This window comes from Triticum aestivum, chromosome 1B (genome assembly GCF_018294505.1).
Source record: "Triticum aestivum cultivar Chinese Spring chromosome 1B, IWGSC CS RefSeq v2.1, whole genome shotgun sequence".
Lineage (NCBI taxonomy): Eukaryota > Viridiplantae > Streptophyta > Magnoliopsida > Poales > Poaceae > Triticum > Triticum aestivum.
In genome coordinates this window covers 576,544,745-576,688,923 of record NC_057795.1, presented here as the reverse complement: position 1 = coordinate 576,688,923, position 144,179 = coordinate 576,544,745, and the positions used below count along the sequence as shown (strand labels likewise).

The 144,179-nt window shown below is 45.8% G+C and overlaps 1 pseudogene; it reads right to left on the bottom strand.

Moving 5' to 3' along the window:
* Window positions 1-73,335: 73,335 nt before the first annotated feature.
* LOC123080027 (cysteine-rich receptor-like protein kinase 10) lies at window positions 73,336-123,628 on the bottom strand (annotated as a pseudogene).
* Window positions 123,629-144,179: the final 20,551 nt, after the last annotated feature.

Below are 144,179 nucleotides of genomic sequence, written 5' to 3'. Positions count from 1 at the left end.
CAAGAATTTAGGATGATTCCAATTACTTGGCTGTTTACAGTCTGGGGGCTTGACATGGTTGCGCCTTTCAAAAGGTCCAAAGATAAAAAGACCCACCTCTTGGTGGGAGTTGATAAATTTACAAAGTGGGTTGAGGCAGAGCTAATCAGTAAGTGTGATGCAGCTACGGCGATTCAATTCATGAAGAAGGTGATATTTCGCTTCAGGTTCTCACACAGTATTATCACTGATAATGGCACTAATCTGTCTAAAGGCGCCATGGAGGAATTCTGTCAGCATGAGCATATTCGGCTTGATGTTTCATTAGTGGCTCACCCTCAGTCCAATGGTCAAGCCGAGAGAGCCAATCAGGGGATCTTAAAAGGCATCAAGCCCCGACTTTTGCCCCCCCTGCAGCGGACGCCGGGTTGTTGGGTTGAGGAGTTACCCTCTGTGTTATGGAGCATCAACACTACTCCTAACAGATCTACAGGTTATACGCCTTTATTCCTGGTTTACGGAGCTGAGACGGTTCTCCCTAGTGACATCCGTCATGACTCGCCTCGTGTGGCGGCTTATGTTGTAGCAGACAATGAACAGGCGTGTCAGAATGATCTCGACCTGTTAGATGAGCAGAGAGACTTGGCAGTAGCTCGCTCTGCAATTTACTAGCAAGACTTGTGCCGATATCACAGCCGCCGGGTTAAGTCCAGAGCCTTTCAGGAAGGTGATTTGGTACTTTGGCTTATCCAGGATCAAACTGATGCACACAAGCTGTCCCCACCCTGGGAAGGACCCTTTGTGGTCAGCAAGAGTTTGAACAACGGGTCATATTACCTTATTGATGTTCGAGAGTGCAAAGACTCACGTAAGTCGGAGGAAGAGACCCGGAGGCCATGGAATATTGCTCGTCTTCAGCCTTACTATACTTGAGCCATATGCTCCCCTGATGTACATATTTTTGCCAATGTATATATTATGATAAATAATAAAGCAGGACCTCTGTCCTTATTCCCCTCCAACCAAGGTAAATTTGTCATTATCAGTGTCATTATTCTTTCACATGATCACTTAGGGGCTGATCACGTTTGATCTAGCTTAACCCGTTTGATCTGGCTTACGATCGTATTCGAATCTAGCCGTTAAAAATTATGATCACTAGGGGGCTTCCTGGTCAAATATAGGCCATATTCGAACCAAAGAGAACATAGCTCTCGGTACCCTTTTGATTGGCACAGTGCCGAGCTCACTTGGGGGCTTCTTGATCGTATTCGAATCATAGCTTAACCCCTTTGGGAACCGACTTTGATCGTACTCGAGTCAGAGTCGTTAAAAAACTCTCAAGGTCATTAGGGGGCTTCCTGTTCAAACATAGGTCGTATTCAAACCAAAGAGAACACAACTGCCGATACCCTCTTGATCGGCACAATGCCAAAGCCATTGGGGGCTACATGATCGTATTCGAATCCTAGCTTAAACCCCTTTGGAATGGCTCACTGATCGTATTCGAATCAGTAGCCTTGCCGTTTTTACTTCTCTTTCGAGTTAAGCTGTCTTTGGAAACCCCCTTTGTTTGACTTGAGATTTTTTTCTAAGGCTTACCACTTTTAAGTATGATTGCTGTAACCCGGCTCAATATTGATTGATGAGTCGCCGATCTATAAGCATCATTGTACCTTTGAAATTATCAGGTATCCAAACATTGGGTTATCACCCTTACTGACCGGGTCATATAAACCGGTGGTGCAAATTTGAGAAGTCTTAAGCATAAGATCATAGTTGTGTTTTTTTTGCAACAAGCTAATCTATGATTGTTTTTTAATCCTTTTGACCCGCCTGGTTGTCCGATGTCAAGAGATTTTTTGCAGTCTGTTGAAGGACAATTTTTGAACCCTGATCATGCATGCATGGATATAACCACGGTGGTTTAACAAAGCATCAACGGCGTGCACGATGGCACGACCACAAAACAAAGTTATTTCTATCCTATTACAGGACTCGTTCAGTCCAAATAAGTTCACATTGTTTCTTATACCACAGGTATGAGCTGCCATGGCAAGATCACCTTCAGGATTGCCCGGAAGCGTCCGGGTTAGCCCTCTCCGCACCTGTGCCCTGCTCCTTTTCCTGGAAGGTTGATGATGATCAGTCAATGTTGTTCCAGGCTTCAAATTCAGCTTCATCGTCAACAAGACTGGCCGAGTCAACTTCAGGAGCAAAGGTATGCTTACGAGGTGGAGGAATAAGACTGGTCACGTCATATTGAGGCATTGGAATTCTTTGATTCTTTCGCCGCCTAGTACTTGGTAAGATCCACTTCATTTGCTATCAGAGTTTCCACGGGGCGTATCTCTTTGACACAGGCGAGAAAATCCGCGTCTTCAAACAGCGTGCCATCTTCCTTCAGGCTTGGATAACCAATGGCGATATCTGCCGGGTCTAGTTCCGATAACAAGGCTTTCGCCCGGCTTAGAGCATTTATCGCTCCGGCTCTCGCAGCTGACCGTCTCAGTTCAGTGATCCGTTGCGGAAGAACTGAATGCTTCCTCAAGACATGTGCCAGGAGGGTTGGCATTTCATTGGACAGGGCCACCGAAGCAATTGTACATTGCGACCCGGTGTACAATTGTTCCACCAAGGTATACACTGCCTTCAGCTTAGTCAGCATGTTTTGGTTCAAGTTTGAACTTCTGGGGCTTGTATAAGCATAATTAGGAGAATTAATTCCAGGCATATGATCTATTGCACGACTTAGATATTTACACAATGGTAAGGCGACTTACCAAAGATGGCTGAGACCATTTGAGAAATATGGCGCTTTAAACTGGATAATTCACCAGTGATTTCTTCCAGAGCCGCCTCTGCTTTCTCAGCTCAGCTTATCAGCGCGGTCTTTTCATCCGCCCAGGCTTTCTTTTCAGCCTCAAATTCTTTCTTTAGTTTTTCTTGTTCAGAAATACTGAATTTGAACTTGGTGTTGGCCTTTTCAAGTTCCGACTCTTGGGTATCAAGGCGGCTCTTCAGATTAATCACCTCGGACTCAAGCTGGCTCGTGGTGGCATATACAAGTGCAAAGTTCAAGTCAAGCAAATTGTTTATGCAATATTCAAGTCCCAAGTATTGTGCAAGCACCAACACTTGGCACTTGGGGGCTAATGTCCCAAAGAGTTTTCTTTTCCAGGGCGGTTCGTCAGATGGCGATTTATAAGAGTAAGTCCCAAGCATTTTGCAAGAAATAATACTTGGCACTTGGGGGCTAATGTGTACTACTATTCAAAGAACTATAAGAATTTCTCTATGAAGGACCGACTCAACCATATTGGTTAAGCCGCCCCTTGGGGACTACATGGTCAGCCGGATTTTTTTTCTTTTTGTTGCTAAGTTTGTTTCTAAGTCTACAGCATAAGCATCATAAGCAGCAGACTTGAGGGCTAACATACTAAAGGATAATGAACAAGAGAGAACGGGTTATACCTCGAATTTGTGATGCATCTGCTTTACCATGTCAACTTCGAGGTCCTGGCTGCTGTGCACTTGACTCGTAAAGCCAGAAAAGATATCTCCAATGCTCATATGAGCATAATTAGCAACATCCATCTTGACTCGGCGTTGGCCCAAAAGTTCTTCCTTGGTAGGACATTTAGCCAGTACAATTGGCTTCCCCGGCTAAGCATAACCGGTTCTAGTGATTTCTATATCAGCATTGGAAGGATCATCTATCCAGATTGGGCTTGGAGGCTTGGGATTTTCCGAGTCATTGGCAGCTTGGTCAGTGGGCAGGTCGGTAGAAGGAGGTGACACATCTTGCGCTGGTTCAGATGGTGGTTCATGAGTATTTGAGCCCGGCATGGTTGTTTCAGGTGCCGGCACAGTTACAACTCTGTCGTCAGCTGGTTTGTTCTTCCTAACCCTCTTGCCGGGTTCGGCTTGACCACTGTGCCAAAATAAAAGATTAATATAGGCGAAAGGGATTTAAATAAATACAAGATGAATGGGTTAGTATACTCTGGGGCAATCTTGAAGGCTGGCAGATTGGACTGCAATGACTCGCCTGAGGAAGGGGAAGTATCCTGATAATCCGAGTCAGAGGGATTGAGTGGTTGACGAAAGAGACCCGCCAAGGGGTAAAACTTATTTAAAGTAGAGGTAACCTCAGTCCGGCGTTTCCTTGGAGTGTTTGGTAAGACGAAGGATAGCTCCACGTCCTTGCTGGTCCGGGTCTGCCTCCAGCTCTCATGAGTTTGCCGCTTCAAAAGAAATTGAGGATCATGATGAGCTAGAGGAAGAGAAAAATCTTACTTTCCAGGTCACTCTGCGGATTTTCCGTCTTGGCAAAGGCTCGGAGTCAGAGGAAAGGATAGTTACCTCATCAGCCTTGCTCCGGCTTGTTCCAGTGTCCTCCTGCTGATGATCAGTGTCAATAAGATGATTAAAAAATAAGCCAAGAGAGTCAAGGGCTACCTCCGACTCAGAAGAGTTCAATAGCCGAAGCAGGTCAGAAGCGGTAGCTTTCTTGCCCTTCTTTTTGACAGCTTCTTTCCTAGCGGCTTTCTTTTCCTTTCTTGCTCTCTTGGCAGCTTCATGATCATATTCAACTTTCCAAAATTTATCACCTGCCTGCAAGGATTAAAGCATATTCATGAGTATGAGGGAAATATTAAGAAATTAAGATAAACATTTCATATGGGCAGTTTACCGTTGGAGCCGGGTTATCTTTGCAGAAAGGGGCTAGACCCACTTTGCCACAATCCGCCAGACTCTCATTGAGGAGGGATTTGGTCATGTCATCAACAACATGAGCAGGTAAGTCGTCAGGGCTATGGCGTAGGGGATCATTCTTGGCGCCGGTATATTCGCACATTAAGACGGTGCGGCGGCTCAACGGAATAACTTGCCAGGCAAGCCAGACCCGAACCAGGTCAATACCAGTCAACCCGTTCCCTGGCAAAGCTTTGATTTTAGCCAGGGTAGGAGGAAGGGATTTGCGCTCTGCAGCAGTAATCTTGTTAGACAGAGGATGATTGGTGTCAAGACGAATGGCGCGAAAGCTGGGCAGAGGGTTCTCGTCAGCCGAAGAGGTGTCCTTGCAGTAGAACCATGTCATGTTCCAGTCTTTAGGATGGCTTGGCGGGTTAGCATAGGGAAAGATCACATCTCTGCGGTGCTGGATTGAAACTCCGCCAAGTTCCAAGCTCTGGCCACTGGCGCACTCCGTCTGGCGGTTCAAGTAGAACAGTTCTCTAAAGAGCAGTAAATTGGGTTCTTCACCAAGATAAACTTCGCTGAACACTTGGAAGTTTCACATATTAGACACAAAATTGGGTCCAATGTCTTGTGGGTGAAGGTACAAAAACTTCAGCACATCTCTGAAAAACTTTGAACCAGGAGGAGCAAAACCCTGGTTCATATGATCTGTGAAAACAATGACCTCCCCTTCTTTGGGTTGAGGAAATTCTTCATACGGGTTAGGAGCACGATAAGGCATGACTTCTTTCTTCGACAGATAGCCGGTTTTCACAAAGTCATTCAAGGTGCTGTCAGTGACAATGGATTTCACCCAGTTGCAAGAGGTAGGTGCCTTGGGTGCCATTCTGTTTGAAAGCCTAAGACAAAGTAAAAGGGGAAGGTTCAAATTTAAGCCGGGCAGGATAAAAGTATTACTGTGAATAACAATATGGCGACTTATGAAGGGGCCTAATGGTATAATGATAATTACGTCCTGGTTACTTAAGCCGCCATGGGTTTTATAAGTCGTCAGCATTATTTAAACCGACAGAGGTGGTTCAGGTTGTTAATTGAGCTTTACTTCCTTAAAAGCCGGTGATTAGAGTCGCCATGACTGGATGAATCTAACAGAATATGGATTTTGCCTAAGTGTTGTACAAACAGGTTTCACAATTTGCACCAGTTATTTTGGATCAAATAAAGGTTTAGAAAAGAAATATTACTAGACCTAAAAATAGGGCGCAGAGAAGTGCATATGCTGTAATGAGATTTTCTTACAAGGAAAGGAGGTCTACTATTAATCAAAATGGATGCGGAACACGAACCGCATCAGATCCATGGGGTTTTTTGAATCAGGCGAAGCCGTGGCAAAGAAAAACAAAACAGCTTGGATGAACTATACCCGTACAGAGGAACACAACTATCCCTAATGCAGATCTATGGCGCGGAAAGGGGAAAACTTACTGCATAGGATCTGCGAAGGAGGAGCGCTGCCGTTCTCTGGTCAAGATCAGGTCGATGCAGTGGCCAAGCTCGATGAGGACGAAGGGCGCAGTGGTGATGGCGGCGGAGCTCCAGTGGCAGATGGGGGAGAGAGGAAGAATATGCGAAATGGAGAATGAGAGGAGACCTAGTCGGGTCTATTTATAAGGAAAAACCTTTTGAATGGGCGCGAAAAACGAGGAGGCCAAAAAAACATAGTTATCCAGCTACAAAGGCGCCTCGGTTTTCGGATGGTCATTAAGACAAAGATCCATTGAGATGTATTGGACAAAAGATGCATTTATGACAGGTGACGTCATGGCGGGTTACCACAAATTTGAAGGATGACGTCATGGCGGGTTACAGAAAATTTTATAAGCCAGAAGCAGAAGACTTTTCTTAAGTGTCAAAGACTGACATGAACCAGTTCAAATCAATTTGGGGCCTAATGTTGGGGATATAACTATTTGGTATGACCCGCCGGGAGGGGCCGGGTTATACCTGTAAGCATTCTTGAAGCCCAAAGCTCAAGGTTGAAGACGACGGCTTAGTAAGGGCCCAAGGCCCAGAGGTAACTTAAGGCCCGTAGTGATAAATCACCATATAGGTATGACTTGTATTGTAAGGCAAGAAATATTAAGAGACCGAGCTGGATACTGTTTATAAGCCGGCCGAGACTCTCTAGAGCCGCTCGGCGTCGACCTCTGTATATAAAGGGACGACCCGGCGGCGGTTCGGGGCAAGTAACAACAACTCGAGAGCTAGGTCAAGCGATTTTCTCCCTCGTGATCGAGACATAAGCAATCCCACTCAAAATTGGATCGTAGGCTTTTACCTTCACGGTAAGGGGCCGAACCAGTATAAATCTCGTGTCTCTTGTCTCATTTAACCCCTTCAAGCTTCCTAGTTGCGATGGCTCCATGACGAAGTCCGTTCCTTAGGACATCTGACATGACAATTCCACGACAGTAATGCAATGCATTCTTTTTTTCCTTGGGATGATTTTTCTCGGAAGTAACTTGGCCAATAATGACATTTTTATATGCTGCAACCTAGAAGAAACAACCACCAATGGACAGGAATTCGTCACATTAAGTGGTCTATCTCCTTCAGTCCATGTCGACGAAGCAATACATAAGCATCCTCCTGCTGTAATAACTACATCTGGGCTTTTACGTTTGTTAATGGATTCCCCACCAGCAGCAAAGAACTTTTTCTTTTCCAATAGCTACTTTTTCTTTTCTTCCTTTCTACTGTTTGCAAATGTCCTGATGTTTTTATGTGATGTGTTTGGGTGTTTAACTTGGCAAGAACAAGCATCTGGAGCGAAAGCATGAAGCACAAGCTTCTCAAGGTATTGCATAGTATGCAACTTTCAGAGTTCTAATTTGTCTCTGTTATAACCGATTTAGTTTGATCGATTTAAATTTCTTATTCATGCATGTATACACAAATTGCAGGGTGTATTAGTGCTTATGAAACTTGCTTTTGGTATGCTTTATTGTCAAGCTTCAAGGTGTATTAATTATTCTACTTTTTATGTTAGCTATCTGTACTTTTTTTTCCGTTGTTTTCATAATAACTGGAAAACTAATTTGGTATTTTTATTGTTATTACTTGTAGATGTTACTGGAGCTGAATTTTGTACATAATATAGTGTATTGCAGCATGTTGCAATGCAGCCTTCTCTTTTTCTAATAGCAATTGATTATGTTTTTTAATTCACGGGTTGTGCATAGTTGTTTGTTTCCCTTTCCTATTTGAAGGTTTGTCTGTGTTTCATACTTTCATTCTAAAAAGTGGTTGTCATTCTGGGCATGTAGTTATTGGTCCTTTATTTCTTGCTTGTTTAGCTTCCGTTTACTTTTCTGTATGCATTGGGCGTGGAGTATTTGGGATCTTCAGTGAAGTGTGGTATATTGTACTACCTGGATTAACCCTTAACGCATATGGTTAGATTTTATGTTAAAGCTGGCAAGGCATTGGCTTTAGTTGCTATTACCAGAGACTAGCTGTCAGGGATACTTTCTTGAACCTTTCTTTTCTTGTTGTTGTATTGTAGCATAAAAATCTAAAATGGGTCCATCCATTCATTACACCATGCAGTTGATGTGTGGCCCTGTATAGAATGCAGATATGCAACTTCTGTGAGTTTAAATCTGTACTATAAGTGCGTTATTTTATTTAATACAATATGTGCCATGTGATTGTGTTACACGACAGTATGATCCAAAGTTCATTTATGATTCTTCCACGATGGAAATAGTGATTACCCGTTCACAATCTAAGTCTTCCTCAAGTAGTATGGATACAATGCTGCCAGGATATTAAGTATATTCATGAAGTTGTGCAAAGTTTAAAATTGTTGTGGTATCTCGCATTTGTCAAATCCTCATATGTTGCTGGTGGTCATGCTTATGCCCAGGATATTAAGTAAGCTTGTGCTATGCTGTTACTAAATAAAATCAATGTTTAGACTTATATTTTGTTTGCTCTACTTAAAGAGTCCAGTGTTTTACCCAGAGGGCAATTATATGCTTCCTTCTTACTACTGTCTCTCGTGTGATGTCGAGAAAATCACTGATGTTTCTATTTTACTTGGCCTACAATTTTGTTTTCAAATAGTTCTGCCTCTCAATTTGATATGTTTACTTCCTTTTGCTTAGTAATATGATGTGTTGTTTTCTAGCTCTAGACCTACTTGTGTTCAAGGTTCAGTTGATTGTGTTTCTTAAGGGTGTTTTTTTAATTAGTGGCATCAATATGTGGCACTAATTCCATTGTGCATTGTACTGTGAATTTTCCAAGCAACACCATTATGGTATTTTTAAATTCCATTTCAAGTTTCACTTGATCACTAGCCTCTTTGTTCTCTCCTCGTCATCATGGCGTTTCTTAAGGGTGTTTAGGCATTTTTTCCTTCTGTAAATTAGTGGTCTTCTATTCGTGTTGTGAACCCAATATGGCATCTCACCTTCCCCATGATCCACATGTTAACTGTGGATTTATTTAATGGTAATTGATATTAACGGCCTTTTCTTCAGGAAAAGCTGACACCTAATAAGGATGAGAACAACGTAGATGCTAAGAGGCAACCTTTTGGGGTTAAGGATATAAACAACAACAGGGCTTATGACGCCAAAGAGAGCTTGAGTTGCGGCTTTTGGATCTTGAAGCACTGCACTTTCCTGGTGGAGTGGCAGCAAAATAGTTCAGAGGCTTTAAAGCTACTGCACTTCACATAGTTAGGATCAATTCTTTGTTTCGGTTTGAAATACTCCCCAGTTCCTCCTATTTGATTTATTCCTCTGATGGAAATTTTGTCAGGCAAATAAACAGAAGGCATATGTATTGTTACAAGTGAAGCCATCCATACAAGTCGAGATATTAATAATCCCATATGTGGAATTCAAGATATAGAGCAATGTTATTCTTCCTCTAATTGGTTGCTTGACCAAATGTACTATAGATGATCTTATTATTGTTCAAGATATAGAGAAATGTTATTGTTCTTCATTGTAGTGGATGATATTGAGATGATGGAAGTACTACTGAGGAGTTTAGTCTCTGACCGAAGAAAGCTGCCGAGGAAGAAGGTATAAATAAGTCGCTCGATTCATGAGCGGAGCTGGCTGCCATATGACTTCTTTGAAATATACATATGCGTCTAAGTGGCACATAAATACTCTTTTTTTTCAAACAAACAAAAACAAAGTTGATAGAAGCACTACTCTTTTTAAAATAGTATAAGGCCTACTTAATTGGTTTTATACATGGTGTTAAGTATACATATATTCTTAGGAAAAAAGGTATTTAGTTTCTTCATGTATAGAAGGGTCTAAATTCTTACCATGTGTACTTGCTCAAACAGAAGATTATTGAAGAACACACATATTTTTAACGCGGTGTGATTTTGAATGAAACTCTACGCTACCAAAGTAAAATGTGCATGTACATCTTATTGTAGACAACAAACCTATTTTTCTATTGAAGGGGTTAAATTTGTTAACGTATGTGCATGCTCACAACTATACAACAACTAATACATGTTCTCTTTTACAATGCACACATGGATTAAAAAAGATACACGTATTTTCAGTGGCATGATATTGAATGGGACTTTGTGCTACCATATTAGAATGTGCATATACATCCATTGTAGACAGCAAGCCCCCGTTTTCCCCAAGGAAGAGAGATTAAATTTGTTGCCACATGTGCTTGCCTGTAATTTTTTTTATCTAAACCATGGATTTCTTTTCATCGCTAACATTGAATCAACAGGTCTCTGCGCCATTTGGCGCAACGGGTCCACTAGTAATGTGTAATAACAACCCATAATGCAATAAATATTGATATAAAAGCATGATGCAAAATGGACGTATCAACTCCCCCAAGCTTAGACCTTGCTTGTCCTCAAGCGGAAGCCGAAATCGAAAAATATGTCCACATGTTTAGAGATACAGGTGTCGATTAAAAAATAAAATACGGACATGAGGGCATCATGATCATTCTTATAACATCAACATATATAGATTTTGTCATATGAACTCTTATGCTCAAGTAACAATCAATTCACAATGTCAAGTATGGTTCAGAAACTTCATTGGAACCTAACAAACTATAATCTCAGTCATTGAAGCAATTGCAATTTATCGTAACATCACAAAGAGTCAAGAATAGAGCTTTTCAGCAAGTCCACACACTCAACTATCATATAATCTTCTACAATTGCTGACACTCATGCAATACTTGTGGTTACGGAGTTTCAGCCGAACACTTCGAAAGATAGGGGCCTATTGTGTTGCCTCCCAACATATTAACCTTTAGGTGATGTCAACAATAATAGTCCATGCTAACGAACATCCAATTGGATATATATATATATATATATATATATATATATATATATATATCATGATATTTCAAACACGAGGAGCTTGCCAAAGGATAAAACGAAAAAGGGGAAAGGTGAAGATCACCTTGACTCAAGTATAAAGTAAAAACATAAAGTAAGAACATAAAGTAAAAGATAGGCCCTTCGCAGAGGGAAGCAGAGGTTGTCATGCACTTTTAGGGTTGGATACACAAAATCTTAGTATGAAGGAATGTCACTTTATATTGCCACTTGTGTATGGACATTTATTATGCAGTCTGTCGCTTTTATTTCTTCCATAACAAGATCATATAAAGCTTATTTTCTCCGCACTAATAAGTCATGCATATTTAGAGAGCAATTTTATTGCTTGCACCGATGACAACTTACTTGAAGGATCTTACTCAATCCATAGGTAGGTATGGTGGACTCTCATGGCAAAACTGAGTTTAAGGGTATTTGGAAGCATAGGTAGTATCTCTACTTGGCGCTAGGAATCTGGCTAGCATGAGAGGGAAAGGCAAGCTCAACATGTTCAGAAGATCAATGACAATATACTTTAACTGAGATGTGAGAAAACATAAACCATCACTTGTCTTCCTTGTCCAACGTCGACTCTTTTAGCATGTCCAACAATCATAAAAGAGGTCCAAGATAGTGTATTTATATGTGAAACTTCTCTTTCCTTATTACTTCCTATTAATTGGAACGATGACCAAAACTATGTTTATCAACTCTCAACAACTTTTAAGCCTCATACTTTCTATGTGTGAAGTTTATTACTATTCATAAGATCAATATGAACTCTTTTATTCTTTTTATTCTTTCTATTTTTCTCAAGATCATAGCAAGATAGCAAAGCCCTTGACTCAAGACTAATCTTTATTATAGATAACTCATGGACTCGATTACATAAAGAGATCACAAAGCAAACTCAAAACTACTTGATATCAAAACTTCAACCTACTAGATCAAGTTACTACTAAAAGGATCGAACTAAATAAAACGGTAAAGATAGGAGTGTGATGGTGATACGATACCGGGGCACCTCCCCCAAGCTTGGCAGTTGCCAAGGGGAGTGCCCATACCCATGTGATTATGTCTAGGAGGTGGTGAAGTAGGAGTTGTTGATGATGTAGGCTTCTCGTCCATCTTCCAAGGCATAGGCTCACCATCATAAAAGGATGATCGACTCTCCGGGATCCTTAAATCTGCAGCCAAACTCATCCTTTTGAATCTATATTCATACTCACAGTTCTGGTTTTGCAGGTCATAAATCTGGGCTTGGAGGTGCTCGATTTTCTCTTGAATCTTGAAGATGGTTTCCCCAATGACTTTGGCATCTAGCTTGTGGTTGTTGGTGAACTCCATGATCATCATCTGGTTGGCATTGAGTCCACGCTCCACCATCCCTTGGCACTTGAAGACTTGCTGCTCCACAGCTTCGAGCTTTGTCTGCACGCTTCCGGTACGCCTTGGTCCCTCCACATCACGGATGTGCAGCACCCCCTCACGCATCTCAATGGTTTGAGGGTGTTGCAGTACCTCCGCGAGATAGGGGTTGATAACCCTCTCGAAAAACTTGTCCTTGGGAGCGCTTGGAGATGCCATGATGCTCTAGATCTGTAACAGAAAACAGCTCGAAACGAAAACAGAGGTTATTTGCGTGATACGATGGTCAAAACTTCCGGGAGATTATATAATGAATTTTTACCAACCAAAATACGTAACGTGCAAGAAAACGGAGTCCGGGAGGCACACGAGGTGTCCACGAGACAGGGGGCACGCCCAGTAGGGGTGGGCGCGCCCTCCACTCTCGTGGAGGCCTTGTGTCCTTCCCGGACTACTTCTTTCGTCCTAAAATTCTTAAATATTCCAAAATTGATAGAAATTGCCTTTAGAATTGTTTTGGAGTCGGTTTACTTACCGTACCACATACCTATTCCTTTTCGGGGTCTAGAACGTTCTGGAAAGTGTCCCTTATGTATTCCTCCGGGGTTACGGATTCAATAATATTAGTTTCAACATTGATAGGATTACCTGAAATATAATGTTTAATTCTTCGACCGTTCACTACCCTCGGACTTGTGCCTTCGAAGTTGTTGATTTTTATGGCACCGGAACGATAGACCTCCTCGATAATGTAAGGACCTTCCCATTTAGAGAGAAGTTTTCCTGCAAAAAATCTTAAACGAGAGTTGAATAATAACACATAATTGATACGTCAATTTTGCATCATGCTTTTGTATCAATATTTATTGCATTATGGGCTGTTATTACACATTATATATCAATACTTATTGCTATTATCTCTTATTTTATAAGGTTTACCATGAAGCGGGGGAATGCCGGCAGCTGAAATTCTGGCTGGAAAAGGAGCAAACATTGGAAACCTATTCTGCACTACTCCAAAAGACCTGAAACTCCACGAAACTTATTTTTGGATTAGATAAGAATTATTGAGCGAAAGAAACACCTCAGGGGGCCCACACCCCTGGCCAGGAGGGTGGGGGGCGCGCCCACCCCTACTGGGCGCGCCCCCTGTCTCCTGGGGCCCCTGGTGGCCCCAGTGTCCATCTTCTGCTATATGAAGGCTTTTACCCTGGAAAAAATCATGGGAAAGCTTACGTGATGAAACTACGCCGCCACGAGGCGGAACCTTGGCGGAACCAATCTAGAGCTTCGGCAGAGCTGTTCTGCTGGGGACACTTCCCTCCGGGGGGGGGGGGATCATCACCATCGTCATCACCAATGATCCTCTCATCGGGAGGGGGTCAATATCCATCAACATCTTCATCAACACCATCTCCTCTCAAACCCTAGTTCATCTCTTGTATCCAATCTTGTATCTAAAACCACAAGTTGGTACCTGTGGGTTGCTAGTAGTGTTGATTACTCCTTGTAGTTGATACTTATTGGTTTACTTGGTGGAAGATCATATGTTCAGATCCTTAATGCATATTATTACTCCTCTGATTATGAACATGAATATGCTTTGTGAGTAGTTACGTTTGTTCCTGAGGACATGGGTGAAGTCTTGCAATTAGTAGTCATGTGAATTTGGTATTCGTTCGATATTTTGATGAGATGTATGTTGTCTTTCCTCTAGTGGTGTTATGTGAATGTCGACTAGATGACACTTCACCATTATTGGGCCTAGAGGAAGGCATTGGGAAGTAATAAGTAGATGATAGGTTGCTAGAGTAACAACAGATTAAACCCTAGTTTATGCGTTGCTTTGTTAGGGGCTGATTTGGATCCATATGTCTAATGCTATGGTTAGGTTTACCTTAATACTTTTGTTGTAGTTGCGGACTCTTGCAATAGGGGTTAATCGTAAGTGGGATGCTTGTCCAAGTAAGGGCAGTACCCAAGCACCGGTCCACCCACATATCAAATTATCAAAGTACCGAACGCGAATCATATGAACGTGATGAAACTAGCTTGACGATAATTTCCATGTGTCCTCGGGAGCGCTTTTCTCATTATAAGAAATTGTCCAGGCTTATCCTTTGCTGCAAAAAGGATTGGGCCACCTTGCTGCACTTTATTTACTTTCATTGATTGTTACTTGTTACAATTTATCTTATCACAAAACTATCTATTACCTACAATTTCACTGCTTGCAGAGAAAACCTTACTAAAAACCGCTTATCATTTCCTTCTGCTCCTCGTTGGGTTCGACACTCTTACTTATCGAAAGGACTATGATAGATCCCCTACACTTGTGGGTCATCAAGACTCTTTTCTGGCGCCGTTGCCGGGGAGTGTAGGGCTTTTGGTGAGTGGAACTTGGTAAGGAAACATTTATATAGTGTGCTGAAATTTTCTGTTACTTGTTACTATGGAAACTAATCCTTTGAGTGGCTTGTTCGGGGTATCTTCACCCCGACCAGAAGAGCAAAGAGTTTCTCCTCAACCTACTGAGCTTTTTGAAAATATCTACTTTGAGATTCCTTCGGGTATGATAGAGAAACTGCTAGCTAATCCATTTACAGGAGATGGAACATTGCATCCCGATTTACACCTTATCTTTGTGGATGAAGTTTGTGGATTATTTAAGCTTGCACGTATTCCCGATGATTTTGTCAAAAGGAAGGTCTTCCCTTTATCTTTGAAGGGAGATGCATTGACATGGTATAGGCTATGTGATGATACAAGATCTTGGAATTATAAACGATTGAAGTTGGAATTTCACCAGAAGTTCTATCCTATGCATCTTGTTCATTATGATCGTAATTACATATATAATTTCTAGCCTCGCGATGGAGAAAGCATCGCTCAAGCTTGGGGGAGGCTTAAGTAATGTTATATTCATGCCCCACTCAAGAGCTCTCCCGGGAAATGATTATTCAAAAAATTTATGCTCGGCTTTCTCTCAATGATCGCAATCTGCTCGATACTTCTTGTGCTGGTTCTTACATGCTAAATACTAATGATTTCAAATGGGACTTATTGGAAATAATTAAACGCAACTCTGAAGATTGGGGTTCCGATGACGGTAAGGAGTCAGGTATGACACCTAAGTTCGATTGTGTTAAATCTTTTATGGACACCGATGCTTTTCGTGGATTTAGCGCTAAGTATGGACTTGACTCTGAGATAGTAGCTTCTTTCTGTGTATCTTTTGCTACTCACGTTGATCTCCCTAAAGATAAATGGTTTAAATATAATCCTCCCGTTGAAGTGAAAGTAGTTGCACCTATTACAGTTGAAGAAAAGACTATCACCTATAGTGATCCGATTGTCCCTACTACTTATGTTGAGAAACCTCCTTTCCCTATTAGGATAAAGGATCATGCTAAAACTTCAACTGTTGTTTGTAAGAGTAATACTAGGACTTATACACCTCCTGAGCAAATGAAAGTTGAACCTAGTATTGCTATAGTTAAAGATCTCTTGGATGATAATTTAGATGGGCATGTTATTTATTTCTGTGACGAAGCTGCTAATATGACAAAACCAGATACTAAGATACATAGACCTGTTGTAGGCATGCCTGTTATTTCTGTTAAAATAGGAGATCATTGTTATCATGGCTTATGTGATATGGGTGCTAGTGCTAGTGCAATGCCTATGATTAATATAAAGAAATTATGCATGACATTGCACCCGTTGAATTGGAAGGTATTGATGTTACTATGAAGCTTGCTAATAGAGATACTATTTCACCTGTTGGTATTCTTAGGGATGTTGAAGTCTTGTGTGGGAAGATTAAATACCCTGCTGATTTTCTTGTTCTTAGTTCCCCACAAGATGACTTTTGTCCCATTATATTTTGTAGACCCTTCTTGAACACTGTTAAAGCTAAGATTGATTGCGAAAAGGATGTTGTTACGATTGGCTTGGATGATATGATTCATGAGTTTAACTTTGCTAAATTTCATAGACAACCTCGTGATAAAGAATTACCTAGTAAGGATGAAATAATTGGTCTCGCTTCTATTACCGTACCTCCTACTAATCCGGTAGAACAATACTTGCTAGACCATGAAAATGATATGTTTATGAAAGAAAGAAGGGAAATAGATGAAGTGTTCCTTAAACGGGGACCTATTCTGAAACATAACCTTCCCGTTGAAATTCTAGGGGATCCCCCTCCACCCAAGGGAGATCCCGTGTTTGAGTTAAAACCATTACCTGATAATCTTAAGTATGATTATCTTGATGAGAAGAAAATATATCCTGTTATTATTAGTGCTAACCTTTCAGAGCAGGAAGAGGAAAGATTATTGAAAACTCTGAAGAAGCACCGCGCTGCTATTGGATATACTCTGCATGATCTCAAGGGCATTAGTCCCACATTATGTCAACACAAAATTAAAGTGGAGGAAGGTGATAAACCAGTTAGAGATCCTCAACGAAGATTAAATCCCAAGATGAAAGAAGTGGTAAGAAAGGAGATACTAAAGCTCCTCGAGGCAGGTATAATTTATCCCGTTGCTGATAGTGAATGGGTAAGCCATGTCCATTGTGTCCGTAAAAAGGGAGGTATTACTGTTGTTCCTAATGATAAAGATGAATTGATTCCGCAAAGAATTATTACAGGTTATAGGATGGTAATTGATTTCCGTAAATTAAATAAAGCTCCTAAGAAAGATCATTACCCTTTACCTTTTATTGATCAAATGCTAGAAAGACTATCCAAACACACATATTTCTGCTTTCTAGATGGTTATTCTTGCTTCTCCCAAATACCTGTGTCAGCGGGGGATCAATCTAAAACTACTTTTACTTGCCCTTTCGGTACTTTTGCTTACAGACGTATGCCTTTTGGTTTATGTAATGCACCTGCTACCTTTCAAAGATGCATGATGGCTATATTCTCTGATTTTTGTGAAAAGATTTTTGAGGTATTCATGGATGATTTCTCTGTTTATGGATCCTCTTTTGATGATTGTTTGAGCAACCTCGATCAAGTTTTACAGAGATGCAAAGACACTAGTCTCATCTTGAATTGGGAAAAGTGCCACTTTATGGTTAATGAAGGCATTGTCTTGGGGCACAAGATCTCCGAGAGAGGTATTGAAGTTGATAAAGCTAAAGTTGATGCTATTGAAAAGATGCCATGTCCCAAGGACATAAAAGGTATTAGAAGTTTCCTTGGTCATGCCGGTTTTTATAGGAGGTTTATTAAGGACTTTTCTAAAATCTCTAGGCCTCTGACCAATTTATTGCAAAAAGATATTCCTTTTGTCTTTGATGATGATTGTGTAGAAGCATTTGAAATACTTAAGAAAGCTTTGATCACTGCACCTATTGTCCAACCACCTCATTGGAATTTACCTTTTGAAATTATGTGTGATGCTAGTGATTATGTCGTAGGTGCTGTTCTAGGGCAAAGAGTTGATAAGAAATTGAATGTTATCCTGTATGCTAGTAAGACTCTTGGTACTGCCCAGAGAAATTATGCTACTACTGAAAAAGAATTCTTAGCAGTTGTGTTTGCCTGTGATAAGTTTAGACCTTATATTTTTGATTCAAAGTTACTATTCACACTAATCATGTTGCTATTAAATATCTTATGGAAAATAAAGATGCTAAGCCTAGACTCATTAGATGGGTTCTCTTGCTCCAAGAATTTGATCTGCATATTATTGATAGAAAGGGAGCTGAGAACCCCGTTGCGGACAACTTGTCTAGGTTAGAGAATGTTCTTGATGACCCATTGCCTATTGATGATAGCTTTCCTGATGAACAATTAGAGATCATTAATGCTTCTCGTACTGCTCCATGGTATGCTGATTATGCTAATTATATTGTTGCTAAATTTATACCACCTAGTTTCACATACCAGCAAAAGAAAAAGTTCTTTTATGATTTAAGACATTACTTTTGGGATGACCCACATCTTTATAAAGAAGGAGTAGATGGTGTTATTAGACGTTGTGTGCCTGAGCACGAACAGGAACAGATCCTATGCAAGTGTCACTCTGAATCATATGGAGGACATCACGCTGGAGACAGAACTGCACATAAGGTATTGCAATCTGGTTTTTATTGGCCTATTCTCTTCAAAGATGCCTGCAAGTTTGTTTTGTCTTGTGATGAATGTCAAAGAATTTGTAATATTAGTAGACGTCAAGAAATGCCTATGAACTATTCTCTTGTTATTGAACCGTTTGATGTTTGGGGCTTTGATTATATGGGACCTTTTCCTGCCTCTAATGGTTATACACATATTTTAGTTGCTGTTGATTACGTTACTAAGTGGGTAGAAGCTATTCCAACTAGTAGTGCTGATCATAACACTTCTATTAAAATGCTTAAAGAAGTTATTTTTCCGCGGTTTGGAGTCCCTAGATATCTTATGACTGATGGTGGTTCACATTTTATTCATGGTGCTTTCCGTAAGATGCTTGCTAAGTATGATGTTAATCATAGAATCGCATCTCCTTATCACCCATAGTCTAGTGGTCAAGTAGAGTTGAGCAATAGAGAACGCAAATTAATTTTGCAAAAGACTGTGAATAGATCTAGAAAGAATTGGTCCAAGAAACTTGATGATGCATTATGGGCCTATAGAACTGCATACAAAAATCCCATGGGCATGTCTCCATATAAGATGGTTTATGGAAAAGCTTCTCATTTACCACTAGAACTTGAACATAAAGCATATTGGGCTATTAAAGAGCTCAACTATGACTTCAAACTTGCTGCTGAGAAGAGGTTGTTTGATATTAGCTCACTTGATGAATGGAGAACCCAAGCCTATGAGAATGCCAAACTATTCAAAGAAAAAGTCAAATGCTGGCATGACAAAAGAATACAAAAGCGTGAGTTTAGCGTAGGTGATTATGTGTTATTATTCAACTCTCGTTTAAGATTTTTTGCAGGAAAACTTCTCTCTAAATGGGAAGGTCCTTACGTTGTCGAGGAGGTCTATTGTTCTGGTGCCATAATAATCAACAACTTCGAAGGCACAAGTCCGAGGGTGGTGAACGGTCAAATAATTAAACATTATATCTCAGGTAATCCTATCAATGTTGAAACTAATATTATTGAAACCGTAACCCCGGAGGAATACATAAGGGACACTTTCCAGAACGTTTTAGATTCCGAAAAGGAATAGGTATGTGGTACGGTAAGTAAACCAACTCCAAAACAATTCTAAAGGCAATTTTTATCATATTTGGAATATTTAAGAATTTTAGGAAGAAAGAAGTAGTCCGGGGAGGACACGAGGCCTCCACGAGAGTGGAGGGCATGCCCACCCTTACTGGGTGCACCCCCCTATCTCGTGGACACCTCGTGTGTCTCCTGGACTCCGTTTTCTTGCACTTTACGTATTTTGGTCTGTAAAAATTCATTATATAATCCCCTGGAAGTTTTGACCACCGTATCACGCAAATATCCCCTGTTTTCGTTTCAAGCTGTTTTCTGTTTCAGAGCTAGAGCACCATGGCGTCACCCTCCTTCAACAATGAAGACAAGGATGCTTGGCTATTGAAGATAGAGCTGAAGAGAGAAGAACCGAAAGAGATCAACAAGGATGAAAGGATCAAGAAGGCCATGGAGGTTCAAGCCCCAGAAGTGAAAGAAGAAGACATCCCTCAACCATTGCCTAACCTCTTTACTCCAACTGAGATTGAAGCTTTCAAGATGATTCAGTTAGCTCGCATACAGAATAAGTATCTCACACAGGAGAATATTTTGTTGAAGGATCATATCATCGGACTCAAGGGCATTATCCGCAAGTTGGAGGAGCTTCTACGCTCGATGTGCGATTATCCATCATCATAACCACCTCAATCACCTCCGAGGACATAATCACATTGGTATGGTCACTCCCCTTGGCAACTTCAAAGCTTGGGGGAGCTGCCCCGGTATCGTATCACCATCACACTCCTATCTTTACCATTTTATTTAGTTCGATCCTTTTAGTAGTATCTTGATCTAGTAGATTGAAATTTTGATATCAAGTAGTTTTGAGTTTTGCTTTGTGATCTCTTTATGTAATCGAGTCCGTGAGTTATCTATAATAAAGATTAGTGTTGAGTCAAGGGCTTTGCTATCTGGCTATGATCTTGAAAGAGTAAAAAGAAGAAAAGAGTTCATATTGATCTTATGGTTAGTGATGACTTCACACATAGAAAGTATGAGGCTTAAAAGTTGTTGAGAGTTGATAAACATGGTTTTGGTCATCGTTGCAATTAATAGGAAGTAATTAGGAAAGAGAGGTTTCACATACAAATATACTATCTTGGACATCTTTTATGATTGTGAGCACTCATTAAGTATGACATGCTAAAAGAGTTGACGTTGGACAAGGAAGACAACGTAATGGTTTATGTTTTATCACATCTCAGTTAAAGTATATTGTCATTGACCTTCCAAACATGTTGAGCTTGCCTTTCCCCCTCATGCTAGCCAAATTCCTAGCACTAAGTAGAGATGCTACTTGTGCTTCCAAATACCCTTAAACCCAGTTTGCCATGAGAGTCCACCATACCTACCTATGGATTGAGTACGATCCTTCAAGTAAGTTGTCATCGGTGTGAGCAATAAAAATTGCTCTCTAATTATGCATGACTTATTAGTATTGAGAAAATAAGCTTTATACGATCTTGTTATGGAAGCAATAAAAGCGACGGACTGCATAATAAAGGTCGATATACAAGTGGCACTATAAAGTGACGTTCTTTTGTACTAAGATTTTGTGTATCCAACCCTAAAAGTGCATGACAACCTCTGCTTCCCTCTGCGAAGGGCCTATCTTTTACTTTATGTTCTTACTTTATGTTTTTACTTTATACTTGAGTCAAGGTGATCTTCACCTTTCCCTTTTTTCACTTTATCCTTTGGCAAGCTCCTCGTGCTTGAAAGATCATGATATATATATATCCAATTGGATGTTCGTTAGCATGGACTATTATTGTTGACATCACCTAAAGGTGAATACGTTGGGAGGCAACACAATAAGCCCCTATCTTTCTCAGTGTCCGGCTAAAACTCCATAACCACAAGTATTGCATGAGTGTTAGCAATTGTAGAAGACTATATGATAGTTGAGTATGTGGATTTGCTGAAAAGCTCTATTCTTGACTCTTTGTGATGTTCGATAAATTGCAATTGCTTCAATGACTGAGATTACAGTTTGCTACCTTTCAATGAAGTTTCTGAACCATACATGACATTGTGAATTGATTGTTACTTGAGCATAAGAATTCATCATCTTCCGGAATTTGGTCAGTGATTTTGTTGTCAATAACCTAGGGAGAGCTGTGTTGGATGCTCAGCCATGGATTCGAGGGGTTGAATTGTTCCGTTTCCGTAGTGCTCTGGCCCGCCAAGCTTTAGTTGATCATCCTCCTTTCGATCTGGGCAACGATAGATTTGTCAGGTTTATTCCACACGATGAGGGTATCAACTAGAGAGCAACGTAGGGTTTTCGACGGGGATGGATTATGCTGCTAGGAGTTCCTCTGGATTATAGGCGCTCTCAATATCTTGCCAATGTTATCAGCACTTTCGGCCGTTTTCATCATTGGCATCAGGATGACCCAATGATGGTGCGATCTCTAGCCTATGTGTCCTTCCCTGCATCGTCTCTGGTTCCTAGATCAGTGGCATAGAGAGAGTATGCTGATTTTGGAGGGGCTAGGATTTCTTGGACTGCGCTGGTCTACATTCTCTCTCCAGATTTTGCTGACATTCTGCCTACTGATGAGGACCCAATGCCCTTCAATGGCAATCCTCACCCACTCCCTGGTAACATGCAGTTCAACAATCATAATTGGGTCATGCCTGAATTTCCAGAGCTAGGTTGGAATAATGTGCCTCAACCTGTCAATGAGAAGCCACTAAATGCTCCTCCACCTATCCATGAAGCTGTGCAGCAGGCCAATGTTGAGGAAGTTCAGTCTTAGGAGTCCATTGTGATGCAGCTTTCTGATGATTCAGTTAACAATGGGCATGATGCGGCGGATTTGGCTCTTTTCCAGCACCCAATGGGACCACATCAGCCTCCTCTTATGATTGGTCAAGTGTTAACTGTCTTTGGGCCTGTCTTACCTCCTGTGATGCAGTGGAAGCGCACTTTTGAGAAGGCGCTGTCGTTTATCTGGACCTCTGACATTCCAAAATTTGTCTTCAAGTTTGATCTTGGTGCTCTTCTGAACAAGCAGTCGTGGGAACCTCTTTTTTGTGATCCAGCCCCCAATTTGCTGCTGCTGCCTGCACCTGTTCCTTCAGCTAACCTAAGGAGGGAGGTTCCATATGTTAAAAGGCCAGTAGCTCGACCTCTTTGCTTTGATGATATTGATGAGCCTGTTGCTGAAGCTTTCGAGTTTTCTGCTATTCCTCAAGTTTCTCTGAAGCGTGGAAGGAAGCCCAAGGCCTCTCGTGTCATTGTTGATTCTGAGGTCCGGCGCAGTGCTCGTCTCAGTGCCCTACGTGATGGACACCGCAAGGTGACTGCTGGTACTCCATTTAAGAAGCCACACACTCTGAAGAAGCGGAAAACTATGGCATCCCAACCTGAAGATAACTCTGCAATGCCTCCTCTGACTGCTATAGTTGACCTTCAGAGAATTGGTGCTCGTCTTTGCATTGCACCGGAGAAGATCTCGTCGGATAAGCTTGCAGCTAATCCTGCCAAGTCCAACAGCACCTCAAGTTCTGATGATTAGCTTCTTCATCTAGGGTTTAGGTCCATGGCGTACCTTAATCGTCATTGATCTGTCCTTATCTATTTGGAACTCTGCAGTACTTGTCTGTTTTGTGCGTTGTAGGTCATTGTGTGACCTACTTTTAATGTGTTTTATTTTGGTTTGTAATGAATCAGACTATGTTTACAGAGTGGAAAGTTCTTTGTTGGAACGTTCGGGGTCTGAATTCTGAAGCGCGTCCGCTTGCAGTTAGGCAAATGATTGATGAAAGCGGGTGCTCTGTTGTTTGCCTCTAGGAAACCAAATGCATGCATATTGATCAATGTTTCATTAGAAAATTCTGTCCAAGGCGTTTTGATAACTTTGTCTATGTACCCTCGGCGGGGGCGTCTGCTGGTATGGTGGTTATTTGGAACTCTTCTTGTTTCATAGGCAACTTAATTGAGGCTAAACCCTATGGTATTATTATGAAGTTTCAATCTAAACACACATCAGAATCTTGGTATCTTGTTTCAATCTATGGCCCGCGTCAAGGTTCTGCGCGTGATGAGTTTGTGCAGTGGTTATATAACCTTGATATTCAGTACGAGGAGAATTGGCTGCTTTTGGGTGACTTCAACTTTATGCGTTCGATTGAAAACCGTAATCAGCCGGGTGGTGATGTGAATGATATATTTTTGTTTAATGAAATAATTGGTCATTTGGGTCTTGTTGAGTTGCCAATCAAGGGTCGTCAGTATACATGGTCCAACACGCAAACCTCACCTCTTCTTGAGCAGATTGATTAGTTTTTCACATCTGTGGCTTGGACACATGATCACCCCAACACAATGGTTCTTCCTCTTGCGTGCACTACCTCTGATCACGTCCCGTGTGTGGTTTCCATCGCCACTTGTATTCCCAAGGCAAAAGTTTTTCGTTTTGAAAACTATTGGATTGATTTGCCTGGTTTTTTTGAATGTGTTTCTGAGGTGTGGAATAGGCCTGTGGGCCAATCCTCTATTGCCTTAACCATTTCTGCTAAGTTCAAAGCGCTTCGTTATGCTCTTAAGAAATGGCATCTCAACCTGTCCGCTATCAAGGCTCTCATTGCTGACTGTAATAAAGTGATCATTTTTTGGATAATATTGAGGAATTTAGGTGAGTTGGCCGGAGTTCAATTTTCGCAGGATTGTTAAATTGCACCTTGAAGATATATTGCATTGGCAGTTTATTTATTGGAAACAACATTGCACGATCAGAAACATCAAAGTTGGCGAGGAGAATTCAAAGTTTTTCCATGCTATGGCAACCGAAAGGTTTAGGAGGAACAACATTTCCTCGATCAAGTCTGAGGATGGGGAGGTGGTCTCTGACCACCAACAGCTTGCGGGGATGTTTTGGTCTGATTTTAATCAAAGAATTGGCCAGGCCAAAGGTATCGAAATGGGTTTTGACCTTGACACATTAATTACTCAGGTTGATGGTCTTGAGGATTTATCCTTGTCCTTCATGGACTCCGAGGTGGATACGGTAATTAAAAACATGCCCACTGATCGCGCTCCCGGCCCTGACGGGTTTTCTGGTCTTCTTTTAAAGAAATGTTGGCATATTTTGAAGAATGATTTTATGAAGCTAGTCCAAGATTTTTATGATGGAAAGTGTGATCTGGAGTGTCTAAATACTTCTCTTATTACCCTCATTCCAAAGAAGTTGAGCCCGGAATATGTTGGTGATTTTAGGCCCATATCATTGACAAGTACTTGCTTAAAGTTTTTAACTAAACTTTTGGCTAACCGTTTACAGGGAGTGGTCTTCAAGTGCATTCACCGCAATCAATATGGGTTTCTTCGCTGTCGGTCCATACAAGACTGCCTGGCGTGGTGTTTTGAATACATCTACCAGTGCAAGGCATCCAAAAGGCCAGAAATTCTTCTTAAGCTTCACTTCACGAAGGCGTTTGATACCATCGAGCATGAGTTGATTCTCAGGATCTTGAAATGTAAGGGTTTTGATACCCGTTGGACAAGTTGGATTGATAGTATCTTATCCACTGGGTCCTCTTCGGTGCTTCTAAATGTTGTGCCTGGTAATCAATTTGTCTATCGTTCGGGTGTGCGTCAAGGGGATCCATTATCTCCTTTTTTATTTGTGATTGTTGTGGATTTATTACAATCGGTGGTAAATGAGATGTGCGCAAGGAACATTCTCACACTTCCCATACCAACCTCCTCACTGGATTCTCCGATTGTGCAATATGCTGACGACACATTAATTGTTCTTCCTGCTATGGACAGCCAGCTCATTGCTTTCAAGGAAATGCTTGAGGTCTTTGCCAAGTCTACGGGTCTGCGGGTTAACTTTAGTAAATCTTTGTTGATTCCATTAAATATGTCCGATGATGAGGGCAAGCGTGTAGCTGCTTTGCTTGGGTGTGATGTTGGTTCCATGCCGTTTACCTATCTTGGACTGCCAACGGGTACCTCTCGACCCACAATTTATGACTTGTTGCCCTTAGTGGATCGCATTGAGAGAAGACTATCTGCTTCCTCCTGCCTGTTGAACCAAGGGAGCCGGCTGCAACTTTTGAAATCTATTCTTTGCTCCATGCCAATATATTTTCTATGCACTCTCTCGTTGCCTCAAGGTATTTTGAAGCAGATTGAACATATCATGCGGCAATGTTTATGGAGGGGGAACTCTGATACACCACGACAATCATTGGCGGCTTAGGATTTGGTCTGTTGGCCTAAGAATCGGGGAGGTCTTGGAGTGCTCGTCCTAGGCATACAAAACGATGCCTTGTTGATCAAGCATCTCTTCAAATTTTTTAATAAGTCGGATGTGCCCTGGGTCTCACTCATTTGGGACACATATTATGCAGCCGCACCACCCCAAGTCACTCAAAGTTGTGGTTCTTTTTGGTGGCGTGACGTGTTGAAGCTGTATGACAATTTTTGTAAGTTGGCTGTCCCTCACGTGCGATCGGGGGATACAGTGGTTTTTTGGTTGGATCGTTGGCAACAGAATAACTCTGTGGTCATCATGCAACAACGATTCCCGAGGCTCCGTTCCTTTGTGATTGATGACACACTTACCATCAAGGATGTGATGGAGTTGTCTGATCCGACCGACAATTTCACCTGCCTTTATCAGTTGAAGCCTTTGAGGAATTCAATCAGCTTCAGTCTTTATTGCCTTTGATCAATCTGCATGAGGGGGTAAATGATGTCTGGAAATGGCCTTCCAAATCTGGGGATTATCAGTCAAGGATTTATTATTTGTCTTGTTTTTCTGACATTGTGGTTGACCCCATATTCGGGTGGATCTGGAAATGTTCTTGCACCCTCAAGCTTAAGGTGTTTGCCTGGCTCCTTTTGATGGATCACCTAAACACTAGGGACATGATGCAGCGAAGGCATTGGATTATTCAGGAGGACATGTGTGTTATGTGTCTCTCAGCTTTGCATGAGGATAGAGCTCATCTTTTCTTTGTTTGCAACTTCAGCCAACGTGTCTGGAATTACTTGGGCATCTCATGGAATGTTCACCCTAACCAGACTACTTTTGAGATGGCTTGCGCTGCCAGGAAGGACTTTGGCTACCCTTTCTTTTCTGAGGTAGTCTTCACGGCTACTTGGAATATTTGGACACAAAGGAATGGGAAGAGTTTCAGAAATGAGATGCCTACTTTCCGATCCTAGAGGAGGAATTTTATTCATGATATTTCTCTTTTGGCACATAGAATCAAGTGTAAATATAGAAATAGCCTAACTTCATGGATAGCTTCCCTACCTTAACCTCTTTTTAAGTAGACTTTCCTCCCTAACCTTCTCTTCTTTCTGTTAACTTTGTATATCTTTTGATACTTTACTTTAATAAAGGATTGTGAGGCTGTTGCCTTGCAGTATATAGTCAAAAAAAATCTATATATGTTGTTCTTATAAGAATGATCATGATGCCCTCATGTCCGTATTTTACTTTTATCGACACCTCCATCTCTAAACATGTGGACATATTTTTCGATTTCGGCTTCCGCTTGAGGACAAGCGAGGTCAAAGCTTGGGGGAGTTGATACGTCCATTTTGCATCATGCTTTTGTATCAATATTTATTGCATTATGGGCTGTTATTACACATTATATATCAATACTTATTGTTATTCTCTCTTATTTTATAAGGTTTACCATGAAGCGGGGGAATGCCGGAAGCTGAAATTCTAGATGGAAAAGGAGCAAACATTGGAAATCTATTCTGCACTGCTCCAAAAGACCTGAAACTCCACGAAACTTATTTTTGGATTTAATAAGAATTATTGAGCGAAAGAAACACTTCAGGGGGCCCACACCCTAGCCAGGAGGGGGGGCGCCCACCCCTACTGGGCGCGCCCCCTGTCTCCTGGGCCCATTGGTGGCCCCCTGGTGTCCATCTTCTGCTATATGAAGGCTTTTACCCTATAAAAAATCGTGGGCAAGCTTACGGGAAGAAACTCTGCCACCACGAGGCACAACCTTGGCAGAACCAATCTAGAACTCCGGCAGAGCTGTTCTGCCGGGGATACTTCCCTTCGGGAGGGGGAAATCATCACCATTGTCATCACCAACGATCCTCTCATCAGGAGGGGGTCAATCTCCATCAACATCTCCATCGGCACCATCTCCTCTCAAACCCTAGTTCATCTCTTGTATCCAATCTTGTATCTAAAACCACAAATTGGTACCCGTGGGTTGCTAGTAGTGTTGATTACTCCTTGTAGTTGATACTTATTGGTTTACTTGATGGAAGATCATATGTTCAGATCCTTAATGCATATTATTACTCCTCTGATTATGAACATGGATATGCTTTGTGAGTAGTTACGTTTGTTCCTGAGGACATGGGTGAAGTCTTGCTATTAGTAGTCATGTGAATTTGGTATTCATTCGATATTTTGATGAGATGTATGTTGTCTTTCCTCTAGTGGTGTTATGTGAACGTCGACTACATGACACTTCACCATTATTGGGCCTAGAGGAAGGCATTGGGAAGTAATAAGTAGATGATGGGTTGCTAGAGTGACAGAAGCTTAAACCCTAGTTTATGCGTTGCTTCGTTAGGGGTTGATATGGACCCATATGTTTAATGTTGTGGTTAGGTTTACCTTAATACTCCTTTTTGTAGTTGCGGAAGCTTGCAATAGGGGTTAATCATAAGTGGGACGCTTGTCCAAGTAAGGGCAGTACCCAAGCACCAGTCCACCCACATATCAAATTATCAAAGTACCGAACGCGAATCATATGAACGTGATGAAACTAGCTTGACGATAATTCCCATGTGTCCTCGGGAGCGCTTTTCTCATTATAAGAAATTGTCCAGGCTTATCCTTTGCTACAAAAAGGTTTGGGCCACCTTGCTGCACTTTATTTACTTTCATTGCTTGTTACTCGTTACAATTTATCTTATTACAAAACTATCTATTACCTATAATTTCAGTGCTTGCAGAGAAAACCATACTGAAAACCGCTTATCATTTCCTTCTACTCCTCGTTGGGTTCGACATTCTTACTTATCGAAAGGACACACTTGTGGGTCATCAAGACTCTTTTCTCACAATTTCAGGACTATGATAGATTGGGCCACTCTTACTTGTCACTAGTGAACATTTTCAGTAGGTTCAGTAGGTTGAGGAGCAACTCCTTGCTCTACTGGTCGGGGCGAAGATGCCCCAAACAAGCCCCTCAAAGGATTAGTTTCCATAGTGACAAGTAACAGAAAATTTCAGCACACTATATAAATGTTTCCTTACCAAGTTCCACTGACCAAAAGCGCTACACTCCCCGGCAAGTGTGTCCTTTTGATAAGTAAGAGTGTCGAACCCAATGAGGAGCATAAGGAAATGATAAGTGGTTTTCAGTAAGGTTTTCTCTGCAAGCACTGAAATTGTGAGTAATAGATAGTTTTGTGATAAGATAAATTGTAACGAGTAACAAGCAATAAAACTAAATAAGGTGCAGAAAGGTGGCCCAATCTTTTTTGTAGCAAAGGACAAGCCTGGACAATTTCTTATAATGAGAAAAGTGCTCCCGAGGACACATGGGAATTATCGTCAAGCTACTTTCATCACACTCATATGATTCGCGTTCCGTACTTTGATAATTTGATATGTGGGTGGACCGGTGCTTGGGTACTGTCCTTACTTGGAAAAGCATCCCACTTATGATTAACCCCTATTGCAAGCATCCACAACTACAACAAAAGTATTAAGGTAAACATAACCATAGCATGAAACATATGGATCCAAATCAGCCCCTTACGAAGCAACGCATAAACTAGGGTTTAAGCTTCTGTCACTCTAGCAACCCATCATCTACTTATTACTTCCCAATGCCTTCCTCTAGGCCCAAATAATGGTGAAGTGTCATGTAGTCGACATTCACATAACACCACTAGAGGAAAGACAACATACATCTCATAAAAATATCGAACGAATACCAAATTCACATGACTACTAATAGCAAGACTTCACCCATGTCCTCAGGAACAAATGTAACTACTCACAAAGCATATTCATGTTCATAATCAGAGGTGTAATAATATGCATTAAGGATCTTAACATATGATATTTCACCAAGTAAACCAATAAGTATCAACTACAAGGAGTAGTCAACACTACTAGCAACCCACACGTACCAATTTGCGGTTTTGGATACAAGATTGGATACAAGAGATGAACCAGGGTTTGAGAGGAGATGGTGCTGGTGAAGATGTTGATGGAGATTGACCCCCTCCCAATGAGAGGATCGTTGGTGATGACGATGGTGATGATTTCCCCCTCCCGGAGGGAAGTGTCCCCGACAGAACAGCTCTGCCGGAGCTCTAGATTGGTTCCGCCAAGGTTCCGCCTCGTGGCGGCGGAGTTTCGTCCCGTAAGCTTGCCCATGATTTTTTCCAGGGTAAAAGCCTTCGTATAGCATAAGATGGACACCGGGGGGCACCAGGGGGCCCAGGAGACAGGGGGCGCGCCCAGTAGGGGTCGGCGCGCCCCCACCCTCCTGGCCAGGGTATGGGCCCCCTGAGGTGTTTCTTCCACTCAATAATTCTTATTAAATCCAAAAAAAAGTTTCATGGAGTTTCAGGTCTTTTGAAGCAGTGCAAAATAGGTTTTCAATGTTTGCTCCTTTTCCAACCAGAATTCCAGCTGCCGGCATTCCCCCTCTTCATGGCAAACCTTATAAAGTAAGAGAGAATAGCCATAAGTATTGATATATAATGTGTAATAACAGCCCATAATGCAATAAATATTGATATAAAAGCATGATGCAAAATGGACGTATCATGGACCACTGAATATAGATGGGGTAAAGGGGATGGAGATGTTGGTGAAGATGGCAGAGATGTTGGTGAAGATCGCGGTGATGATGATGGCCCCCAGTGGCGTTCCGGCGCCACCGGAAGCAAGGGGGAGAGAACCCCCCTTCTTCTTCTTCTTCCTTGACCTTCTTCCTAGATGGGAGAAGGGTTTCCCCTCTGGTCCTTGGCTCCCATGGCGTGGGACGGGCGAGAGCCCCTCCGAGATTGGATTTGTCTCTCTGTCTCTATCTGTTTCTGCGCTTCCTGATTCTGCCCCTTCACCGTTTCTTTTATATTCGGAGATCCATAACTCCGATGGGGTGAATCTTTCGCCCAGATTTTTCTCATAAAATTAGCTTTCTTGCGGCAAAAGAAGAGAGTCAACCGCCTTACGGGTGGCCCAGGAGAGTGTCAGGCACACCCAGGGGGAGTGCGCGCCCCCTATCTCCCGGCCACCTCAGGCACTGTTTCGCGTTGATTCTTCCTCCGGAAAATCCCAAATATTCCAAAATAATTCTCCATCCGTTTTTATCTTGTTTGGATTCCGTTTGATATTGGGTTTCTGCGAAACATAAAACATGCAACAAACAGGAACTGGCATTGGGCACTGGATCAGTATGTTAGTCCCAAAAATAGTATAAAAAGTTGCCAAAAGTATATGAAAGTTGAAGAATATTGGCATAGAACAATCAAAAATTATAGATACGGTGGAGACGTATCAGCATCCCCAAGCTTAATTTCTTCTCGTGCTCGAGTAGGTAAATGATAAAAAAGACAATTTTTGATGTGGAATGCTAGCTAGCATAATCTTGATCATATGTATAATCATGGCATGAATATTAAGACATGAATGATTCAAAGCAATAGTTTATCATTTGACATAAAAACAATAATACTTCAAGGATACCAACCAAACAATTATTTCTGATCAAAATAACATAGCCAAAGAAAGCTCATCCCTACAAAATCATATAGTCTGGCTATGCTCCATCTTCATTACACAAAATACTCCCATCATGCACAACCCCAATTTCAGCCAAGCAATTGGTTCATACTTTTTAACGCGCTTCAGCTTTTTCAACTCTTACGCAATACATGAGTGCAAGCCATGGACATAGCACTATGGTGGTATTTGGTGGTGGTTGTGAGGACAAAAAGGGAGAAGATAGTCTCACATCAACTAGGCGTATCAACGGGCTATTGAGATGCCCATCAATAGATATCAATGTGAGTGAGTAGGGATTGCCATGCAACGGATGCACTAGAGCTATAAATATATGAAAGCTCAACAAAAGAAACTAAGTGGGTGTGCATCCAACTTGCTTTCTCACGAAGACCTATGGCATTTTGAGGAAGCCCATCATTGAAATATACAAGCCAAGTTCTATAATGAAAAATTCCCACTTAGTATATGAAAGTGACAACATAGGAGACTCTCTCTATGAAGAACATGGTGCTACTCTGAAGCACAAGTGTGGTAAAAGGATAGTAACATTGCCCCTTCTCTCTTTTTCTCTCATTTTTATTTATTTATTTATTATTTTTTTATATTCTTTTTGTGGGCTTCTTTGGTCTTTTTTTATTTGGGCTTCTTTGGCCTCTTTTATTATTCATAAAGTCCGGAGTCTCATCCCGACTTGTGGGGGAATCATAGTCTCCATCATCCTCTCTTCACTGGGGCAATGCTCTAATAATGATGATCATCACACTTTTATTTACTTACAACTCAATATTACAACTCGATATCTCTGACAAAGATATGACTCTATATGAATGCTTCCGGCGGTGTACCGGGATGTGCAATGTCTAGCATAGCAATGACATCAAAAAATGGACAAGCCATGAAACATCATGCTAGCTATCTTACGATCATGCAAAGCAATATGACAATGAATGCTCAAGTCATGTACATGATGATGATGGAAGTTGCATGGCAATATATCTCGGAATGGCTATGGAAATGCCATGATAGGTAGGTATGGTGGCTGTTTTGAGGAAGGTAAATAATGGGTTCATAATACCGGCGAATGTTGCGCATCACAATAGAGGCTAGCAAAGTGGAAGGGTGAGTGTGCGTACATCCATGGACTCACATTAGTCATAAAGAACTCATATACTTATTGCAAAAGTCTACTTGCCCTCGAAGCAAAGTACTACTACGCATGCTCCTAGGGGAAGGGTTGGTAGGAGTTAACCATTGCGCGATCCCGACCTCCACTCATAAGGAAAGCAATCAAAGAACACCTCATGCTCCAACTTCGTTACATAACGGTTCACCATACGTGCATGCTACGAGACTTGCAAACCTCAACTCAAGTATTTCTCAATTTCACAATTACTCAACTAGCACGACTCTAATATCACCACCTTTATATCGCAAAATTACTGCAAGGAATCAAACATATCATATTCAGTGATCTACAAGTTTTATGTAGGATTTTATGACTAACCATGTGAATGACCAATTCCTGTCATCTCTCTAAATTGATATAAGTGAAGAAAGAGAGTTTAATTCTTTCTACAAAAGATATGCCCACGCTCTAACAAATATAAGTGAAGCAAAAGAGCATTCTACAAATGGCAGTTTTCTATGTGAAGAGAAATAGGCAATCCAGACTTCAAATGATATAAGTGAAGCACATGACACATTCTATAAAGCCACACTCAAAAGATTTAAGTGAAGTGCAATGAGCATTCTATAAATCAACCAAGGACTATCTCAAACCAGCATGTTGCATAAAAGAAAAAAAAATAAAACTAAGTGCAAAAGACGCTCCAAGACTTGCACATATCGCATGAATGAAACGAATACGAAAACATACCGATACTTGTTGAAGAAAGAGGGGATGCCTTCCGGGGCATCCCCAAGCTTAGATGCTTGAATCTGCTTGAATATTTACTTGGGATGCCTTGGGCATCCCCAAGCTTGAGCTCTTGCCTCTCTTCCTTGTCCTCATATCGAAACCTCCTCGATTAGACACTTCATCCACAAAAAACTTCAACAGAAAACTCGGTAAGATCCGTTAGTATAATAAAGCAAACCACTACTCTAAGCACTGTTGCAAACCAATTCATATTTTGTTTTGGCATTGTGTCTACTGTAACATAACTTTTCATGGCTTAATCCACTGATATAAATTGATAGATTCATCAAAACAAGCAAACTATGCATCAAAAATAGAACAGACTGTAGCAATCTGAACATTCACCATACTTATGGTACCCCAAAAATTCTACCAATATTTGAAAAACTAAAAAAGTTGTATAGCAAGACAGTGCAAAAAGAACCAGAACCGTTTGACCTTCCAGTAAAAATGTAAAATCGCGCACTACAGCCAAAGTTTCTGTCTTGCACCATACAAACCAACAAGCATTGTAAACATCCTAAAGGCAAACCTTGGCACATTATTTTTATAATACAATGGAATTATACAAGGGGATAATTATTTTTGATGAAAAGTTTCTGTAATCAAGATTCACAAAGTTTCCATGAGCATGAACAAAGTTCAAGGCTAGCTCCCACTTCAACATTGCTTGTCTTTCTCACTTTCACTTTCCTTTTTGAAAAGTTTTAGGTTCCCCTCTTTATTTTTTTTGTTTTAAAACTATATAAAAGAACTCAATAGAAATAAATGACTCTCTAAAACTTCCGGGCGGTCTCCCTGGCAGCGCTTTCTTTAAAGCCATTAAGCTAGGCATATAGTGCTCAAGTAGTGAATCCACCCGGATCCCAAGGTATATCAAAGCCAATTTTAACTAACAATGATTTGTAATTTAGCAGTGAGCAGAAAGTAACATATATCAAGCAATGACAAAGTCTAACTCTCTTCCTATGCATCGACATGTCATAAAAGAACAGTTCATGCACACCAAGTAAAGGCCAGTGCATAGTATAAGTAGTTTCTTGCAATTCTATCATGTTGGAAACATAGAGAGGTGGAGATATAGTTCCTCTCTCATAATAATTGCAAGTAGGAGCAGCAAGCACATGCATATTATATCTATCAAAATCATCATGTGCAATGGTAAAAGGCAACCCATCAATATAATCCTTAATAAGCACAAACTTCCCCGATAAAGTGTAGTTTGGGTAATTCAAAAAGATAATAGGACTATCATGCGTGGGTGCAATAGCAACAATTTCATGTTTAACATAAGGAACTATAGCAAGTTCATCTCCATAAGCATAATTCATATTGGCATCTTGGCCACAAGCATAGCAAGCATCGTCAAAAAGGACATTTCAAACAAATTCAAGGGATCACAACAATCATCATAGCAATCATCCTTCGGTAAGCACGAAGGGGAATTAAACAATGTATGAGTTAAAGAGTTACTCTCATTAGAAGGTGGGCACGGGTGATCAATCCGCTCTTCCTCCTTTTGTTCTTCGCTCTCCTCATCGTCTTTTTCATCCAATGAGCTCATAGTTTCATCAATTTCTTCTTCCATAGCTTCCTGGAAAATATTAGTCTCTTCTTGGAAAGCAGAGACTTTCTCAATAAATGCATTACTATTCTAATTGTATTCATAATTTTCATAGCAATATCTAAGTATAGCAAGATTTTCTGGTCTATAAACTGAATCATCAAAATCGTCAAATGCTGTAAACATAGATTCAATCTCATAAGCACCCATAAAAGCAACAAATTCTTCTATTTGTTCCACATCATAGTAATCATATACAGCATTAGCATAAGAAGCTAAGATTTTATTATCATTGAATTTGCATGAAAAGGTAAGGTGTGGAGCCTTCATCCTAGAGCAACAAGTATATAATCATGTATCAAGCATAGTTGACGAGCATACCAACGCAACATAGAAATTTGATCCCATATTAGTATCCCTTTTTGTGTCAAGCGATAATTCCTAAAGTATTCACGTTGATCCAACATGTCTCCCATAACATAATTGAATGGGGTTTTCTCAGGATTATCAAAGTAGTACATAATATCTTGAACATAACGAGCATCGAGGGTTTTAGGAGGTTCCCCATCTCCATGAGTAGTGTCTACACCAAATTTTGGTATTTCGTGTTCTATATCCATAACTAAAGATAGAGAACAACTTAGAACAGCAAATAAAAATTACTTAGTGATAAAGCAAACAAGCACAGACGAGAATATTCACCCCACGCTATGACTCTCCGGCAGTGGCGCCAGAAAAGGTCTTGATAACCCGCAAGTATACGGGATAGTTGTAGCCTCTTTCGACAAGTAAGAGTGTCGAACCCAACAAGGAGCTAAAGGTAGAAAAAAAACTCTCTCAAGTCCTATCGGCCACTGATACGACTCTACGCACGCTTGACGTTCGCTTTACCTAGAACAAGTATGAAACTAGAGGTACTTTGTAGGTGTTGTTGGAAAGTTTTGCAAGAAAATAAAGAACGCATAAATATAAACTAGGGGCTGTTTAGATAAAGATGCAATAAAGTAAATATAGCGAGTGTGGAAAAGTGGTGGTAGGAGTTGCGGAATTGTCGCTAAGCAATTGACTACTTTACTAGACCGATAGCAAGTTTTATGTGGGAGAGGCCACTGCTAGCATGTCATCCCTGACTTGGAATTCTATGCACTTATGATTGGAACTATTAGCAAGCATCCGCAACTACTAACGTTCATTAAGGTAAAACCCAACCATAGCATTAAGATATATTGGTCCCCCTTCAATCCCGTATGCATCAATTTCGATGCTAGGTTGAAACTTCTGTCACTCTATCCCTCCAATACATAGTCCTATCAACATACAACTAATCCTATGGTGTGATCCACGCGCACGCTCATATGATGGGCACCAAAGGACAACAACATAACCACAAGCAAATTAAATCAATCATAGCAATTCATCAACCACCAATAGGACAACGAAAATCTACTTAGACATCATAGGATGGAAACACATCATTGGATAATAATATGAAGCATAAAGTACCATGTTCAAGTAGAGGGTACAACAGGTTTCGGGAGAGTGGACCGCTGAATATCGATGGGGGAAAGGTGATGGTGATGTTGGTGAAGATGGCGGAGGGTTGGTGAAGATCGCGGTGATGATGATGGCCCCCGGCGGCGTTCCTGCGCCACCGAAAGCAAGGGGAGAGAGCCCTCCTTCTTCTTCTTCCTTGACCTTCTCCCTAGATGGGAGAAGGGTTTCCCCTCTAGTCCTTGGCTACCATGGCGTGGGAGGGGCGAGAGCCCCTCCGAGATTGGATCTGTCCTTGGCTCCCATGGCGTGGGAGGGGCGAGAGCCCCTCCGAGATTGGATATGTCTCTCTGTCTCTCTCTGTTTCTGCGCTCCCTAATTCTGCCCCTTCACCGTTTCTTTTATATCCGGAGATCCGTAACTCTGATTGGAGTGAATCTTCCACCCAGATTTTTCTCATAAAATTAGCTTTCTTGCGGCAAAAGAAGAGTGTCAACCGCCTTATGGGTGTCCCAGGAGAGTGCCAGGCGCGCCCAGGGGGGAGGGTGCGCCCCCTATCTCCTGGCCACCACGGGCACCGTTTTGCGTTGATTCTTCCTCCAAAAAATTCCAAATATTCCAAAATAATTCTCCATCCGTTTTTATCCCATTTGGATTCCGTTTGATATTAGGTTCTGCGAAACATAAAACATGCAACAAACAGGAACTGGCTCTGTGCACTGGATTAATATGTTAGTCCCAAAATAGTATAAAAAGTTGCCAAAAGTATATGAAAGTTGAAGAATATTGGCATGGAACAATCAAAAATTATAGATACGACGGATACATATCATTCGCCTATACCTCGTGTACTACCTCGACTTGTAGCACTACACACCATAGCTGTGGCGGCTCTCTTCTGCGATTGATGAGGCAGCGGAGACGGCTGACGCAGTGTCGGACTTGGAGGAGGAGTGGCACGCGTTGGTGGACTTGGAGGAGGAGGAGTGGCCTCACGCGTTGGCTGAGTTGAAGCAGGAGGAGTGGCCTCACGTGTTGGCTGAGTTGAAGCAGGAAGAGTGGCCTCACGCGTTGGAGGAGCGTGAGTCATCTGCTCCTCATCACCTCCTGGAATTTCAAGCTCTAGCTGACGCGGTGTCGGTGGCCTTCGAAGGATGATGCAATCCTTTCTCCATTAGATGATACGATGTATGGCCTCTCCCAGTGTGTGCTCCTTGTCACCTCCAGGAATGTCAAGCTATAGCTCCAAATATTGGTCCACCACCTCATCAACCATGACACGAGCATAGCCGGCTGGAATCGTTCTGCAATGGTAGGTTGCTCCGGGGGGATTTGTATGAGCAACAGCGTCCGCCGGCTTCACAGATATATTCTTTATTTTGAAGTGTAGCTCACAGTTAGTGTTCTCCATGATGTCATCCATAGGGTATCTATCGAGCAGTGCATCGCCCGCGGCGGAACCCACGCTGCTTCTCGGCATGGATGGGACGGTGCTATCCAATGCTGGATCATTCGCTAGCTGCGGCCGCTGCTGAGACCCCCTTTCCTGGCTAAGCGAGTCGATCTGCTGCTGCTGCCTCTGCAATTTGAGTGCCAAGTCTGCGTCCGCTGATTCTAGGCCTTGAAGCCGTTTTGCTTCCTGCTTCCTCTGCTCGTCCTCCAGCTTCTTCTTCTTCTCCTCCTCCATCTTCCTTCTCACACGACTTCTGTAGTCGGTGTTCCACTCAGAAAAGCCCTCATACCACGGAACAACGCCCTTGCCTCGTGTTCTTCCCGGGTGTTCAGGATTTCCCAGGGCGCGCGTAAGCTCGTCGTTCTCTCTGTTGGGCGTGAACACCCCCTTTCGAGCTTCTTCTATTGCTTCAACTAACTTATCATCGGCTCCTTTAAGACATGCCTTCTTCGAAACCTCACCTGTCTTCGGGTCCAACGCCCCCCCATGCGCATAGAACCAACTTCTGCACCTGGGGGGCCAGCTCAATGGAACTGGAGTGACCTGTGCAGCCACCATCTCTTGTTCAGACTTTTCCCACTTAGGCATTGCCACCGCGTAGCCACCTGGCCCCAGCCTATGGAATTGCTGCTTTTTTGCGGCATTGGCCTTGTTTTTTCAGGATCGTTCCTTAGATAATTCTGATTCCTTGAATTTCACGAAATCGTCCCAGTGTTCTCTTTGGTTCTCCAGTGTTCCCTTGAATTATGGAGTCTTCTTTCTTGCTTTGACGTAGTTATGCCATACAGTTTTCTTGTGGTTGTTGAATGCAACTGCCATCTTCCTAAGAGCAGCGTCCTTGACTTTCTCCACATCTACAGCTGTGAAATGATCTGGTAGGGTGAAATGTTTCATGAGATCTTCCCAAAGCGCTTTTTTTGCTCTGTCATCAACAAAAGTAAGATCTGGACAGGGCTTTGATGGCTCTTTCCATTCTTGAAGGGAGATCGGGAGTTTGTCCTTCACAAGAACTCCGCACTGACGAACGAACTTGTTCGCAATGTTCTTAGGCGCTATTGGTTCGCCATTAGTTTTGATGGCATCGATGTTGTACTTTACACCCTACTTCAAATTTTTTCGCGGGCCTCGTACTCTGCCTGTAAAAGATTTGCTCGATCCGGAGGGCTGAAAAGAAGAAAGATTGATTCGTTAATATATCTTCAAATCATTTAAAACATGTGATGATCACCAGATGCCTGCTTATATAAATATACCTCGCCGGTCTTTGTTTTATCAAGATCAACATTTTCTTCGCCATCATAATCATTAGTTTCTTCTCCATCATAATCATTAATTTCTTCGCCATCATAATCCATGACTTCATCATTTCGGTCGTCGCAGCCGAATATCATATCATCACCCTCGCCAGTATTGTTCAGATATTGGGAGTCGTCATCTTCTTCATTTTGATTATCTCGCGCGCGAGGGGAGCGTATGATCTCGAACAGGGACTCTTATCCCTCTCTGCCAGTATTTTCCGCCATAGCTTTTATTTAACAAATCCAGAAGAAATATAAAACAATTTGGTATTCAAATTACAATATGCATGCATGCAATCAATAAGAGGAAATCCTGACTCATAGTACATAATATGCATCGTATCGAATAATATATAATCTTGAATACATCGTCTTGAATATTATATATGGAATACATCACTAGCTAGCTAGCTAATAAAGATCGAATACTACAGAATAATCTAGCCCACTCGCGGTTCCTGAGGCGCGGGCGGTGGACACGCAAAGAGAAGGAACCATCATAGGATCATAGCTCCGGTCATCTTCCCAAAGACCCTTCTAAGTATTGGAGAGCCTGACGTCCATAGCAGCCATGTAGTGACGGACGTGCTCGTCCTCCTCCCTGACACGGCGACGCACCACCTCCGGCGGGGCCGACTCCCTCCGCATCGAAAGTGGCCCACGGGAACGCCACCAAAGGAGCTCAGGGTCGACGACGGGACCCGGGTTCCTCACCAAGTGGCGAGCCCCTGAAGGTAGCACCTCCTAGTGCCAGCCCGGCGGAGCCCAGTCCCGGACATGGGTCCTCTGAAGCAGGACGTCATTGCGAATGGATCGACGGCGAGGATGCGGGCCGGGCATCATCGAGAACAAATACTATACGCTGCAAAAGTAACATTTTTTAAATGATTGGATTGTGATTTCTTATATGCAAATTCTAAATTTGTATAACTAAAATTACAAGAAACTAAAAACTAACATTTCTATAACATTGATATAACAATTTGAAATTAATCTAATTCATCTAGCTAAAACTAACATTTCTAAAATTTCTGACATTTCTATAACATTTCTAACATTTCTATATACTATTTGACATTAATCTAATCTAATTAGTTAATTCATCTAAAACTTTGTATGAAAAACAGAAAAAAACTAAAAACTAAAAACAGAAAAATTGTGTGTGTGTGCGCGCGCGTAGTGTGAGTGTGTGTGTGTGTGCGTGTAGTGTGTGTGTGTGCACGCGCGCGGCCGGCACCGGCGGCGGCATGGTGGATTGGAGGAAGGAGAGGCCGGGGGAGGGGCTAAAAGCATGCGCGGGCAAGGTAGAGGCGACGGCGACGGCGAGGTCCAGGCGACGGCGACGGCGAGGCGAGGTCGATCCAAGGCGACGACGACGGCGAGGTGAGGGGTCGGACGGCGATGGCGCGGGACGGGGCGACGGCGCGACGGGCATGGCGACGACAGGGACGGCGATGACGCGGGACGGGGCGGCGACCGCGCGGGATGGGGGCGGCAGTGACGGGGCAGAGGAGAAGAGGCAGAGGGAGAACTGACGAAATTTTTTAAGTGTTTTCTTATATAGAACCTACCTTTAGTACCGGTTGGAGCCACTAACCGGTACTAAAGGTCTGTTTCGGCCAGGCGAAGCGGCGGGAAGCGCACCCCTTTAGTACCGGGTGGTGGCTACAACCGGTACTAAAGGCCCCCCTTTAGTACCGGTTGTAGCCATGACCCGGTACTAAAGCGCTGGCGCAGGTGCGGTGCGGGTAAGTTTAGTCCCACCTCGCTAGCCGAGGGCGCACCGCACCTATTTAAAAGCCCCAGCGCGGCTGCTATATCGAACTCCTCTTTATAGCAGGCTTCTGGGCCTAACTCTGCCTCTTAGCTCTATGGGCCTACTGGGCCCTGCGGGCCTACATCCTGGCCCAACTACTGGTTGGGTTACTAGTCATATGTAGGCCGCTGTGGCCCAGTAGGTGGGCTTTTTTTATTTAGTTTTTCTCTCAAAAAAAATTTAGTTTTGTTTCTACTTTATTTATTTTCATTTATTTATTTCTGAATATTTTTTGTTTAGGTACAAAAAATTACAAACTTTCTGTTACTGCAAGTAGTTTTCAAATTTGAATAGTTTAAATTTGAATTATTTGACGAACTAATTTGTAGACAAAGTGCATCCAATTTTTGCACATAAAATTTCTTCGGGTTTCAAATACCAAAACACATAAGTACCATAATTATTACAAAGATTCCTTCCGGTTTGTTCGAAGCGGCACTTTCCAGATATATAAGTCTGGAAAGTCACTACAGAAGAAAGTGATGACGGTGAAGCCTATCACATGCCAGTGTGAGATCTTTGGGTGTGAAACTTTTTCTTTGCGTGTGTCCCTTTGTGCCGTAACCATGGACAATCTTCATCATTTAATTGGATGCTCGGATCAATATTCAGTGTGAATGGAGAAATTTCATAAAACTTTTCATAATCTTCTGACATGTCTGTCTTGTCACCCACTCCCACAATGTTTCTTTTCCCTGAAAGAACTATGTGGCGCTTTGGCTCATCGTATGATCCATTGGCTTCCTTATCTTTTCTTTTTCTCGGCCTGGTAGACATGTCTTTCACATAGAAAACCTGCGCCACATCATTGTCTAGGACGAATGGTTCGTCTGCACATGCAAGATTGTTGAGATCCACTGTTGTCATTCCGTACTGCGGGTCTTCCGTTACCCCGCCTCGTGTCATATTGACCCATTTGCACCGAAACAAAGTGACCTTCAAACCACCTCCATAGTTAAGTTCCCATATGTCCTCTATGTAACCATAATATGTTTCCTTTTCCGTGTTGGTTGTTGCATCAAAGTGGACACCACTGTTTTGGTTGGTGCTCTTCTTATCTTGGGCGATAGTGTAAAATGTATTCTCATTTATCTCGTACCCTTTGAAAGTCATTATATTCGAAGATGGTAACTGGGACAGCAAGTACATGTCATCTTCAATATCGCCATCATGCATGGCACGTGTCTGCAACCAACCGGCGAAAGTCCTCATTTGTTCACGTGTAATCCAGTCGTCAGACTGCTCCGGGTGTTTGGAGTGTAGAAATTCTTGTGTTCCTCCATATACGGAGCCACCAAGGCGGAATTCTGTAGAACTGTGTAGTGTGCTTCAGTGAGAGAATGCCCGTCCATACATATTATTTGATCCCCTCCTAGCGTGCCTTTTCCATCTAGTCTGCCCTTATGCCGCGATTCAGGAACACCAATCAGCTTAAGGCCAGGAATAAAGTCAATACAAAACTCAATGACCTCCTCATTTTCATGGCCCTTCGAGATGCTTCCTTCTGGCCTAGCACGGTTATGAACATATTTCTTCAAGACTCCCATGAACCTCTCAAAGGGGAACATATTGTGTAGAAATACAGGACCCAAAACATTAATCTCTTCGCAAAGGTGAACTAGGACGTGCGTCATGATGTTAAAGAAGGATGGTGGGAACACCAACCCGAAACTGACAAGACATTGCACCAAATATTCTGTAACCTTGGTATGATTTATGGATCGATTACCTTCTGAGAGATTGCATTGAGGAATGCACATAGCTTCACAATGGCTAATCAAATGTTTTCTGGTAGAAGCCCCCTCAATGCAACCGGAAGCAGTTGCGTCACAATCATGTGGCAGTCATGAGACTTTAGGTTCTGGAACTTTTTCTCTTCCATATTTATTATTCCCTTTATATTTGACGAGAAGCCAGACGGTACCTTCATACTGAGCAGACATTCAAAGAAGATTTCCTTCTCTTCTTTGGTAAGAGCATAGCTGGCCTGACCCTGATGTATGCCGTCTTTTCCGTGCATACGTTGCTGGTCCTCCCGTGCCTTCGGTGTATCTTTTGTCTTCCCATACACACCCAAGAAGCCCAGCAGGGTCACGCAAAGATTCTTTGTCACGTGCATCACGTCGATTGCGGAGCGGACCTCTAGGTCTTTCCAATAGGGCAGGTCCCAAAATATAGATTTCTTCTTCCACGTGGGTGCGCGTCCGTAAGCGTCCTTCAGAATAGGTTGTCCGCCAGGACCCTTTCCAAAGATTATCTTCAAATCCTTGACCATATCATGTACATCAGCACCAGTACGGTGGCGAGGCTTCATCCGGTGATCCACCTCACCTTTGAAATGCTTGCCTTTCTTTCTTACGGGATGCCTGCTCGGAAGAAATCGACGATGTCCCAGGTACACATTCTTCCTACAACTATCCAAATATATACTGTCGGTATCATTCACAATGCGTGCATCCGCGGTATGCCTTGTTTGTCTGTCCTGAAAGGTACTGAGAGCAGACCAATCATTGATGGTCACGAACAGCAACGCCTTTAGGTCAAATTCTTCCTGTTTGTGCTCATCCCACACACGTACACGTTTTCCATTCCACAGCTGTAATAGTTCTTCAACTAATGGCCTTAGGTAGACATCAATGTCGTTGCCGGGTTGCTTAGGGTCTTGGATGAGCACTGGCATCATAATGAACTTCCGCTTCATGCACAACTAAGGAGGAAGGTTATACAAACATAGAGTCATAGGCCACGTGCTATGGTTGCTGCTCTGCTCCCCAAAAGGATTAATGCCATCTGCGCTTAGACCAAACCATACGTTTCTTGGGTCACCTACAAACTCCTCCCTGTACTTTCTCTCGATTTTTCGCCGCTGCGACCCATCAGCGGGCACTCTTAACTTTCCGTCTTTCTTACGGTCTTCTCCATGCCAGCGCATCACCTTGGCATGCTCTTTGTTTTGGAACAAATGTTTCAACCGTGGTATTATAGGAGCATACCACATCACCTTTGCAGGAATCTTCTTCCTGGGGCGCTCGCCCTCGACATCACCACGTTCATCGCGGCTGATCTTATAGCGCAATGCACCGCATACCGGGCACGTGCTCAAATCTTCGTACTCACCACGATAGAGGATGTAGTCATTAGGGATGCATGTATCTTCTGCACCTCTAAACCTAGAGGGCAGACAACCTTCTTTGCTTCGTACATACTCTCGGGCAATTCGTTGTCCTTTGGTAGCATATTCTTTATCATTACCAGCAACTTTCCAAATCCCTTGTCAGATACACCATTCTCTACCTTCCATTCTAACCATTCCAGTGTCGTGCCCAGCTTTTTCTTGCCACCTTCGCAATTCGGGTACAACAATTTCTTGTGATCCTCTAACATGCGCTCCAACTTCTTCTTCTCCTTTTCACTTGCACAGTTTCTCTTTGCATCGGTAATGGCCCGACCTAGATCATCAGGGGGCTTATCTGATGCCTCTTCTTCAGCTTCTTCCCCCATGGCCGGCTCAGCTTCTTCCCCCATTGTTGTATCATCATATTCAGGGAACCCATGGCCAGGATAGCTATCATCGTCCTCTTCTTCTTCATTGTCTTCCATCATAACCCCTCTTTCTCCATGCTTGGTCCAAACATTATAGTGGGGCATGAAACCGGACTCAAACAGGTGGACGTGAATGGTTCTTGAGTTAGAGTAATTGTGACCATTTTTACAGCCAGCACATGGACGAGGCATAAAACCATCCGCCCGCTTGTTTGCCTGAGCCGCAATCAGAAAAGTATGCACGCCATCAATGAACTAGGGAGAGCATCGGTCATCGTACATCCATTGCCGGTGCATCTTCATTACACACCACCGAATAGACCAAATTAATACAAGTTCATACATAAAGTTCATACAACACTTAAATGCAACATACAAATAACTCTCTAGCTAAAGAATTTAAATGCAACAACAAATGCGATCAAGATCGCAACTAAGGTAACAATTGATCCAATAGCATAATGATACCAAGCCACACTATCAATGGCATATTTTCTAATCTTTCTAATCTTCAACCGCATTTTCTCCATCTTGATCTTGTGATCATCAACGACATCGGCAACATGCAACTCCAATTCCATCTTCTCCCCCTCAATTCTTTTCAATTTTTCTTTCAAATACTCGTTTTCTCTTTCAACTAAATTTAACCTCTCCACAATAGGGTCGGTTGGAATTTCCGGTTCACATACCTCCTAGATAAAAATATCTATGTCAACTTGATGGGCACAATTTGTCATAAACACAAAATGCAACAAATGGTTTTAAAAGAGAATATACCACATCCGAATCATAACACGGACGAGGGCCGACGGGGACGGATATCAAAACCGTGGCACTATGTATAACAAACAACGTACGGGTAAGATAATTATACAAGTAACTATATATCTAAATAACACAAACATGATTTTTTTATATAAAAAAGATAAGAACAAGAGGCTCACCACAAGGTGGTGCCGGCGACGGGTCGGCATGGACGAACGACGGTGGTTACGACAGAGACGGGAAGGCACTAAGTATACCACACCTACATATGCAAACTAAGAGTTATTTTAAGCTCAAATTTCATATAAATCAAATAAACTACCACATATAATTCCTCCCAAATTACTAAAACCCACAAATTAATCACTATATAAAACATTGCAAGAACTAATCTAGCAATGAGAGATGAAAGGACAAAGTTGCTAACCTTTGTGATCACTTGAATGGATGGGGTCCTTCAAATCTTGACAAAATTTGGGCAAAGTGTGTGATGAGCTCGAGGGGGGAAGAGGAAGAACAGAGAGGAGGAGAGGGGAAAGGGGGAAGAACAGAGCGAGCTGGACGAAGGGTTTATATACGGGATGACCTATAGTACCGGTTCGTGGGAAGAACTGGTACTAAAGGTGCTGGACGGGCCCCAGTCTGACAACATCCTACCACCACACCCTTTAGTACCGGTTCGTGGCATGAATCGGTGCTAAAGGTTCCGCATGAATCGGTACTAAAGAGAGCGGCCCGCCTAGCCGTTGGAACCGGCACTAATGGTCACATTAGTGCCGACTCAATTTCAAACCGGGACTAATGAGTTGCACATTAGACCCTTTTTCTACTTGTGTTTGATCACCTAGTGTGAAATGACAGCAGTAGATTTTAGAGCAGGACTGGTTAGCTCGGCTTCATATCATGTGCATGATATGCTGGTATGTTACTTCTCCTAGTAATCACCTATGTAATTACGTTTCTCACTCTGTGTTTGGGTATTCGTATGCAGACTGGTCCGGATTAGTCCTTGCATCTTCAGCCAAGTCGTCCATCTTTGAGGTCAACACCAGCGAATCCTCCCAAGCGGCAATGATCTCAACCTTCTTCTATTCAAGCATGGTCTACTTCTCGTCCAGCTTGAGCATCTTCTCGGTCATCGCCATGAACGTGTTAAAACTCTATGCCTTCTTTTCCTTCTTGACATCGGAGTGCTTGACAAATGCCTCATCCTTCTTTGCCAAGATGTCCTCGAACCTCTCTGTCATCTTAGCCGCCGCCGCTTCTCTCTTCTCCTTCTCCCACTTCTTTCCCCGAATGCTCTTCTAACCTTCTTGGACGACTCTTTTGTTGGGTCGGTTGGATCACCCGCTTCTTCCTTGGTGCCAATGCCGGCTGTCTTGACGGTGATCGCAATGAATATATTCCACTTGGGTCGCCCACTCAACTTCAACCAACAATACATGCGGACGAAGTTCCTCTTCTCCACCTTCAAGAACAAGTCGCACATATGAGGATGCTAAAAAGAAAAACATTGTCATCAAGTTGAATATCCAGCCAAATGACCAACACATAGAGCATATCCAACATCCGCGACTAGACAAGTTGCAGCTATGAAGAATAAAAAAAAGGAGCGGTGCAACATTGATGTCGACTAAAATAAGGCATGTGCCTGACTGTCGAGCTGCTGGGCCACGTAGAAGTAGGAGGCTCGTATTGGTCCGGCTAGAATGATGTCTGAATGGACGGCGAAAGCGGCGCTGATGCGCATCCCAGGCCCTGCCCGCCCCCTACACCATGCCCGCTCCTGCACGTCTGACTCCACGCCTGCCTTTTTTGAGCGACTGCTCCTTTGCCTTCTATTTGAGGCGGTAGGCTAGTCGTGCCGCCGAGTTGATCTTTTGGGTGGTCGTCTTTGCTAGATCCTCCACCTCCGCGATCACTACAAGAAATATGTCAACTAGTGACCTTCTGTCAGTGACCCTGGAAGAATTGGTCATAGATCTATGACCATTTGAGACCAATTGGTCAAAAGCTGTTCGGGGGGCTCCAAACGCTAAACCATTGTGACCATTTTGGTTAGAAAGGTCATAATTTCCTTACATGAAATGGTCATAAAGCAAACAGTGCTGGTCCGTTGCCTTATTTCTAGTTGTTAACAACCAATATAGATGGTCATAGCCTTGTAGATTGTGGTGGGTTGTGATGATTAGGCGCCATCTCATCAGTTTTGCCTATGTGTCATGTCCATGTGTCAATTTTTGCCCTAGGTTGTGAAGCAACCTATATTTCTGTTATTCCAAAAATTCCCAAACAATTCACATAAATTGTTTGGATCATATCTTTATCAAATATGTCAAAAATATTCCTTGCCTAGTTCAAAAATAACTCAACAATATTCATTTTCCTATTCTGTTTAGAGCAGCACTTTGTGAAGGAAGTACCACTTTGGCATGTCCAAATGGTATCCATTTTCTACAGTGCTTTCCTATGCCCAAATAACCATCCTCCACCAAATGCCAGCTCAATCCATTCATTATTTTGAGCCCAGCTTCAACCTTCGTATTTATGTCTAGTGTGGTAGTTTGAAAAGCAAGTACCACCTAGGATCCTACTTTTGAGGTGAAAATTTGTGAAGACGGTCTTCTTAGTAACTGATCATCCTCAGCCAAAACTCACGCCCATTAGCCATGTGCATTTCCCGTACCGCAAATCAAACACTTGGCTGCTTATACATGTTTGAGCATCGATCGGTCTCCTCATGAGAATCTTATGTTGTGATTTTCTTCCTAGCACCTACCTGGGGAGTGCCCAACCCACTAGACATGCCTAGGCCGCCCAGAACACATGGCAACGCCACGGTCACGCAGTGACCATGTGGCAGGCATGTGAGCTTACGTGCTCTAGAGTTGGGGCCCTAGGCCACTGTCCAAACCTCGATGTCTCTCCATCAAACCATGTATTTCTGATTAAATAGATACTTATTTACCTAGAAATGATTTTTGGAAAAAATAAAGAGCAAACTATGAGGAAGCTACAGTTCAAATTTGACCCGCTTCCAACTGAATCGACGGGAATTTGTCTTTTTCACCAGAGGTGGATCAACATTTTTGACACCCAACCATTTTGTCAATTGTGCATTACATATGGCCTAGTATTTTATAAAATTGATTAGGTCCAATTTTGCAACAAATATATGGTAGGTCCTTCACAAAAAAACTCATTTCGGGCACTGGGAAAATGGAAAATGAATTTTCCGTGCAAAGAAAATGAAAACTCCCTTAGGCAACATTGTTTGGAATTCCAAGATGCACCCTTTTGCATAATATTAGATCATTTGAACAAACTATGCCATAAATGTGCCCATAGGATTGATCATTTGGCTTGAAAGCCATGAATCTTCACACTTGATAGCTCATTTCTGAGAACACTTTTTTAAAATAATTACCGTATTACAAGTTTATTATTTTCCTGGAAACTTGGTCACATATAATGACACAACGCGAAGGTTTTCCAATTTTTTGATTTTTTTTTGAATTTTTTATGCCCGTTTCAAAATGCGGTCAAAACGGCGGGCTTGACCGTTCCTATCTAGTGGTTGAATCTTGGAATTTTTTTGGTGTTTCTCTGATTAAATAGATACTTATGTACCTAGAAATGATTTTTAGAGAAAATAAAGAGCAAACTATGAGGCAGCTGCAGTTCAAATTTGACCCGCTTCCAACTGAATCACGGTATTTTGTCTTTTTCACCAGAGGTGGATCAAAACTTTTGACACCCAACCATTTTGTCAATTGTGCATTAAATATGGCCTAGTATTTTATAAAATTGATTAGGTCCAATTTTGCAACAAATATATGGTAGGTCCTTCACAAAAAAACTCATTTCGAGCACTGGGAAAATGGAAAATGAATTTTCCATCCAAAGAAAATGAAAACTCCCTTAGGTAACATTGTTTGGAATTCCAAGATGCATCCTTGTGCATAATATTAGATCATTTGAACAAATTATGCCATGAATGTGGCCATAAGATTGATCATTTGGCTTGAAAGCCATGAATCTTCACACTTGATAGCTCATTTCTGAGAACACTTTTTTAACATAATTACCGTATTACAAGTTTATTATTTTTCCTTGAAACTTGGTCACATATAATGACACAATGCGAAGGTTTTCCAATTTTTTGATTTTTTGTGAATTTTTTATGCCTGTTTCAAAATGCTGTCAAAATGGCGGGCTTGACCGTTCCTATCTAGTGGTTGAATCTTGGTATTTTTTGGTGTTTCTCTGATTAAATAGATAATTATGTACCTAGAAATGATTTTCAGAAAAAAATAAAGAGCAAATGACAAGGCAGCTGGAGTTCAAATTTGACCCGCTTCCAACTGAATCGACGGGAATTTGTCTTTTTCACCAGAGGTGGATCAAAACTTTTGACACCCAACCATTTTGTAAATTGTGCATTGAATATGGCCTAGTATTTTATAAAATTGATTAGGTCCAACTTTGCAACAAATATATGGTAGGTCCTTCACAAAAAAAACTCATTCCGGGCACTCGAAAAATGGAAAATGAATTTTCCGTGCAAAGAAAATGAAAACTCCCTTAGGCAACATTGTTTGGAATTACAAGATGCACCCTTGTGCACAATATGAGATCATTTGAATGAACTATGCCATGAATGTGACCATAAGATTGATCATTTGGCTTGAAAGCCATGAATCTTCACACTTGATAGCTCATTTCTGAGAACACTTTTTTAAAATAATTACCATATTACAAGTTTATTATTTTTCCTGGAAACTTGGTCACATATAGTGACACATTGTGAAGGCTTTCCAATTTTTTGATTTTTTTTGAATTTTTTATGCGTGTTTCAAAATGCGGTCAAAACGGCGGGCTTGACCGTTCCTATCTAGTGGTTGAATCTTGCATTTTTTTGGTGTTTCTCTAATTAAATAGATACTTATGTACCTAGAAATGATTTTTGGAAAAAATAAAGAGCAAACTATGAGGCAACTGCAGTTCAAATTTGACCCGCTTTCAACTGAACCGGCAAAAATTTGTCTTTTTCACGAGAGGTGGATCAAAGCTTTTGACACCCAACAATTTGGTCAATTTTATATTAAATATGGACTAGTATTTTATAAAATTGATTTGGTCCAATTTGGCAACAAATATTTGGTAGGTTCTTCACAAAAAAAATCATTTTTGCCACTCGAAAAATGATTAAAAATAGCTAGAAAGATCAGAAATGCATACAAATTGGTCCTTATCCATAAAATGTGGTCTAACTCTAGTGTAAATTTTTGTGGTGCTCTTTTGCAAAAAAAAATTGATAGCTACTTCACAAAATCTCTCTGTTTTTAGTACTTGAAAACTATTTTAAGTCACTGATTTTCCGAACCAATCAGAACTCTTCTCACGGATTGATGACATGGCGTCCATCCATCCATCCATCCATCCATCTCTCCATCCCACATCCATCCATCCATCTTTCTACAGAAAAAAAGAAAAAAAATGAAAAGACACCCCCAAACCCTAGCTCAGATCGATCCCCTCCCATCTCCCCCCATCTCCTCACCGCCGCCAGCCCCCTCCCGATCCACTCCTCCACTCTCGACCCCCAAAGCCAAAGGCAGAGCTAGCCGCCGTCGGCCTCCGCTGTCTTCCCCAACCACGGCCTCCACTCCATTGCTGGCGCTCTCTCCCCTCCTCCGCCTCTCCGTAGATCCTCTCAAGCGGCCAGATCCACCCCACTGCCACTCCTCCCCACCCACCCTGCCCCGCCCACAGTCCAGTCCACCCCACTGCCACTCCCCCTCTGCCACCGCCTCGCCCCGACCGGACCTAGGGTTTCGAGGTAGGCAAGCAAGCGGCCCCCACTTGCCAGGCTCCTCCGTCCGTCCCGCACTCCCTCCGCCGCCGATTTGCTGACGCGCTTTCGGATTTGGGGTTTTGTCATGCAGGGATTTGAGGGGGCAAGGAAGGGGAGGGGAAGGGCGTGATGGCGGCGCCGGGGGTGAGGAGGGCGGACTCCTCCTCGGCCGCGTTGCCGGGGGGGCCGTCGCCGGCGGAGGCCTCGCCGCGGGGAGGCGGCTACTGCGCACGCAGACCGTCGGCAACATGGGGGAGTCCATCTTCGACAGCGAGGTAGTCCCCTCCTCACTCGTCGAGATCGCACCCATCCTCCGCGTCGCCAACGAGGTCGAGGCCGGCAACCCGCGCATCGCATACATCTGTAAGCACGTCCGATCTGCTTCTCCACTCAGGCCCAATCTAGGAGTAGTATAATTTGCTCGCCATCGGAAGCATGCTTTGCTCATTGCGCTTCCGCTCAGGCCGCTTCTATGCCTTCGAGAAGGCCCACCGGCTCAACCCCACCTCCAGCGGCCGCGGCGTGCGCCAGTTCAAGACCGTGCTGCTGCGAAGGCTCGAGAGGGTAATTGTTTTACCACCACTCACATTCTCCTATTCATCATCTTCATTCATTCATTCATGTTCCCCAATTCATCAATTCTGGCTCAATGGGACAAGGAATGCGGGCTTCTAATTGACTGCTTGAGCTCACTCTTTGTGTAGGAGAACGACCCCACCCTCAAGGGGAGGGTGCACCAGATCCTCATCTACTGGATCATCGGCGCCCTCGCAAACGACTCCCAGATATTAAGCAGGTACTTACTCTTCATTTATGTAGTAGTAGTACATGCCTGCTGAATTATCTCACAGCAGGTTTTGGATTGGCAACAATTTATTTATCATAATGCACCCAGCAGTCATATATATTATTGGTGCTGAATTGGCTAACTAGAAGCCACTGTTTGATAGAAGAACATCTCTGTTCTTCTGATGGTTCTCACTCTGTTTGGTAACAGACTCTGCTTTAGGAAAGTCTCACAGTACAGTACTACTAGTAGATAAGATACTCCTTAAACTTTGGATCAAGTAAACTGTCTCATATATTTTATGCTCCTCAAACTTCACAGTATAGTACTACATTGTTATGCTCCTCAAACTTCACAGTACAACACTACATTGTTATGCTCCTGTTATCTCAACTCTTATAGTATGATGAATCAAGTAAACTAAAAGCACCACTGTTGGGGATATAACTACTGAGTGTAAACCGCCCAGGAGGGGCCGATTCACCCTCAACTATATTGAAGCCCACGAAGACTCAGAAGATGGCGCTTTACTATGAAGCTTAGAGGCCCGGAGCCCAAAGGCGGATTAGGGCCCATAGTGGTAAACCGCCATAGTCATGTAACTTGTATTGTAAGATAAGGAAAAGAGAGACCGAGCCGGACACTTGTATGAATCGGCCTCGGGACTCTGTAAACCGGCCAGGCATCAACCCGTGTATATAAGGGGACGACCCGGTGGCGATTCAAGGACAAGAAACAACAACTCGATAACCAGGCATAGCTTGTTTCAGCTTCCTTGTTAGCGAGACCCCAATAATCCCATCACCTCTAGACGTAGGCCTTTACCTTCATCGAAGGGGTCGAACTAGTATAAAATCCCTCGTGTCCTTTGTCCGGTTTAACCCCTTTAACCTAACCCGTCGTGATGGCTCCAGGACTAAGTCCTTCCATGAGGACATCTGACGTGATATTTCCACGACAGTTAGCGCCCACCGTGGGGCTATCGCATGATGGTTTCGAGTTCTTAAAGGGCAGCTTTGAAGGACTCAAAGGATACGTAGTAGGCTGGATGACCAAGAGTCGTCGTGGCAAGCTCTACATCGATGACGCAGGCTAGGGCCCCGAGGCCGGCTCAATAGAGTACGGGTACCGGGTCCCCTTCGGCGGAATTCACGTCTTCATCAGCAAGATCGGCGAACTGGGCCCTGAGCCGGACATCTTTACCGACCTCGTTGAAATGGCTCAGCGTGCAAGTCCCGCCCGGATTCAGCCTGCCATGAAGCGTGCGTTCGTGGGATGTGTCCATGGGATCGGATGGGAACCTGTGTCTGAAGATGAGACGGTCGCTTATTCCGACGGTGAATCATCTGCTGGTGAAACCGAATCCCTGTACCAAGTTCAGGATGGCTTGTTTGAAGGGTATTCCGATGGCACTAGTATTCCGGAATTTCTTGAACCACCGAACCACTTCGGGATCTTCATGGCAGGAACACAACCAACCTTGCAAAACTCTACTGCAACGGCTTCTGGACCGGTAGCAGGGGCAGGAGGCTCCGCACGCCGGCCGGCTCAAGTTCTCTCCGGTTTGATGGATGCCTGGGCGACCTCGTTGACCACGGTAGTTACTCCCGCAACGCAGGATCAGCACAATGCGGACATTGCGAGGCTAAAGGATCGGATAACACAAGCCAAGGAGGACTTAGCGGCTGAGGAGACCAGGATGGCTGAGGAACGGGCCGCTTTAGATGCCCACACGCAAAGGATTCAAGTCGAGAATTATCAACTTTTGATGGATCAGAACGCTTAAAATCAAGTATTCAGGAGGAGACATCAATCTCGCTTGCCGGCAGATTACAATGCGATGAATCTCTTTGATACGCCAGGAGCAGGAACTAGCAACCCGGCAGTAGTAAACCGGAATGCTGAGCCAAGGACCGGAGCGTCGGATCAGCCTCAGGTGATGGGTCCACCTCGACGCACGGATAACCCGCCGCGGTATACCACACCCCTGTCGGGTCACTTTTCTACCCCTTTGGATAATATGATAGCAGCAGCATCCCGGTTGGCAGCTATTCCAATAGAGGGTGAATCGCCGGCGGCGGTCGAAACACGGCGGGCCAGGGATCTTCTTCAAACGGCTCTGACACAGCAGCAAGCCTACTCGTATAGCCGAGACAGGGTTCACTCAACTCCATGTCCGAGCAAAAGCTATAGCAGGCATATAGATGAACTGGAAGTATCCAGCAGTGCGCGGTGCCGCATTGTCCCTCAAGGGCCTAACCCGGCGCGTGGTGATGTGAACGCTCAGGACGTGGTGGATAATGGCAGAGCACGAAGGGAGGCCGCTTTAGCAGCACAACATACGGGTCGTTATCAACCCGCCCCGGTTCAGCCAGCAGCGTCAGTAGACAGGGGCACCAGGCTTGCTTTCAGTTCTTGGGGAGTGTCGTGTCTTATTCTGGCTCTCCATAATGTGCACCTGCCTAAGGACTTCAAGGGCCCGCGTAAGGTACCTAATTATACCGCTGATCAGCCACCCGAGGCGTGGGTGGAAAGTTATGAGATGGCTATGGAGATGCTGGACGTGGACGAAGCGACTTGTGCAAAGCACTTCACGATGATGTTGGAGGGAACAACCCGTACATGGTTGAAGAATCTACCAGCTAACTCGGTCGAGTCATGGGACCAGTTGAAGGCCCGATTTATAGCCAATTTTAAGGACACGTGTAAACAACCTATGTCCATTGTGGATCTTGATGCTTGTGTTCAAGGGGAGAACGAGTCAACAACTCATTGGGTGCGCCGGGTTTCAGAAGTTTTGCATTTTTCAAACCGGATTAACGCTGGCCAAGCAATCATCACGCTGGAACGTAATTGCCAGTTTAAGTCGCTAAAGATGAAGGTGGGACGGCTCAAGCGCCACTTCAATGACATGGGCACCCTTATGGCCGCCTTGGTCAAATATGCTGATTCTGATAATACCAAGGATCCTCATTCTGATGAGGAGAAACCGAAGAAGGGAAAGAAGAACGGTGGTGCGAAGGGACAACAGCACAACCAAGGAGGCCATGGAAATAATGGTAAGTGCAAAGCAGATTCAGATTTTGTGGCGAACACTAATGTGCAGCATCGTAAGGGTAAACCACCCCAGCACGGCGGCGGAATGAATCTGGAGCGTTTGTTGAATCAGCCCTGCCCAAAGCATGGGACCAAGGAGGTTCCTACAACACATCTCTGGAAGGATTGTCATATTATGAAGGAGTTCAAAAACTCTGATCTTTTCCGGTATGATCAGGGTCCATCGGGCGGTTCAGGACCAGGCTTTCATGGTGGCGGCGGTTCAAGCTCTGGATTTCAGAATAATTAGGGCAACCAGAACAACCAGGTGGTAACAACCAACAGAATAATCAAGGAAATCAACAGCAGTCAGGTTATCAGAGTCACCCAAAGCAGTTGAATGGTGGGTAGTACCATGTATTCACCACTAGTTTGTGCAAGCTTGATCAGAAGCTTCACAAGAGGGCTATTAATGCTGTTGAACCGACAGTTCCACATTACTTGCGGTGGTCCGAGCAACCTAATGTGTGGAGCAGAGAGGATCATACGCCCCGGGTTGATAATCCGGGTCACCTGGCCTTGGTGGTGGCACCTCAGGTGGGAGGTTATAAGTTCACCAAAGTACTCATGGATGGAGGGAGCAGTATCAACATTCTGTATTATGAGACCTTCCGTCGCATGGGGTTGACAGACAAGAGTTTTAAACCGTCAAACATTGTTTTCCATGGTGTGGTGCCAGGCAAATCGGCATATCCTGTTGGTAAGATTGCTTTGGTGGTTGTGTTTGGTGATGAACATGACTCCTGGTCTGAAACATTGACCTTTGAAGTGGTGAGGATCCAGAGCCCGTATCACGCACTGTTTGGACGGCCGGCTTATGCAAACTTCATGGCAAGGCCCTGTTATATTTATTTGCAGCTTAAGATGTCGGGTCACAAGGGGACTATCACAGTTCACGAAAGTCGTAAGATCGCTTTGGATTGTGAGGAAGGAGATGCAGCCTATGCTGAGTCAGTTTGTGCTACATAGGAGTTGAAACATTACAGGGACAATGTTGATCCGACAGACATGACCCCTCTAAAGAAGCCCACCACTGAGCATGACCCAACCCTGCATTTCAAACCGGCTGATGAGACTAAACTTGTTGACTTTGTTCCTGGCGATTCATCTAAACAGTTTAGCATCAGCACAAATCTGGATCCGAAATAGGAAAGCGCGCTCATCGAGTTCATCCGTGAGAACCAGGACATTTTTGCATGGAAGCCTTCTGACATGCCAGGTGTACCAAGGGAACTCGCTGAGCACACTCTCAATATTGATCCCAAGTTTAAACCGGTCAAGCAATTTCTTCGTCGCTTTAACGAGGAGAGACGCAAGGCAACTAGTGAAGAGGTAGCCTTGCTGTTGGCTGCTGGGTTTATCGTTGAAGTGTTTCACCCTGAGTGGTTGGCTAATCTGGTGCTTGTTCTTAAGAAAAATGGCACTTGGCGCATGTGTGTGGATTACACAGATTTGAACAAAGCTTGTCCGGCCGATCCCTTTGCTCTCCCGCGTATTGATCAGATCATTGATGCAACGACGGGTTGTGAGCGTTTGAGTTTCTTGGATGCTTATTCAGGTTATCATCAGATCGAAATGGCAATTAAGGACCAGGAGAAGACCGCCTTCATCACTCCCTTTGGAGCCTTCTGCTATGTTTCTATGCCCTTTGGGCTCAAGAGTGCCCAGGCAACTTATCAGCGCTGTGTGCAGAATTGTCTTCACACTCAGATTGGACGCAATGTTCATGCCTATGTTGATGACATTGTGGTAAAGTCAACGAATAAGGAGACATTGATAAATGATCTGAAAGAGACCTTTGACAATCTGCGTGTTTACAAGATGATGCTCAATCCGGATAAGTGTGTTGTTGGTGTTCCGGCAGGCAAGCTTCTAGGTTTTCTGGTATCAAACAGAGGCATTGAGGCTAATCCGGAGAAGATCAAAGTGATTACATCCTTCGCTAAACCGGCGTGCATCAACGATGTTCAGCGTCTAGCAGGCCGAATTGCAGGCCTAAGACGGTTTATCAACCGTTTGGGAGAGAAGGCGATCCCTCTCTATCAGATGTTGAAGAAAACAGACACCTTTGTCTGGAGTGATGCGGCTAATGCGGCATTTGAAGACTTGAAGCGCAGTTGGCTGAATCGCCGGTATTTGCTGCTCTGGTTGACAAAGAACCCTTGTTATTGTACGTGGCTGCTAATGCCCGTGCTGTCAGTGTGGCCATTGTGGTGGAGCGCTAGGAGGCTAGTAAGGAATATCCGGTTCAACGGCCGGTTTACTATATTAGTGAGGTGCTTATCGAGTCAAAGTAGCGATATCCGCATTGGCAGAAGCTGGTATATGGAGTTTTTATGGCAAGTCGGAAACTCAAACAATACTTTCAAGGCCATCATATTACAGTTGTCAATTCCGCCCCTTTGGGTGATATAATTCAGAACAGGGAGGCAACTGGCCGGGTTGCAAAGTGGGCGATTGAGCTTGGTCCACATGGTTTGAAGTATGTGCCTCGAACAGCCATCAAGTCTCAGGCACTTGTTGACTTTATCAATGACTGGACCGAGTTACAAGCACTAGAGGACAAACCGGATAGTACATATTGGACTATTCACTTTGATGGATCCAGGCAATTGGAGGGCTCGGGGGCTGGAGTTGTCCTTACTTCCCCTCAAGGTGATAAAATTCGTTATGTCCTCCGTTTAATGTTCCCCTGTACTAACAATGCAGCTAAGTACGAGGCTCTGCTCCACGGGCTCCGTGTGGCCAAGGAGATGAATTTAAGCCAGGTACGATGCTTTGGAGACTCTGATTTGGTGGCACAGCAAGTTTCTGGCACTTGAGATTCTAAGGATCCACTCATGGTGGCTTACAGACGTGAGGTGGATATTGTGGCGGGTCACTTCAAAGGGTATCAGGTTGAGCATATCGATCGGCGCAAAAACAAAGCAGCAGATGCTTTAAGCCGGCTTGGATCTCAGCGTAAATCGGTGCCTCCCAATACCTTTTTAGATATCTTGCATAACCCGTCTGTTAAGTTGCCTACAGAGGAGGATTTGGCTATTCCTGATCCGGAGGCTCAATTGGTGGCTGCTTTACATGTTGTGCCGGATTGGACGGTTCCATATCTGGCGTATATGAACCGGGGCGAGTTACCAGATGATGAAGTCCTGGCCCGGCAGATAGTCCGGCGATCCAAGTCTATGGTTATTCACAATGGTGAGTTACACCGTTGCAGCGTTTCAGGCGTATTTCAGCGTTGTGTTTCTCCGGAAGAAGGCTAAGAGATCTTACGGGAAATTCATGAGGGGGGTTGTGGTCATCATGTCGGTTCAAAGTCCCTGGTTGCTAAATCTTTTCGTCATGGGTTCTACTGGTTGACAGCTCATGCTGATGCGGAGGATCTGGTAAAGCGGTGCGACGCTTGTCAAAAGTTTTCACGCAGAGCTCATGTTCCGGCTCAAGAATTAAGGATGATTCCTATCACTTGGCTGTTTGCCACTTGGGGGCTTGATATGGTGGGACCCTTTAAGCGCTCCAAGGATAAGAAGACCCACCTGCTGGTGGCGGTTGACAAGTTCACCAAATGGGTTGAAGCAGAGCCTGTCAGCAAGTGTGATGCGGCTACGGCGGTTCAATTTCTCAAAAAGATTATTTTTCCGCTTTGGTTTTCCACATAGCATTATCACGGATAATGGCACCAACCTTTCTAAAGGTGAGATGGAGGATTTCTATCAGAGAGAGCACATCCGGCTTGACTTAGCATCCGTGGCGCACCCCCAGACCAATGGTCAAGCGGAGTGAGCACATCAAGAAATCCCGAAGGGTATCAAACCCCGGCTTATGGTTCCTTTAAAGCGGATGCCGGGTTGTTGGGTGGAAGAATTGCCTTCTGTGTTATGGAGCATCAACACCACCCCCAACAGATCGACGGGTTACACACCTTTCTTCATGGTGTATGGGGCAGAGGCGGTCCTCCCAAGTGATATTCGTCATGATTCGCCCCGGGTTCCCAATTATGTTGAAGCGGACAATGAGCAAGCACACCAGGAGGCGTTGGACCTGTTAGATGAAAAACGGGATATGGCTTTGGCTCGTTCGGCGGTTTATCAGCAAGACCTACGGCGGTATCACAGCCGCTGGGTTAGGATGAGAACCTTTCAAGAAGGCGACTTGGTGCTCGGCTCATCCAGGATCAGACCGACATGCACAAGTTATCCCCACCTTGGGAAGGACCCTTTGTGGTCAGCAAGAATCTGCACAACGTATCATACTACCTCATTGACGTTCGAGACAACTCACCCAGCTCTGATGAGGAGACCTGGTGGCCGTGGAACATAGCTCTCCTACGGCCGTACTACACTTGAGCCATAGGCTTTTCTTATGTACATATTTTGACAATGTATATATTATGATCAATAAAATAAACCAGCATCCTTGCTGTAAGCAGGGCCTCTGCTGTTTTTTCTCAAATATCCTTTGAGTTACATGGGGGCTTCAGCTGACAAACCGGAGTACTACCTGTTAAACCGGCTATCATGCCACAATACATCTTGGGAGCTTCACACCCAAGGGGCTAAAGAGAGTCTGGATGCTATCCACAGCTCAAACATAGGCACCCAATGAGCACAGCTCATCAAGTTACTTGGGGGATCTTTGTGTAAAGTAACGAAGAGTTTGAAAGGACCCTTGTAGCTGGGTATCGACCCACGGCTTGGAAGCCTGGTATATTTACCTAAAACCCCGGGTTAACCTGCCTTCATCAAGTAAGCCATTCTTATCCAGGTAATCCTGGCATGACCCGCCGAATGTTTGACAGTTACTCTCATTGAGACCCTAAACTTGTCAAAGTTAAAATGGTGATTGGTTAGTTGGAGGCCCATCTTAAAAGGCTTTGTCAAATGGTTTAACTCAGCGGCCTGGCAGCCCACGAAAAGCCTCGAATTTGGGCCTGGCAGCCCTCAAAAAGCCTCGACTACACGGTTTTATTTGCCTTTGTTAATGTTTATTTTCTTTTGACGAAATTCTATGTTGAACCGGTATCCTTGATCCGGTATGACTTTTCAGTCATCATATTAACCCGGCGTTTGTTAACCCGGCTTGGTTTTCAACTACAAGTTGACAGACCTTATTATCAAACCGGAGTTTATTAACCCGTCCTGGTTTTGACTACTTGTCGCCAGTTTTGATCATCTGGTGTTCATCGTAACCCGGCATGACTTATTATACCCCATCAATATATAGTGGAGTTATACAAATTCAAGATTTTGGGTCTTCACCCTTATTACAATCGAAGTTGGTAAACCAACTAAGTGATATCACATCCCAGGCTTCAAGATCGCATTATTAGAGCATAATCAAACATTGCATTTATCCTGGCGGTTCAACAAAAGTCGGGCATCAGCACCACAAATCAAAGAGTTTTAACTAGCCTATTACAACGAGCTTTGAGGCCCAAAATGCTGATTGTTCTTGCACAACAAAGTTTGTCAAAGAAACACAAATGCCGGATTAAGACTCATTGCTAGGACGACGTGAAGTGGAAGGATATTCAGGCGCCGGTTCAACCTCCTCCTCTCCACCCAAAGGCTGGAAGTCAAGGGTGGTCCAGTCAATCAGGGTTAGAGCCTGAAAGGCAGCTTCTTCACATATCAGATCGGACATGTCAACATCAGGGATGTAAGTGTGCTTACGAATTGGCGGGATAAGGTTTTGTGTTTCTGTCACAGTCGTATCAACTCGATGGTTCTCTTTATCATAAAAAGACCGATGAACAGTCAAGTTCGCCTCTGCAGCCAGCTGACTAGACAATGGACGCATCTCCTTTGTCAGAGCTTTGAGTGTTTCATTGTCAAATGCTGATCCGTCTGCCTGTTCATCTGGAAATCCCTTGGCAATGTCTACCGGATCCAAGTCAGATATCCATGCTTTGGCCCGAGTCAGTGCCAGTAAAGCGCCAGCCCTGGCAGCAGATTGCTTCACCTCCTCTATCTGAGCCGGTGTCATGGATAATCTTGCCAATGTGTCCTTGATCAATGTTGGTGCCGGTTTGTTGTAAGAGACTGCAGAGATAACCCGTTGTGCACCAGTATATAGTTGCTCAATCAGTGTATAAGCCGCCTTCAATTTCATCTGCATATCTGTTCCAAGATGAGCAATGCGATGGCCTGCGACGGTTTAAGAAATTCAAGTTAAACCGGCGGAGTTTATAGTACTACAGAGCAGGTGTTCTAAGGTACTTACCAAACATGGCAGCCCTCATGGAATTCACTTGATGCTTGAGACCCGTCAGCTCTTCTTCCACCGGTTTAAGGGCTGCTTCAACATCTTCTACCCGCTTCAATAACGCAGCCTTTTCAATCTCCCAGTTGGTGCGTTCAGTTTTGAAGCCCTCTTTAAGTTGCTCCATGGCCGATAAGGCACCCTTGAGCTCTTCTTTGGCTTTAGAGGTCTCTTCTTGCTGTAGCTTAAGGATTTCTTGAAGATCGACGGTTTGGGACTCTTTGGTCTTCATGTTAGCCTGCAAAGTCAGATGATACAACAGTTAAAAATCTCTTAAAGTCTCAAGCGCATAATAAATTATACACTTGGCACTTGGGGGCTAATGTGGCTTGCTTTTTCAAGTGAGTATTTTTCAAGTCCCAAGGCTCAATTCAGGTATTAAGCTTGCCACTTGGGGGCTAATGCACATTTGATCAATCATAAGGAAAGGCAATTGAACAAGGATAGACAGTCCCAGTTTGTCTTCTAGAAGACAAACCGGCCCTTGGGGGCTACTACGTTGAAGTGTTCTATATATCAAAGTCCCAGTTTATCTTCAGGAGACAAACTGACCCTTGGGGGCTACAATGGAGAAAATATACAAAATATAATAAGTTTCAAAGTGTTCATACCTCATAACGCTCCTTCATCAGGTTCACCAAACCGGCTTCCAAGTCACGGCTGGTGTAAGTTGGTTTAAAAAACCGGAATGAAGTTCTTCAGCGCTAAGATTGGCGAAGTTGGATAAATCCGTCTTCCCCTTCCCCTTTCCCATAGCAGCGAATTCCTCCTTGGCGGTATGTTTGGCCAAGATAACCGGATTACCAAGACTGGTGTGAGCCGTGCTAGTAATTACAACATCATCATCATCATTTCTTGGTGGACTTGGCGGGTTGCTGGTACCCCTGGCTGGACTTGGCGGATCAGCAGCTGGGCTCGGTGGATCAGCAGCCGGGCTCGAAGGGGTAGCATGAGGGCTCGACGGATCAATATGAGGCGCCGGATCAGCCTCCGGCGGATTAGCTTCAGTGTTCTCGCCTTGTGGGATGGAATCATCCATAACATCAGTATTTCTACCAGTATCATCAGCAGCCCTCTCCGGTTCAACTTCACCAATGGGGGTACTGGTTTTAGCCTTCTTGCTCAGGCGGGCTTTGGCACTGTGACATCACAACAAAGGTTAGCATGGTAAACCGAACTATGAAGGAAAAACATGAAGAATAATATACTTACCCGGGGATGGTTTTAAGAGGAGGCAGCTGAGTGGTTGATGAACCGCCAGACGAATTAGAAGACGCCTAGTAATTTGGATCAGACGGATTAAGGGCGTATCTGAAGAAACCCTTCAAAGGATAAAGTTTTTCGGGAGAACAAGTAACCTCTGGACGACGTTTCTTGTTTGGCGTGTCTGGTAGATCGGAGGAGGTAATTTGCTGGCCACTATGCCGGGTTGTGCAATGCTCTTCAACTTGTTGTGTCTTCAAAGAAAATTTTGGATCCAGATAAGCAAGAGGGTGAGTGTATTTTACTTTCCGAATTGCACGGCAAAATATTTGTACCGGCGCAAGATCTGAATCGGAGAAAAGAGAGATTACCTCAACATGGTCTGCACGACTGGCTGCCGCATCATCCCGGGAATAGTCATTGTCAATAAGGTGTATGAAAAAGGAACCAAGTGAATCAAGTTCTACCTCTGGATCCGATTCGTCAACATCTTCTGGTGGATCGGAAGACTCGGCGGTTTTCTTCTTGCCTGCTTTCTTGGTGACCTTGCTCTTTGCACGAGGAGTCCTAGCCGGTTTAGTCCGTTTCCAGAAGGAGTTGTTGGCCTGCAAAATTAAAACAAAGGAGCATTAGCACATTGTTAAAGCGGAGGCGAATCAGTGAGCATTAAATTCAACTTTACCGCTAGCGGTTTGTTGGTGGCGCAAAAAGGCGGCAACCCGACTTGGCTGCATGCGGCGATCGGTTCGTCCAGCATCTTCTTCACAAATTCAGTAGCTACAATATCTATCATTATTATTTCATGATATCGTTGAGGATCCTTGGCGTTGCCCGTGTATTCATGCATTAATCCGAGGCGGTGACTTAAAGGCAAAATACCCCAGGAGACCCAGCAGCGGACGAGATCAATACCAGTTAAACCATTGGCCATGAGGGCCCGGAGCTTGGCGAGTTGAGGTTCATAAGTCTTCCGTTCTTGGGCAGTTAAGCGCAGAGGTAACGGGTGGCCGGTGCTAAGCCATTCAGGGCGGTAACCCAGCAAGGGATTTTCTCCAGCAGGGGCAGTATTCCGGCAATAAAACCAAGTTTTGTTCCAATCTTTAGGATGGCTGTGGTGTTTTGCATGAGGAAAGTCAACTTCTTTCCTCTTCTGGATTGATACCCCACCAAGTTCTGTGTTAGGACCATCCGAGAACTCTGTGCGGCGGTTTAGATGGAAAAAATCCCGTAACAGCTCCACAGATGGTTCTTCTTGAAGGTAAACTTCACAGAATACTTGAAAGTTGCATATATTGGACACGGAATTCGGTCCAGTATCTTGTGGATGGAGTTGAAAGCTCGCAAGGACATCCCGGAAGAATTTTGATCCGGGCGGGCTGAATCCTCGGTCTAAGTGTTGCATAAATACAATCACCTCTCCGTCTTGAGGTTCAGGAGGGCACTCAGAGCCCGGAACTCGCCAATGAAGGACCCTTTTTGGGGCTAAAGCGCCAGTGGTGACATATCCGTTGATCTATTTCTCCGTGATCCGGGATGGAACCTAGTTGCAAGTAGAGAATTGCTTGGTCATTTTGGGAGGCAAACTGTGAAAGGAAAAATGAAAGCCGGTTTCCGATTGACGGTTTAAGTATACTACTCAGTGTTAAACTGGAAAATTTCTATTCAAGTCAAATTGGTGGTTTAAGTGAGGACTAATGGGATATGGCGGATTGACTATCAAATATTAAACTGCCCTTAGGCAGAAGAGCCAGAGCTGAAAATCTACTAAGTGTTTACAGAAACAGGTTTCAATATATGGCAGTATAATTTTGGATCTACCGTGGATAAATAAAGAAAACTTTTTTGAGCCCTACAATGGCGCTAAGAGGAACGGAGACGATCCAGACGCAGTCCGTTCAGGAGCGGCAAGATGGTACGGTATGGTGAACTAACAATATGGATCTAGCCGCAGTTCAAAACTATCAGGTGCACATATAAATTTAGGAAAAAGACTAAGAGAAGAGCGCAGAAGAACTGTTGAACGGCGGGGAGCATGGATGAACTCGAAAAGCCCTAATGGAGATCTAGGGTTACAGGAAAGTGAACTTACCAGGGCCACTCGGCGGCGGAGGAGCGTTGCAGGGTTTCTGGTATAAACAGGTTGATGCAGCGGCCTTGGTCGGTGCAGATTCGAAGGTTGACGGCGGCGGCGGTGCTAGGGTTCTTCGGGTCGCAAGGAGGAAGACAAGAAGAAAGGGGAGGAAATGGAAGGGCCCGTTGGGTTTTATTTATAACAGGGCAGAAGATAAGAGATAGGCGTGAGAATCGAGGAGCCCAAAGCGGCAAGGGTCGCACCTGTCACCTCGATTTCCAGGATGCCATTAAATGAAGGGAATCTTTTTAATCGTTTTTTACAGAGATGGCGTCATGATGATCCGTTGTTGTGTCCAGGGGATGACGTCATGGCGGTTTACCAAAGTTTATAAAAAGAAGACATAGTGGCGGTTTACAAGAAATGAAGGAAGATGTTACTAGGATTTTTCTAAGTATTGAAGATTGACATGAACAGGTTCAAATCAATCTGGGGCCTAATATTGGGGATATAACTACTGAGTGTAAACCGCCCAGGAGGGGCCGGTTCACCCTCAACTATATTGAAGCCCACGAAGACTCAGAAGATGGCGCTTTACTCTGAAGCTTAGAGGCCCGGAGCCCAAAGGCGGATTAGGGCCCATAGCGGTAAACCGCCATAGTCATGTAACTTGTATTGTAAGATAAGGAAAGGAGAGACCGAGCCGGACACTTTTATGAATCGTCCTCGGGACTCTGTAAACCGGCTGGGCGTCAACCCGTGTATATAAGCGGACGACCCGGCGGTGGTTCAAGGACAAGAAACAACAACTCGGTAACTAGGCATAGCTTGTTTCAGCTTCCTGGTTAGTGAGACCCCAATAATCCCATCACCACTAGACGTAGGCCTTTACCTTCATCGAAGGGGCCGAACTAGTATAAAATCCCTCGTGTCCTTTGTCCGGTTTAACCCCTTTAAGCTAACCCGTCGCGATGGCTCCACGACTAAGTCCTTCCATGAGGACATTTGACGTGATATTTCCACGACAACCACCCTGCTCTGTCTGTGCAGAGTGACCTCCGCTTCCAGAGCCATGCGGTGTTGGCCCTTCAGGAGGCTGCAGAGGCCTACCTGGTGGGTCTCTTCGAGGACACCAACCTGTGCGCCATCCATGCCAAGCGCGTGACCATCATGCCCAAGGACATTCAGCTGACTAGGAGGATCTGTGGCGAGAGGGCTTAAGGTGCTTGCTTTGCCTGTGGGAATGGCTCTGGCGGGCATCTGTGTCTGCTTTTGCTGCTGAACACTTACCATGTGTCGCGAACTACTAATACTGGTCGTGTGTAGTAATATGTCAGTGCCGTACTCTGTGCCATACTATGTTCGTAGAGCTGGACCATTTGTTCGTTGGTCGTCCTAAATCATCCACATGGTTGGTGGTTATTTGAACCTTGCATTTTATGTCTGAAAAATTAGTGATTGTGTGAACCATTATTATGTTCCTTTTGTCTCATTTATTTGTATCTCTGCCATGCAAGTTTGTGTTCACCGATAGTGTATTTGATTCCTGTCAATCTGTGCTAGTAGCCGTCTTTGTTTAGCCAACCATAGACCTGAAGCTGTGCTACCCAAACGAGCTAGTCTTATAAGTTTGCTATGGAAATTAGAGTGCTCTGTAATATGTCTGGAGATTAGAAAATGTTCAGGTAAATGAAACTGTTTGATAGAGCTGTACTGTGAAGTTTGAGGATCACAGTACAGTACTACTAGTAGATAACAGGAGCATAACAATGTAGTGTTGTACTATGAAAGTATCATATACTTTCCTTTTGAAGTTTGTAGTACATTCATGTTAATTACTTATGATGTGAATCCGATGTTAAATGTTGGTGCTGTCTGGAAGAGTAAAAGTAATAACCTTGCTAGTGGACATGTAAACTGCAAAGCTAGTACTGTGAGTCTAAAACCTTTGGATTTATATATCGGTTACTGTAGTTTCAGATGCAATTTTTTTTGATTGGTGGATTAGAATGATTGACACAACCATCCGATCCGTTATCAGGTTGCGGATTGTTCCTGCTGGCCTCAACAGGGCACCTTGCACTACCCGTGTAAGTGCGTTTGAGAAGGCAGTGAGGTTGTTCGCGGAAAAGCCGACGGATAATGTAATCACTCCAGTGCTGGGTACTACCTTCAAATCACTTGGATAAGCTTACGATTTGTCTCTTCTCTGTGTAGATAATGTGCTGAATGTTGTTCATGCAACTGTTCTTGGCAGAAACGATGAGGATCACAAGGTGAAGATGAGGTGTTGGTATGGTCATGGTAAGAGATCCTCCTCCACGCCTCATGGGATGCAATATCATGCTTGCTCTTGTGAAATCGATGATGATGCTCTGAATGTTATTTCTATTGCCATTGTGGATTAGCTTCTGCCCCTCAAATGCTATTGGCAAGTTGCATCCCTTGACTCCGTGGATGAGTAGAATTATCATGAGTAGTATACAACCTGAGATGTCTGATTGTATACAGCCTACACCTCGAAATTGATATGTTCCAGGTTGTGCCTTTGATTGAAAAGGATTCTTCCCTATAAACTCTTCTATCTGTGATAAGTGCAACTAGAAGAATTTGTCACATCTAAAATTCTGTAATCCCTAATAGCTGAAACTTGAGCATTACAAAGTCTCATTTCTGTGGGGCACTACTATCTAGAGCTTTGCTCCACTCTCAATTTCTTTAGAATTATAGAGATCCAGTGGCAATGCTTTAGAGAATTATCTGATCTGTTTCAGAATGTGAGATCAATTGAGATCCAGTGGCAATGCTTTTGAGATCTTGCTATGTGTAACTATTTTATTCTAGGAACCTCCCTTCTGAATCATGCACAGTGCCTGTTACTATGGCAATGAATTTTATCTATGCACAGTGCCTGTTTATAAGAAGTATTGATGCATGTGTTTGAATGGCTAAGTAGTGAACTATATCATGAAAGTATGGAATGGCTGAGTAGTGCATATTCAGGCTCTCGACGTCTAGTATGTGAAGAGTAATGTAACCAATGAAATGTGATATATGCATCTGAATTAGATTGGTTTAAGTTTTGTACCTGAAATGCCCACAACCAAATGTGCATGAATATTTAGAATGAGACACCAATTGAAGATGAACATGTTCGTTGTTACATAGTTGCTTCTTTCTCTTCATGTATTATTATGTGCTCCGTAATGATTTGGTTTTTCTTCCATATGATCTGCTTCTACATTCTGTTCCTATGTAATCTGATCTGCAATGATTCAGTTTTTGGTTCCATATAGTTAATCCGCTTCCATGCTCTATTCCTGTATAATTTTCCTGTTGTTCTTGTTGTTGTATGTGTTCGCCTTCCAGGGACAACATATATATGCTCAATACACTCTACTTGTTTTCCTGTATAGTTTCTTACTTTTTTTCCTTTATGTTCACTCTTTTTCAGGAGTTAAGGCCTAATTTTTCCTTTATGTTCACTCTTTTACTGGAGGTAGAGTCCTAAATTTTTTGAGTGTGAAGCCGTGAAGCCAAGTGTGAAGCCATGAAGCCAAGTGCGAAGCTGTTCACTCTTTTCCTGTACTTTGCAAAGAGTTCTTTTGGCTCTGTAGTAGATTGTAAAAGGCTAATGTAGTGTTATTTGACGAACTATATTTGTTTTGTCCTGTTTGAAATAGTGGCTGTTTGAAATAGTGGTTATGTATGTTGAGAAGATATGTAAACTTCACCAGTGAGACCCACTTATGAATATAATCTGAGCAATATTAAAATTTCTGACATGTGGGACTCATGTATGGCATTATGGCTTGTGGGACCCATCTGACTAGTGGGACCAGCTCCAAAATATGATGACTGAAAATAGAAAATCAATTGATTGTAAGAAGGCCAAGGCCCAAAAATAAAGAAGCTGAAACACAAGGCTTGGCCCAAGTAGCCCACAAGAATTGACAGAAAAATAATATAAAAAGGCTGAATTAATGGGCTCGGCCCATCTAAAGCATCGAAATGGACCGGGTTGAATCTTGTCAGTGACCTTTTGAATTGGTCATAGTTTTGCCACGTCAGATTGCCACGTCGGATCCGGTGTGGCCTGGGTAGACAGCCGGTGACCAAAACAAAAGGTCATGGGTTGAACGACCTTCTGTTTTGGTCGTAAATGTCTACGACCTTCTCATAGAGAAGGTCGTTAATTTCAGTTTACGACTGCCAGCTTTTGACCTTCTATTTTTTGTCACAAAAAGGTCGCAAATAAAAAACAATGACCTTTCAGTGACCAATAGTCAAGGTCACAAGTTGACATATTTCTTGTAGTGAATCTTGGTGGAGCTTTTCGTACGGGTCCATGGGATGGCGGTATCTGAATGAACATGAATTTTGGTGGAGAGCGGCTGGATGGTAGAGGAGATGATTGAGAAAGGGATGCTTTGCCACATGTGCGGGATCCGCATCAGCTTTGGGTGGGCCGAGGTGTCGAAGTGTCACGTGGTTGGTGTCCGGTCTTCCTCAAAGTTGTCCTAATTACTTTCCATTTGTGGGAAAATTGACACCTGGATTGATTCGTGGAAAAATACGAAACACCTTTTTTTTGCGAGATATAAATACGAAACACCTCTGGATGCTTTCGAAACACCAGGTTTTTGGTCGACTGGAGCTGGAGATGCCCTTTAGGTTATACTCCCTCCGGTCATTTTTACTCTGCATATAAGAATTGTCAGAAGTGAAACGTCGTAAAGTTTGACTATATTTATAAAAAAATATTAACATCTACAATGGTAAATTTATACAATATAAAAATTAAAGTCGTGACGCATCTAATGTTGTTGATTTTACATTCTGAATGTTGATATTTTTTTCTATAAACTTTGTCAAATTTTACGAGTCTTGAGTTCAGACAAATCTTATATGCAAACTAAAATGAACAGGAGGGATGGATGCTAGGATACTGTCTGGTCAAAGAGCGGAGGATGATACTACTGGGCTGGTCAAAGCTCTGGGTCCACGTGTTTGGTGCATTACTGCTTGTATATCCTTAGACCATCTACAGCCGGACGATTCAAATCTGTCTCAAATGTTCGTCGAACGGTCCGGTCACTGACCGGTCGTGAAAAATCAACCTAGATGCACGCCTCAAACGGGTCTTAAACGTCCGAACTGACCGACACCCCTTATATTCAGCCTAAATATGGGGCGAATTTAGGGGCGCTCGGGCGTGTCCGTGACGTCGGACCCGGCCCATGCTGGCCCACCCGACCCCACATATATTCCTCCTCATCCACTCGCCAGACCAAATCCTAGCCACCCAAGCTCCCGTCCAACGATCTCCGGCCGTCTCCGGCATGGTGGGCAGCAGATCCTAGTCCTTCACCTCCAGATCCGTCGACCCGAAACTCATCCCACGCGGCCCCGAAGAGGAGATGGCCGTCAGGCTTGCCCTCCATCGCTCCCAGGAGAAGACCTGTGCGAGGAAGCTCGGACCCCTTCCTTCGGGAACCCATTGCGTCTGCCCCGCATGGATCCGGTGCTTGGTGTGTCATCGCTGCCTCACCGGAGACGGTGCGGTCCATTTTGTGTCTGAACGTGCAACCCCTCCGTTGGCGCGCTGAGGCCATCGACGCACCATGGGCATTGTCGAACGAAAACATGGCGCCGCTTGCCCGCCGTGCGAGGCAGCGGGCGCGGGAGGCAGCCCTCACAGTGTGGACGTCTATGAGGCGGAGTCGCATTCTCCAGCGCCCTGTATAGTGCAACAATCCGAGCGCCGCAACCGCGTTGTGCTGGATGTAGTCGGCTCGTCCTAGGACGGACCCATCATCGATCTGACGTCCACTGACACTGTTCAGGTTCCGGGCTCCTACGAGAAAGAGTAGGGCATGGAGATGGTGGTGCCTTGAGTCCCGTGAGCCGGCTCGTGTACCATGCCCTACTCTCTCTTGCCGGCGACCGGACCAACACTCCGGGGAGCGCAGCTGGCCGCCGAACATGGCTACGGTGGAGCCTGATGAGCTCCGCTTAAAGATCGGTTTAAGTTGCATGTAATAATATGGATTTGAGGTTTCTAATTTAAAGTGTCTGGTTGTAGAAACAAATAGTTGAGACGTGACCAGTCACTGTCCACGGACGTGTCCGGTCGCATCCGTGGGTGTTTGGGGGTTCAGATTTGTCAAGTCCGACTGTAGATGCTCTTAATAGAGGTAATAACATATGTGGTGCTTCAACTTGCCACATATGTTCACTTTACTGTCTGAACTTGAAAAATACGCCAAACTGGTTCTACAACTTGACACGAACGTGCAAATACGATGCTAATACCATTTGTAGACATAAAGTATGTTGATGTGGCACTGTATTTGGCTGACATGGCATGGGGTTCACTTGTAGGTAGAAAGAAAACAGTATTTTAGTTGAATATATGTCTATAGAATTGGAAGGAAAAATGGTGCCGGACAGTGGTCGAACCTGTGAGCTGAAGCGTGCGGGCGTGCTGAGCGTGCCAATGAACCAAAAAGCCGCTGGTGTGACATGCGGACCCTTCGGTACAATTCACTGTAAAAAAAAATGGCCACTGATAGGCGCCGATTTAACCGCATGGAACCATCGGATCAGAATCCCGAATCATTTTTTTCTATAAAATAATCGCATCTAACAAAAAGCAGAGGGGAACACGCAAAAAGCAGCGGCCATCGCCAACAATCGCCATGGGTGACCCCCAGGCAACAATCCTCGAAGCACCGCCCTTGCCGTCGGTCGCCGCCCTCGCCGCTGGTCGCCGCATGCATTCCTCGCTGGCTCCAAGCATGCAACAAAGTGCACGGTGCACCCCCGCCGTTGCAACTCCGGTGGAGATGGCTGCAGCTCCGGTGGCGACAACCACCGGCCACAGCACCCATCGTCGAGCTCTTGTACCTCGCCTTCGATTTACTGGATGCAGCAAAAAATGATTCATGTCGTAGCAAAACAGCACGACGGTTCCAGCAAAAGACCAAAAAACGGGTGGTAGCAAAGTTGGGAAATTCAGGCGTTGCGAACAAACCGAAGAAACCTGGTGATAGCAAAAATTGGGTATTGTTCCAACAAACAAAAACACATGTGGTAGCAAAAAATGCAAAGATGAACGATGGTTCCAGCAAAATAAAAAAGGCGATGGTAGCAAAAATTGATACTGGTTGCAGCAAACCACAAAACGGTGGTAGCAAAAATGCAAAAAATGGTGCGTTGGTTCCAGCACCATGGAACGCTGGTTCCAACACCGGGGAGCGCTGGTTCCAGCTTCCGGTGATTCCCATTGTAGCACCACGAATGCCGGTTGCAGCATCTCGCCCCCCATTGTCGCCAGGAGAGGTTGCCTCCACCTCCAGTATCTGCTCGCGCCATCCCGATCGCTCGTCGGTCGTTGTTGTGGTGGTCGCAACACAGGAGTCGCGTTCATGTTGCTTCGACCATTGCCGGTCGCCGCACCTGAAAAACTTTGCAGCTCCCCGGTGGTCTCCGGAATTGAGGTTGCAACTCCCCGCGGGGGCGGTTGCAACTTCTTGCTAGATGGACGCGACATCCGATGATTTGAGGGAGGCGCCGGCGGCAGGGGCTACGGTGGTGGTTGTTGTCTGCTGGATGGAGACGATGCGGATGAGAAGACGATGGGAATGAGAACGAGTGGAAGGGGCTGGAGAGGAAGAGATAAGGACCGAGGAGAAAAAGCGGTCGAGGGGGTCCACAGGACGCGTGGCGTGCGAGAGAAACTTCACGTGCACAGGAAACAAGCATGGTCACAGCCAGTGTGGCGCGCGAGCCGGCAGAAAGCTCGGCCGGCATTCCGATCGCAAACAGTTTCCAAAATAAATTGCTTGTGCTACTTAAATGAACGGCAGTCAGTGCAGCCCATTTAGCACATGTTATTTTTTTAACAAAAAGACTATAGATGTTTTTAAAATATAAATCAGTGAAATAGAAATAAATTTCAAATTTTCTTGTGGTATTAATAGTTATATTTATTATACATAAAACAGAAATAACTAGCTACTAATAAATGTTCAGTAAATTTAAAAGCATTCATATAATTGAAATAATATAAATTAATTATAAAAATGTTTATATAACATAAAATAAAATAGAAAAAATTTAACTTATAATTCATGAATATTATTTTCATTATTTGAACATTTGAGTAATTATACGCACATGTTATAATTCATAAGTGTGTTCTTTAGGAAAATGTTTGTATAATTAAAATGTATTCATAATTTAAAATATTATATATATATATATATATATATATATATATATATATATAGAGAGAGAGAGAGAGAGGGGGGGGGGGGGAACTCTATTTATAACCTAGAGTGAGGAATAAGTAATTCCTCACCCCAGCCTATCCACCGAGCCAGGATTGCACCGCCCCCTCCCCTTGTCGATGTGCTGTTTGGAAAACGCACGACCCTTCCAACTCACAAAAAAAAACACGCCCCACTGATAGTAGCCGGTCAATCTCGACTTTTTTGGCCGCTATCCCTTTTTTCCCCCTAATTTGGCGATGCGACTGCAAGCGGTTCGAGCGACGCGGCGGGTGGTGCGTGCGGCGGATCTGCGGGTGGTGGTCGTCGTGGCCTTGCATCGACCATGGCCGCTTCCTCCTCTCCGTCGGCCACGACGGTGCTACTCCACCCAAAAACTTGGACGACGTCATGGCCGGTTGGAGCGGTGGAGCACACCAGCGCATCGTCACCACCAAGAACACGGCGGGGCAGCAGTCAGAGCGGATCCGCTTGCTCTCTCTGACGTCATCCACGCCTAGTAGTCCATGCTCGCCACCGCCCACAACTGCCTCGCCACCAAGGACGCGCGTCTGATCCGTCGTCCAGATGCAGTATAGTACGCCATTACCTGCGACACCATAAGAACCACAGGTGCGTCAACCGGCCAACTCACATACTGATTACACTCACCAGTCCCCACGCCTGTCGATGTGCCTACCTGCTGGTATGGTCGGGTCGTCTTGGTCCTCCAGAAAATTTGATCTTGCTCTGCTTGCCTTGATTGTTGGGGGTACTGATTGTTCATAGCTGTGACTAGCGAATCTTGTGGAAGATTCTTTGTGGCAGTTAGGCCTGTAGATGGGGAGTTTCACTGTTGTTTATCTTGCAGTGTATGAAGATTTAGAGATGACAAATGTAGAGTGTCTGCTGTGTAAGCTAATGCTACACTTACAACTTACAACAATCTTTGGGATACAACGTCTGTAGTGGTACTTGTTTCTCGTGGTTGTCTATATAGCTAGCCTCCCCGGATTGGGACAATGGAAGAATTAACCATTGTAGTTGCCTTAATAGTTCAGCTCAGTTGATTGTAATTTGATATTCATATAGCATTTTACTAGCAGAACATGTGGCATTGTTTATTTACTTCTGACTTTTCATCCAATCCCAGTAATTTGATTGTAATTTGATATTCATATAGCATTTTACTAGCAGAACTGAAGGCACCTTCTACTCAACGCGGCCCCAAAATCAGCCGCCAACGGGCATCCAAAGAGAAGGTAACTCGCCAACCCTAGCGGGGCATAGCATAGCATGCCACTCTTCCATGCTATAGAATTGGTGTTTAGTGTAATAAAAAAAAAGGTTAATTTGCTTCTGAATCATGATTTACATTCTTTAGCAACCAATCACTAGCAGTCTTGTGTCAGATGTGTTGCTTGTTGGTTCATGTAGACATGCCAATGAAAGGCTAATAGAAAAAAAAATAGAAGAAGACAGTGTTTTGGCTTGATTGTCTTGCGTAGATTAAAATTAGTGAGTAAAGAAATTTTGATTTTGCTTCGAGATCCTTTCCTTGTGTTTGTTCCAGGCATAATGTTTTTTTCCTTTTTTAATTGCAATGCATGACGTCCAGAGGCAACTATTCCATCTGATGTTTCAGTTCATCATCTCTCAAAGTCAGAGAGCAAAGCAGTCAGGCTTAGACTAGATGTGCAACATCTTGAGTATCTTGATTGGTTATCCTACTGATCCAAATCTATTCTGACAAGTAGTAGATGGATGCTTTATAATATAAAGCGGGGGAAAACCCTTTATCGGCAAATCTATTCTGACAAGTAGTAGATGTAATAATTAGTTCTAGGAGAGTATGCATGTTAAATTTGCTATATTGCATTCTGTAATACAAGCTGTAATTGGTTGATTAACCATGTTCTGGACGCAGATAATTTTGAGATAGATAATTCTTTCCGTGTGCATATAGGCTTTATGTGAATAATCTCTATATCTTCAGTTCTACTATTTGGCTGAGTCCTCTATGATAATTTTGATTTAACTAATTTATCAGTCTTCTCATGAGAGAAGATTTGTATTTGGTTCAGCCAAAAATTCTTATATATATGAGATATTTATTTACATTTTAGGTAGTGTCGTGGTCCTAAGACTGACAGTAGAAAGGGGGGTAGGTATGGAGAGGCAAGATCTCAGCTATGGTGAAGGTGTACACACAAGATTTACGAGTTCAGGCCCTCCGCAGAGGAAGTAATAGCCCTACGTCTCGGTGCCTGGAGGCGGTCGACTGAATTATATGTATGTGGTGTTACAGGGGGTGCGAACCCTTGTGCCAGAGGAGGGGGGTGGCTTATATAGAGTTCGTCAGGACCCCAGCCATCCTCCGTTACGTAGGGTTGAATGTACATAAAGATTGAGGCGTTACTGATAACGCCAGCCATAAGTGCTATAAATGACCTTAAAGACTACGGAGTGAACGTCTGACCGTTGTAGTGCTGAGCGACTCCTGGTCTTCAGTAGGTCGAGTGGTTCCTTGTATGGTCGAGTGACATCAGGTAAGAAGGGTACCCGAGTGATATGATTGGTCGAGTGGATTGCACTCGACACCTTTGACTGGGGGTTCTTTGTCGTCTCTTGGACTTCTTTGCTTCTAGGATAGTGACCTTGGGTAGGGCGTATATGTCAGGCCTATGACCCTATCCTGGGTCTGTATCCTCATCAGTAGCCCCCAAATGGATTAAGATCCGAGTGGAAATTAGGTTGAAGTTGAACTTGCTTTGAGCTTTGCATCTCGCGAGTGTTTCACGCAAGACGGAGGACTCTTGTTGAAACTTCAGCTTCGATTCAGTCGCCTTGATCGATTCAGAAAATCGTTGAGTGAACTTGTGACATCATCTATTGAGTATTGCTTCGGGGCCCAGAATCTTTGGCGCGATTGATTCCAGTGTATCCCGGATTTCACGGGATTCGAAATTTTGGGGAAGCGCGCGGGATTTGACACGATCATCTGGTCCCACATGTCAGCCACTCAGAAGCGGTCCTTTATAAGGCGGCGGAGCCGAGGCGTCTGTACTGTGCGCATCTGTTTTCTCTCTTCTTCCTCCGCTTCTCCACCGCATCTGGCTCCTCTACTCTCGACGCTGCCGCTCTGCCACTATGGTGAAGGACAAGACGGCGGCGCTGGAACGCGTGAAGAAGGCGACGGGGGTGGTGAAGGGCAAGAAGAAGAATCGCGGGTCGTCGTCGCGCTCAGGGCTGCCGCCAGGTTGGATCCAAGGTGATTGGATCCGGTCTTCACTCCGGCAGGAAGATCTGGACAAGCTGGTGAAGTTCGGGCTGATCGCCAAGGGTGCAGCGAGGCTGCCTGAGGGAGAGTCGAAGCTGCAACCTCGACCGGGTGAGTGTGTACTGCTCGCTACCCACGTCGACCGGGGTTTCTCGCTTCCTCCGCACCCCTTCTTCCGGGGATTCTTGAATTTCTTCGGTGCACAACTCCATCACTTTTCTCCCAATACCATCACGTACCTTGCTGCCTTTGTGTCTATGTGCGAAAACTTTCTTGGGTGTCGACCGCACTGGGGCCTTTTCAAGCATATTTTCACCATCCGTTATCAGTCGGTAAAGAACGCAAATACGAGCGACGAGAAAACCCATGTCATTCAGATGTGTGGGGGTTTGGGTATCCAAAAAAGGCAGAGGAGCTCTTTCCCTTCCATGACTCTCCCTGAATCGGTTAGGGGCTGGCAGTCGACCTGGTTTTACTGCCAGGACCTCGCAACCCCAGGTCAGTCGACCAGACTTCCCCACTTCAACTTTGACCGTGTCCAGACTCCTTCCTCGCTGAAAGTGACTGCTGCTAAGAATGTGGAGACAAACATGCTAGTTGAGAGGGTGGTCCAACTGATCAATGACGGTGTCATTGGTATGGATCTACTTGAAGTGTTTCTTAGTCGACGCATCCAACCCCTCTAGGCTCGTGACCATCCCATGTGGATGTACTCTAGGGCTGACGACACTGCTCGGGTTCATCCAGAGGAAGTGCCAGCCAAGACCGTGGCCATGTGGTTGAAGAGCATTACAGGCAACAAGGACAACCCCAGAGGAGCCAGGAGAGTCATCCCCTTCAGTGATGACAATCAGCCTGATAAGGTGTGTCCTTCATTCCGACTGTTTTTGCATATACATTCCAACTGCTCTTGAGCTCGACTGACTTTCACTCGACTTCTTGTCTTGTAGGTTTTTACGGACATGTATTCGATGCCCAATGGTGAACAAGTTCTGGAGCAAGGCTAGGAGGGAGAGCCAGTGCAGAGGAGAGAGGTGAGTGGGAATCTTCAGATGATGATGACGAGGAGGAGAGCGAGGAGTCAGACGACGAGGAGGCGGTCGACTCGCCGCCCCGCTCCGAACACCGATCCAAGCAACACCATGACCCAGCAGGCGGGCGTGGAAAGAACGTGGCTCCAAGCACCCACACGCAGAAGCACACTCGGACGTCGACTCCGGAGCCAGCAGAGAAGGTCGCCAAGCAACCCAAGGTCGCTCCTCCTAAGACTCGGAAGACTCTGCCGAGGATCAAGATGGACGTCCCTGTTGCCTCGGGGTGAGCATCTTTCTTGAGTTTATCTAGGCCTACTGATACTTCCGTTCTGACTAAATGGATCATGTTCCTTTCCAGCCCAACCTCTGCTGCGACTGACATGGATATTGACAAGGCTCCAGGAGACGAGGAGACTGACGACGCAGCCACCTTCCAAGCTGGTAAGTCCGCTCAACCCGAACTCGCTTAGTCGATTGAGTTGTCGGTCAGTTGAATTTCCGATGTTTTTCTTTTGCTGCAGTTCCACGAGACATCGTCCTGCTTCCCGATGATGAAGAAGAAGTGCCTCTACAGGAGAGGAGGAGGAGAGGCAGGGGTTCAAGCAGGAGGGGGCTTGAAGTTCAAGTCCCTTAGTCGACGCCGATGCTTGAGGCGGTGGTCGAGCGATCCGGAGATCTGGACGCCCGTCGGGGTCGACTGTTCCTGCTCCTGCTGCTCCGGTGCAACTCCACGCATCTGACCCAGCGGCTGCTTCATCCGCCTTGGATCCATCACTTTTTACTACATACTAGACCCTGGATGACTCGCCGAGTGCTGCCAAGGAGGCTCTTCGCCAGGTGAACCTTGTTATGGAGCAGGTGAAGGTGATGCATGAAGCCAGCCAGGTGGCCTATAATGCCAGCATCGCTCTGTAGACCAATGTCAAGGCCAGTGAAATCCCGACTGAACTTTTGAATGTTGTCCAAAATGTGAATCTACTATCATGAGTCTATGTTTCATATCCGATCGCCCACTGGGGTGTGCTTGATTTAGAGTTTTAATAGATCTTCCACTCCACTCGACTCGTTTTGAATCTTAATGTTTTGTCCGAACCAGTGGGGGCACGCAGAGTGCACCCACTGGGTGTAGTCCCCGAGACCACAGTCGACTGCTGGCAGTCGACTGAGGTCTGAGAATCTACTTTTGTTGCTTCCCTTTTTTTATTGACTCACGCTGGGCAGACCATGCTGAGTGTTTTTCTAGGTCAGTGGGGGCACGCTAAGTGCACCCACTGGGTGTAGTCCCCGAGACTACTGTTGAATATGTGATTCGACAGTAGTCTTAGAGTAACTTTCACTGTCATTGTATTTCGTTTCTGTCGACTGACATATCTCTCTCGCTGACTGCAGAGGTCTTGTGATCTTGGAGCTCGACTTTCTGAGTTAAACAAGAAGCACATCAACCTCGAACTTGATCTTGAACTGGCGAAGAAGAACCTCAAGACTGCTCAAGAAGAAACTTCTATCATGGGAGGTAATCAATCGACACTCGCCCACCTTGTGGCTCGCGCCTTTCAGTGTTGTTTCTTTCAGTCTCTTTGAACCGAGTGACTTCACATGAGCAGATGTGCGTAGTGAAAACCGTCAGCTTCAAGCTCGTTTGAAGAGTGTTGTTTCTTTAGAGAAAATGAAGGAATCTCTAGAGAAGAAGGATCTGGATCTTGCTGCTGCTCAGAAGGAAGCACGATAGAAGACAGCACTTGCGGACAAGAAGCTGGCTTCGGTTGGCAAATTGGAAGAGGAGAACTCGAAGCTGAAGACTGCCATCTCTGATGCCAATCAGGAAGTTGAGCAACTAAAAAAGGACAAGGAGAACCTGACCAACAAAGTCGGAAGCCTCAGAGCCAAGACGAGCAAAATGGAGTCCTATTTGGGACAACTTGCTGCGAAACTGGTCCTGAAGCTCGAAGGTATCACCACTCGACTGGTTAATTGGCGTTGACTGGAATATTTTGTTATATTGTCGACTCACCACTTTTCCTGATTGTGCAGAACTTCATCAGCATTTTGAAGCTGAGACTGGGCGGGTCGAGACGGGTCTCGACCCTATCAATTGTCCTATGAAAGATGATGTTGCGATGAACTTGCTGCGGTTGGAATCGCACATGGACAGTGTTGTCGCTTATCTAGCTCGGATGAATACAACGATGACTCGGGTTGATGCCGAACTCTGGCCCTAGGCGGAGCTTTCACAATATCTCGAGTCGTTGATGACTTGACTGAATTAGATCCCTAGCCGAGTGCAAGAATGGAAGAAGTCATCTGCTCGCTGTGGCGTTGACATTGCCCTGTCATTGGTTAGAGTGCACTGCAAGGATGCCAGAGAAGACAAGCTGGCGGCCCTCAAGGTCGTGAATACTAAGAAGCACTCCTTCCAATCCTTCATGGACACCTTCCTTGAGGCTGCCACTCGCATTGCAGACAACATTGACCTTGACAGCTTCCGCGATCCAGCCAACCCTTCTCCTGACGAGTGAAAAACATTATGCTTCACCTTTATTTGCCTCGGAATGCCGAGTGATTTTGTAATCGCTGAAAACTCCTTCGGGCATGACGCCCGAGAACTTTAATCCGTGGTTCGAAACCTTTGGATTTATTTGAACTTGGTTTATCTTTGAATATGTTGTGTTTTGTCTTCGAGTGGAACTCGTTCTTCACTCGGGTTAGCTCTTGTACTTTTGATTCGGTTCCGAGGAAGAGGTCGTAGTCGACCTATTCTTCGTCGTCCTTGTAGATCGGGTTGGAGCAGCCGTTGGATGAGGCCTTTCTTGACAACCCACAAGTGTAGGGGATCGCAACTGTTTTCGATAAGTAAGAGTGTCGAACCCAACGAGGAGCTAAAGGTAGAATAAATATTCCCTCAAGTTCTATCGACCACTGATACAACTCTACGCACGCTTGATGTTGGCTTTACCTAGAACAAGTATGAAACTAGAAGTACTTTGTAGGTGTTGTTGGACAGGAAAGGTTTGGAAGAAAATAAAGAGCACGTAAACATAAACTAGGGGCCGTTTAAATAAATAAACAAGAAAGTAAATATAGCGAGTGTGGAAAAGTGGTGGTAGGAGTTGTGGAATTGTCCCTAAGCAATTGACTATGTTACTAGACCGGTAATCACTATTGCAATTTTATTTGAGGGAGAGGCATAAGCTAACATACTTTCTCTACTTGGATCATATGCACTTATGGTTGGAACTCTAGCAAGCATCCGCAACTACTAAAGATTCATTAAGGTAAAACCCAACCATAGCATTAAAGCATCAAGTCCCCTTTATCCCATACGCAACAATCTACTTACTCGGGTTTGTGTTTCAGTCACTCACGCAACCCACTATAAGCGAATCATGAACGCATTGCAACACCCTACAGCAGGAATCCCTCATGCTTGCGCGACACGGAGGGCACAATAGGACATCACCAATAATAAAACATGCAACTCAAACCAATCACAACAATTCATCAATCAAGGATAGGACAACAAAAATCTACTCAGACGTCATAGGATGGCAACACATCATTGGAAAATAATATGAAGCATAAAGCACCATGTTCAAGTAGAGGGTACAGCAGGTTGCGGGAGAGTGGACCACTCGATATAGAAGGGGGAAGGTGATGGAGATGTTGGTGAAGATGACGGCAGTGTTGGTGAAGATTGCGGTGATGATGATGGCCCCCGGCAGCGCTCCGGCGCCACCGGAAGCAAGGGGGAGAGAGGGCCCCTTCTTCTTCTTCTTCCGTGACCTCCTCCCTAGATGGGAGAAGGGTTTCCCCTCTGGTCCTTGGCTCCCATGGCTTGGGAGGGGCGAGAGCCCCTCCGAGATTGGATCTATCTCTCTGTTTCTGCGTTCTCTGTTTCTGCCCTTTCACCGTTTCCTTTATATCTGGAGATCCGTAACTCCGATTGGGGTGAATCTTTCGCCCATATTTTTCTCATAAAATTAGATTTCTTGCGGCAAAATTAGAGCGTCAACCGCCTTACGGGTGGCCCACGAGAGCCCAGGGCATGCCCAGGGGTAGGGGGCGCGCCCCCCTATCTCGTGGCCACCTCGAACACTGTTTCTCGTTGATTCTTCCTCCGAAAAATCCCTAATATTCCAAAATAATTCTCCGTCCATTTTTATCCCGTTTGGATTCCGTTTGATATTGGTTTTCTGCGAAACATAAAACATGCAACAAACAGGAACTGGCACTGAGCACTGGATCAATATGTTAGTCCCAAGAAATAGTATAAAAAGTTGCCAAAAGTATATAAAAGTTGAATAATATTGGCATGGAACAATCAAAAATTATAAATACGACGGAGACGTATTAGCTTCCCCAAGCTTAATTCCTGCTCGTCCTTGAGTAGGTAAATGGTAAAAAAAAGATAATTTTTGATGTGGAATGCTACCTAGCATAATCTTGATCATATGTCTAATCATGGCATGAATATTAAGACACGAGTGATTCAAAGAAATAGTCTATCATTCGACATAAAAAACAATAATACTTTGAGCATACTAATAAAGCAATCATGTCTTTTTAAAACGTCAAGGCCAAAGCAAGCTTATCCGTACAAAATCATACAGTTTGGCCATGCTTCATTTTCGTCACACAACATGCTCCCATCATGCACAACCCCGATGACGAGCCGAGCAATTGGTTCATACTTTTTAACGTGCTTCAGCTTTTTCAGCCCTCACGCAATACATGAGCGCAAGCCATAGATATAGCACTATAGGTGGAATAGAATATAATTAAGGATGGAAATTTTATCCATGGACATGGATATCCATGGATATCCAACCCGAATGGATAGGGTTTGGATATGCTTTTGTGTCCATGGGCGGCGCCCAAACCCGGCGCGATTGTTCGTGGGTAGGGCATGGATATAATCTTGTACTCATGGATATACCCAAACCCGACCCGATAGAATGGCTTGGTGTGCTAAGGAATCCATATGGAGTGGAGGTAATTAATCTACAATCCATAGAATACATTCTCACATGCATAACTGACTTGGGATGGTACCAGAGGAAACAAAACCAATCTTTCTCGAACTCACGGCGACAACTTGAACCAAATGCACATGAATTAAAGGAAGTCACTTATTCCATCCAAACATATACCTCATGAACGGAACATGAGGCAATGCTTTAAAAGTTTCCAACACTAGCTGGATGCTCGACACGAATCATGGAGATGATGAAAATGTTGTCAATGGGCTCTACAACAATTTATCGAGATTTCCATATAAATGGAATTCCACAATTATGTGAACAAGGTGATAGAATTGGTCAGATCCAGAGATGTAATGGTGTATGCTCGAGGGATTAACCGTGAGTAAGACAACATTACGAACATCGTTGGTTCTGTTTTGATTTGGGGATAACCCACACTCAAATCAAAGTTTTGGCAAGACAATAGGTCCAACAACTGGTCGCAAGGATCAATTGATGAAGATATCATCTTTCTTCAACACACATACAAGATATCCCTTTAAATGAACTAAACCGGACAAGCTGCCATCTTCCAACTCTCCAAGTTGTTGTTTAGCTTAACCAACTAGCTCAGGGGTACCCAACACAGATTCTTGGAGAAGGGGTGGTTTCAAGGAATCAACTTGATCACAAACTCAACATAGTGGTCAGGTGGCAACCTGGTGATACCTCCGAGAAGATATTTGGAAAATCAGAACCACCGATATGTTATTAAGCTCGAGAACAATCTTGCTTTTTAGGGCAAGATGATATGATCAAAAGAGCGAGGGATTGGCACAATCCTAACTCATTGATCAAAGAGTGCACCGGAGATAAGGACTAGGTAGCACAATCTATCTTAGAATGATGATTCATAACCAACACACTAAGAATGAAATTATTGTCCTTTAACTACCAAGCAACAGAGTTGCTAGGAGTATAGATTCCACACATCATAGTTCACTTGTCGGCATTCCGGTTCAACAACACGAGGACCGAGGAATGAATAATGATGGCGAGAAGTATCACTGCACCAAGAATTCATAAGATGATGTGTAATTCCTATGATTTTCTTGACATAAAGAGGGTAATACTTCAGGGTAGAACAGAACAAAAACTGGATTAGTATTTTGATCTGCGGAGTATGACTACTTTGACCCAATCCTAGATATGGATGAGGTACTGGAGTTCATTTCTCCTAGTCATTCTGGGATAGAATGGCTTGACGGAACACAAGAATAATTGGCATCGATGAACTAAGGCACGCATACTCTTGACTATCAATTGATAGACGAAGGTCAGAAAACAACTAAAGAGGGACAACTCAAAGGAACATATGATTTTCTGAGTTGTTGATGCATGGATTAGCATGTCGAACGAGTTCAACATATTTCTTCCACATAACCCATGCAGAAAGGTAGTACTCACAAAGTCGCAATATAGAATGGAGAACCCATCGAGAGCACTCCTGTTTTGATCTTTTGATCCAACAAACATCTGCCGTAAGTGGTTCATAGTATTTGGAAGAATGATATACCATGGACCTCGAGGACTAATGCAAAGGTTACTAATATCCTAAAGGCACTAGCAAACACTATCAACATGAAGTAAGTAGAGTGATTCTCAGGTTCAAGACCCAGGAGTAGAATGTTTACTAACTAAATGGCACCACGGGATGCTTTCAAGAATGATGGCCAGAATCATCACACTGGGAACACAGAACATGGCTAAGTTACTAGGTGATCCCCTAAGACACCTAGGGTCATAATAAAAAATCCAACATATATGTCGAGGCAATAGAGTACCTCAACTCAGAAATTAGTGTGATTAACCTAGCGTAAAGGAACATCGAGAACGAGAGGAAGGGATTTGCAAATGCATCAAATTATCTAGAAACCTGGAACGACTCGGACAGCATAACGGCTGTAAATGCTTGAAAAGATTTGAGACGTGCTACAAAAATGGTGGCATAGCCACTCAAAAGCACAATATCAAGGTTTCGAGATCAATAGTTAACATACGGAAGATAGTAGGAACTGAACTCAAGCTTAGAACCATCAATCCTATAAGTCTATAGATAAGTAACACGTGATCCTGATAGAAAGATGAGAAGCCTAGTTCTTAATCCCCGTAGAAGAGAAGAGGTTGACTCAGATCAGAAGGGCATAAGGTATAAGGATTAAAAAGAGCCTTACGTTCCCTCCCACAATCAATTCCCTTATATAACTAAAGAAATTCTAGACTCAATTTCGACCAGTTTGGCTTGGTAATCCTACAGGCAGTCAAGCTGTGATACCATAGCTGTCAGGACCCTGACTCAATGGCACACCGATCTAGCATGTAACACCTCATATCACTTTGCGGCCTCACGCACGGTATTCCCACGGGTGTCGCCTTACCAGGCCCGGGACAGTTTGCACCTTTTGGCACACGTATATGATAGTGTTGCTAGCATCCATATGACAAGGAGCCCGGGCTGACATGGCTAGTCGTGAACCCAAAGTGGCACTAACTTATAAGGACAGGCATACGTGACCCAGCAACGAATGTGTCGGTCATCAGCGAGTGAATCCGGGCTGTAGCAACTGGGCTAGCAGGACTCCAGAGAATCTGGGCTGTAGCAGGCTAACAGGACTCCGGCATACACCGCGTGACATTTCCCCGAAGGGACAGACACAGGAACAAAGAAGGACACATGCCGACCAGCCTAAGTGTTCCAGAGCAGTAGCAAGCTACCAAGGCTCAGTGGAAACACTAGGAGACATTTCCTGGTAAGAGAGGCTACAAAGGATAAACAGCTAGATAGTCAGATCCCACACATACCAAGCATTTCAATAACATACACACAATATGCTCGATATGTGCAAATACAACATGGCATCACATCATGACTCTACAACTCAAGTATTTTATACAATAGGCTCCAAGGAGCGAGATATTACAAACATGGGTCTCATGACCCAACATTCAGAGCATACAAGTCAAGCACATGTGGAAGCTTAACATGTCTCAGTACAGATATCTACAAATGAAAAAGGCTGAGAAGTCTGACTAGCTACTAGATCCTGCCGAGGGCACAAGATCTTAGCTGAGGTAACAAGCTAAACATCGAAGTTCACGCGGAACTACTATCGAGACTGAAGTCTCTCTGCAAAAACATAAATAGGCAAACGTGAGTACAAATGTACCCAGGAAGACTTACATGAGAACTAACTACATATGCGTCATTATCAACAAAGGGGATGGTGGGGTTTAACTGCAGCAAGCCAGCTTTGACTCGGTGGTTATCCTGAACTACGACTGCAAGTAACTCTTTTGAGGTGGCGCACACGAGTCCACATATTCACCATATCAATACCCAACTATGGATCCGCTCCCGTCTCCCTATGAGAACGCCATCCATAGCACTCACGCTTATCTTGTGTATTTTAGAGTATCCACTTTCACTTGTCTATGAACTGCATAGGCAACCCAGAAGTCCTTTACCGCGGACACGGCTATTCGAATAGATCATATTAACCCTGCAGGGGTGTACTTCTTCACACACGCTCTCACCACTTACCGCCGTTTACACGACATGTACTCAGCAACCTTCAAGCGGAAGCCCAACGAGGGTGTCGACCACGACCTGACTAACCACACAAGTCTCTCGTCCAGGTTTATCGCCTATTCGGGTTCCATCCGCAAGGAGATTCGGTCGGGGTGTCGCTCACGACCCCAAATGATGTAAGCAGGGTTCCCAAGCCCACCATCCGGGTGCCACTTGGTACATCGTGCCACTGTGCCCAGTCTGTCCCAAGGCCACCTGTACCGGGTGCCACTTGGAAGACTACTAACACTACCTACAAACACCAGAAACTAGTTGCAACTCCTGGACAGAGATCGAGTTGATTAATAAGTCGACAGAGCTTGGAGCGCCCGGAGCCCAATGTGTGGTAGTAACTGTTCATGGATCACAAACACAGAAGTCAGTTCCTGAGGACGGCTTCAATGAGACAACCCACCATGTACTCCTACATGGCCTCTCACCACTACCTTTACCAAATCGTGTTCACACACTTAGCTCACACAAAGTATGACATGTTCACACGCCTCTGATTCATCCCCGATGAATCAGACCTGACTCAACTCTAAGCGGTAGCAGGCATGACAAACAAGCATGAATGAGGCACAACAGGGCTCAAACAACTCCTACTCATGCTAGTGGGTTTCATCTATTTACTGTGGCAATGACAGGTCATGCAAAGGATAAAGGGGTTCGGCTACTGCATCAAGTAACAGATGAATTGGTGTTGTCCTAATGCAGTAAAAGAGAGCAGGAGCGAGAGAGTAGGATTGTATCGGAATGAAAAAGGGGCTTTTGCTTGCCTGGCACTTCTAAAGATAGTATAGCTCTTCATCGGTGTCATCAAACTCATCGTGGAACCACGTCTATCGAGAGGGGACAAACACCGGCAAACAAGGAAGAGCACAATCAATGCAATGCACAATATGATGAATGATCATGACATGGCAACATGCTGGTGTTTTGAGCTAATGCAACTAGCAACAAAGTTAAATGAAGTTGGTTTGGAACCCAAAGTTCAATCCAAACTCCATATGTGGTTATTTAAATGCCATTTAATTGAATTGTCCTAAACAGTCGTCATAAGTTGTTCTATCATGCATGAAAATGGTACAGATGGATAGATTGGATTTTTTGATCATTTTTCATATATAAATTATTTCATTCTGAGTTACGGTTGAATTCATATGAATTTTTGAAGTTTTGGATATATTCTGGAATTTCCTGAATAAGAATAAATCCAGTAAATGATTTATTGCATCAGCATCGCGTCATGGTGATGTCAGCAGTCAATGGGGACGGTCCAGGTCAAACTTGACCAGTGGGTCCCACGTGTCAGTGTCATTAGACTAACTAATATTAGTTAGTCCTAATCCTAGGTTAATTAGCAGGGTAGGCCCCACCCTGTCATAGAACCAGCAGGGTCAAACTGGGGTCAACCCGGGTTAAACTCGCCGGAGTTGACCCGGGGCTCGTCGCCGGCAGGGCCAGGAACGGCGGAGAGCGTCGGTTTTCGCCCTCCGGCGACCAAACGTGCGGCGGTTTGGCTTGGCGTGATGCTGGTGCTCGTCCGCATCCAACGGAGCCATCAGCTCGTGCCGGAGAGGACCAGAATGACGGCGGCGAAGGGAAGTGCGGTGGCCGGAGTTCGGCGAGCTCGGGCTCGGCACTACGGTCCACGGCAGGAGCAGCTAGAGGGGTTTTTGGGATTCTGGCGTTGTGCTGAGCACGTCTGTGTGCTCAGTTGCAGCTCTAGGTGATGGTGGCCACGGCGGTGACATGGCCGGCGGAGCCAAGCTCTCGGCCGTGACAGGCAACGGTGTTAGCGGGAGGAAAAGAGCCAAGGGAGAGAGGGGATCGACGTAACAGCTCACAACGGATCGAACGAAGCGGTTGGTGAGCTCGGGGGTGTCCTTGTTGCTGCGAATCGAGCGACGGCGATCATCGGCGACCGAGGAGGGGAACGGCGGAGCTGGCAGCATCCAGGGGCTTCCGGCGCCTTCCGTCTTGGTGAGGATGGAGAGGGGGACGAGGCGGAGCTTCCTGGCACGTCGGCGAGGTAGGGCCGCGGTGGAACTCGTCGGCGGCGGCGGCACGGTTCGGGTGAGCTCAGGGTTGAGAACCAGGGGAGGGGAGAGAGAGCAGCGAGTGAGGGAGAGGGGACAGGGACTTTGAGCGTCTCCGTGGCGCTGGTAGAAGGCCCGGGGCTCCCAGGTGGAAGCAGGAGGTGGCCGGGGGCTCTCGGGCGCACGTCACGCCTCGCCTCTGCCTTCTGGCAGAGGTGGGAGATGACTGGCAGCAGCGCTGGGCTGGGCCGGCCAGGTGGGCAGCCTACTGGGCCGTCCAGGTAAGCCAGGTAAGTCTCTCTCTCTCTCTCTCTCTCTCTCTCTCTCTCTCTCTCTTTTATTTCCTGTTTTCTATTTTTTTGTAACTTTGTGGCTTTTCTAAAAATACTTGGGCATTTTCAAAAATCACCAAACTGCACATGCCCATTGTTTAGAACATATCCAACATGGAACATTTCAGTTTGGGATTATTTGGACGTTTAAAATATTATATAGCATTTAAATGCCCAAATGAAAATAGAGTATGATTTAATTCAGTGACCCAATGTTGTCCTAGAATAATGTGAACCAATTTTGCCAGAGGTTCTAACCCAGGACAAAAATGATGGACATTTTAGAAGGGCATTTCAGGTTCATTGAAAAAGATTTTAGTAAACCCTAGTTGTCTTCAGGGGGGTGCTGGGGGTTTTGTCATCCCCAGTTCAACTTTCAGTGAAAAGTAAACATGATGCAACACCAGATGCTAGCACTAGGCATGGTCAGAACTAGGGATGTGACAGAATGTGACATGGTAAATCCAACACATCATTTTCCGCTTGATCTTTTACCTTCTTAGGGGTCCACGGCCCCTTAGGTTTTCCTTTAAACTTTCCTTGAACCACTGCCGCAATTTCACCGGGTGCTGCAGGCTCGGCCTTACGTTTCTGTTTCCGATTGGAATTACCCCCGTCGGCGTCTTGGCCGGCTGGTTTACCCTTTCCGCTGCGGAGTCGATCCTCTTCTTCCCCATTACCGTACCGGGTAGCTATTTCCATCATCCGAGTCAGAGGCATATCTCTAGTCCGACCGAACTTCAAGACCAGCTCTCGATATTTAACGCCTTCCTTGAAGGCACACACTACTTGATGCTCAGATACATTTTCCACTGTGTGATGCAAAGTGGTCCACCTCTGAATGAAATCCCTTAGAGTCTCACTCGGTTTCTGCACACAATGCTGCAATTCTGTCAACCCTGCTGGCCGCTTGCAAGTACCTTCAAAAGTTCTGACAAATAATCGGGCAAGTTCTTCCCAACTGAATATACTGCCCGGGGCTAACTGAGTCAACCACGCTCTGACTGACCCTTCCAACATAAAAGGAAGATGCTTCATGGCCACTTCATCATTTCCGCCACCAATCTGCACAGCCACTCGGTAATCCTCAAGCCAAGTTTCCGGCTTGGAATCTCCGGTGAACTTGCTGACTCCGGTCGCCAACCTGAAGTTGGGAGGAATTACTGCAACCCTGATGGGTCTGCTGAAACATTCTGGACCTGAAACATGAACTCTACTGCCAGTCGAACGATCTTTGTCGTGGTCTTCTCTATGTGCTCTGTTCCGGTCGACTAGACCTTGAACGAGAATAGATCTCGCATCAAAGTCTGGCTCTCTTGGGTCGGTCGGGACTCTGTGCTCGCCACTGTGAAGGCGTCTGTCATCGTATATCCGAGGCACATATGACCCACTCCTCGGAGGAGGTGTGGGCAGTCGACGACGGTTGTCATGGCCGAGTCGGTGATCATATTGCCCCTGGTTCCTGTACTGATCCTGCTGTTTCCCACGACCTTCACGCCGCAGGGGCGATCTTGGGCTGTGGGCAGACTGAACTGTATCTTCCACCACGGATCTGCTATGAATCCTATTCTGCGACTGAGACAACGCTGTGTTCTTCTCTCCTGCTACCCGGAGTAATGCCCGGATCTACATCAAACCTCTTCCAGCCTCCGACTAGGAAGGCTGAATTGACTCTGCTATCCGGGCTGGAGCTGCGAGATTTTGAATCAGAGCGCGGTATACCTTAGGTGGAGGCGGAAAAGCTGTCGTCGACTGGACTCAGGGATCCGCTCCCGAGCACGCTCGTTGAGTGTGCGCTGGAGGTTCTCCAGTCAAGTGTGCTCAGCCAAATTAGCCAAGCGCACCTCTTCCAAGGCCCGAGCCTCGGGGGTTTCTCCAACGATGGGCGTGTGGAGTGCATCCATGTTGCGGCGACAAAGTTCTTCCCTCTATTGCGAAGAGAGGGGTTCAGGATGGTACTCCTCGTGGACGCGCGACGAATCTCCACCACCATCCCCGCCGTCTTCGCGACGGAAACCAGGCGGGCTACGTGGTCCGTCGACCATCAAGACTTCAGCCGCAGGGTCGCTGCTATCGCACTCGGATGCGGTCTTGACGGAGCCAGTCGACAGGTCGAACAGGCCGTAGAGAGTTTCGTCGGGCTTGATTGCCGCGACTTGCGGGGTGGCCGAATGACGAGCCACCGCGTGTCTCAGCCACTGCTGAAGCCACGACCGACCAGATCGCTTGCGGTGGCGAACAGCGGGGAGAGAAGATACCATGGGGGCCGATCGACACTGGGTCGACGGCTGCCGAAGAAGGACACCACGTACGCACGCGTGAAAGTGCGTCGCCCCTCGGACGGGGAGCGCCTCAATGTCAAGGGGAGCTTCCTGAAGCCAGGCGGAGTCGTCGGCGATGAAAATGAGCGCCCCGAGACGGATCTCGCTGCCCTCAGCCAATCCACCGCCGAAAACCATGATGATGGGGATCGGAAAAATTGCAACTTCACCAACTTCACCAACAAGTCGCTAAGACACCTGCCCCAAGGTGGGCACCGTCGTGGTCCTAATACTGACAGTAGAAAGGGGGGTAGGTATGGAGAGGCAAGATCTCAGCTATGGTGAAGGTGTACACACAAGATTTACGAGTTCAGGCCCTCCGCGGAGGAAGTAATAGCCCTACGTCTCGGTGCCCGGAGGCGGTCGACTGGATTATATGTATGTGGTGTTACAGGGGGTGCGAACCCTTGTGCCAGAGGAGGGGGGTGGCTTATATAGAGTTCGCCAGGACCCCAGCCATCCTCGGTTACATAGGGTTGAATGTACATAAAGATTGAGGCGTTACTGATAACGCTAGCCATAAGTGCTATAAGTGGCCTTAAAGACTACGGAGTGAACGTCTGACCGTTGCAGTGCTGAGCGACTCCTGGTCTTCAGTATGTCGAGTGGTTCCTTGTATGGTCGAGTGACATCAGGTAAGAAGGGTACCCGAGTGATATGATTGGTCAAGTGGATTGCACTCGACACCTTTGAATGGGGGTTCTTTGTCGTCTCTTGGACTTCTTTGCTTCTAGGGTAGTGACCTTGGGTAGGGCGTATAGGTCAGGCCTATGACCCTATCCTGGGTCTGTATCCTCATCAGGTAGCTCAAGTACGCTGATAATAGCAGGCTGATATTACGGTGATATTAATACATCGGCAAATTTGAACAGAACACGGTGTCAGGATCTTTGACAGAACAGAGTTTTGTTGACATGGTGTTTGAGGCTATAATTGATGAGGTCTTGGAGAGCTGCAGGCTGCTTGTCTTCTTTCTGAATCGCGTTCCTGCCATTTTCTCCGGGCTGACCCTGTAAAGAAATGAGGTTTAATTGTGTATTTATGTCGGTAGTGAGGCTATCGGCTTCCTCTTGGAGGCCATGTATAGAGTCCCATCTATGTTTTCTTGAGAGCTGACCCTGTAAATTCCGGTTTTGTGTTTCTTAGAACTGATACTGTAAATTCTTCAGTGTATTTTAATGAAGTTTGGCAATAGTCCCTTTGAGATAACAGTATTCTTATTAAAGAATAGGTGTTTCCATGCAAAAAAGAAGAAGCAATGTTGTGTTCATATGATACAAATACGGTCTTTTCAGGAATGTAATTTTGAGGCCATTCTACCGCTTGAAATTCCAGTAAAAGCTCAATAAAAAACTTTTGAATGGTTGAGGATGCAATTGCAGATACCCCAAATAATATTTCCACTACATCAACGGTCAAATCAATGGTGCCTCATGAGCAAGTGATAAAAATAGACGGCGAAAAGGAAAGAGAAAAACTTAGTATGCATTAGCCTTGATCTGAAGCAGTTGCAAAGAGAAGTCTCAGCCATCCAATCTGTCTCGTTCTTACTCTGGGAGTGGAAGAAGATATTTAAAGAAATCGACCTGACACGAAAAAGAAGGGTCATGCGATGCAGCTCGTGCAGAATTATGTACTGTAGCTTGCATGCACGAGGTAAATTACCTTGCAAGTCTATTGTTTCTTACGGCAATGGTTCTGGAGTGCAGTGTTATTCTATAAAAAAAATATCAGTAATGCCTCCCTACACATTGCCGTAAAATTACAACACCATCATTTGTATTTTAGTAGCGTAAGATTACCTCGCCCACCTTTGTTTGCGGTGGAAGATCAGTTTCCCTCCTCCTGGTTTAATCTTACCTCAAGTAATATACTTATTATATTTAGAGTTTTTGCCGTTGGGTGGGACGGGGTGAGGAATAAGAATTCCTCACCAGGGTGACGAATAGGTTACTATTTATCACCCAGGGTGCAGAATAAGTTATTCGTCACCCGAGGTAATCTTACGATCACTTCCTAAATAAATTATGTTTAGAATATAAATAGTTACATGCATATTGATTCAATATGTAAAATTTGGTATAAAAAACAAAAAACATAGATTATAAGACCAGAAAACTCATATTTTATGTATGTTTTACACAATGTTTTTACATCCATAATTTCACATAACATAAAATAGTTTTTACGTCGAGTACTTATTTTCTTACGTTCTCTTTTTTTGTATAAAATAAGACAAAATTTATAGAACGTAAAAATACGGTGCATTGATGTCAAAATAGAGAGGGAGTGAATAATTATTCCTCACCCAGGGTGACGAATAGCGCGTCCCTATATATATGCAAGGATGTAAAGAATGAGGCGCTAGAACTGACTGGCCCGCAGGGTTCCAACCTGACTACACTGCTTTGCTACTTTTCGAAAGAGGAAGAGAAGTTGCTTGTACGAGACTGCGCCTCCTATATATATATATATATGTATGTATATATATATATATATATATATATATATATATATATATATATATATATATATGTATGTATATATATATAATCACTGACGGATTATACTTACATTATACAGAAATGAAGAATATATGCCAAATTATACCCCAATCAATATTTTTGAATATTTAGTGAATGTTGTTATCCATAAATTTCTACAAATTAAGTATAAGGCATGCATGAATAAAAATGTTCGTATTCACTATATGTAAAATAGTTTTTTCTAAATAATTAGTGAATATTTCTAAAAATTACAGGAAAATCTTTAGTAAGTTATTTTATTGCATACATCTCTATATTTATATTGTGTGCACACGAATATTAGTGTACCACGAGGTTATTATTTATGTGCCACAAATGTTTATAACCCAAGACATGGCATGGGGCCTGATTTATAGATGTTTTAAAATAACACAAGCACGTAATATTTGTATACCACGAAGTAATTATTAATACTAACTTTATTGTTATGGTTATAATCTACTACCATTCAAGTGTGCAAAATGTATAGTGATAGAATGTGTAGTATTGTGATTATAATTTACAGACTTTTACAGATTTTATAAAAATATACTATAAAGTTAACATGTGCTAGATGTGTCGCACTGACTGTAGCCCATTTAAGTAGCACAATCATTTTAACTTAAAGTACACCCAGACTAAGGGGCCAATTTCACACTTAATCTTGTGCATTCGAGTGGCTGGAACAACTCGCCTGTACGCTACAGGTCCCAGGTTCATTCCCTGCTAGGCACCATTTTTTCCATTCCAATTTTCCATACGAATTAACAGGCGGGACCCACTAGTCATAGAGACATATATTCAACTAAAATCCTGTTTTTTTCTCTACAAGTGGACCCATGCCACGTCTGCCAAATACGGTGTCACATTAGCACGCTTTACGTTTATAAATAGAATTAGCATCGTATTTGCACGTTCATGCCAAGTTGTAGAACTGGTTCAGTGTATTTTTCAAGTTCATGCAAGTGAACATTCGTGGCAAGTTGAAGCACCACTGTCGTTATTACCTCTTACTACCAATTTAACTAATAAGCCTTTGCGTGGTGAATCTTCTATATCTGAATGGCTATCGCCTACTAACTATTTTAGAGCACATGCAAGTATGTCATCTCACCAACCACAATAAATTTTAAAATCAATTACATGCATGCAACCGATTTCCGTGGCAACCCACGGGTCATCTAGTATTCAAAGTATCTGAAACCATTAACATACATTGATATGGTGATATAAGGTTCCCAACCGAGGACTATTAATTCTTTCTTTTAACATAGATATATCTTATATATTATGTAAACATAGTGTAGTGAAACTTGCTAGCAATGAAACAATGCCAATTTCCGGCACGGCAAAGTGCGCATGTCCTTCTAGCAGTTCTAAAATTCCCACCGAGACAAAGCAACAAACAGATCACGAACTAGATCGTGGCAAATGATAATAATTTGGTTTGAGAAAATATTTGATAATGCCATCTAGGTTGGACTAGAGCGTAGACGAGCAAACTAGGACAATGATGCCTCTCGGCGATTTCTGCTTATGGATTTTGAAAGAAGATCAACGCCCAGGAAATATGGGACGTTGTTGTAAAGCTATCACAGGCACGATCGCCAGATACTTCTATCCGTTGATATTTTGTTAATAATCGAAGAGAGGATTCCTCTAACCTCTACAGTTGAAGGTGCACATAGTCGCAATACTTTTAAATGAAAACTACCGAAATCACACCTGATGACCTAGCTAGTCTCTCCCGTTGGATGACTATCCCTCCGTCTGAAATTACTTGCCGAAGAAATAGATAAAACTGAATATATCTAGAACTAAAATATATTTAGATACATCCATTTCTCTGGTACGTATTTTCAGACATAGGGGGTAATATCTTAATAGATTATACTCACGAAATGTCCATTCTCCATCAATAGATTAGCTCATGAATCTGTGTGATTTGGTAAGCTAACAATAAAATGACAATTTACATGGTACATACATTATTTTTTAATATGTATGGGAGATACACAAAGTTTTCCCGCGCCAGAAAAAAAAGATACACAAAATGATCCTCTCAAACAATATCATGAATCTTAAATGTAATTAACAATAACCTATCTACCACATAGCATGGATATTGTCATATCATTACTGCTTGATGGCTCTGGAGTTATTGACGCTACTTCCATTGTTACCGTTACTTGGAAATAGGCCGGATGGTTAGGTTCAGGAAGGGTCATGCTCTCACTGCTTAACAGACACCACGTCTGACATGGTGGGCCGGTCATCCGCATTCTCTTGCACCCAGCTTAGTGCAATACTAACGCATCTCATTATCTCTGATGAAGAAATATCCAAAACCAGCGATGCATCTAGGAGCTCGAGGCACCTTTTTTCCTTCCATAACTTCCATGCCTTCAATAATTTTATTATAGAATACATCAATGTGACTTCATAAAACAAAATTAGTGTCAATATATGTATTAGATACAAAGAAGACTCACGTATCCAAGAAGGTTGAAGAAGCTCCCTTGTTGGTTGAAACCTGAGTTTCTTTTCCCACTAATTATATCAACAATTAGTACACCAAAGCTGAATACATCAGATTTGGTGGAGAAGATTCCAGCAGAAGCATACTCAGGAGCCATGTAACCACTGAAACAGTGGAAGTACCAAATGGGACACATATTAATGTATTTTCTGAACTTGTGTTGAAATCAGCATGGACTGATATGTAACAACTTACTATGTCCCAGCAATCCTTGTTGTATTTCCTTCAATATCATCTGAGCTGAATATCTTTGCAAGTCCAAAATCTGAAATTTTAGGTTGCATTTCATTGTCCAATAGAATGTTGCTTGCTTTCAGATCCCTGTGTATGACCCGCAACCGAGAGTGTTTGTGCAAATATAGAAGCCCTTGTGCTATGCCTTCAATTATTGCTAGGCGTTTATTCCACTTTAGTAAAGCCCTTTTTGTGTCATCTGCTAATAAGTTGAACATACTGTCGGTGGGAAACGACACCTATGGGATCACTGAAATCCCTTCTACGGTTGCGGGGCGCGGGGATCGTGAGGAGAGCAGGACTAGCAAAAGATACAGAGGTATTTACCCAGGTTCGGGCCGCAAAGATGGGTAAAACCCTACAATCCTGCTTTGGTAGCTGTATTAGTGTTCTTGAGCTCTTGAACTAGCTCTGGGTGCTGCGGGGTTCAAAAGAGCCGAATCCCTTCTCTGTATGCTATGGGCCTCCTTTTATAGGCGAAAGGGCTGCCACAGAGGCACACATGAGGTGGAAAGTGCTACAGCGTTGCGAGGTTATCGCTAGCATTATAGGACAAGGCGCATTTAATGCGAGGCTTAGGTGTCCCTTCGCTTTATCAGGGACGGGGGCGAGGCCCATCCCGTCTGTCGCCGCCCCCCTCGCTTCGACACGCGCCCTGGCCAGCGACGCATGTGGTGCCACGTAGGCAGGCAGGCAGCTGAGGTGGCGCGGTGGTGGAGTCCCCACGAAGGATTGCATGCTGCCACACAGGTGCCTGCCCAGCTGTTTGGGTTGGCAGCTGCGTGCGAAAGGAGGTGGAAACTTGGCTGGTGCGGGCTTGGTAGTGGCCTTGCCGGGTGGCCTGGCAAGGGTCTTGCCGTGGTGCGCTGGCTTCCCCGGCAAGGATCCTGTGGGTTTCTTCGGTGAGGATGGTTGCCTTCCTATCCTCTCTTGATCTTGAGCATTCTATGTTTTCACAAAGATCTGCATGCCACCACGGAGGTGCCTCCTGAGCCTTGTTCCAACGCATTTGTTTAGCATTGGTGGGCTCAAGGGTGGCTCGCTCGGTTGGTGTGGGCGAGCTGCCCCGGCAAGGGCCTTGCCGGGGCTGCTGAGGTTGCCCCGGCAAGGGTCTTTGCCGGGGGAACCTGCTAAGCCTATATAATCTTTGTGGCCTTGGTCCTTGTTGTTGCTTCGTTTGTCCTTGTGGCTTCGGCATCTCTCCGGCTTCCCTTTCCTGCCGTGTCTGTGCGTGACCGTGGCGGGAGGCTCTGACTGTCCGTGCACAAGTTAAGGGGTCAAAAGCATAGCCCCTACTTTTGTACACCGACAGGAGCCCCCGGGCCTGGGCCACACATAGCCGCAGCACGTTGTTGGGCCAGGCCCAGAATGGTCCGCGGGCAGTTGGGGCGGATTTTTACCGTGGCCACTGTTCCGTCTGCTGCGCTTCCCCCCACGACCTGCGTCGGATGCGTGTCGTGGGGGAGCGTGCGTGATGTGGGAGGCATGCGTGGGATGGCGACCGCATGCATGCGTCTCATCGCAGTTAATGGAAAAGGAGGCGGCTCGCGCCTTCCTCGTAAGAAGGAATAACCTCGGGCACGCTGCTCACTTTTCCACTTCCCTGCGCCTTCCTCAATCTTGAAAACCGTCGCCCCTCTTTCTTCCTCCTTGAGCCCCTGCTCTCGCTCAACGTCGACGTGCTCCCGCCATCCCCCGCCTTCTGCGACCGTAATGGCGCCCAAATCCACCAAAGGAAAGAGGGTAGCCAGAGATGCCAGCGCGACGGAGCCGTCGAGGAGTGAGCTGGTGGCGCGACGGGCGCAGTTCGCCCTCTTTCCCTTGATGGTCGACGTTCCCATGCTCCGGGAGTACTAAAAGCTTTTGTGGGGCGTGAAGACGTGGGGAGAAATGACGGGGCATCCGGCCACGCGCGTCGTCCCTGCCAGCGCCGGGCCTGGCCCAAATCGGTACCCTTTCTTCGTTGACTACTTCTCTTGCGGGCTTTGTCCCCCTTTCTCCGATTTCTTCAAGGACATCATACACACCTTCGGCTTTCGCCTTCTGGATTTTACCCGAAATGCCGTGGCATGCATGGCCCTTTTCGCACACCTCTGCGAGGGCTTCGTCGGGGTCCATCCCAATACGATGCTCTTCCGCCACTACTTCTCCCCTCGGATCCAAAAGGGCGGCGCCATCACCGTCAGCGTCGCTTGGATCCCGAGGGCAAAGGGAGCATACCCGGACGGCGCCATGAAGGAGAGGTGGGAAGAGTGGCAGGGCCGGTGGTGCTTCATCGAAGAGGAGAACCCGCCAGCATTCAGTGAAGTCCGTCGGGTGGCGCCGGTCCGTGGAAAGGACTGGGGCGATGTCGACGTTGATGACGAGAAGCTCGTGGCCGCCACCACCAGAATCCTCCGATTTACCCAGGCCGGGTCACCCTTGAGATGATTGGCGCGGACTTCATCCGCCGCCAGATCGCTCCTCTGCACGACAAGGGGAGGCCGACCTGGCTTTTTGTCAATGCCGCTGATATCATGAGGCTCCGCCCCGGCCTCGACCATAATCTGACGGTGCTGAGGCACGCCCACCTCTGCCAGCGGATCTTCCAGCTCGAGGTGAATGAATAAGGCGAGGTCGAGCGGTCCGGCAAGGTGGAAAGGGCTGCCGCAAAGGCCGGCAAGGTGGACAAGGAGCCTGTCTTCAAGCTGCCGGCGGGAGTGGTCCCACTCAGCAACAACTCTTGCCGGTCAGAGATCATCGCCATGATGCCACTCTTCAACGCGCATGGCCTTGACCCGAGCTGGGTTAAGCCTGACGGGCTCAAGGTGCAGGAGTTCTGCGACACCTTGCTCCTTGAACGAGTTGTACGTTGCCGCCGAGCCGCGACTTGTCCAGGATACTTCTCAGGAGGAGTTGGACTACGTCGCCGCTAGGTTGCGGGAGGCAAGGATCGCTAGGACTCTTCAAACCTTTCCGTGGAGGACGACAGCGCTGGCGGGAAAGTGGACAGCGCCGCGGCGGAAGTGGAGGAGGAGGACCTTGCCCGGTGGGCGGCGGCCGCTGGGGAAGCTAGTGGAGCTAGCGTCGGGGCCCCCCTTGTTGAGGGCGTTATCGAGGGGGCCTCGGTGGAGGACGAAGGGGAGGAGATCGCGGCCCCCGATCCTCCAGCCGCTGGGAGGGGGCAGATTTTGCAGCGGGCCGCCTCCGGCGAGCCGGTTGGCCCTGGCCGGGCCGCGCAGCTGCGGCTGGCACAGGGGACGTCGGCGCGCCAAACGAGGGCCGCGGTAACGAAGAAGGCGGCTGAGGCCAAAGCAGTGGGGAGGATGGCATCTGCTTCCTCGTCGTCTAGGCGTGCCCAGACGCCACCGCCCTTCCCACCGCCGGTAGATGTTGGCGTAGGGATTGCCTTCGACTTCGGGCCCCTCAGCCCAGAGAGATACTCTGGGTCGCCCAGCCCGGGGAGAAAGAGCAGAGCAACAGAGGAGGAGGATGAGGAAGGAAATGACGAGTAAGCTTCTGCTTTCCTCCCTCATTCCTTGCACTCCCCCGATGGTGTTGCTTACATGCTTTCACCTTGCAGGGATGTGGAGACGCTGGCCCAGAGGATGAAGAGGGCCAGGACATCATCGAGTGGCCAGCCCCCGGCAGTCACCTCCAGCACGCCATTGGTGGTGTCGAGCAGCCCGGACAGCAGCCCCTGGCCCAGCCCCCAGCGTGAGTCCATCACCCGCCCTCCATCAGCATGCGTTATGCGCGATGCTTCCGTGCTAACCATGCCGTGGATGTAGGAGGGGAGCAACACCAAGGGGAGCCACAAAGAGCTTCTCCTATCGTGCCACCACCGTCAACCACACCGCCCCAAGGGGCGTCCCCGGCAAGGGCACCAAGCCCTGAGGCCATGCACACGGAGGAGGGGGAGGAGAACGCAAGCGCTGGTGGCTTTGCTTCGGTGCCGGACCTTGGTGGAGAAAGGGCTTCCGCCTCTCGGCCTGGCACGGGTAGGCTACTCGCCCTTTCCTTCTGTTTGCATTCTTCTTTTTCTCTTTTCCTCACCAGCTTTCGATCTTGGCTCCACTCCGTCTCTTTCTTGGTGTCCAGGCCCCACCTCGGAGGACGTCGACACTACCATCAAGGACATCGCCGTGGAGGCCACGACAGAGGCGGAGAAGACTGCTGCCGAGGAGAGCGCCAGGGGGCCCACCGAAGGGACCAGCAAGGCCACTGCCGAGGAGGCGGCGGTCGACGACCAGCCCTCCTCCTCTGCCGCTTCTGGCTCCGGCAAGTACTTGAAGGTGAGCGAGGACCTCTTCGTCCACCTTCCAGGCACGTCAAGCTCCAGGTCCCCCATCGAGGGGGAGTTGCTTGACGGCGAGGTGCTTGCCGCTGCCGGGCTTGACGTCGTCGACGAGCCGAGAATTGACGGTGATGGCTCCCAGGAGGAGCGGCTGCTCCGGGCCATGGGTGCCAACTTCCGGAAACTCCAGGCTCTCCACCGCGCTCGCCTGGACAAGGCCAAGTCCAAGACGGCAGTGGTGGAGGAAGTGGAGGCAGACTTCGAGGGGTGCGTCGCCGAGGCGTAAGATTGGTGGCGCCAGGCTTAGGACGAGCTGAAGGCCGCTCAGAGCGAGCTGGCCAGGCGCGACCTGGAGCTTACCATGAGGCTGGCCAACATCGGGAAGGCCGAGGAGACGGCGAAGAGGTTAGCCGATGAAGCCACAGCCGTCCGGTCCTAGCACGAGGCCACCCTGAAGACCCAGGAGGAGGACCTTGCCGCGCGCGAGGAGAAGCTTGCCGCCATGCTCCGCGGAAAGGATGAATAAGTGGGCCGGCTCGTCGCGCAGCGGACCCAGGAGCTAGAGCAGAGGCATCTGGAAGAACTCAATGCCCAATCTCAGGTCTACGCCGGAAAGGTGAAGGAGCTGGAGGAGCAGGCATTGAAGCTGTCCCAGGAGAAGGACACGCTCAACGGCGCCCTGACAGTGGCGCAGGGCGAGATCATTGGCAAGTCTGGAGAGCTCTCCGAAGCTAACGCCTCCGTCAAAGATCTCAAGCTAAAGCTGGGAGAGCTCGAGGACACGCTGTCGGGGGCCTTGACCCGGGAGGGACTCCTAACAAGGGAGCTGGAGATGGAGAAGCAGCTACTGAGGAACGAGACCGCCAACCTCAAGGATCACAAGGCGGACGAGAAACACTGGCTCGAGCACCTTGCCGCCGTCGCAAACTCGGCCGCCGACCAGCTGGCCATCATGGGGATGCCGGGCATGGAGTACGCCCCGGAAGTGAACTTGAGCCCCAACGCTAGCCTGACCATATACTTTGAGAGGGTCGTTGGCGCCTTGAAGCGGCTCCACTCCAACCGGGCGGCCTCCCTTGCCAAAGAGTCCCGGATTCTTTGCCAGGGGGCCATCACCAGGGTGCTCGTCAAGATAGCTCATTGGCATTCTGACCTCCACTTCAAAGCGGTGCTGAAGAGCTTGCCGGAGGATGCTGACATCGCAGCGCTCAATGAGCGTATCCAGCCCATCCTCAGCCGCATCGACAAAATCAAGAGGTTGGAGGGCCAGCGCCGAGACTGAGCACCCCGTCTCTTATTGCCGCTGCAGGTTCATGACCAAGACAATGCTATCTTTAGTTAGAACCGCGGCGGCAATTTATGTAATATAACTCTGCAGTACTCCTGAAATTATGCATGTTATTTTCCTGTTTGATTTTCCTTTGTATGCATGCCCCATGTCGACTGGGTAGGCTTGCTGGCGCGTAAACCCAGGGTGGCATCTTGAGGATGGATCTTTAGTAGCCTGCCGGGCGTGCTTGCTGCCCGGCAAAGCACCTTCCCGCCCCCAGCGCAGCCGCTCGATCTGTCGAGCTTGACTTGAGTCAGAACCGAGGGCGTAACTGGTGGCGAAAGGCTACCCTGCCGCTCTTGACGCGGCCGCTCGAATGGTTGAGCGGACTCGAAACAGAACAAGGGCGTTGCCAATCGCAGGAGGGTCCCTCCACGCACAGGTTTTCCATACATAGGCAGAACCGTCGAGGATAATATCCTTATATTTAAGGATAAAAGCTTAAAGTTTAGAATGACCTAGCTCTCTTGTCATCGCCTCGGCGTCCTTCACGCCAACAGGCAGTGCCGCCCTCTTGGCTGCTCTCTTCGCAGGAGCGTGGCGATGATGAACTGCTAGGCCAACCACTAGACCAGATTCTCACAATAACGAGCCCCCTACCTGGCGCGCCAAAGATGTCGGTGGGAAACGACACCTATGGGATCACTAGAATCCCTTCTACGGTTGTGGGGTGCAGGGATCGTGAGGAGAGCAGGACTAGCAGAAGACACAAAGGGATTTACCCAGGTTCGGGCCGCAAAGAAGCGTAAAACCCTACAATCCTGCTTTGGTGGTTGTATTAGTGTTCTTGAGCTCTTGAACTAGCTCTGGGTGCTGCGGGGTTCAAAAGAGCCGAATCCCTTCTATGTATGCCATGTGCCTCCTTTTATAGGCGAAAGGGGCTGCCACAGAGGCACACAGGAGGTGGAAAGTGCTACAGCGTTGCGAGGTTATCGCTAGCATTTCAGGACAAGACGCATTTAATGCGAGGCTTAGGTGTCCCTTCACTTTATAGGGGACGGGGGCGAGGCCCGTCCCGTTCATCGCTGCCCCCCCCCCGCTTCGACACGCGCCCTGGCCAGCGACCCATGTGGTGCCACGTAGGCAGGCAGGCAGCTGGGGTGGCGCAGCGGTGGAGCCTCCACGAAGGATTGCATGCTGCCACGCAGGTGCCTGCCCATCTGTTTGGGTCGGCACCTGCGTGCGAGCGTTGGTGGGAACTTGGCTGGTGCGGGCCTGGCAGTGGCCTTGCCGGGTGTTCCGACAAGGATCTTGCCACGACACGCTGGCTTCCCCGGCAAGGATCTTGCCGGGGGTCCTGTGGGTTTCTTCGGTGAGGATGGTTGCCTTCCTATCCTCTCTTGATCTTGAGCATTCCATGTCTTCACAAAGATCTGCATACCACCACGGAGGTGCCTCCCGAGCCTCATTCCAACGCATTTGTTTAGCGGTGGTGAGCTCAAGGGTGGCTCGCTCGGTTGTCGTGGGCGAGCTGCCCCGGCAAGGGTCCTTGCCGAGGGAACCTGCTACGCCTATCTGATCTTTGTGGGCTTGGTCCTTGTTGTTGCTTCGTTTGTCCTTGTGGCTTTGGCTTCTCTCCGGTTTCCCTTTCCTGCCGTGTCTGTGCGTGACCGTGGCGGGAGGCTCTGACTATCCGTGTACAAGTAAAGGGGTTAAAAGCAGAGCCCGTACTTTTGTACACCGACACATACATATAAAATTATCACATGCCTTCAGTTAGGAAGTGGCTCATCTAAAAGAAAAGTCAAGAAATTATAGCCCAGGATGGCATTCCTAGAGAGATGGAAGTAGTACCAAAAATAAAGAAGTCCAAACTCTTATTTGGAAAATATTCGTATATCACCATTTTCTCCCGCCGTTGAGAGCAACTTCCCAAGAGCCTAACCAAATTTGTATGCTGGAGCTTGGCTATGAGTTGGACTTCATTTTTGAACTCTATGAAACCTTGTCCAGAATTTGAAGCAAGTCTCTTAATAGCTATCTCCCTCCCATCTGGAAACTGGCCCTGAAGGTCAAAAAATGGTTAATCATGTCCCTTTTCAGTTTTTTTAGAGCTGGATGTATCTCGTAACCCAAGGCTAGCCATGCATAAACACAATCAACATTACTTGAATAAAATGTAAACTTAGGTACGACGTAATTATAAGATAGAACTCCCTATAAATAATATCATTTTGGACATGTGTCGAACATGTAAATTTGACCCTTACATCTCGTATGGGTTTGTTAGTAAAATGAAAAAAATGGAAGTTATATTTTTAAGAAGAATGTAATGACGTTATGTTCACTAGACCAATCTAAATACCTTATAACGTATTGACTACTTCTAGTTTTTTGCAAGCTTTTACAACGTCATCTATTTGCAGACCGACATAATGATGAATAAGTTATTTTGCAACCATGGTATGGTATTTCTTTATCTTTTGCACATCATTCCATTTTACCTTGTATACAGGGCCAAAGCCCCCTTGTCTCAATTTATTTTCATCCGAGAAGTTACTTGTAGCATTCGATATTTGCGAGAAGTCGAAAAATTGAACTCCAAATCCTTTCTTTCTAACCCCCAAACTAATTCATCTTCGTTGACATTTATGTTAGGCTCGTCCTGCAAACCAGCCTTTTCTGAATATAGAAACAAGAATGCATGCTAGATTTTGATCAACGCAACCATTTGCAAGGAGTGTCTGATAGCAGTATAGCATCTCGAAAACTTACTTTTCTAGTGTGCTCTGATCAATACAAAGCAAACAATGAAGCATAATAAAGTTGCTAGTAGAGGGACGATGATGGCGTTGACCAAAATCTTCAAGTTACGATCTAGCATAAAAGATTTGACATGGGTACAAGTGGTTAGTTGAATAATTTGATGTTGCATACTGCCATGTATGTACACATCAAGTTTGTAATCCTTAATTTAGGAACGATTGCTATTGAAAGCACAAGTGCTCCCTGGGTGGTTTTGGTAATTAATGCCAACATATCTCTTGTTGGACTAACACTTTTACCTAGTATATTTTAGATAAGTTCAACAATGGAGTGGGATGGACTAAAGGATGTGGAACTCCTTCAAGATGCTAAGGACAAAGGATTGGCTCAAGCTTCAAGCACAAAACTCTACATTTTATATTTTAGTGATCCAAGATCACATTGAGTCTATAGGAAAAGCCAATACTATCAAGAGGGGATGAGGTGTTGCTTAATGGCTTGCTTGCTCAAAGTGCTTAGTGATATGCTCCAAAGCCCTCAACTACTTTCTCACATCCACATATGTCCTAAACCAAAAGTCTAACTCGACCCCACCGATTCTTTCTATCCAGCGCCACCGAATTCAGATGTCATAGCCACTGCCACAAACCCTAGGCAAATCGGTCTCACCGACAGGGATCTCGGTCTCACCGAGATGAGATTGTAATCTCTCTGTGTATGTACATTATCAAAATCAATCTTACCGAGTTTGAGCAATCGGTACTACCGAGATTACAATGCAAACTCTCTGGTTAGCTTATTACCAAAATCGGTCCCACCGAGTTTGAGTAATCGGTCCCACCGAGTTTGCCTGACCAACTCTCTGGTTAGCTTATTACCAAAATCGGTCTCACCGTGTTTGTGTAATTGGTCTCACCGATATTAAGTTATGCCCTAACCCTAACCATATCGGTCCCGCCGAGTTGCATGTCGGTCCCACCGAAAATCCTAACGGTCACTAGGTTTACTGAATCGGTCGGATCGAGTTTCTCAATTCAGTCCCACCGAAATTGGTAAATTGTGTGTAACTGTTAGATTTTATGTGCATGCTATATATACCCCTCCACCCACTCTTCATTCATGGAGAGAGCCATTAGAACAAACCTACACTTCCAACTTACCATTTCTGAGAGAGAACCACCTACTCATGTGTTGAGGCCAAGATATTCCATTCCTACCATAAGAATCTTGATCTCTAGCCTTCCCCAAGTTGCTTTCCACTCAAATCTTCTTTCCACCAAATGCAAATCCCGTGAGAGAGAGTTGAGTGTTGGGGAGACTATCATTTGAAGCACAAGAGCAAGGAGTTCATCATCAACACACCATTTGTTACTTCTTGGAGAGTGGTGTCTCCTAGATTGGCTAGGTGTCACTTGGGAGCCTCCGACAAGATTGTGGAGTTGAACCAAGGAGTTTGTAAGGGCAAGGAGATCGCCTACTTCGTGAAGATCTACCGCTAGTGAGGCAAGTCCTTCGTGGGCGACGGCCATGGTGGGATAGACAAGGTTGCTTCTTCGTGGACCCTTCATTGGTGGAGCCCTCCGTGGACTCGCGCAACCGTTACCTTTCGTGGGTTGAAGTCTCCATCAACGTGGATGTACGATAGCACCACCTATCGGAACCACGGCTCAAAAATCACCGTGTCTCCAAATTGCGTTTGAAATCTCCAATCCCTTCCCTTTACATTCTTGCAAGTTGCATGATTTACTTTCCGCTGCTCATATACTCTATGCATGCTTACTTGTTATGTATTGTGAGTGTTAAACTTGTGCCTAAACTCCACTTGAACTTAAAGAAGTTAAAAACTGCATCTTTTGATACTTAGTGTCTAATCACCCCCCTCTAGACACCTCTTCTCGATCCCTTTCAATTGTTATCAGAGCTTTGGTCTCCATTGCTTTGGTTTAAACACCATTGGAGGAAGATGGATGATTCTACTATTGGGAGTCTTAGGCATAGAGTGCCTATACTTGATGGAGAGTATTTTCATGAGTGGAAAAATGAGATGCTTGTGATTTTCAATTAATATCATTTGAACAAGTACATTGCTAGTACTTGTGCACCTCATGTTGATCCTATGCATCCTACCCTTGATGAGTCTATTGACATGATTAGGAACCTTAGGACTGTTAATATTATCACTAGAGGCTTGCCTAGAAACTTGATTAGAAACTTGCCTACTCTTGAGTGTGCCTACACTATATGGAAATTTCTTGAGGAACGCTTTCCAAATTATTCCTTGAAAAATCTATATGAAATTCTCCATAAGTCTATTGCCTTGAGTAAGATGAATTCTAGTGATCCTATGTTTGGTGATTGCCTATTTGAGCTTACAAACCTTATGCGTGCCAAAGGAAACGTTGGAATTATTAGTGATATCATTTCCGAACCTATAAAAATTCATAAGCAAGATCATTGTCAAACTCACTCTAACGAATCACCCTCTCTAGGATTTGATCCACCACATGACGATGTTGAACATGGATACTATGATGAGGATGAGGATAGTGACTTCGATCTTGATGATGTAATGAGACACTTTGTCCTTATGGCAAATCTTCGGGGATATATGGAAGGAGGAAAGGAATGGGTTCTTGATAGTGGATGTACCGATCACATGACCGGAGATAAATACATTTTCGTGAGCTTGCTGAAAATGATGGTCCTCGAAAGTATGTCACTTTCGGTGACAACTCAAAGGGTAAGGTGGTTGGCCTCGGTAAGGTGGCCATATCACATGACAACTCCATTCAAAATGTTATGCTCGTTGAATCTCTTGGCTACAACTTACTTTCAGTATCTAGACTTGCTGATTTCGGTTTCAATGTCCTATTCACTGAAGTAGATTGCCAAATGTTTCGTAGAGATAATCATAAAATGGTCTTTACTGGTATACGTAGAGGTGATCTTTACATTGTTGATTTCACTAAAAAGGCTCAACCTAGAACATGCTTTATTGCTAAATCTTCTAAAGGTTGGTTATGGCATAGATGATTAGGTAATGTTGGTATGCGAAACCTTGACAAGCTTATTAAAGGAAATCATATCCTTGGAGTTAAGGATGTCATATTTGATAAGGATAGACTTTGCAGTGCTTGTCAAGCAGGTAAATAGGTTGGAGGAAGGCATCCCGTGAAGAACATCATGACCACAAGGAGGCCACTTGAACTACTTCACATGGATCTTTTTGGTCCCAACGCTTACAAGAGTCTCGGTGGAAATTCTTTTGGTCTAGTTATAGTTGATGATTTTTCAAGATTTACGTGGGTGTTCTTTCTCGATGATAAATCGCAGGTCCAAAAGATCTTCAAAAACTTCGCTAAGAAGGCCCAAAATCAATTTGAAGTGAAGATCAAGAAGGTTCGCAGCGACAATGGAACGGAGTTCAAGAATGCAAATGAGGACACCTTTCTTGATGAAGAAGGGATTTCACACGAGTTCTCGGCCACTTACACACCTCAACAAAATGGAGTTGTTGAGAGGAAGAACCGGACGCTCATCGAAATGGCGAGAACGATGCTTGATGAGTACAAGACGCCAAAGCACTTTTGGGCGGAAGCGGTTGAGATGGCTTGTCATGCAACAAATCGGTTGTATCTTCACAAGCTACTCGACAAGACGGCATACGAGCTCCTCACCGGTAACAAACCCCAAGTTGGATACTTTTGAGTATTCGACCCAAAGTGCTACATTCTTGATAAGCATCTTCGTTCTAAATTAGCTCCTAAGTCTCAAGAAGGTTTCCTACTTGGTTATGGCTCAAACTCTCACACATACCGTGTCTTCAACAATTTCACTCGAAAGGTTGAAGAAACGGTAGATGTGAAGTTTGATGAATCTATAACGGCTCGCAAGTAGAGCAATTGCCAATTGATGTAGGAGACAAAGATCCTTCGGAAGCAATCCAAGACTTTTCTATTGGCAAGATTCGTCCAACGGAGGTGAAGGAGAGTACCTCGTCCGTCCAAGTGGAAGCTTCTACCTCACGACAAGGTGAACCAAGAGTTGATACGGAAGCATCCACAAGTGGGACACACCAAGATGAAGAAAACGAGAAAGTGCATCAAGATGAACGTCAACAACCTCCTTCTCCACCACGAGAAGAGAACAACAACGCCAACAATGAAGAAGGCCAAGAAGAAGAACAAGATGAAGAAGATGTTCAACCATGACCCAAGCAAAAGTTTTCATGAGTTCAAGCAAGAATTGCTAAAGACCATCCCATCGAGCAAATCTACAACAATATCCAAACCGGGAGAATCACTCTCTCTAAAACTCGCTTGTCTAACTTTTGTGAACACTATTCATTCATCTCTAGCATTGAACCTATGAAGGTTGAGGAAGCATTGGAAGATCCGGATTGCTATGCATGAAGAGCTACACAACTTTGAGAGAAACCAAGTGTGGACATTGGTTGAGAAGCCCGACAACAACCACAACATCATCAGTACCAAATGGGTGTTTTGCAACAAGCAATATGAAGATCGACAAGTAGTTCGCAACAAAGCCCGTCTCGTTGCCCAAGGCTACACACAAGTCGAAGGTATGGACTATGGTGATTCTTATGCTCCCGTTGCTAGACTTGAGTCTATTCGCATCTTACTTGCCTATGATAATCACCATGATATCACCTTATACCAAATGGACATTAAAAGTGCTTTTCTAAATGGTGAAATAGAGGAGGGAGTTTATGTTAAGCAACCTCCCGGCTTTGTCAATCCTAAGAAACCAAATCATGTTTACAAACTTCACAAAGACCTTTATGGTCTTAAACAAGCTCCTAGAGCGTGGTATAAATGCTTGACCAAGTTCCTTATTGAAAAAGGCTTTGAAATTGGAAAAATTGATTATCACTTTTTACTAAAAGGGTTAATGGAGAATTATTTGTATGCCAAATTTATGTTGATGATATTATATTTGGATCAACTAACCCTCATTTTAGTGAGAAGTTTGGAAAGCTAATGTCAGAGAAGTTTGAGATGTCAATGATGAGTGAACTCAAATTCTTTCTTGGTTTGCAAATCAAGCAAACTAAGGAGGGTAACTTTGTCTCTCAAACGAAGTACACCAAGGACTTATTCAAGAACTTCAATATGCAAGAATGCAAAGGTATGACTACACCCATGCCTAACAGTGGACATCTTGATTTGACCAAAGATGGTGAACCGGTCGATCAAAAGGTTTATCGGTCTATGATTGGTTCATTGTTATATCTATGTGCTTCACGTCCCGATATCATGCTAAGTGTGTGCATGTGTGCACGATATCAAGCTGCTCCTAAAGAATGTCATCTTAAGGCCGTGAAAAGGATAGTGAGATACTTAATCCATACACCAAATTTTGGCATTTGGTATCCTAAGAGGGCCTCATTCGATCTTGTTGGCTACTCCGACTCAGACTATGCCGGTGATAAGGTTGATAGAAAGTCCACTTCGGGTACTTGTCAATTTCTTGGTAGATCTCTTGTGTCTTGGTCTTCCAAGAAACAAAACTTGGTATCCTTATCCACCGCTGAGGCGGAATACATTGCCGCTGGTTCATGTTGTGCACAATTACTTTGGATGACCCAAACTCTTAAAGATTATGGGATATATGTGCAAAATGTTCCATTACTTTGTGACAACGAAAGTGCTATCAAGATTGCTCACAATACCGTGCAACACTCTTGAACTAAGCATATTGAAGTTTGTCATCATTTCATTCGAGATCATGTTGCTAAGGGTGACATTAATCTTAAGCATGTTCGCACCGAAAAACAATTAGCGGATATTTTCACTAAACCTGTTGATGAGAAAGTGTTTTGCAAGTTGAGAGGAGAACTGAACATCATTGATGCTTCAAACTTGGAGTAGAAACTCCATAGGATACATGCAAGACATGAGCTTATGACTAATCCTTGATATTTCTCTTACGATGATAATCCTATGTCTTGAGTCGAATTCCATGAGATTGTAACCTACTCATATCTTGAGCAATCTCTACACAATGGTGGATGAAGACAAGGAAGCACGGAACCATTCAAACATATCCTTTGACAAATTATATGTTGAGTTTCATGATTGTCATTTTGGACACACAAGTGCTCGCCCTTGCAAAAACTAACCCATGTAGGTAGATGAACTCAAATTCCAAGTGGTGCTCCCAAGTCTTGATGAGCTACATCAACCTTGAGCAACCCACACAAGTTCAACTACATGATCAACACCACCACCCAAGGTATGTCATTCCATCTTAGAGAAGCTTTACTCCAAGACATGAGTCAAAGCAACTCGACAAGATGTGAGTACATCAAGATGCTTAAACGATAAATGGTAACCCCATTTTGAGCTTAAACGATGAGTATGACCTATGATCAAGTGATCTCACTTGACTCCTAACTCAATATACTCTAACATAGGTGACCTTGTCGCCGACCATCTCTAGATGAAGTTTACTTGTGTTCGTTTCTGTGCTCTTGCATTTGTCTCGTGCATGTTTGTTTCCCCTTTCAAAAAAAACATCATCTAGATTTCTTTTCTTTTTGTTCTACATTCCCTGCATCCAATTCATTGCATATCATTCAGTTAATTCCTTGCAAATCCTTGTGATATCTTACTTGTCTAGTGAGCTGAGGTGACAAGTGTTTTCTCTGTGATGAACTCGGTCTGGCCGATTTGTTATTTTCGGTCCAACCGAATCCTTTCGGTGCAACCGAATAATACCACTCGGTGCCACCGATTTCAATAGAGGAAAAACATTTTGCCACTTGTTCCTGCTTTACTTTTGATCCAGCTCCACTCAATGAATCTTGTCCTCTACAAGCATCACATTTTTATCAGTTCTTTGTGCTGTGACTCGAGGATCAAACCCATTCACGACGAATTCCATAAGGCCCTTCTTGGAAATTGATGTCAAAGGGGGAGAGAGAGATCACATCAAAGCTTATCACTACCAAAGGGAAAAGAGAGAGTATCACTTCCATAGGGGGAGAGAGAGATCTCCAGGGGGAGAAGAATACTCAAGAAGAGAGTAATTCTCAAGGATCCCAAATGCTTGGTGTTCAAGAGAAGAGATGCCACATGTCTTCTTGAGGGGAAAAGACACGTTCATATGTGCTCATTTGCATTATCTCTGATTTTCTGTTCCCTATCTTCTCCCAGTATCCCATGCTAGATTCAGGGGGAGCAAGAAATCTAAGGGAAAGAAATCATTTAAATTCATTGCACATCTTTACCTTTGGGGACATGTCTGTTGGAAATATGCCCTAGAGGCAATAATAAAATGGTTATTATTATATTTCCTTGTTCATGATAATTGTCTATTGTTCATGCTATAATTGTGTTATCCGGAAATCGTAATGCATGTGTGAATACATAGACCACAACATGTCCCTAGTGAGCCTCTAGTTGACTAGCTCGTTGATCAACAGATACTTATGGTTTCCTGACTATGGACATTGGATGTCATTGATAACGGGATCACATCATTAGGAGAATGATGTGATGGACAAGACCCAATCCTAAGCATAGCACAAGATCGTGTAGTTCGTTTGCTAGAGCTTTTCCAATGTCAAGTATCATTTCCTTAGACCATGAGATCGTGTAACTCTCGGATGCCGTAGGAGTGCTTTGGGGTACCAAACGTCACAACGTAACTGGGTGACTATAAAGGTGTACTACAGGTATCCCCGAAAGTATCTGTTGGGTTGACACGGATCGAGACTAGGATTTGTCACTCCGTATGATGGAGAGGTATCTCTGGGCCCACTCGGTAATGCATCATCATAATAAGCTCAATGTGACCAAGTGTTTGGTCATGGGATCATGCATTACGGTATGAGTAAAGTGACTTGCCGATAACGAGATTGAACGAGGTATTGGGATACCGACGATCGAATCTCGGGCAAGTAATGTACCGATTGACAAAGGGACTTGTATACGGGATTACCTGAATCCTCGACATCGTGGTTCATTCGCTGAGATCATCGTGTAACATGTGGGAGCCAACATGGGTATCTTGATCCCGTTGTTGGTTATTGGCCGGAGAGCTGTCTCGGTCATGTCTACATGATTCCCGAACCCGTAGGGTCTACACACTTAAGGTTCGGTGATGCTAGGGTTGTAGAGATATTAGTATGCGGTAACCCGAAAGTTGTTCGGATTCCCGAATGAGATCCAGGATGTCACGAGGCGTTCCGGAATGGTCCGGAGGTGAAGAATTGTATATAGGAAGTCCAGTTTCGGCCACCGGGAAAGTTTCGGGGGTCACTGGTATTGTACCGGGACCACCGGAAAGGTCCCGGGGGTCCACCGGGTGGGGCCACCTATCCCGAAGGGCCCCGTGGGATGAAGAGGGAAGGGAACCAGCCCCTGGTGGGCTGGTGCTCCCCCCTTGGGCCTCCCCCTGCGCCTAGGGTTGGAAACCCTAGGGGTGGGGTCGCCACACTTGGCTTGGGGGGCAAGTCCCCCCCTTGGCCGCCGCCCCCCCTTGAGATGGGATTTCTAGGGGGCCGGCGCCCCCCAGGGCCCCTATATAAAGAGGGGGGGGGAGGGAGGGCAGCCGCACCCTAGTCCCTGGCGCCTCCCTCTTCCCCCGTAACACCTCTCCCTCTCGCTGAGCTTGGCGAAGCCCTGCCGAGATCGCTGCTACTTCCACCACCACGCCATCGTGCTGCTGGATCTCCATCAACCTCCTCTTCCCCCTTGCTGGATCAAGAAGGAGGAGGTGTCTTCCCCAACCGTACGTGTGTTGAACGCGGAGGTGCAGTCCGTTCGGCACTAGGATCGTCGGTGATTTGGATCACGACGAGTACGACTCCCTAAACCCTGTTCTCTTGAACGCTTCTGCTCGCGATCTACAAGGGTATGTAGATGCACTCCTCTCTCTCGTTGCTAGATGACTCCATAGATTGATCTTGGTGAAGCGTAGAATTTTTTTATTTTCTGCAATGTTCCCCAACAGTGGCATCATGAGCTAGGTCTATGCGTAGTTTTTATGCACGAGTAGAACACAATCTTGTTGTGGGCATAGATGTTGTCAATTTTCTTGCCACTACTAGTCTTATCTTGTTTCGGCGTCATCGTGGGATGAAGCGGCCCGGACCGACCATACACGTATGCTTACGTGAGACAGGTTCCACCGACTGACATGCACTAGTTGCGTAAGGTGGCTAGCGGGTGTCTGTCCCTCCCACTTTAGTCGGATCGGATTCGATGAAAAGGGTCCTTATGAAGGGTAAATGGAAATTGGCATATCACGTTGTGGTTTTGACGTAGGTAAGAAGCATTCTTGCTAGAACCCTATTGCAGCCACGTAAAAACATGCAACAACAATTAGAGGACGTCTAACTTGTTTTTGCAGCATATGCCTTGTGATGTGATATGGCCAAAAAGGTTGTGATGAATGATATATATGTTATGTATGAGATTGATCATGTTCTTCTAATAGGAATCACGACTTGCATGTCGATGAGTATGACAATCGGCAGGAGCCATAGGAGTTGTCTTAATTATTGTATGACCTGCGTGTCAATGAATAAACGCCATGTAATTACTTTACTTTATTGCTAAACCGTTAGCCATAGTAGTAGAAGTAATAGTTGGCGAACAACTTCATGGAGACACGATGATGGAGATCATGGTGTCATGCCGGTGACGAAGATGATCATGGCGCCCCGAAGATGGAGATTAAAGGAGCAATATGATATTGGCCATATCATGTCACTATTTGATTGCATGTGATGTTTATCATGTTTTTGCATCTTATTTGCTTAGAACGACGGTAGTAAATAAGATGATCCCTCATAATAATTTTAAGAAAGTGTTCCCCCTAACTGTGCGCTGTTGTGAAAGTCCATTGTTTCGAAGCACCACGTGATGATCGGGTGTGATAGATTCAAACGTCCACATACAACGGGTGTAAGACAGATTTACACATGCAAAACACTTAGGTAGACTGGACAAGCCTAGCATGTACAGACATGGCGTCAGGAGACAAGAGACCGAAAAGGTCGAACATGAGTCGTATAGAAGATACGATCAACATGGAGATGTTCACCGATGATGACTAGTCCGTCTCACGTGATGATCGGACACGGTCTAGTTGAGTAGGATCATGTATCACTTAGATGACTAGAGGGATGTCTAATCTGAGTGGGAGTTCATTAAATAATTTGATTAGATGAACTTAATTATCAGGAACTTAGTCTAAAAACCTTTGCAAAAATTTCTTGTAGATCAAATGGCCCACGCTCATGTCAACCTCAACTTCAACGCGTTCTTAGAGAAAACCAAGCTGAAAGATGATGGCAGCAACTATATGGACTGGGTCCGGAACCTGAGGATCATCCTCATAGCTGCCAAGAAAGCATATGTCCTAGAAGCACCGCTAGGTGAAGCACCCATCCCAGAGAACAAAGACGTTATGAACGCTTGGCAGTCGCGTGCTGATGATTACTCCCTCGTTTAGTGCGGCATGCTTTACATCTTAGAACCGGGGCTCCAAAAGCGTTTTGAGCAACACGGAGCATATGAGATGTTCGAAGAGCTGAAAATGGTTTTCCAAGCTCATGCCCAGGTCGAGAGATATGAAGTCTCCGACAAGTTCTGCAGTTGTAAGATGGAGGAAAATAGTTCTGTCAGTGAGCACATACTCAAAATGTCTGGGTTGCACAACCGCTTGTCCCAGCTGGACATTAACCTCCCGGACGAGGTGTTCATTGACATAATCCTTCAGTCACTCCCACCTAGCTACAAGAGCTTTGTGATGAACTACAATATGCGGGGGATGGTGAAAACTATTCCTGAAGTATTTTCAATGCTGAAATCAGCGGAGGTGGAAATCAAAAAGGAACATCAAGTGTTGATGGTCAATAAAACCACTAGTTTCAAGAAAGGCAAGGGTCAGAAGAAATTCAAGAAGGACGGCAAGGGAGTTGCCGCGCCCGGTAAGCCAGTTGCCAGGAAGAAGCCAAAGAAGGGACCCAAACCTGAGACTGAGTGCTTTTATTGCAAGGGAAGCGGACACTAGAAGTGGAACTGCCCCAAATACTAAGCGGACAAGAAGGCCGGCAACACTAAAGGTATATGTGATATACATGTAATTGATGTGTACCTTACCAGTACTCGTAGTAGCTCGTGGGTATTTGATACCGGTGCAGTTGCTCATATTTGTAACTCAAAACACGAGCTGCGGAATAAGCAGAGACTGGCGAAGGACAAGATGACGATGCGCGCCGGGAATGGTTCCAAGGTCGATGTGATCGCCGTCGGCACGCTACCTCTACATTTACCTACGGGATTAGTTTCAAACCTCAATAATTGTTATTTAGTGCCAGCTTTGAGCATGAACATTGTATCTGGATCACATTTAATATGAGATGGCTACTCATTTAAATCCAAGAATAATGGTTGTTCTATTTATACGAGAGATATGTTTTATGGTCATGCCCCGCTGGTCAATGGTTTATTCTTAATGAATCTGAATGTGATGTTACACATATTCATAGTGTGAATACCAAAATATGTAAGATTGATAATGATAGTCCCACATATCTGTGGCACTACCGCCTTGGTCACATTGGTGTCAAACGCATGAAGAAGCTCCATACAGATGGACTTTTGGAGTCTCTTGATTTCGAATCATTTGACACGTGCGAACCATGCCTCATGGGCAAAATGACCAAGAATCCGTTCTCCGGAACAATGGAGCGAGCAACCAACTTATTGGAAATTATACATACTGATGTGTGCGGTCCAATGAGCATTGAGGCTCGCGGTGGCTATCGTTATGTTCTCACACTCACTGATGACTTAAGTAGATATGGGTATGTCTACTTGATGAAACACAAGTCTTAGACCTTTGAAAAGTTCAAGGAATTTCAGAATGAGGTAGAGAATCAACGTGACCGAAAATAAAGTTCTTACGATTAGATCGTGGAGAGAATATTTAAGTCACGAATTTGGTACGGACTTAAGGAAATGTGGAATCGTTTCACAACTCACGCCGCCTGGAACACCTCAGCGTAACGGTGTGTCCGAACATCGTAATCGTACTCTATTGGATATGGTGCGATCTATGATGTCTCTTACCGATTTGCCGCTATCATTCTGGGGATATGTGAGACGTCTCCAATGTATCATTCCGGGGGATGCTGAGGTTGCCCCGGCAAGGGTCCTTGCCGGGGGAACCTGCTACGCCTATATGATGTTTGTAGCCTTGGTCCTTGTTGTTTCTTCGTTTGTCCTTGTGGCTTCGGCTTCTCTCCGGCTTCCCTTTCCTGCCGTGTCTGTGCGTGACCGTGGCGAGAGGATCTGACAGTCCGTGCACAAGTAAAGGTGTCAAAAGCATAGCCCTTACTTTTGTACACCGACAGGAGCCCCCGGGCCTAGGCCACACATAGACGCAGCACGTTGTTGGGCCACGCCCAGAATGGTGCGCGGGCAGTTGGGGCGGATTTTTACCGTGGCCACTGTTCCGTCTGCTGCACTTCCCCCCATGACCTGCGTCGCATGCGCGTCGTCAGGAAGCGTGCATGACGTGGGAGGCATGCGTGGGATGGCAACCGCACGCATGTGTCACATCGCAGTTAATGGAAAAGGAGGCGGCCCGCGCTTTCCCCATAAGAAGGAATAACCGCGGGCGCGCTGCTCACTTTTCCCCTTCCCTGCGCCTTCCTCAATCTTGAAAACCATCGCCCCTCTTTCTTCCTCCTCGAGCCCCTGCTCTCGCTCATCGTCGACGCGCTCCTGCCATCCCCCGCCTTCTGCGTCCGTAATGGCGCCCAAATCCACCAAAGGAAAGGGGGTAGCCAGAGATGCCGGCACGGCGGAGCCGTCGGGGAGTGAGCTGGTGGCGCGACGGGCGCAGTTCGCCCTCTTTCCCTCGATGGTCGACGTGCCCATGCTCTGGGAGTACTAAAAGATTCTGTGGGGCGTGAAGACGTGGGGAGAAACGACGGGGCATCCGGCCACACGCGTCGTCCCTACCAGCGCCGGGCCTAGCCCAAATCAGTACCCTTTCTTTGTTGACTGCTTCTCTTGCGGGCTTTGTCCCCCTTTCTCCGATTTCTTCAAGGACATCATGCACACCTTCGGCTTTCGCTTTCTGGATTTTACCCGAAATGTCATGGCATGCATGGCCCTTTTCGCACACCTCTGCGAGGGCTTCGTCGGGGTCCATCCCAATATGGCGCTCTTCCGCCACTACTTCTCCCCTCGGATCCAAAAGGGAGGTGCCATCACCGGCAGCGTCACTTGGATCCCGAGGGCCAAGGGAGCGTACCCGAACGGCGCCATGAAGGATAGGTGGGAAGAGTGGCAGGGCCGGTGGTGCTTCATCGAAGAGGAGAACCCGCCGGCGTTCTGTGAAGTCCGTCGGGTGGCGCCGGTCCGTGGAAAGGACTGGGGCGATGTCGACGTTGACGACGAGAAGCTCACGGTCACCACCACCAGAATCCTACGATTTACCCAGGTCGGGCTCACCCTTGAGATGATCGGCGCGGACTTCATCCACCGCTGGATCGCTCCTCTTCACGACAAGGGGAGGCCGGCCTGGCTTTTTGTCAATGCTGCTGATATCATGAGGCTTTGCCCCGGCCTCGACCATAATCTGACGGTGCTGAGGCACGCCCACCTCTGCCAGCGGATCTTCCAGCTCGAGGTGAATGAATAAGGCAAGGTTGAGCGGTCCGGCAAGGTGGCAAGGGCTGCCGCGAAGGCCGGCAAGGTGGACAAGGATCCTGTCTTCAAGCTGCCGGCGGGAGTGGTCCCGCTCAGCAACAACTCTCGCCGGTCGGAGATCATCGCCATGATGCCACTCTTCAACGCGCATGGCCTTGACCTGAGCTGGGTTGAGCCTGACGGGCTCAATGTGTAGGATTTATTCGACACCTTGCTCCTTGCACGAGTTGTACATTGCCGCCAAGCCGCGGCTTGTCCAGGATACTTCTCAGGAGGAGTTCGACTACATCGCCGCCAAGTTGCGGGAGGCAAGGCTCACCAGGATTCGGAAAAGCTTGCCATGGAGGCCGACAGCGCTGGCGGGACAGTGGACAGCACCATGGCGGAAGCGGAGGAGGAGGACCTTGCCCGCTGGGGAAGCTAGCGCCGCCAGTGCCGCCCCCCCTTGTTGAGGGCGTTGTCGAGGGGGCCTCGGTGGAGGACGAAGGGGAGGAGATCGCGGCCCCCGATCCTCCAGCCGCTGGGAGGGGGCGGATTTCGCGGCGGGCTACCTCCGGCGAGCCGGTTGGCCCTGGCCGGGCCGCGCAGCTGCAGCTGGCTCAGGGGACGTCGGCGCGCCAGGCGAGGGCCGCGGTGACGAAGAAGGCGGCTGAGGCCAAAGCAGTGGGGAGGAGGGCATCTGCTTCCTCGTCGTCCAGGCGTGCCCGGACGCCACCGCCCTTTCCGCCGCCGGTAAATGTTGGGGCGGGGATTGCCTTCGACTTCGGGCCCGTCAGCCCGGAGAGATACTCTGGGTCGCCCATCCTGGGGAGAAAGAGGAAAGCAACAGAGGAGGAGGAGGAGGAAGGAAATGACGAGTAAGCTTGTGCTTTCCTCCCTCATTCCTTGCACTCCCCCGACAGTGTTGCTTACTTGCTTTCACCTTGCAGGGATGTGGAGACGCTGGCCCAGAGGATGAAGAGGGCCAGGACTTCATCGAGTGGCCAGCCCCTGGCAGTCACCTCCAGCACGCCATTGGTGGTGTCGAGCAGCCCGGACAGCAGCCCCCGGCCCAGCCCCCAGCGTGAGTCCATCACCCGCCCTCCATCAGCGTGCGTTATGCGCGATGCTTCAGTGCTAACCATGCCATGGATGTAGGAGGGGAGAAGCACCAAGAGGAGCCACAAAGAGCTTCTCCTATCGTGCCACCACCGTCAACCACACCGCCCCGAGGGGCGTCCCCGGCAAGGACACCAAGCCCTGAGGCCATGCACGCAGAGGAGGGGGTGGAGAACGCAGGTGCTGGTGGTTTTGCTTCGGCGCCGGACCTTGGGGGAGAAAGGGCTTCCACCTCTCGGCCTGGCACGGGTAGGCTACTCGCCCTTTCCTTCTGTTTGCATTCTTCTTTTCCTCTTGTCCTCACCGGCTTACGATCTTGGATCCACTCCGTCTCTTTCTTGGTGTCCAGGCCCCTCCTCAGAGGACGTCGACACTACCATCAAGGACATCGTCGTGGAGGCCGCAGCGGAGGCGGAGAAGATTGCTGCCGAGGAGAGCGCCAGGGGTGCCGCCGAGGACGCTGCCAAGGGGCCCACTGATCGGCCCGGCAAGGGGCATGCCGAGGAGACCGACAAGGGGCCCGCCGAAGGGACCAGCAAGGCCACTGCCGAGGAGGCGGCGGTCGACGACCAGCCCTCCTCCTCCGCTACTTCTGGCTCCGGCAAGTATTTGAAGGTGAGCGAGGACTTCTTCGTCCACCTTCCAGGCGCGTCAAGCTCCAGGGCCCCCATCAAGGAGGAGTTGCTCGACGGCGAGGTGCTTGCCGCTGCCGGGCTTGATGTCGTCGACGAGCCGAGCGTCGACAGCGATGGCTCCCAGGAGGAGCGGCTGCTCCGGGCCATGGGTGCCATCTTCCGGAAACTCTAGGCTCTCCACTGTGCTCGCCTGGACAAGGCCAAGTCCAAGATGGCAGTGGTGGAGGAAGTGGAGGCAGACTTCGAGGGGCGCGTCGCCGAGGCGCAAGATTGGTGACGCCAGGCTTAGGACGAGCTAAAGGCCGCTCGGACTGAACTGGCCAGGCGCGACTTGGAGCTCACCATGAGGATGGCCTACATCGGGATGGCCCAGGAGACGGCGAAGAGGCTGACCGATGAAGCCACAGCCGTCCGGTCCTAGCACAAGGCCGCCCTGAAGACCCAGGAGGAGGACCTTGCCGCGCGCGAGGAGAAGCTTGCCGCCACGCTCCGCGGCAAGGATGAAGAAGTGGACCGGCTCGTCGCGCAGCGGACCCATGAGCTAGAGAAGAGGCATCAGGAAGCACTCAATGCCCAAGCTCAGGTCTACGCCGGCAAGGTGAAGGAGCTAGAGGAGCTGGCATTGAAGCTGTCCTAGGAGAAGGACACGCTCAACAGCGCCCTGATAGTGGTGCAGGGCGAGATCATTGGCAAGTCTGGAGAGCTCTCCGAAAACAACGCCTCTGTCAAAGATCTCAAGCTGAAGCTGGGAGAGCTCGAGGAGACGCTGTCGGGGGCCTTGACCTGGGAGGGACTCCTGACAACGGAGCTGGAGACACTGAGGAACGAGACCGCCAACCTCAAGGATCACAAGGCGGATGAGAAACACTGGCTCGAGCGCCTTGCCGCCGTCGCAAACTCGGCAGCCGACCAGCTGGCCATCATGGGGATGTCGGGCATGGAGTACGCCTCGGAAGTGAACTTGAACCCCAACACTAGCCTGACCATATACTTTGAGAGGGTCGTTGGCGCCTTGAAGCGGCTCCACTCCAACCGGGCGGCCTCCCTTGCCGAAGAGTCTCGGATTCTTTGCCAGGTGGCCATCACCAGGGTGCTTGTCAAGATAGCACATTTGCATTCTGACCTCGACTTCAAAGCGGTGCTGAAGAGCTTGCTAGAGGATGCTGACATCGCAGCGCTCAATGAGTGTATCCAGCCCATCCTCAGCCGCATCGACAAAATCAAGAGGTTGGAGGGCCAGCGCCGAGACTAAGCACCCCGTTTCTTATTGCCGCTGCAGGTTCATGACCAAGACAATGCTATCTTTAGTTAGAACCGCGGCGGCAATTTATGTAATATAACTCCGCAGTACTCCTGAAATTATGCATGTTATTTTCCTGTTTGATTTTCCTTTGTATGCATGCCCCACGTCGACTAGGTAGGCTTGCTGGCGCGTAAACCCAGGGTGGCATCTTGAGGACGGATCTTCAGTAGTCTGCCGGGTGTGCTTGCTGCCAGGCAAAGCACCTTCCCGCCCCCAGCGCAGTCACTCGATCTGTCGAGCTTAACTCGAGTCAGAACCGAGAGCGTAACTGGTGGCGAAAGGCTACACTGCCGCTCTCGACGCGGCCGCTCGAACGATTGAGCGGACTCGAAACAGAACAAGGGCATTGCCAATCGCAGGAGGGCCCCTCCGCGAACAGGTTTTCCATACATAGGCAGAACCGTCGAGGATAATATCCTTATATTTAAGGATAAAAGCTTAAAGTTCAGCATGACCTAGCTCTATTGTCATCGCCTCGGCATCCTTCGCGCCAACAGGCAGGGCCGCCCTCTTGGCTGCTCTCTTCGCAGGAGCCGTGGCGATGATGAACTGCTAGGCCTACCACTAGACCAGATTCTCACAATAACGAGCCCCCTACCTGGCGCGCCAAAGATGTCAGTGGGAAACGACACCTATGGGATCACTAGAATCCCTTCTATGGTTGTGAGGTGCGGGGATCGTGAGGAGAGCAGGACTAGCAGAAGACATAGAGGGATTTACCCAGGTTCGGGCCGCAAAGATGCGTAAAACCCTACAATCCTGCTTTGGTGGTTGTATTAGTGTTCTTGAGCTCTCGAACTAGCTCTGGGTGCTGCGGTGTTCAAAAGAGCCGAATCCCTCTATGTATGCCATGGACCTCCTTTTATAGGCGAAAGGGGCTGCCACAGAGGCACACAGGAGGTGGAAAGTGCTACAGCGTTGCGAGGTTATCGCTAGCATTACAGGACAAGACGCATTTAATGCGAGGCTTAGGTGTCCCTTCGCTTTATATGGGATGGGGGCGAGGCCTGTCCCGTCCGTCGCTGCCCCCCTCGCTTCGACACGCACCTTGGCCAGCGACCCATGTGGTGCCACGTAGGCTGGCAGGCAGCTGGGGTGGTGCGGTGGTGGAGCCTCCATGAAGGATTGCATGCTGCCACGCAGGTGCCTGCCCAGCTATTTGGGTTGGCAGCTACGTGCGAACGGCGGTGGGAACTTGGCTGGTGCGGGCCTGGCAGTGGCCTTGCCGGGTGGCCCGACAAGGATCTTGCCGAGGATCCTGTGGGTTTCTTCGGTGAGGATGGTTGCCTTCCTATCCTCTCTTGATCTTGAGCATTCTATGTCTTCACAAAGATCTGCATGCCACCATGGAGGTGCCTCCCGAGCCTCGTTCCAACGCATTTGTTTAGCGGTGGTGAGCTCAAGGGTGGCTCGCTCGGTTGTCGTGGGCGAGCTGCCCCGGCAAGGGCCTTGCCGGCGCTGCTGAGGTTTCCCCGACAAGGGTCCTTGCCGGGGGAACCTGCTACGCCTATCTGATCTTTGTGGCCTTGGTCCTTGTTGTTGCCTCGTTTGTCCTTGTGGCTTCGGCTTCTCTCCGGCTTCCCTTTCCTGCCGTGTCTGTGTGTGACCGTGGCGGGAGGCTCTGACTGTCCGTGCACAAGTAAAGGGGTCAAAAGCAGAGCCCCTACTTTTGTACACCGACACATACATATAAAATTATGACATGCCTTCAGTTAGGAAGTGGCTCATCTAAAAGAAAAGTCAAGAAATTATAGCCCAGGATGGCATTCCTAGAGAGATGTAAGTAGTACCAAAAATAAAGAAGTCCAAACTCTTATTTGGAAAATATTCGTATATCACCATTTTCTCCCGCCGTTGAGAGCAACTTCCCAAGAGCCTAACCAAATTTGTATGCTGGAGCTTGGCTATGAGTTGGACTTCATTTTTGAACTCTGTGAAACCTTGTCCGGAATTTGAAGCAAGTCTCTTAATAGCTATCTCCCTCCCATCTAGAAACTGGCCCTGAAGGTCAAAAAATGGTTAATCATGTCCCTTTTCAGTTTTTTTAGAGCTGGATGTATCTCGTAACCCAAGGCTAGCCATGCATAAACATAATCAACATTACTTGAATAAAATGTAAACTTATGTACGACGTAATTATAAGATAGAACTCCCTATAAATAATATCATTTTGGACATGTGTCGAACATGTAAATTTGACCCTTACATCTCGTATGGGTTTGTTAGTAAAATGAAAAAAATGGAAGTTATATTTTTAAGAAGAATGTAATGACGTTATGTTCACTAGACCAATCTAAATACCTTATAATGTATTGACTACTTCTAGTTTTTTGCAAGCTTTTACAATGTCATCTATTTGCAGACCGACATAATGATGAATAAGTTATTTTGCAACCATGGTATGGTATTTCTTTATCTTTTGCACATCATTCCATTTTACCTTGTATACAGGGCCAAAGCCCCCTTGTCTCAATTTATTTTCATCCGAGAAGTTACTTGTAGCATTCGATATTTGCTAGAAGTCGAAAAAAATGAACTCCGAATCCTTTCCTTCTAACCCCCAAACTAATTCATCTTCGTTGACATTTATGTTAGGCTCGTCCTGCAAACCAGCCTTTTCTGAATATAGAAACAAGAATGCATGTTAGATTTTGATCAACGCAACCAATTGCAAGGAGTGTCTAATAGCAGTATAGCATCTCGAAAACTTACCTTTCTAGAGTGCTCTGATCAATACAAAGCAAACAATGAAGCAGAATAAAGTTGCTAGTAGAGGGACGATGATGGCGTTGACCAAAATCTTCAAGTTACGATCTAGCATAAAAGATTTGACATGGGTACAAGTGGTTAGTTGAACAATTTGATGTTGCATACTGCCATGTATGTACACATCAAGTTTGTAATCCTTAATTTAGGAACGATTGCTATTGAAAGCACAAGTGCTCCCTGGGTGGTTTTGGTAATTAATGTCAACATATCTCTTGTTGGACTAACACTTTTACCTAGTATATTTTAGATAAGTTCAACAATGGAGTGGCATGGACTAAAGGATGTGGAACTCCTTCAAGATGCTAAGGACAAAGGATTGGCTCAAGCTTCAAGCACAAGACTCGACATTTTATATTTTAGTGATCCAAGATCACATTGAGTCTATAGGAAAAGTAACCAGAGAGTTGGTCTTACCGAGTTTGAGCAATCGGTACTACCGAGATTACAATGCAAACTCTCTGGTTAGCTTATTACCAAAATTGCTCCCACCGAGTTTGAGTAATCGGTCCCACCGAGTTTGCCTTACCAACTCTCTGGTTAGCTTATTACAAAAATCGGTCTCACCGAGTTTGTGTAATTGGTCTCACCGAGATTAAGTTATGCCCTAACCCTAACCATATCGGTCCCACCGAGTTGCATGTCGGTCCCACCGAAAATCCTAACGGTCACTAGGTTTACTGAATCGGTCGGACCGAGTTTCTCAATTCAGTCCCATCGAGATTGGTAAATTGTGTGTAACTGTTAGCTTTTATGTGGATGCTATATATACCCCTCCACCCACTCTTCATTCGTGGAGAGAGCCATCAGAACAAACCTACACTTCCAACTTACCATTTCTGAGAGAGAACCACCTACTCATGTGTTGAGGCCAAGATATTCCATTCCTACCATAAGAATCTTGATCTCTAGCCTTCCCCAAGTTGCTTTCCACTCAAATCTTCTTTCCACCAAATCTAAATCCTGTGAGAGAGAGTTGAGTGTTGGGGAGACTATCATTTGAAGCACAAGAGCAAGGAGTTCATCATCAACACACCATTTGTTACTTCTTGGAGAGTGGTGTCTCCTAGATTGGCTAGGTGTCACTTGGGAGCCTCCGACAAGATTGTGGAGTTGAACCAAGGAGTTTGTAAGGGCAAGGAGATCGCCTACTTCGTGAAGATATACCGCTAGTGAGGCAAGTCCTTCGTGGGCGACGGCCATGGTGGGATAGACAAGGTTGCTTCTTCGTGGACCCTTCATGGGTGGAGCCCTCCGTGGACTCGCGCAACCGTTACCTTTCGTGGGTTGAAGTCTCCATCAACGTGGATGTACGATAGCACCACCTATCGGAACCACGGCTCAAAAATCACCGTGTCTCCAATTTGCGTTTGAAATCTCCAATCCCTTCCCTTTACATTCTTGCAAGTTGGATGATTTACTTTCCGCTGCTAATATACTCTATGCATGCTTACTTGTTATGTATTGTGAGTGTTAAACTTGTGCCTAAACTCCTCTTAAACTTAAAGAAGTTAAAAACTGCAATTTTTGATACTTAGTGTCTAATCACCCCCCCTCTAGACACGTCTTATCGATCCCTTTCAATTGTTATCAGAGCTTTGTTCTCCATTGCTTTGGTTTAAACACCATTGGAGGAAGATGGATGAGTCTACTATTGGGAGTCTTAGACATAGAGTGCCTATACTTGATGGAGAGTATTTTCATGAGTGGAAAAATGAGATGATTGTGATTTTTAATTAATATCATTTGAACAAGTACATTGCTAGTACTTGTGCACCTCATGTTGATCCTATGCATCCTACCCTTGATGAGTCTATTGACATGATTAGGAACCTTAGGACTGTTAATATTATCACTAGAGGCTTGCCTAGAAAATTGATTAGAAACTTGCCTACTCTTGAGTGTGCCTACACTATATGGAAATTTCTTGAGGAACGCTTTCCAAATTACTCCTTGAAAAATCTATATGAAATTCTCCATAAGTCTATTGCCTTGAGTAAGATGAATTATAGTGATCCTATGTTTGGTGATTGTCTATTTGAGCTTACAAACCTTATGCATGCCAAAGTAAACGTTGGAATTATTAGTGATATCATTTCCGAAGCTATAAAAATTCATAAGCAAGATCATTGTCAAACTCACTCTAACGAATCACCCTCTCTAGGGTTTGATCCACCACATGACGATGTTGAACATGGATACTATGATGAGGATGATGATAGTGACTTCGCTCTTGATGATGCAATGAGAAACTTTGGTCTTATGGCAAATCTTCGGGGATATATGGCAGGCGGAAAGGAATGGGTTCTTGATAGTGGATGTACCGATCACATGACCGGAGATAAAGACATGTTTCGTGAGCTTGCTGAAAATGATGGTCCTTGAAAGTATGTCACTTTCGGTGACAACTCAAAGGGTAAGGTGGTTGGCCTCGGTAAGGTGGCCATATCACATGACAAATCCATTCAAAATGTTATGCTCGTTGAATCTGTTGGCTACAACTTACTTTCAGTATCTAGACTTGCTGATTTCGGTTTCAATGTCCTATTCACTGAAGTAGATTGCCAAGAGTTTCGTAGAGATAATCATAAAATGGTCTTTACTGGTATACGCAGAGGTGATCTTTACATTATTGATTGCACTAAAAAGGCTCAACCTAGAACGTGCTTTATTGCTAGATCTTATAAAGGTTGGTTATGGCATAGACGATTAGGTCATGTTGGTATGCGAAACCTTGACAAGCTTATTGAAGGAAATCATATCCTTGGAGTTAAGGATGTCATATTTGATAAGGATAGACTTTGTAGTGCTTGTCAAGCAGGTAAACAGGTTGGGGGAAGGCATCCCGTGAAGAACATCATGACCACAAGGAGGCCACTCGAACTACTTCACATGGATCTTTTTGGTCCCAACGCTTACAAGAGTCTCGGTGGAAATTCTTTTGGTCTAGTTATAGTTGATGATTTTTCAAGATTTACGTGGGTGTTCCTTCTCGATGATAAATCGCAGGTCCAAAAGATCTTCAAAAACTTCGCTAAGAAGGCCCAAAATCAATTTGAAGTGAAGATCAAGAAGGTTCACAGCGACAATGGAACGGAGTTCAAGAATGCAAATGTGGACACCTTTCTTGACGAAGAAGGGATTTCACACGGGTTCTCGGCCACTTACACACCTCAACAAAATGGAGTTATTGAGAGGAAGAACCGGACGCTCATCGAAATGGCGAGAACGATGCTTGATGAGTACAAGACACCAAAGCACTTTTGGGCGGAAGCGGTTGAGACGGCTTGTCATGCAACAAATCGCTTATATCTTCACAAGCTACTCGACAAGACGGCACACGAGCTCCTCACCGGTAACAAACCCCAAGTTGGATACTTTCGAGTATTCGGCTAAAAGTGCTACATTCTTGATAAGCATCATCGTTCTAAATTTCCTCCTAAGTCTCACGAAGGTTTCCTACTTGGTTATGGCTCAAACTCTCACACACACAGTGTCTACAACAATTTCACCCGAAAGGTTGAAGAAACGGTAGATGTGAAGTTTGATGAATCTATAACGGCTCGCAAGTAGAGCAATTGCCAATTGATGTAGGAGATAAAGATCATTCGGAAGCAATCCAAGACTTGTCTATTGGAAAGATTCATCCAACGGAGGTGAAGGAGAGTACCTCGTCCGTCCAAGTGGAAGCTTCTACCTCACGACAAGGTGAACCAAGAGTTGATACGGAAGCATCCACAAGTGGGACACACCAAGATGAAGAAAACGAGGAAGTGCATCAAGATGAACGTCAACAACCTCCTTCTCCACCACGACAAGAGAACGACAACGCCAACAATGAAGAAGGCCAACAAGAAGAACAAGATGAAGAATATGTTCAAACAAGACCCAAGCAAAAGCTTTCACGAGTTCAAGCAAGAATTGCTAAAGACCATCCCGTCGAGCAAATCTACAATGATATCCAAACCGGGACAATCACTCGCTCTAAAACTCGCTTGTCTAACTTTTGTGAACACAATTCATTCATCTCTAGCATTGAACCTATGAAGGTTGAAGAAGCATTGGAAGATCCGGATTGGATAAATGCTATGCATGAAGAGCTATACAACTTTGAGAGAAACCAAGTGTGGACATTGGTTGAGAAGCCCGATAACAACCACAACATAATCGGTACCAAATGTGTGTTTCGCAACAAGCAATATGAAGATGGACAAGTAGTTCGCAACAAAGCACGTCTCGTCGCCCAAGGCTACACACAAGTCGAAGGTATGGACTATGGTGAGACTTATGCTCCCGTTGCTAGACTTGAGTCTATTCGCATCTTACTTGCCTATGATAATCACCATGATATCACCTTATACCAAATGGACATTAAAAGTGCTTTTCTAAATGGTGAAATAGAGGAGGAAGTTTATGTTAAGCAACCTCCCGACTTTGTCAATCCTAAGAAACCAAATCATGTTTACAAACTTCACAAAGCCCTTTATGGTCTTAAACAAGCTCCTAGAGCGTGGTATAAATGCTTGACCAAGTTCCTTATTGAAAAAGGCTTTGAAATTGGAAAAATTGTTTCTACACTTTTTACTAAAAGGGTTAATGGAGAATTGTTTGTATGCCAAATTTATGTTAATGATATTATATTTGGATCATCTAACCCTCATTTTAGTGAGAAGTGTGGAAAGCTAATGTCGGAGAAGTTTGAGATGTCAATGATGAGTTAACTCAAATTCTTTCTTGGTTTGCAAATCAAGCAAACTAAGGAGGGTACCTTTGTCTCTCAAACAAAGTACACCAAGGACTTATTCAAGAAGTTCAATATTCAAGAATGCAAAGGTATGACTACACCCATGCCTAATAGTGGACATCTTGATTTGACCAAAGATGGTGAACCGGTCGATCAAAAGGTTTATCGCTCTATGATTGGTTCATTGTTATATCTATGTGCTTCACGTCCCAATATCATGCTAAGTGTGTGCATGTGTGCACGACATCAAGCTTCTCCTAAAGAATGTCTTCTTAAGGCCGTGAAAAGGATAGTGAGATACTTAATCCATACACCAAATTTTGGCATTTGGTATCCTAAGAGGGCCTCATTCGATCTTGTTTGCTAATCCGACTCGGACTATGCCGGTGATAAGGTTGATAGAAAGTCCACTTCAGGTACTTGTCAATTTCTTGGTAGATCTCTTGTGTCTTGGTCTTCCAAGAAGCAAAACTCGGTATCCTTATCCACCACTGAAGCGGAATAGATTGTCGCTGGTTCATGTTGTGCACAATTACTTTGGATGACCCAAACTCTTAAAGATTATGGGATATATGTGAAAAAATGTTCCATTACTTTGTGACAATGAAAGTGCTATCAAGATTGCTCACAATCCCGTGCAACACTCTCGAACTAAGCATATTGAAGTTCGTCATCATTTCATTCGAGATCATGTTGCTAAGGGTGACATTAATCTTAAGCATGTTTGCACCGAAAAGCAATTAGCGGATATTTTCACTAAACCTGTTGATGAGAAAGTGTTTTGCAGGTTGAGAGGAGAACTGAACATCATTGATGCTTCAAACTTGGAGTAGAAACTCCATTGGATACATGGAAGACATGAGCTTATGACTAATCCTTGATATTTCTCTTATGATGATAATCCTATATCTTGGATATATTTGCACCTTGTCATATCTTGATTTAATCGAATTCCATGAGATTGTAACCTAGTCATATCTTGAGCAATCTCTACATCACCAAGTCTCTACACAATGGTGGATCAAGACAAGGAAGCACGGAACCATTCAAACATATCCTTTGACAAATTATATGTTGAGTTTCATGATTGTCATTTTGGACACACAAGTGCTCGCCCTTGCAAAAACTAACCCATGTAGGTAGATGAACTCAAATTCCAAGTGGTGCTCCCAACTCTTGATGAGCTACATCAACCTTGAGCAACCCACACAAGTTCAACTACATGATCAACACCACCACCCAAGGTATGTCATTCCATCTTAGAGAAGCTTTACTCCAAGACATGAGTCAAAGCAACTCGACAAGATGTGAGTACATCAAGATGCTTAAACGATAAATGGTAACCCCATTTTGAGCTTAAACGATGAGTATGACCTATGATCAAGTGATCTCACTTGACTCCTAACTCAATATACTCTAACATAGGTGACCTTGTCGCCGACCATCTCTAGATGAAGTTTACTTGTGTTCGTTTCTGTGCTCTTGCATTTGTCTCGTGCATGTTTGTTTCCCCTTTCAAAAAAAACATCATCTAGATTTCTTTTCTTTTTGTTCTGCATTCCCTGCATCCAATTCATTGCATATCATTCAGTTAATTCCTTGCAAATCCTTGTGATATCTTACTTGTCTAGTGAGCTGAGGTGACAAGTGTTTTCTCTGTGATGAACTCGATCTGGCCAATTTGTTATTTTCGGTCCAACCGAATCCTTTCGGTGCAACCGAATAATACCACTCGGTGCCACCGATTTCAATACAGGAAAATCATTTTGCCACTTGTTCTTGCTTTACTTTTGATCCAGCTCCACTCAATGAATCTTGTCCTCTACAAGCGTCACATTTTTATCAGTGCTTTGTGCTGTCACTCGAGGATCAAACCCATTCACGACGAATTCCATAAGGCCCTTCTTGGAAATTGATGACAAAGGGGGAGAGACAGATCACATCAAAGCTTATCACTTCCAAAGGGAAAAGAGAGAGTATCACTTCAAGAGGAGGAGAGAGAGATCTCCAGGGGGAGAAGAATACTCAAGAAGAGAGTAATTATCAAGGACCCCAGATGCTTGGTGTTCAAGAGGAGAGACGCCACATGTCTTCTTGAGGGGAAAAGACACGTTCATATGTGCTCATTTGCATTAGCTCTGATTTTCTGTTCCCTATCTTGTCCTAGTATCCCATGCTAGATTCAGGGGGAGCAAGACATCTAAGGGAAAGAAATCATTTAAGTTCATTGAACATCTTTACCTTTGGGGACATATCTGTTGGAAATATGCCCTAGAGGCAATAATAAAATGGTTATTATTATATTCCTTGTTCATGATAATTGTCTATTGTTCACGCTATAATTGTGTTATCCGGAAATCGTAATGCATGTGTGAATACATAGACCACAACATGTCCCTAGTGAGCCTCTAGTTGACTAGCTCATTGGTCAACAGATAGTCATGGTTTCCTGACTATGGACATTGGATGTCATTGATAACGGGATCACATCATTAGGAGAACGATGTGATGGACAAGACCCAATCCTAAGCATAGCACAAGATCGTGTAGTTCGGTTGCTAGAGCTTTTCCAATGTCAAGTATCATTTCCTTAGACCATGATATCGTGTAACTCCCGGATGCCGTAGGAGTGCTTTGGGTGTACCAAACATCGCAACGTAACTGGGTGACTATAAAGGTATACTACAGGTATCCCCGAAAGTATCTGTTGGGTTGACACGGATCGAGACTGGGATTTGTCACTCCGTATGATGGAGAGGTATCTCTGGGCCCACTCGGTAATGAATCATCATAATGAGCTCAATGTGACCAAGTGTTTGGTCACGGGATCATGCATTACGGTACGAGTAAAGTGACTTGCCGGTAACGAGATTTAACGAGGTATTGGGATACCGACGATTGAATCACGGGCAATTAACGTACCGATTGACAAAGGGAATTGTATACGGGATTACCTGAATCCTCGACATCGTGGTTCATTCGATGAGATCATCGTGTAACATGTGGGAGCCAACATGGGTATCTAGATCCCGTTGTTGGTTATTGGCCGGAGAGCTGTCTCGGTCATGTCTGCATGATTCCTGAACCCGTAGGGTCTACACACTTAAGGTTCGGTGACGCTAGGGTTGTAGAGATATTATTATGCGGTAACCCGAAAGTTGTTCGGATTCCCGGATGAGATCCCGGACGTCACGAGGAGTTCCAGAATGGTCCAGAGGTGAAGAATTGTATATAGGAAGTCCAGTTTCGGCCACCGGGAAAGTTTCGGGGTGACCGGTATTGTACCGGGACCACCGAAAGGGTCCCGGGGGTCCACCGGGTGGGGCCACCTATCCTGGAGGGCCCTGTGGGCTGAAGAGGGAAGGCAACCAGCCCCTGGAGGGCTGGTGCGCCCCCTTGGGCCTCCCCCTGCGCCTAGGGTTGGAAACCCTAGGGGTGGGGTCGCCCCACTTGGCTTGGGGGGCAAGTCTCCCCCTTGGCCGCCCCCCCCCCTTGAGATGGGATTTCTAGGGGGCCGGCGCCCCCCGGGGCCCCTATATAAAGAGTGGGGGAGGGAGGGCAGCCGCACCCTAGTCCCTGGCGCCTCCCTCTTCCCCAGTAAAACCTCTCCATCTTGCTGAGCTTGCTGAAGCCCTGTCGAGATCATCGCTACTTCCACCACCACGCTGTCGTGCTTCTGGAGCTCCATCAACCTCTCCTTCACCCTTGCTGGATCAAGAAGGAGGAGACGTCTTCCCCAACCGTACGTGTGTTGAACGCGGAGGTGCCGTCCGTTCGACACTAGGATCGTCGGTGATTTGGATCACGACAAGTACGACTCCCTCAACCCCATTCTCTTGAACGCTTCTGCTCGCGATCTACAAGGGTATGTAGAAACACTCCTCTCTCTCGTTGCTAGATGACTCCATAGATTGATCTTGGTGAAGCGTAGAATTTTTTTATTTTCTGCAACGTTCCCTGACAGTGGCATCATGAGCTAGGTCTATGCGTAGTTTTTATGCATGAGTAGAACACAATCTTGTTGTGGGCGTAGATGTTGTCAATTTTCTTGCCACTACTAGTCTTATCTTGTTTCGGCGGCATCGTGGGATGAAGCGGCCCGGACCGACCATACACATATGCTTACGTGAGACAGGTTCCACCGACTGACATGCACTAGTTGCATAAGGTGGCTAGCGGGTGTCTGTCTCTCCCACTTTAGTCGGATCGGATTCGATGAAAAGGGTCCTTATGAAGGGTAAAAAGAAATTGGCATATCACGTTGTGATTTTGACGTAGGTAAGAAACGTTCTTGCTAGAACCCTATTGCAGCCACATAAAAACATGCAACAACAATTAGAGGACGTCTAACTTGTTTTTGCAGCATATTCCTTGTGATGTGATATGGCCAAAAAGGTTGTGATGAATGATATATATGTTATGTATGAGATTGATCATGTTCTTGTAATAGGAATCACGACTTGCATGTCGATGAGTATGACAACCGGCAGGAGCCATAGGAGTTGTCTTAATTATTGTATGACCTGCGTGTCAATGAATAAACGCCATGTAATTACTTTACTTAATTGCTAAACCGTTAGCCGTAGTAGTAGAAGTAATAGTTGGTGAACAACTTCATGGAGACACGATGATGGAGATCATGATGATGGAGATCATGGTGTCCTGCCAGTGACGAAGATGATCATGGTGCCCCAAAGATGGAGATCAAAGGAGCAATATGATATTGGCCATATCATGTCACTATTTGTGTGCATGTGATGTTTATCATGTTTTTGCATCTTATTTTCTTAGAACGACGATAGTAAATAAGATGATCCCTCATAATAGTTTCAAGAAAGTGTTCCCCCTAACTGTGCGTTGTTGCGAAAGTTCGTTGTTTCGAAGCACCGTGTGATGATCGGGTGTGATAGATTCCAACGTCCACATACAATGGGTGTAAGACAGATTTACACATGCAAAACACTTAGGTTGACTTGATGAGCTTAGCATGTACAGACATGGCCTCAGGACACAAGAGACCGAAAAGGTCGTGCATGAGTCGTATAGAAGATACGATCAACATGGAGATGTTCACCGATGATGACTAGTCCGTCTCACGTGATGATCGGACACGGTCTAGTTGAGTCGGATCATGTATCACTTAGATGACTAGAGGGATGTCTAATCTAAGTGGAGTTCATTAAATAATTTTATTCGATGAACTTAATTATCATGAACTTAGTCTAAAAACCTTTGCAAAAATGTCTTGTAGATCAAATGGACCACTCTCATGTCAACCTCAACTTCAACGCGTTCCTAGAGAAAACCAAGCTGAAAGATGATGGCAGTAACTATACGGACTGGGTTCGGAACCTGAGGATCATCCTCATAGCTGCCAAGAAAGCGTATGTCCTAGAAGCACCGCTAGGTGAAGCACCCATCCCAGAGAACCAAGACGTTATGAATGCTTGGCAGTCACGTGTTGATGATTACTCCCTCGTTCAGTGCGGCATGCTTTACATCTTAGAACCGGGGCTCCAAAAGCGTTTTGAGCAACACGGAGCATATGAGATGTTCGAAGAGCTGAAAATGGTTTTCCAAGCTCATGCCCGGGTCGAGAGATATGAAGTCACCGACAAGTTCTACAGTTGTAAGATGGAGGAAAATAGTTCTGTCAGTGAGCACATACTCAAAATGTCTGGGTTGCACAACCGCTTGTCCCAGCTGGACATTAACCTCCCGGACGAGGCGGTCATTGACATAATCCTTTAGTCGCTCCCACCTAGCTACAAGAGCTTGGTGATGAACTACAATATGCGGGGGATGGTGAAAACTATTCCTGAAGTATTTTCAATGCTGAAATCAGCGGAAGTGGAAATCAAAAAGGAACATCAAGTGTTGATGGTCAATAAAACCACTAGTTTCAAGAAAGGCAAGGGACAGAAGAAATTCAAGAAGGACGGCAAGGGAGTTGCCGCGCCCGGTAAGCCAGTTGCCGGGAAGAAGCCAAAGAATGGACCCAAACCTGAGACTGAGTGCTTTTATTGCAAGGGAAGCGGACACTGGAAGCGGAACTGTCCCAAATACTAAACGGACAAGAAGGCTAGCAACACTAAAGGTATATGTGATATACATGTAATTGATGTGTACCTTACCAGTACTCATAGTAGCTCTTAGGTATTTGATACCGGTGCGGTTGCTCATATTTGTAACTCAAAATAGGAGCTGCGGAATAAGCGGAGATTGGCGAAGGACAAGGTGATGATGCGTGTCGGGAATGGTTCCAAGGTCGATGTGATCGCCGTCGGCACGCTACCTCTACATTTACCTACGGGATTAGTTTTAAACCTCAATAATTGTTATTTAGTGCCAGCTTTGAGCATGAACATTGTATCTGGAACTCATTTAATACGAGATCGCTACTCATTTAAATCCGAGAATAATGGTTGTTCTATTTATACGAGAGATATGTTTTATGGTCATGCCCCGCTGGTCAATGGTTTATTCTTAATGAATCTCGAACGTGATGTTACACATATTCGTAGTGTGAATACCAAAATATGTAAGATTGATAATGATAGTCCTACATATCTGGGCATTGCTGCCTTGGTCACATTGGTGTCAAACGCATGAAGAAATTCCATACAGATGGACTTTTGGAGTCTCTTGATTTTAAATCATTTGACACATGCGAACCATGCCTCATGGGCAAAATGATCAAGACTCCGTTCTCCGGAACAATGGAGCGAGCAACCAACTTATTGGAAATTATACATACTGATGTGTGAGGTCCAATGAGCATTGAGGCTCGCGATGGCTATCGTTATGTTCTCACACTCACTGATGACTTAAGTAGATATGGGTATGTCTACTTGATGAAACACAAGTCTTAGACCTTTCAAAAGTTCAAGGAATTTCAGAATGAGGTAGAGAATCAACGTGACCGAAAAATAAAGTTCTTACGATCAGATAATGGAGAGAATATTTAAGTCACGAATTTGGTACGCACTTAAGGAAATGTGGAATCGTTTCACAACTCATGCCGCTTGGAACACCTCAGCGTAACGGTGTGTCTGAACGTCGTAATCGCACTCTATTGGATATGGTGCGATCTATGATCTCACTCACCGATTTACCGCTATCATTTTGGGGATACGCTCTAGACACAACTACATTCACTTTAAATAGGGCACCGTCTAAATCCGTTGAGATGACACCGTATGAATTATGGTTTGGGAAGAAACCTAAGCTGTCGTTTCTAAAAGTTTGGGGATGCGATGCTTATGTCAAGAAACTTCAACCTGAAAAGCTCGAACCCAAGTCAGAAAAATGTGTCTTCATAGGATACCCTAAGGAAACCATTGGGTATACCTTCTACCTCAGATGTGAAGGCAAGATCTTTGTTGCCAAGAATAGGTCCTTTTTGGAGAAAGAGTTTCTCTCGAAAGAAGTAAGTGGGAGGAAAGTGGAACTTGATGAATTACTACCTCTTGAACTGGTAAGTAGCGCAGCTCATGAAGATGTTCCTGTGGTGCCTGCACCGACTAGAGAGGAAATTAATGATGATGATCAAGGTACTTCGGATCAAGTTACTACTGAACTTCGTAGATCCACAAGGACACATTCCACACCAGAGTGGTATGGCAACCCTGTCCTGGAAATCATGTTGTTAGACAACGGTGAACCTTTGAACTATGAAGAAGCAATGGCGGGCCCAGATTCCAACAAATGGCTTGAAGCCATGCAATCTGAGATAGGATCCATGTAGGAAAACAAAGTGTGGACTTTGACAGACTTGCCCGATGATCGGCGAGCGATGAAAAACAAATGGATCTTTAAGAAGAAGACGGACGCGGATGGTAATATTACCATCTATAAAGCTCGACTTGTCACTAAGGGTTATCGACAAGTTCAAGGGGTTGACTACGATGAGACTTTCTCTCCCGTAGCGAAGCTGAAGTCCGTCCAAATCATGTTAGCAATTGCCGCATACTATGATTATGAGATATGCCAAATGGACGTCAAAACGGCATTCCTTAACGGCTATCTTAAGGAAGAACTGTATATGATGCAGCTGGAAGGTTTTGTCGATCCTGAGAATGCTAACAAGGTATGTGTCGGTGTCAAAACCGGCGGATCTCGGGTAGGGGGTCCCGAACTGTGCGTCTAGGTGGATGGTAACAGGAGACAAGGGACACGATGTTTTTACCCAGGTTCGGGCCCTCTCGATGGAGGTAAAACCCTACTCCTGCTTGATTAATATTGATGGTATGGGTAGTACAAGAGTTGATCTACCACGAGATCAGAGAGGCTAAACCCTAGAAGCTAGCCTATGGTATGATTGTTGTTCGTCCTACGGACTAAAAATATCCGGTTTATATAGACACCGGAGAGGGCTAGGGTTACACAGAGTCGGTTACAATGGGAGGAGATCTTCATATCATATCGCCAAGCTTGCATTCCACGCCAAGGAAAGTCCTATCCGGCCACAGGATGAAGTCTTCAATCTTGTATCTTCATAGTCCGGGAGTCCGGCCAAAGGTCATAGTCCGGCCATCCGGACACCCCCTAATCCAGGACTCCCTCAGTAGACCCTGAACCAGGCTTCAATGACGACGAGTCCTGCGCGCAAATTGTCTTCGGCATTGCAAGGCGGGTTCCTCCTCCGAATACTCCATAGAAGATGTTGAACACAAGGATAGTGTCCGGCTCTGCAAAATAAGTTCCACATGCCACCGGAGAGAGAATAATATCTGCACAAATCTAATCTGCTGACGTATTCCGCATCGTGACATCACGCCACGGCCAAACCTTTATTCGAATCGTTTTACTGTTCCACCTCAGTGCATTTAGCGAGGCGGTTTCCTTGGCACGTCTTGTCAAAGCAGAGATCGTGTCCCCTTATTTCGGGATTCTCATCAATACGGGCGTGGGTAACCCAACCGTGCCATTAACCGCGGCGCTTGGGAGATAAGCGAGTTTTATTGTGCTGGTGGGGGCGTATAGTCTCGGCCACCCATATAAGGGGATAAGGATCCACCCTTTCCATTCACGCCTTCTTCCTCTTATCCATCCCTACACACTCAAACTCCAACGCCCGAGTCCGCACTTCCCACCTCTACCTTTCTCCAATCATGTCCGGAGCATGAGGTAGGTGGATGGCCTCCTCCGTCACGGAGGGGCAAATCAAAAAGTTGAGGAAGGCCGAATACTTGTCTGACGACATCGCGTACTGGCTTCCCAAGGAGGGGCAACTCGCCCCCACCCCTAGGCCCCATGAGAGGGTCGTGTTTCTCCCCCATTTCCTCCACGGACTGGGATTTCCTCTTCACCCGTTCGTCCGGGGGCTCATGTTCTACTACGGCCTGGACTTCCACGATCTGGCCCCGAACTTCATCCTCAACATCTCGGCGTTCATCGTCGTGTGTGAGGCCTTCCTCCGCATCCAGCCTCACTTTGGCCTATGGCTAAAGATCTTCAGCGTCAAGCCAAAGGTCGTGGGCGGACGTCAAGCGGAGTGCGGAGGCGCCATGGTGGGCAAGATAGCCAACGTTACATGGCTCGAGCGCGCCTTCGTAGAGACCATCAAAGGATGGCAATTGGGGTGGTTCTATATCACCGAGCCGCGTGACCCTGAATGAGCAGCGGCCCCCGAATTTCGATCTGGCATCCCCACTCGGCTCACATCTTGGAAGGAGACGGGCCTGTTGTGGGGTAGTCTGGAAGACGTGACCGGACTCCAAACTGCGTCCGAGACCTGGTGAATAAGAAAGTTAAGCTTGTCAACGTAGTCCAGGTCATGCTCTTCCGCCGGATTCTCCCGTGTCAACGACGGGCCTTCACCTTGTGGGAGTTCGACCTGGCCCAGCACCAGACTCTGTCCCGGGTTTTCGACACAAAGCACGAGGACACTTGGAAGGTGCTATTCAAGAGCTCCGAGGTCTCCCCACCCGTCACCGAGGATCGCGGATTCTGCGCCAAGCGCCAAGCCACCGAAGTAAGCTTGCCTTTAGTCTTTCTCGGGACACTTGATTTTCATGGTTTGATTCCATGCAGGATCTAAATTCCTGCTCCTTTGACAGGACTGGAAGAGGACATTCAGATAGTTTGACTGCCCGGCCCCTTTGCCTGAAGGCCTAGCAGACGCGCGCTTGACGAAGCTGCTGGTTTCGGCACCTCACGTGGTGCCGGAGAAGAAGGCCAAGAAGAAGGCCACGGGGACACGAAAGAGTTCCCGGCGCCAAGTGGTGTCGGATTCATCGCCCGACAACCTCGAAGCACCCTCTGCCTCTGAGCACGAGGAGGAGGAAGAAGAAGAAGAAGAAGCCTCTCCCCCTCCAGCGAGGGGAGGAAATAAGAGGAAGGCCGCCCCAACTGGGGAGGCCGGAGGGTCCAAGAAGGGGAGGACACTTCTACCGGACTACGCCTCCGATGCCAAAGACGGCGGGCAGGAATGGCCATCCAGGGTCAAGCCCCTGGCAAAATCGTAAGTATCCAGATACCAGAATAACTTATGGCGCTCCTCTGATGTATGGTACCTTCTGACGCCGAATTCAATTATGCAGTCCACCCCGGGCTCAGCTCGGCAATTCATCGAGCGGCTCCCTGGACTCGTCGGATGTGAATAGCACTTCACTTCCGACGACCTCCTCCCCTCTCCCTACAGACGACGCTGAGGTGGAGTCCCAAAAGGGGCTAAACCAGGAAGAGGTGGTCCTGGAGGCGCCACAAGGCGACCTTCCGGACTCCAGGCCCAAAGGGGGTAAAACCCCAGAGGGATCTAAGTCCGGCCCCGGGCCGGACACCACTCCGGAACCAACAACGGTTCCAGAGTCCGGCAGGCAGCACCTTCGTAAGAAAGGCGCGCCTACGACGCCGGCGGCCTCCGTCCAACCGGAGATGCCGGACAATTTGCTGGAGGTGGTTAACGGCGCCTCCATCAACGAGGAGCACCGCACTGTTATGAGTGCGGTGATTCAGAAGGTTCAGTCCGCCAAGAGCGGACTGACAGAAGCCTGTACCAGCCTGCTAATAGGCTTCGAGGTATGTAAAACATATAAAAATGTTACCGCATAGACAATAGCCCCTGATGCTCAGTTCGGCGTTCAAAAAGAAAAGCCGAGCTGAGGATATAAAAAGATATACACATGAGTCTAACATAAATATGTCAATATGGGAATGCAGGCTGCGCTGCTGACCTCTGCCGCACTGACTGCGGAGGTCGATACATTAAAGAAGAGCCTCGAGCGGTCCGAGAACGAGCTCGGCCGTGCCAAGAAGCAGATCGAGGACAAGGAGGGTATGTAATACCGTATGTAAATGTATATAGAAATACCTGGTTGCAAATAATGACAGGACCAACGTAAATGTTGCAGGGGCCATGACCGAGGTGGCAACCCTGAAGGAAGCGATGTCCAAAGCCGAAAACATTGCGGCCTTGGAGCGCACCAAGCGAGAGAAGCAGGAGGCGCGGGTGGCGGAGGTGCGGCAAGAGCTCCAGGCTCTCATGGAGAAACACGAGAGTTTGGAGCATGACTCGAAGAGTCGAGAGTCCGAGCTCGCCTTGGCTCTTGAGAGTGCCAAAACCGCTAAGGCCGAAGCCCAGAAGGCCCGCCAGGATATTGAGGCGATAAAGAGAATAGCGGTGGGTAAGGCATTCTTTATGCAAAGCAAGCATATAAAAGTGAATTATCTGTTACTTACCCGAATCAGGAGCTCTCCAGGAGCGTTCGCCGATCTGCCCCGTAGTGTGTCTGATGCTGCCGCATTCTACCGAGCCGAGGAGGGGAGCTCGACGGAAAAGGTGTTCTGGTCTCAGTATACTGAGGCCGAACATCTGGTGCCCCTGAGCGACCAGCCGAAGGAGCTGGTCGAGCTCCACAAGGTGGCCGAACAGGCCATGAAGGGCCTCATAGTTCGGCTGTGGCCGACAGAAGCCATGCCTGGGAGCTACTTCGGTCTGTTACGGTGGCTGGTGGACGCGTGTCCATGGATTGAGGTCATCAAGCGCTCCGTCTGTATTGAAGGTGCCCGTCGGGCCCTTGCCCGTACTAAAGTGCACTGGGGCAAGTTGGACGCTGAGAAGCTTTTGACGAACGCGCCACCGCCAGGCAAGGAGTATCGCATGCCCGAGATGTATTATAAGGGCGTCCTGAAGGGTGCCCGCCTTATAGCGGGTGAATGCTCCAAAGATGTAATTTTTGAGTAGACTCGCATCTGTTATCCTGTACGCTGAAAACTTTTGTTCATATGCGCTAAGCAACGCTTATTAATTTAAAATATTACCTTCTGTGCGGCCGTTTATCAAATCTGACAGATGCAAGTCGTCGGCTTCTACCCCCATGCCACGAGTGCTGGGGTGTTCGGGATAAACCTGAGCGCTCTTGTTCCCATTCTTGGGTCCATCTAGGGAGACGCTCAGCACAACGAACAAGGCCATCGGACTTATAATGCTTTATCACTCTCACTTAGCCATAGAATTCTATAATTTTTAATTTCGATGAAGCCCCTAGTATTCGGAAGACCGAGTTCGGGGCGCTATCCACATCTAGGCCAGATAAATCCGGCTCCTCGCTCTAAGCGGCATAAGTCTCTAGGGACTCGAAAAACCTCGCGAACAGCGACCGGTCTCTCGCACTATCATGACGGTCAATTTTAGCTTTCTCTACTGAGGTGTTAACCCAACTCAACTGGGGCACAATCGCAGTAGTTCTCCCAGCGCTACCTTAGCCAACATTGCGGAACGTAAGGTACCAAAACATGGGAGCCGGGCAAACCCAACTATTGACCCAAGACATGATTCGGAGCCGATGCATATAGTGCTATAAGTTTGGGGTGCCGCACTCATGAGAGTGTTCGGTCTTCTCACACCATGTTATGGGGTGCTTAAGCCCCTGGTGTATCGGTCGTACCAAAGTGTATGGTTGCATAATGTCATGATTGAACATATTTGTATAAAAATTGATGAATACAATAAGAACTATGTATTGCTTATTAAAAAGGGCTGCTATGAAAGCAGAACGATACAAATAGTGCAATAAGCAAGAGATGGGATTATTTGACATGTCCCCCTCCAGGGGCAAGCTGCAGGACTTTAAGTAAAACATGTATTTAGCTCGTTACAGAGACCACCTGGACATTTGACGTGGCTTGTTCTCTCCCTGGCTGTTGCATCATGTGCTCGGCGAGTGTATTGCCGGACAGGCCTTCCGAATAGTTGGGTCCTGAAAGTATATAAGAAAAAAAGGAAATGGCAGAATAGGGAGCCCCTTCGTGCGGTTGAGCCGCATTCTGGGCGTGCCGTAGTTGTGCCCCTCCCCTTATGCCCATGGTATTTCCAAAGCGTAATTATGTATGCGTGGTACCGATATCGCCATCTGGCGCGGGCTGGGGTTGGGGCCGCACTACTATGCTTGCTCAGAACGTGCCAGCCGGTGTTGTTGCAGGTTACTTCGGGCGCGCTTGACGTTGTCCGGACGTTTAACACCTGGATTATAGAATTGCCTTGAGAGGCTACTCTGTACTTCCGCCGCCAGGGCCGCCGTGTGCTCCTCCGTTCGGAGAGAGCATCTGGTGTTTCCATTTACCGTGATGACTCCGCGAGGGCCTGGCATCTTGAGCTTGAGATATGCGTAGTGCGGCACCGCATTGAATTTTGTGAATGCGGTTCCTCCGAGCAGGGCGTGATAGCCCTTGCGGAACGGGACTATGTCGAAGATTAGCTCTTCGCTTCGGAAATTATCCGGGGATCCGAAGACTACTTCGAGTGTAACCGAGCCTGTACAGCTGGCTTCTACACCTGGTATGACGCCTTTAAAGGTTGTCTTTGTGGGTTTAATCCTTGAGGGATCTATACCCATTTTCTGCACTGTATCCTGATAAAGCAGGTTCAGTATGCTGCCGCCGTCCATGAGGACTCTAGTGAGGTGAAATCCGTCAATGATTGGGTCTAGGACCAATGCGGTGAATCCGCCGTGACAGATGCTAGTGGGGTGGTCCCTTCGATCAAAAGTGATCGGGCAGGAGGACCATGGGTTGAACTTTGGGGCGACTGGCTCCAACGCATAGACGTCCATGAGAGCACGCTTCCGCTCCCTTTTGGGGATATGGGTTGCGTATATCATGTTCACCGTCCGCACCCTTCGGGGGAAAGCCCTTCTGTCCACTGTTGTTCGGCGGCCGGGGCCCCTCCTCGTCCTCGCTAAGCAGCCCCTTGTCTCTGGTTTCAGCACTTAACTTGCCTGCCTGCTTGAACACCCAACAATCCCTGTTGGTGTGGTTGGCTGGTTGTTCGGGGGTGCCGCGTATCTGGCACGAGCGATCGAGTATCCGGTCTAAACTGGATGGGCCCGGATGGTTTCTTTTGAATGGCTTCTTCCGCTGACCGGGTTTAGAGCCTCTGAATCCGGCATTAACTGCCGTATCCTCAGTGTTGTCACCATTAATGCGGCGCTTGTGCTTGTTGCGACGTGACCTGCCGTTCTTGTCCTTGGTATCCGAATTGCCAAGGCTCTTGTTTATGTTATTGCTACGAGCTAGCCAGCTGTCTTCTCCCGCGCAAAAGCGGGTCATGAGTGTCGTGAGGGCTGCCATAGATTTCAGCTATTCCCGTCCTAGGTGCCGGGCAAGCCATTCGTCTCGGATGTTGTGCCTGAAGGCTGCAAGGGCCTCGGCGTCCGGACAGTCGACTATTTGATTTTTCTTGGTTAGGAACCGTGTCTAGAATTGTTTGGCCGATTCCTCTGGCTGCTGGATTATGTGGCTTAGGTCATCGGCGTCTGGTGGTCGCACATAAGTGCCCTGGAAGTTGTCAAGGAACGCGGATTCCAGGTCCTCCCAGCAACTAATTGATTCTGCTGGCAGGCTGTTAAGCCAATGCCGAGCTGGTCCTTTAAGCTTGAGCGGGAGGTATTTGATGGCGTGTAGATCATCACCACGGGCCATGTGGGTATGAAGGAGATAATCCTTGATCCATACCGCAGGATCTGTTGTGCCATCGTATGATTTGATGTTTACGGGTTTAAAACCCTCGGGGATTTGATGATCCATTACTTCGTCTGTGAAGCATAGTGGGTGTGCAGCACCCCTGTACTGGGCTATATTGCGACGCAGCTCGGATGAGCTTTGTCTTTTGTGTTCGTCCTGGCCGTATTTATCATATCCGACGTGACGGTTATCGTCACGTGACGTGGGGCGCCCACGCGACCCGTAGATCGATCTTGTTTGCCTTGCCTTATTCTCCAATATGTCTCGCAGGTCTGTTGGGTCTCCCCACGCTCTGGTATTTTTTGAGCGGCGCTGGGGTGCGGCTTGGGTCGACGGCCGGAAGGCCTCTCTGTCGCGGCCACGGGGTGGCCGATCGGGCGCATCGTACACTGGTGATGTAGGTTTAGTTGCTTCCTCATCTAGTTGGGGTAGCAGCCTATGCTTTGGGTAGCTCTTGGAGGGGCATTCGAGTTTATACTCTTCGGCCGCCGGGACTTCAGTCCATCTGTCAGCTAGCAAGTCTTGGTCAGCTCTAAGCTGCTGCTGTTTTTTCTTGAGGCTGCTTGCCGTGGCCATAAGCCCATGTTTGAAACGCTCTTGTTCGACGGGATCCTCTGGCACGATGAATTCGTCGTCGTCGAGGCTTGCCTCGTCTTTGAAGGGAGGCACATAATTGTCGTCCTCGACCTCCCTGTCCGCAGCTCTCTCATGAGGGCTGGCTCCTTCGTCCTCCTGCGCTGAATCCTGCTGGAGGGGGTTGTCTTCGGCACTGTCTAGGTTGTTGTCTCTGATGCCGGACTCGCCATTTTTTCTTTGGCGGGATTTAGAGAGGCGCCGCTCACGTCGGGGCTTGGGTTGCTTCTTGGAGGCATCGTCCTCCGTTTTTTCATCACCATCCCCTGCTTTGGGGGTGTCCACCATATATATGTCATATGAAGAGGTGGCTTTC